At 49.1% G+C, this 144179-nt stretch overlaps 2 protein-coding genes across 2 annotated transcripts; one reads left to right on the forward strand and one right to left on the reverse strand.

Annotated features, from left to right (window-relative positions):
• Window positions 1–461: 461 nt before the first annotated feature.
• On the forward strand, window positions 462–14575 carry AMBP (alpha-1-microglobulin/bikunin precursor). The gene is made up of 10 exons (XM_082843445.1): window positions 462–683; window positions 1888–2030; window positions 3596–3672; window positions 4621–4737; window positions 5216–5317; window positions 6088–6134; window positions 11621–11702; window positions 12809–12976; window positions 13303–13476; window positions 14192–14575. Exons 1-10 carry the CDS (start codon window positions 567–569, stop codon window positions 14221–14223), a joined length of 1059 nt encoding a protein of 352 aa, XP_082699571.1. The 5' UTR covers window positions 462–566; the 3' UTR covers window positions 14224–14575.
• Window positions 14576–23940: 9365 nt separating this feature from the next.
• Window positions 23941–104880, reverse strand: ZNF618 (zinc finger protein 618). Its single transcript, XM_082843078.1, has 14 exons — window positions 104828–104880; window positions 84163–84422; window positions 71452–71529; window positions 70782–70820; window positions 65860–65949; window positions 64940–64975; window positions 64771–64848; window positions 57393–57452; window positions 56762–56851; window positions 46927–47166; window positions 43228–43308; window positions 40067–40144; window positions 26515–26616; window positions 23941–25830 (listed from the first exon to the last, which is right to left on the reverse strand). Exons 2-14 carry the CDS (start codon window positions 84329–84331, stop codon window positions 24314–24316), a joined length of 2658 nt encoding a protein of 885 aa, XP_082699204.1. The 5' UTR covers window positions 84332–84422; window positions 104828–104880; the 3' UTR covers window positions 23941–24313.
• Between the last annotated feature and the right edge of the window lie 39299 nt (window positions 104881–144179).

Here is a 144179-nt window from a genome sequence, read left to right on the forward strand (position 1 = left end):
ATTTGCTAGGGCTGTGGGAAGCCACAGCTCAGAGAAGGAACTCTGGGGACAGGACACCCGAGCTCTCGTCTCGGCTCTGCCACAGACTATTGTCTCTGCTAAGTCACTTCCTCTCCCCGGGCCCCAGTTTTCTCATCTGAGAAATGGGCCAGTCAGGCTTGTCCTCCTGGCTCCCAGGTGGAACGACCCAGCGGGAAGGGCCAGGGGCTGCCCGTCTCTTCATCCCACCTGGGACAGGTGAGGAGTTTCTGGGGAAGCCTTCATGGGGCCTGAACCTAGCGCCCGGCTGCACCAGGACCGGGTTGCATTTGGCCAGCAGCTCCTCTGAAGCAGCCACCCTGGCCCCTCGGGACCCTGACCCCGGCCTGGGCACTACAAGGGATCGATTGGCCCTGGCCTTGGGGCCCTGATTGGTCCCGGCTGAACAGAGCAAACAGCAAGGTCATCTACAGCCACAGGCCCGTTCCCCAGCCCCAGTCCATAGCTGCCTCGTGCAGGCAGGTGGTGGCTCTTCTGTCCCCAGACGGAGCCCGTGAGTGACACCCCAGGCGGAGGAGCCCGGAGCCATGCAGAGTCTTGGGGCCCTGCTCTTGCAGCTGACCGCCTGCCTGGCGGTGAGTGCCAGCCCTGTGACGACGTTGCCCGACGACATCCAAGTGCAGGAGAACTTCGACCTGTCTAGGGTAAGGCTGGCCTCTCTGGCAGCGATGGCAGGGTGTCCGAGCGGCTGGGCCTTGCTGCGGGGGAGGGGCAAGTCCTAGGCCCTGGGCTCTCAGTCTCCGCATCTGGAACTCCATGCGTGGGTCCCTCAGGGCCCTTGCTGCTGCCCAGACTCTCAGGGATCTGCTGAAGCTACAATTCTGCATGCACCGTTCTGTGGGCCTCCAGGCTGACATTCTGAGTCAAAGGTCCTCACGTCTGAACCTGCCCTCTCGGGTTCCCAGGGGAACCCATGCTCTGATTAGAACCCACCCAGAAAAGGCTCTGTGCCGACTGCTGCCCTGCAGCCCCCAGCAGCACCGAGGTTTTTGTGACCCTCCACCCCGCAGCCCTTCAACCTTCAAGTCCTCACCTCCCTCGTAGCATCTCTGTTAGCCCGTCCTGGGTCCTCCGCCCTACGTGTGGGATTATGGGGAGATGAGAAGCACGACAGAGGTCAGGCTGGTGGGATTAAGAGGCCCAGGCAGGGCGCTGTGTGTGGGGAGTCTGCCCTCCGGCCCCAGCTCTGCCCGAAGCGCTGGGTGACCTTGAACGGGGCCTGCCCCTCTACCACCATCCTGGGTTCCGTCAGACCCTTGTAGCCGTGCTGGCCTGAGGACTTTCCTTATGTTCAGGGATGAGGAAGGTTGTGGAGGAGAGGCGTGAGGAGAGGGCCTCTGGTGGTCAGGGATGGCGAAAGGTCTGCGGGGACCTGAGGGTCCTTTCAGGAGAAAGAGGCGGCAGGCTTGCCCCGGGTCAGACGCAGCTTAGGGAAAGGAGATACTTTCTGACACGGAGGTATGGGCTGTGTGCAAGGTGGTGAGCAACCTGTCCCCAGAGGAGTAGAAGACAGGACTCCTGCTTTTGGGGAGCGGTGGTGGATGGTGACCTTAAGGCTTGGAGATTTGGACCCCGTCCAGGTGAGCAGCCCAGATCCCACATCTCAGCAGAGTCAGGCCCTCTGCCAGCGAGGTGGGGCCCACCTGCACATCTCCGTCCTAAGCTGGCCGCGATGCCTGGAGTTCCTCCATCAGGGCTCCATCCTCCCTGGAAGCCCTGTAGCCTCCAATTACCTGTAAGACAAGGATGATCACTTAGGAGGAGAAGTCACTGAGAGGAGGGAGGGGACAGATATCCTCCAAATCTTCCTCGAGGTCCAGATCCTCAGAGCTTGTGGCTGCCTCCTAGATCTACGGGAAATGGTTCCACGTGGCCGTGGGTTCCACCTGCCCGTGGCTGAAGAGGTTCAAGGACAAGATGACCATGAGCTCGCTGGTGCTGGGAGAGGGAGCAACGGACAGGGAGATCAGCGTGACTAATACTCACTGGCGGTGAGTGGGGACCCACCTCCACCCCACCCCCTGACCTGGCTTCAGTCACCACCCCATCCTAGAAAGTGACAGGTCTCCACTTCCAGCCAGGACTCGGCCCTGAGCTCCAGACCTCTCTGCTGCCCTCCACCAGGGCAGCCCTTTCTAGTTGTCCCACCTCCACCTCAAGGGCAACGCCCCCAACACTGTGCCTGCTTTCCAACCTGCTCTTTCTCCTTGGGTGCCCTTAGCTCAGTAAGGGCACTTCTCCCCCGCCCCCATCTTGGAAAGCTGGGTGGGAGGCGGCTGTCCTAGACTCCTCTTTCCACTGCCACGGCCATTCGATCCATCATCAAGCCCTGTCCCTGCCCTTCCTAAATCCCTCCAGTCTGTTCACTTGTCTCCTCTTCACCGCCACCACCCTGGACCAAGCCACCACCCTTTCTTTCCTGGTTGTCTACAGTAGCCTCTCTACACTTCTCCCCACCTCTAATCGCCAACTTTCCATCCAATCCTTTCGTCACCCAGCAACCAGAAAGACCTTTCAAAAACTCAAATCTGCTTAAACCTTTCCAGAGCTCCCTATTGCCCTTGGGAATAAAATTCAACTCTTCAACGTGGCCTTTCAGCACCCCCTGCCCCCGACCCCCAAGCACTCACTGTTGCCTGCCCCACTCTCTGCCATGTACTCTGTGACCCACCCAAGTGGACCTTCTTTCAGTCCCTGGAACCCTCCATCCTCTGGACCTTTGCATTGGATGTTTCTTCTATCCGAAAACCTCTCCCCACCTCCCTGCGCTAATTCCTATGGATGCTTCAGGACTCAGGTTCTTTGTCACTTCCTCCAGGAAGTCCTCCCTGACTCCCCCCAACCCAGGTTGAGGTTACATGCCTTCTTCTGTGTTCTCGGAGCACCTCGGGCTCCACCCCGCCCCTTGTGGCAATTCTCACACTGACTGTATCTGCCCCTGGCCTGCCCACCCACCTCACTCGATTATAAGCTCCATGAGGGGACAGGGTCTGTCCTGCCCTCCTCTGTATCCCCAGCATGTAGCACAGTGCCTGGCACATAGATGCTGCTCATTAAATATTAACAAGATAAATAATAATCATAGTAACAATAATATCTAAGAAGTGCATAGTGTTTACTCTAAGCTTTTTGCATATATCTCAGTTGATCCTCACAACCACCATGTGAGGTAGAAGCTATCATTATCCCCATTTCTCAGAGGAGGAAAATGAGAGAGACCAAAAGTAATACATGAATTAATGTGTTAATTCATCATTCTGACTTCATGGTGCCTAAGTCTGATGTGCAGATTTGCTTAAGGAAGTTGATTTTTGGTGCTGGATTTACCAAGAGGTTAGCGTGGATTAGTTCCTTTTTTTCTCTGTCCCTCTGTTCCCTCATGTGAAATTTGTGTCTCCCAGGGCTGGTGTGAGAATTAAACCAGATATTTGGAAATGTTACTTTCCAAATTAAAAAAAAAAAAAAAAGGCATTTAGAAGGACCCTGCAGGAGAGTGGGGTGTCAGGACCATGGTCTCCGCCAGAAGTTACCTTCCTTTTGGTTTGTTCATTTCCAGGAAAGGTGTCTGTGAGGTGATCTCTGGGGCTTATGAGAAAACAGGCACTGACGGAAAGTTCTTCTATCACAAACCCAGTAAGTTGAGTCAAAGGAGACATCTACAGTGCCCTCCTTTGCTAAAAGATACCTGATGTCTTAAGCTCTCTTTCCTTCTGCCTCAGCCCTCTCTGCCCCTACAACTTTTCCTCCCACTTTTCTGCAGTCATCTAGCCTCCCTCCAAATTTCCCCCTCCTTCTCCTTCTCTCTCTCCTTCTTTCTTTTCCTCTCTCTATCCCTCCCCCCGCCCCTGCCCTGCCATGCACGTGCTCATCCAGAATTTGAGTGATGGTGCTGAATGCTAAGGATAACATCAAGATTTCATCAGTCCTCGTGTTAGGCACCTGCAGTCAGCTGATAAAAATTTGCTAGGCATCTACCATATACAGTGTGTATGGTGCCAAGTGAGGGAGGGACTTGGACATGAATTTAATCATTAATCCAGCAGATGTTTACTGAATTTGCTCTATGCATCAAATAATCATGTCAGGGGTTGAATATTTGGGGTTGGACAAATAAATGAGTGAGAGAATTAAAAAATGGTAAGTGAATATAAGTATGATGGTAGATTAGTGGGGTAGTCAATCAATCATTTAATAGATAAATTGATGGATTAATGGATGGAGGAAAGAAGGAAGGCAAGAGGGAGGGAAGGGAGGAAGGAAAGAAGGAAAGAAGGAAAGAAAGAAAGAAAGAGAATGAATGAAAGAAAGAAAAAAAAGAAGGAAAAAGAAAATGGATGAATTTATGGATTGATATATGATGAGGATGGATGGATGGAATGATGGTGGTTGAATTAATGATGAATATATGGAGGAGATGGATGGATGGAGAGGGAGAGAGTGAAGACGGATAATAAATATATGGAAGGGATGGGTGAACAGAAGGGTGGATGAATAGATGATGTGTGGGTGAATAGGTGAAGGATCTCAGGCTAGAAACCTTCTGACCACTGATCTTTTTGTCTTTCTGAATCTTCCATGCAGAATGGAACATCACCATGGAGTCCTATGTGGTCCACACCAACTATGATGAGTATGCCATTTTTCTGACCAAGAAATTCAGCCGCCGCCATGGACCCACCATTACTGCCAAGCTCTATGGTAAAGGCCTGGAACATGATACACTCGTTGGAGCTGGGTGTGGGAGGAGACCCGGGATTTAGGGAAATGGAGTGGGGAAGAGCAGGGAGTTTTGCTTTTTCCTTCTGACAAAACTCCAGTTAAGGGAAAGGTGAAAACATTTACTCTCCCTAGAGGAGGTAGAGCTCAGTCTCCCATTTGAGGTAGAATCCTCTTCTTTTGATCTTGAAAATTCCAGAGAATTCCAGAGCCTTCGGGTTCTTAAAAGAACCAGTGGAAAGAGAGCTGTGTGGGGAGTTGGGAGACCCAGATGCGGAGCCTGGGAGGGACACCTCATCCTCTTCTGGGGCTGAGGTTTCCATAAGGGTATCAAAGAGATGGAATTGGGCCAACAGTTTTCAAACTTCCCCGAAATGAAACTCCCTGGGCAAAATAACCTCAGGTCCTGACGGCCCAGGTACCTGTGGTTCTAGGAGTCTCCCCTGCTTCCTACTTGCAGGACGGGAGCCACAGCTTCGGGAAACCCTGCTGGAGCAGTTCAGGGAAGTTGCCCTGGGTGTGGGCATCCCTGAAGACTCCATCTTCAGGATGCCCGACAGAGGTAAGTGACACCTCCACCTCACCTCCCATTTCTGATACCCGTCTTATCCTTCACGACCCCCAGAGCACATCTTCCCAGTCCCTGGGTCTTTCCCATAACCCTCTGAGATAAGCTGAGCTATGATCCCCCTCCCCTCTTTGTAGAACAGGCAGCTCAGGCCTCTGGATTTGCTCCAAGTCGCACAGAGCGTACCTGGCGAAGCTGAGAGTAGACCCAATTCAGCGTTCCCTCTGCTGCCACCTGTCTAAGTTTGGTTATAGCCAGAATCCATGGCTACCTCTTGGGAGGCAATAGAGTGTTGGGGTTAGGAGCCTGGGCTCTGGAGTTAGAGCACCAAGGTTCAGATTGAGCTGGGTGGCTTCTGGCTGGTCACCCTTCCAGAGCCTCATTTCCTCATCTGTAAAATGGGGATAATAATGCCTCCTTTAGAAGTTGCTGTGAGGAGTCAGTGAAATAAAGCAATTAAATACAATAGCGCCGCACTTGGTGTCTAGCAAGTGCTCAATAGATATCAACCGTGAAACGCTGGTTGTGGGTGGAGACAATGCAGGTTGTGACAGTGGTGCAGCCACCAGTCTATCACTTTTCCAACAAGTGACATGCAGCAAGCCATGGGGGTGGAGCCATCCACGAAGTGGGCTAATGCACAAGACAGGTCCCAGCGCACGTCCCACCTGACACGTAGTCGTTAGCTCTATGGAACAAACAAAGCCTGTCTGGGTCTGGGATGTCTAGGTCTCATTCCCTCTCTCTCCTGTCCTCTGCCCTAGGTGAGTGTGTCCCTGGGGAGCAGGAACCAGCGCCCACTCCACTCTCGGTGAGTACCTCTGCCCCCCACCCCATCCCCACCCTGCCCACTTAGGCCCTGCTGTGCTGGTAGGTGGGGTCGTTGAGAGAAGGCAGTGATGGGCATGTTCTGCCATTGGGCTAACTGCTGCCCCATCTGGATGTCACTTTCCTCATCTGTGAAACGGGGTAATTACCTTTACCTTCCAGGTGTTAGAATCCAGTGACATGTTAGAAAAGGTCTTAGCATAATGCCTAAAAGCAGTGACATACTCAATAATGAGATAATGATACTTGATACGCAATAAATGAAAATAAAGTCAATTGATCCCCCAAAAACGCAAATCCGAGAGCAAAGCAGCTTCTCAAACCAGTGACTCTCCTGTGCTGACTTTTGATTTGCGGGGCTTCCTTCTTCTGTTTTATTTTCCTGCCTTTTGCCATATTAAGTCTTCATTCTTTCTTTCTCTGATTATTTGGAAATTATATATCCTAATTTAGTCTACTGCTGTGTGTGTATATATCTATATATGTGTATGTGTATATAAGTACATATATACATGTAATATTTATTTTAGAAACATATTCTTGAAAATTTGAAAAAATACAAGAAAGCAAAAAAAAAAAGACAATAATGTCCTTATTCCTACATAGAATTAACACTGCTAACATATTATTTGTTTGCTTACATATTTTTTAGAAAAAAATTACCATTGTTATAATAAAACTAACATACGATCAATATAAAGAATCAAAACAGTGCAGCATAAAGGTATAAAAAATAAGTTTTAAAAAATTCCACCACCCAACACCTACCAGCAGTCACATTACTCCGGTAATTTGACCTGCATACACCTGGAGAGGGGCAGATAGAAGGAAGGTTGGATAGATAGAGGAACAGATTTAAATATGCTATTATTAAATGGAATTACATTACAGATGCTATTTCTAAATTTTAAAAGGCATTCCTTGTAGTTTTACTCGAATTTAAAAGGGCCCTGGGGAATTCCCTGGTGGTCTGGTGGTTAGGACTCCACACTTCCACTGCAGGGGACCCGGGTTCGATCCCTGGTCAGGGAACTAAGATCCCGCAAGCTGTGCGGAATGACAGGGGAAAAAAAGCCCTGAAGTTTGAAGGTTTTAAAAAAAAATTCAAATAAATATTTATTATCCACAAGAGATTTACTCCTTAAAGAATGCTCTAGATAAAGTCAAGGTTATGAACTAATATTTAAGAGGCTGGCATCGCTATGGATACTTTTAGAGAATATCTGCTGTTTGCAAGATTTGGAAGACAGACATCCTCACTCCCAAACTTGGTTCCATCTTCTCTTCCCTTTTGCTTTTACGTTGTCCAGACTGATACCATCCCCATTCTGCTCTGTCACCATGATTCCCAGACATCTAGTAATAGTTCTATATTTTAGTGGCGTCTACATTCACCCTTAGTGAATATAACACAGCTTCTCCATTCCTGAGTTATTCTTTCTATTAATCTCTTAGTGCCATTTTTTTTTACCAAGTGCTGTTTTCAAGGAAGGTTCATGGGTGTTTTAATCCCAGAATTCTTCCCTGTTTGAGAACGTCTGCCCATTTCCTTCCTCCTTGAAGGGTATTTCGCTTGAGTGTCAAATTCTAAGGTCATGTTTTCTCTCCCTCAGAAGAAGCTCTGTGTGCACTGCTCCATTGTTCTTCCACACTGATGACCGCGGCAGGGAAGCCTAAGGCCAGCCTGATATTTCTTCTCCTTGGAAGCAATTTGTTTCTTCTGCTCAGATGCCTGGACAGACTTTCTCCTTGATAAGAAGTCAGCATCTTAACAAGGACATGTCTTGGGGTTGAGAGTCTATATCAAAACTTCCTGGAATACACCGTGCTCTTTCCATCCACAGATGACATTTCTACTGTATTTCGGGAAACTCTACTGTATTTCGGGAAACTCTACTGTATTTCGGGAAACTCTACTGTATTTCGGGAAACTCTCTCTCATATTCTGTTCGCTTTGTTGAATTTTGCCATCTGGCGAACACTTGTTCTCTCATCCTGGAGCATCTTTATCCTCCATCATGTACTAGCTTTTCTCAAATTGCTTTTATTTGCATCCACTGGGACTGTCTCGTCTATGACAATCTTCTATTTAGCAGCATCTATTCTTTCTGCTCCTCACTATTCCTAATTTATTCACGAGCCCTGAACCGATGTTGTTTTGCTTCTCAATTTGTTTATTTAGGCCTGGGTTCTCTCTTCGTCTTATTCTGTCAGCGTTTACCATTTCATCTTTGAATCTTGTCTTAATACGTGCATGTTCTTATTATGTAATTCTATAACTTGAGGCCAAAGAGGGATTTCCTTCTGCTTCTTGAGTTATGTTTTCTTCTAGGTTGGGTTCCCTACATCAACATACATGGACGGAAGAGACAAAGGGAAGATTGGGCAGAGGCAGAAGGAGAGCTGCCGGGCAGTCACAACAATGGCTCAACCAACCCTATAGGGAGCTCTGGAACCAGGACCACCCTTGGGAGTTGTCCCATGACGGGGCCAAGGGACGGAGCCTTAATACCCTATGTTGATCAGTCTGGGAAGGGAGCGTGACCTTGAATGAGAGGGCTCCCTTAGCTGAGGTGGTCTCCAACAGGGGCTGACAGTGGGTAGCTGGGAATATGAATCCATTGCTGATGGGAGGACTTGGCAGTTCATGGCCATGTCCACCACTGGACTCTTGGGCTCTTTCTCTAGTTCAGGCTACTTCTTCATTCATTTCTGAAGTGGGTCTGCATAGTTTCTGTATCACTTCTTTTTCTCTGACTCCTGCTTAGTCCGTTTTAGATAGACTTTCTGTTTATTCTGATATGGTGGCGTGGAGGTTTCCTTATTCCTTGGCTCTCTTCCTGCAAATATAAGCTTAGTCCCCTCCCACCCGAATTTAGAGTAAGGTCTGGGTTTTTTGTGTTCCATCCACTTTTCTGAAGTCCAGAGTTGGTTGGAATACACTCGCTTTGCATTCTCTTTGGAAGGACTGATAAATACCCTATGGGGATTCATTCCACCTAGTCGGGGCTGGCAGCAAGGTACATCTGCCCCCAGTGACACCCCCTGGAGCATTGACTGTGTAGCCCCAGAACCTTCACTTAGAAAGAGTCAGGCTCTAGTCTATTTTCCTCTTTTTTTCCCCAGAAGTCATTTTCACTACTCCTCTATCAGAAGAGGAAAAAGATAGGGTTCCCCACAATTTTCTTCTCTCAGGACTTGGGAGTATTAGGGAGAGCTATCAGAAATTTGATGACTTGCCAGGACTGGGAGTTGGAGGGCAGGTCAGGAGCTGAACCTTGCTGACCTTCCTGTTCAGCTCCAGATTAGTGGATCGAGAGCTTTAGTTTTTCCTTTAAGTTGTGCCCCTTTCCTCATTTCAGTGGTGTTGAGCAATACTTGGGGGCTGGGATTTCTGAATTCATTCTTTGCTGATGGCTCGGTATTGGAGAGGGTAATTTCTATCTGCCATCTTAATCCAGATCTCAGCTGAATCTGTGCTTCTTCATCCATGTCAAGAATGAAACAATAGGGCTTCCCTGGTGGCGCAGTGGTTGAGAGTCCACCTGCCGATGCAGGGGACACGGGTTCGGGAAGATCCCACGTGCCGCGGAGCAGCTGGGCCCGTGAGCCATGGCCGCCGAGCCTGCGCGTCCGGAGACTGTGCTCCACAACGGGAGAGGCCACAGCAGTGAGAGGCCCGCGTACCGCAAAAAAAAAAAAAAAAAAAAAAAAAGAATGAAACAATAACTGATGACTTCCCTTGCAAAAGAGAGAAAGGCAGCTTACTTTTTATTTCTTCCTTCCAGGCTTCCCACATCCTCATTTTTGTGGATATAATCTGAGATTGATGTTTATATTTTCCACCTTTTGTTTGGAGAATTACTTTTAACATTTACATTAAGTTGAATGACGATTTTAACAACAATTTAACCTCACCTCTCTATTTTACTGGCTTTCTAGTTTACCATCATTTCTTTTCTACCACATCATGCATCTTCTTGTATTTAGGTTCCCTTCTCAAGTGTTGGGAATATTTCTGTAAGTAATTTCTTTCTGGAAAGGTACACGGTGGAGAACGACAGGATCTTTGCATGTCTGAGAATGTCTTTCTGTGTTTATATCACATGATCAACAGCCTGGTTGAGTGGAGAATCCCTGGGTTACAACCCTTACCCTCTTACAACCTTTAGATATTGCTCTGCCACTTCTGTTATTAAATGCTCTCGTTTACGCTGAGGGCCACTACTAGGCTCTTTATCCTTTGTCTCTAGGAAATGTCAAGATAGGACTCTTCATTAATTTTCTCTTTCCCTTTGAGCCCTTATAGTTGAACAACTCAAGTCTCTCTTCAACTTGGAAAACTTTTCTTCTATTATTTCTATATTGTTTGCCTCTCCTTCTAGAATTCCTATGCTGTGAGTTTATTTCTCATAATCTTTAAACTGCAGTTTATTATCCCTACTGTGTGGTTAAATTTAACAAAATCCTTTTCACCTCCAGTAACTTTCTACTTCTCCCATATTATTCATCTGCATAACTGTGGGCTCCTGTTAACGTTGATGCAATGCCATCTCGAATTTCATTGATGGTTTTAGTTTTCTTCTGTTTCTTACCTACACCCTGTGTTTAGTGGAGATATTTCTCCAGCTCAGTGTGATTCTTCTGAGCAGTTGCATTATTTAATTCGTTCCATGATTTTTCTCTTTTCCTTCATCCTCACCAAGGAAGACCTATGTGCAACCAGCTTGAGATGGGTTCTGGTGGACAGTGGGAGTCCCTGATCACAGCTTCAGTTGCACCTTCAAAGGAGAAGGGAAACGTTGAAGGTTACTACAGTTTTACCTTTTCAGATTCCAGGTCTCACCTGTGGGCAGGAAGACTGCCTGATGGCCGCCAGCGTCCCTGCTCATCCTTCTGTAATTGTCCCGGGACTGTGCCTCAGTGGACTCTACTCCCAGAGATCCTTTTGACAGCTTTGGCAGCCTGCCCTGCTCTGCAGTCCCCACCCCCACCCCCATATCTAGGAGTATTAGGGTCAATCTCGGGGTCCCTTCTTACTCTCCACATGACTTTTCCGCTGTAAGCAGTTAACGATGGTCTGGTCAGCCCTTCCTGCAAGTCACTCCCGCTCCCACTCCCTTGTGTAGAAATGCCTTTTAGTTTCTAGTATGGGAATGCTGCTCTTCCCTGGTTCCCAACTCTGGGTTAGGTTTCTTTTCCATTATTATATTCCTCTGGGCATTTCAGCTGGAAGCTGGATATGTACGTATTGTTCTGATTTGTCATTTCAGACCAGAAATCTATCTTGTGATGCCTATTCTGGAATTCAGGTTGAAGCTTTTGGGAAAACAGGCCATTAACCAATCTAGTAGTGTTTCTGTCTACACCCTGATCCCCAAAGCAAGTGGTTTGTTTATATATTCCAGGGGTAAAGGGGAGCAGCAGTGGCTAGATCCCTGCAACAGCTTCTTCTCTTTCTTCCCCCAGAGAGCCCGGCGGGCTGTTCTGCCCCAGGAAGAGGAAGGATCAGGGGCTGGACAACTAGTAACTGATTTCGGCAAGAAAGAAGGTGATGATCACCCCCTTTTTTTAATCCCCTTCTGCCACACTCCAGAGAGGAAGCGTCCACAGTTGGCTCACCCCAGCTGCCCTCATCACCGTGAAGTCTTTCTTATTTTTCTGCTGGAATCAAGGACTGAGCCTAGAAAGGGCAAATCCAGTACTCTGCCCTGGGCCAGCGGTTATGGGGGAAGAGAGAGGAGTGTAAGGCATGGTCCCTGAGCTTAGCAAGTCTCAGCTCCACGATGAGAAGCGAGTTCTTGGCTTGACTGTATCACTAGGTGGCCTCCTAGACATGGCTTTCTCATCTGTACAATGGGATAACAGCCTGCTGAGCTGCCCTTCAGGGCTCCTGTGGGAGCACATGGGCAAGAACGTGAGAATGCTTTTTGTGATTGATAAAATGATCACTCTCCAAATCTCTCAGCAAACACTGAACCCCGACCCTGCTCCACCGCAGACTCTGTGCTGGGCATTGGGGTCACGGGGATGAACCACCATCTTTTTGGACCTTCTGGTCTAGTAGAGGAGGCAGTCAAGGAAGAAAGTGAGGGACCCAAAAGGGAGGGTCAGCTAAAAGGCTGGGGGAGTTCAGAAAATGGGGGACGAGGTGATCAAGGAGGACTTCCTGGATGAAGGGGAATTCATGCTGTGTCCAGGTATGGTTTTAGGAAGGAAGGCATTCTGGCATTCCAGGGGCACGAATGACGAGAGCAAAGGCACGGGGGTGGGACATAAGGCAGAGGTCAGGCTGGCTGGCATGGGTGTAGGTGAATGTATCATCAACTACCATCCTTACCGAGTCTTTGGGCAGACAAGACCAACACAGGGGATGTTGGGTCTCTGGGTCGTTGGTAACTCCCCATGTTATGGAATGGAATGAGCATGGGTTTTTGGAATCCAGCAAATATGGCTTTGAATTTCAGCTCTATGTAACTCTGGGCAAGTCACTTTACCTCTCAGGGAGTCAATTTCCTTACCTTTAAAATGAATTGAGAATCGTTCCTCTTAATGCAGAGATGAAAACTAAATGAGATGATACCTGTTACAGTATCCGGCCCGGTGACAGGTACACAGTCAGCATTCAGTGAGCACTGCTGTTCTGCCCCTCCCCAGATTCCTGCCAGCTGGGCTACTCACAAGGTCCTTGCCTGGGGATGATTCAGAGGTATTTCTATAACGGCTCATCCATGGCCTGCGAGACCTTCCACTATGGTGGCTGCATGGGGAATGGCAACAACTTTGTCTCAGAGAAGGAGTGTCTGCAGACCTGCCGGACCGTGGGTGAGTGTGGCCCCACCTCTCCACCTCCCCCTGCGCCCCCCAGCCCTGTCCTTCAGACAGACCACCTGCCCATTGAACAGGGAGCTAAGAGAGGATGCTCCAGTGGTGGAATTCCAGGGCAAGTTTCCTGAAGTCATAGGAATTGCACACTTGGGTATGGGTGACCCTCGGCACGTATGCCTTCTTGTGGTCCCATTTCTCAATCTATAAAAAGGGGTCCAGGTGTTGTGGATGAGCAGGGTCCCTGGCTCAGGCCCTTTGATGGGGGTCTTAGGTCAGCGGTCCTAAGGACTTCCAATGCTCTGCACCTCCCTCCCCCTCCACAGAGGCCTGCAATCTCCCCATAGTCCCGGGCCCCTGCCGAGGCTCCACCCAGCTCTGGGCATTTGATGCTGTCAAGGGGAAGTGCGTCCTCTTCATCTACGGGGGCTGCAAGGGCAACAGCAACCAGTTCTACTCAGAGAAGGAGTGCAAGGAGTACTGTGGCATCCCTGGTGAAGGTAGGAGGCCCGACAATGCCAGGCTGGGCCTGGGGGATATCGGGGTCCAGGTGGGGGAGCCCTGGTAGGAGGTGAGGGTCTGGAAAGCTGAGTTCCGTACTCGGTACCAGGTGACCAGCCCAGCCACTCTCTGGGCCTCAGTTTCCCACCTGTAAAATGGGGCCAAGCCTGAGGCCTTGCCCCAGCTGGGATGGGGCATCTGGGCCCAGGCAGAGGGAAGGCAGGACAGGCTGAGTGGGGCAGAACTGGGCTCCAATCCCGGCATTGCCACATTTGGGCTGGCCACACTGAGTGTCAATTTGAGCCTCAGTTTTCTCTTTTGTAAAATGGGACAAAGTACCTACTTCACAGAGCCTCGCACGGTCCACATCCACCTAGCGGCAGCCGTTACTAATAATGGTGGTGCTGCTATAATGATAACAGGGATAGCATTCCAGGGAACAGCAGCCGTTAAAGATTTCTGTGCCTTATCTCCCCACTGGGAAAATGGTACCTAAGGTAAAGCAGGAGGCAAAAAATCAGACCATTCCGTGGAACGCACTCTGGAGATAATCGAGTCACTCCGCAAGCAGAAGTTTCTGGCCTCAGGCTCCGGCTTAAGCTCAGCCCAAGCTGCCGTCCCTCCTCTATGAGGCATCCCCATCCCCTGACCGTCCCCACCCACAGACCCCTGGACGACCCCACACCTACTCCCCGAGCCTCTCTGTGTCCACAGGGGAGGAGGAGTTGCTGCGCTTCTCCAGCTGAGCGGCCCACAGGCCAGAGGTCCACAGGCCACAGGGAGCGCGAGGGCCAGTGTCTGCCCCAGGGTCCCGCGGCAGGTTCCAATAAAAAGCAAATTGTAGACTCCTGAAATTCCATGTCCTGACGATTCATCACGAAGTATAATGAGATGGGGGGAGGGGAGGGGGAGACAAGCTGGGGAGCGGGCATGAGTAACCCAGCTTTCCCCACGTGTGAAAAATGTATGTGTTGGCAATGTAATAGAGCCATGTTCAGGACATGAGATTGGCTATGCAAATTATGAAGCATAAATCACAGCTCTGTATAAAATGGGACTGTTTTGTCTTAATAAAGCTAGAAGAGAAAAGAGGGGAAACTCTGGGTGCTTGTTTCTGGGAGGGGTTTGACAGAGCTCATCAGAGACCCAGGGTCAGAAGAAACCACGTGCCCTAGTGTGTGCCCAACTGGGTCTGGGCAAATGCCCCACGAGCGCCTGAAAGAATTCCCCTGTCCTTGGCCGCACAGAACCCCACGCCAGCGTTTACTTTGCTCACAGCTGCATCCCCAGCAGTAGCTGCCAGGGGCTGGAAGGCCTCGGGGCTGTTTCTCCACAAGGGTCCTGGAGATCCCATCTCCTGGGATCCTTGCTCTGGCCCTTTGCCCCGGAAGAATGGTCACCGCCCTTTGCACTGTGCCCAGAACAACCAGCTGGCCCTGGACCGGAGCTGAAAGCCCTGGGTCTGGCCCGGCTTCTGCTCCCTGGAGGAAGAGAGCAGGTAGGCTGTCCAGGGTGGCTCAGGCACCAACTTGGCCCAAGCACACAACTCCGGGAGCCTCCAGCTCGCACACGCCGGATTTACAAACATCGGACTTGTAAACACCTCTTTCGGGCTCCATCCACCCAGAGGCCTGACAGCTGCCGCTGCAAGGGTCCAAACCCCAGCCTCCTGGGCTCTGAGGTGGAATGCTGTGTTGAGGGGACGAAACCCAGAGGCAAGGATTTGGGTGGAGAGAGCTTTGCAGCCCCTTTGGTCAGCCCACATAGAGATTCCCCGCCTTACGCACCCCGGAAGTCCCAACCTTGGGGCTTCCAGGTTTCAATAGAGAGTACAGTCCTGAGGGACAGCGTTTGTGGGCCTGGCTGGGAGTCACTGGGCAGAAGTGGGTGGGGGCAGGGACACAGGGAGAAGTGACAGGCTCTCCAGCCTGGAACTAACAAATGTCATCACGTCCTGTGTCCATACCTTGCCCCCTCCATGCATGATTCACACAGTGGGGCTGCCACCTATGGCAGTTGGAAGGTGCCATGCTGAAGAAAGATATTTTGAAGGGACCTGAAGGACAAATGCCTAAACCGGACAGTGCAAGCCACAGGTGGGCTGGCCAGCCTCAGCTCAGCTGGTGGATGGGAGTTTGGCTCCTAGGGTATTTTACAGTTCTGAGTTCACCATTAAAAAATGCACCTCCCGGATTTCCCTGGTGGTGCAGTGGTTGAGAATCCGCCTGCCAATGCAGGGGACGCGGGTTCGATCCCTGATCCAGGAAGATCCCACATGCCGCGGAGCAGCTAAGCCCGTGCGCCACAACTACTAAAGCCCGCGTGCCCAGGGGCCCGCGCGCCGCAACTACTGAAGCCCTGGTGCCTACAGCCCGTGCTCTGCAACAAGAGAAGCCACCACAATGAGAAGCCCGCGCACCGCAACAAAGAGTAGTAGCCTCTGCTCGCCGCAACTAGAGAAAGCCCGGGCACAGCAACAAAGACCCAAGGCAGCCAAAAAAAAAAAAAAAAAAAAAAAAAAAAATGGACCTCCCATATAAAACTCTAGGTTTCTCAATTCTCTTGAAAAATAAGTTCTGGCCGCCTTGGGCCTGCATCCTGCACCCGAGACACCCCTCTAGCTGGGGCCTCCCCTGTGGGTCACCAGCCCTGCCTGCCACACTCCCTGGTCCTGAAGGCTTTGATCTCCATGACAGTTACTAAAACTTTCCCTACAAAATCCCTTGGATCTTGTCTTACCCCTCAGGGGTGGGATGGGGTTGAAGCACATCTGTGACCTCCAGTCAGGAGTCCACTCATCCCAGAAGGGACCAGAATCATTCTCAGCGAAGCAGCTACCCTGATGACTCATCTGATTCTTAAACAGTCTCACCTAAAATTCTCTCTTAAAGATACTGGTCATGCTCATCTCTGTCACAAAATACATGTGGTTGCTTAATAAACAAACATGCATTTTGTTTTAAATTTTTATTTTAAAATCCAGAGGCTGGCCCTCCAGTCGTACGGAGGCTCTGGCCACACCCTGACCTCATTGGATCCCGACGTTCCCAGCTAGCCGGGGAGTCTTCCCGCTCCAGCAGGACTCTAGACTTTTGTTTTAGAGCCAATAGAAACTCCTTGATTAAACTTCAACCGCTGGCTCAGGAATGTCCACACGGTACACTGAACAGCAGGAAACTCCCACTGAAGGGGGGTTCTGAGGGCAGGGCTGATGCCCCCGGGAGGCTGGCCCAGACTCGGCCGGCCCAGACTCGGCCAATTCGTGCCGTCATCCTTGCGATTGGATGGAATTTGTTCGGCTGATCGAGCAGCGCGTCCTCTTTGAGGAGAGCCCCCGTTTCTGGTTGAGGACAGGGATAAAGCCGGACGTGGTGTTACCTTTGAACGGCTGTTTTGGCAGCAGCAGGCCTGCTTTAGGAGAAGCTGTCACCCTCCCTGCCCACTCTGGCCACAGCTGTCTTCTGGTGGCGTCTTCTCTCCACGACTTGCCTTCACTTCGACTCTCCAAGCCAAGTGTTGATGTGCGTGTCTGGAGTGTGAGGCTCGGGTCGAGGCCAGCAGAGGGGCAAGTCCACCTGGCTGGGCCCCCGCAGCCCACCGTGGAGGGCACTGGCTAGAGTCACGTACGCCACTGGCAAAGCCACAGACGCTCTCCCCCGGACAGACAATACACAACACTTCAAACTTCACACACATGACCACTTGGACGTGTGCTTTACTTAGGAGACGGGTGTGCTGACTCCAGGCAGGTGGGGGAGGAAGGCCACACCGTCTTGAAGGGAGTGGGAGAGCTGTCTGGGGTGCTGGCTCGGAGGATGGCAGCAGGTCGGTGGCCAGCAAATGGGGAGGAAGCATCAGAGAAGGGAACACTGTGGGAAAGCCACGCAGAGCTTCAGAAGGACAGAGGAAGAAGGGCACCCGAGCTACCTGGTCTGGCTGCCCGGCGGGCCCACCAGTCGCTTGGTTCACACCCACTGCGGGCATCTGAGCTTTGCCTGAACCTCTCCTAGGATGGAGAGAGCCTTTCCTCCCAAGGCAGGCTTTCCACTCTGACCTGTGTTGGGGACAGTGTGTCCAGACACTGGGCTGAAATGTGTCTCCACAGCTCCCACTAATTCTTAACTTTCTGAGTCACAGATGCCATCAGGAATTTGGCACAATCTACGGGCACTCTTCCCCAGAAAACGGACGGTTTACACAACACACATCACATAAATGATGGTGGCCAAGGCGAACTTGGATGTGTCCCTTGGGCACTGGGCCTGTAGGACTCGGACCAAATCCATCCTTCCTCCGCTGGGACAGTGTTTCACAACAAGGCCCACGGAGACCACGTCTTCTTGTGGCCGTGTCCCTCCCTTATTTATCAGACACCACCAACCTGGGTCTGGTGCCTGAGGTCAGCAGGGAGCTCCGAGGAGCTGACTAACCCCAACCTCACGTAGTATCCCCTCGGGACGGACTCCAGCTCTGTCACCCCCAGGTGACATCTCTGCCTCTGTCCATCTCTACTCCCCAGTGCCCTGCTCCTACCTGGATGACATGGCCCAATGCCAACCCAAGAAATCACACCACGCACTGCCATCTTCCTAAAGGTTGTTTTATTGTAAAACCATAAATACAACACTGACATGAAATCATTTAAGCAACTGATCCTCTCTAACCATTAAAAGGATGTCTTTTTACCTTGGCATCAACCAACCAGGAAATAATGTTGCAAGAATTCGGGGGGTAGGGGGTGCTGATTTCTGGGTGGGGGCTTTTGGCGATTTAAAGAACCAAGTGGAACCTTCCTCTTCTCCCTGGGAACGTCCCACTTTTGGACAAGAACAGACAGATAAAAACAGCAACATTTAAACAGCTCAGTTTTAAATTTTATTACTTTGTAAAAATCTTTTTTTTTTTTTTTTTTTTTTTCCTGTTCCTTTCCTCCATTTGACATCAGTAAAAGTTTTAAACACCAGAAAACTGATTTGGCCGTAAATGGAGAAACGGTACCAAAACGAAATGAAACCCAAAATCCAAAGGACAAACAGAAAAGCCTAAATAAACCCTCAAGTTTGGCCTTGGGGGTTCACATATCACAAGAACTGTCAACTCAACCCCCATGCAATGTGACTCCTTGGAGAACTGTTGGGTCCACACCAACGACACAGGAGACCGCAAACAACGTCTTTTGTTAATTAACACAGCAAGGGTGACACTAGGTAACTTTTTTTTTAAATACAGTACATGGTACACAGGGTCCCAAGATAACCCTGCATAAACCCCTTGTGGAAACTTGAGCCAAAGCACTGGCTGTTTATAAAAATATTGTGTTGCTACAAAAGTATAAATTAATGCTACCGGTATTAAGAAATATTAAACACATAAAACTTATAAGGATTAAGAAAAATATTCATTAATACCTGTAGAAAACTCTGGCCTAAAAAAGATATTTTTTTTGTGTTTTTGTAAATTTTTTTTTTTTGTATTTTTTTAAGATGACTTGAGTTTCTTGCACTCGAAGACAGAGACACAGTCAGCTGTGCCTATGGTATTGCCTAGAACGTCTTAACTACTGAGAAAGGATGAGGGTGCACACGCATGGGTACCGAGTGGGGCCTGGGAGGGAGGGGCACCAAGGCTTTCTCAAGATTTACCTGATGTGAAAGAATCACCGACGCAAAGTTACGGGGAAAAGAAAAAGGAAGGATCATCAGAAAACAACTGAAAATAATTTATGCTTTTTAAAAAATATCTCTGCTTCAGGTGGTTGTACAAAATGATTTCCTGATGCTCGGCATCTGAATGGCCCTGGACGCACTGCCCGGCGGGTCTGGGAGCCCCCAGCCCCGCAGGTCCCTCTGTCTCCAGCCGCCGTGCCAGTCCACGAGCTCGCTCACCGCTTTGGGACCCGGCCACCCAGGCTGGGTGGGAGGGAAGGGTCCCAGGCAGGGACCGGCTGGCACCTGGGTTGTGGGAGGAGCCCCCCTTTCCAGCTGGCCTCAGACCCCATGGTCTCTTGCCAAGCTGGACTTCAGGAAGCGCCACAGGGATCCCAGGCCCCTGAGGTTGCGGACCAGGCTGGGCTGTCCCCCTTTAAAAGGAACTTTGGTTCGAAGAGTCAAGGTGCCCAGTGGGACGCATGGGTGGGGAGGGCCCCTATGCTGACACCCAGCTGCAAACTCAGCAAATCCTTCTCTGTACAGCAGTTGAACCTTTAAAGCAACGCCCGTGGTGGTGGAGGGGCATGAATATTAACAAACAGCAACCCGATGCCCTTCACCCTCATCAAAGCAGGAGCAGGTGCCTCTCCGCACAGAAACTACAGGGCCCCTCCAGGGAACGGCGGGGCTCCGCGGACCACGATCCTTAAACGCAAAGGACAGAGGAAGAAATACAACGACAACAAAATCCTCCAGAAAACCCTGAAAAGGGGAAACCCGGTGGGAAACAGAAAAGGGAAAACACTGTATCATTGGTTCACCATAACTGGCCTAGCAAACGTTAGCCACAGTGAAGAGGGGGCAGGCCCCTTCCCAGTTCTCCCACTGGCCCGGCTGGATACAGGGGGCCGAGACAGGAGCCCTCCACCCACTGTCTCCAGGGGACAGCCTGAGCCTTACTTGGCCTCTGGGTTTCATCTAAACCAGCAGCCTTTCTAGAAGCCCTCCCTCAGGTACGTCCCAGGGACAGAGGCGCTGTCGCTGTGCCCAAGGCAAGGGGCAGAGCTATGAACTTGCCCGGCTCAGGGGGCAGGAGGAGACTGCCGGCCGTGCTTTGGGTGCCTCCTCTTCCTGTCTCTGCAAACACATCCATCGTCATGGCAACATCCAGGTACTGTCCCCTTCTGGGCCATGGCTCACAGGACCTCCCTTCTCCATCCGCATCCCAGGTTCGTTCCAAACCTTTCTTGTGAACCTGTGGCCCCCAAGAATGCACGCTGCATCCCCGACAGCTCTTCAGGTGCCCACTTTCCAAGGAGTCTAGTCCAAGTCCAGGCGCAAGCCTAGAGGACCCCTAAAGGCAGAGGGTCTGCTTCACAGTGGAAAACACGCCTTGCAGAGTTTTTCTCTGGTGCTTCTCGAAAGTGCAGGAGGGAAAGGAGCAAACTGAAGGAGAAGACGCTTGCCAGCCTACAGAGCTGGTGTCAAAAAAAGTCCTTCCCAGACATCCGGAGACGCAGAACTTCTCAACTGTGTCATCGGACTGTCCTCTCCTCACCAGGAAACCTCAACATCCTTTTCCCAGACAAGAGTCAAACCCCGAACGCCAAGCATGAGGCTGTCAGGCAGGTTGGCGGCGAAGCGTCCTCGCCCGTGGACACAGTAGGTGGCTTCCTATGCTGCGAACCTCGAGATGAAGTGTGGCCAGAAAGGAGCTTTGCCCAGTGGCCCCTCTGTTTCGTTTCCTGGTTTCTAACTACCATCTGGAGGGAGGCCCGGCTGGTGGACCTGGGCACGGCGAAAAAGAACCATGTCGGCACAAGAGCATCCACTCACAGCGACTGGGACGGCACCGCTGCTCTTGGTGCAGCCGAGACCCCCCAGTTACTTCAAATCTGAGGGACCACCCATGAGGCTATGGTCCTTGGCTTGGGCTTTGGTGGTGAAGCCAACTGACCTCGGATGAGGGGGAAAACCCTGCAGAGTGGAGGTGTGTTTTCTCCACCTCCCCTCTGGGGTCCGTGTATGTCAACGCAAAGGCCATTTCTATCCTGGGAATCACATGGTTCAGGCAAGTTGTGTCCAAGTCAGCAGGCAACCGCCTTGAGCTGTAAAGTCCCATGGTGGTCACAGAACTGGGAGGCAGAAGACAAAAACCTTCCGAAGGTCAACGCCAGGCTAGGGGCCGGGAGATGAACTGGAAGCGTCGACCTCAATCCTTTGGCTAAGCTAGAATTTGGATAGGGTGGATATTGCTGGAGATGTGGGGCCAGTGGCTGGGCCTGTGAGATCTTTGGGTTTTATCAAGCTGTTCACTGCAACGGGCTCTGCACTATGGGAGCTGTCTGCATGAGTAAGCAGATGGAGGGGGCACCTTGTTACAGCCTTTCCTGTTGGCAACGAGTTTCTGAAGAACCAGAGGCTGCAAGAGAGAAATGACTACCTGCCACCTTGTTCCCATATCTGGATGAGGCAGCCCCAGGAGACAGCTTTCCGAGACCTAGTGGCACTCACAACACATCTGCAGAGCACGCCAAGCCCTAAGGATTGAACTGAGGTGGAAAGGAGGAACAGGACAGGAGGTGACACATATGACTAGATAACTGCAATTTAGTTAAGACTTAAATTTTTCTGAAGAGAAGAACGCTGATACCAGGGCTTGGTCCTGATGGCTCTGCAAGAAAGTGAAATGCCTATTTGCTAACCGAGTGGCCCCATAATGAGGCAACACCAGCACAGCTCCGCTCTAAGAGGGAGGATGGGCTCCAAGGCTTGGCTCCCACTGACCACACAGAACGGGTAGCTCCCATCCTCCGCGTGTGGTTCAGAGTGCCAGGTCGTGGACCCTTCCCCAGCAGCAAAGCAAAGCTGGAGGCCTTTTGCTGTAGGCATCTGTCACCCATCAGCAACCCTGCGGCCACCTTCTGGAATGCCCCCAAAAGTCTCATTGAAAAGTCTGCCGACGCTCCCGTATACTCTAGGAAGCGACACGAGGTGACTGTCCAGTGCAGACGGAGGCTCTTCTGACGGTGTGACCCCTATTGGAAGTGTCACGGAGTTAATACCCAGAACTTCTCTGGGAGAGGAAATGGCGTGGTGGTTCCTGAGACCATGGCTTGCTGGAGCGAATGGGGAAACGGCCCACTTTGATGCCTTTCAGTGTGTCCCAGACTCGGGAGGATTAGTTCTCACGAGGCAAAGTGAGCAGGCTTGACACTTGGGACAGTGTTCTGGTCCATGATCCTAAGCCTTGAGTTTTCAAATCAACTTTACTTCCCCAACTTTACTGCCACGGACCGGGGGGAGAGGGCCGTTGTACAGTGCTTTTTGTAGTCGAGGTATCTCACAGTTGAACAATGTTTTGTTACTAGGAAGGGATGGAGTGGACTTGGTCAACCCCCAAGATGGTAGAATGTGCCCCCCACGATGGCAGGCATCCTCAGCCTTGGTGTAACTATCTCTATCCCACAGCCGTGGGCACGGGGGGATATGGGACCACCAGCACTTCATTCACTGAGAGGTGGGGTGGGAGGCTGAGCACTGATCCTGACGGAACCACCTCTTCAGAGGGGAAAGGGTCACCCTGTTGGCATTTAGGCCGTGTGTGGAACCTAAACTGCTCACAGAGAAACAAAGCCTGAAAACATCTTTCACAGCATCAAGTTGAATGTGGCCTAATGCCATTTCACCCTCACAACATCCATCATTTGGCCCACAAGGCACCGTGCTCAACTACTGTCCTAGAAGGAGGGCTGAGGCTCGCGTGGGGACCCCCCAGGGCTGTGGGCAGCGGAACCGCCGGAATCCCCGGGGTCCTGGGGAGAGGAGGCCGTGGGTCTGAGGTGCGATGGACGTGAACATGGATCAACTCAGGAGTCCCTGCTGAGCTGGAAGGGTCAGTGACGTGGCGAGTAGTGTAGTGCACTCTGGGTATAGAAATCAGACATTCGCAGGACCAGACACAGCGAGCCAGGAGGGCGGTCTTCTGCTTACATTCAGGAGAACTCCTAAGCCACATGCTTCCCTATGGCTTCCACCGAACCCCACGTCTGTGAAACCTGTGACACCAACCTCACTCCTGGTCTCCAAACAGCACAACCAAGTTCATGGTCTTGGCTGTTCGAATACAGGAAAACTGGACTGTACAGGGAAGTCTAGTGAAAACCTTAGGATACTGAATATACCACTGAGATGAGCTAGTTTACAGTGTGACTTGAGGAACAAAAAGGGCAATCAAAAAACAAACAAAAAAACCCCCTCCAAAATATAAGTTGCAGACATTCAGTGCCTCCTAGCAGCGCCTAAATCAAATTTGAAAAAAAAAAAAGTAAAAACCGCTAAAATGTTAGGAAAAAAATTATTAAGGAGTGGAGACAGTATCTATACTTCTTTGAAAAATGTCTTTTTTTTCTATCTTGTATTAAAAAGCAAAAGGTCAGCTTTATATTCTTAAAGTCTCCTTTCCTGATTTGGGGAGATAGATAGGTGTGTTTCTAAGGCGGCTGCCCCATGACACCCGAGGGTATCACAAAGGCAGCAGCTCAATGCCCTGAAGGTGAACAAGAACAAAGTCCAGTGCAGAAGCTGTCCATCTGATGCAGTTTGGAGAATCCATGGCAGGGCAGCCGGGGAGGGGTGGGGTGCAATAGGGTCAGGAAGGCTTGGGGAGGGGGACGGAGGGCAAGGGGGACCACAGAGTGAAGGACAGAGAGCGTCAAGTCACTTCAGATCTCAGCTGCCTGAACGTTTTACATCAGTTTTCTACCAACCTGCGCACCTGAAAACGGAGTCTTTTAAAGCCCCCTTACTGAGAAAAGGAGGTGAAACATCTTCCCTCTTTCCCAAACACTCAGCTTTCCTGACACGCCCAGTTTAATGCACACGCGCCCACGAGCAGGCGTGCGTACATGCACCAGGGGAGTGTATGTGTGCATGCGTGTGCGACACTTCTGCGGCCACACGGATGAGCAGAGCCGCCCACGCCCAAAGTGCGCACGCGTGCTTGTGTACACACATGCACACACACACTGAAAAAAGCACTTAAGTTTCCAGGGGGCATTTATAATGAGGTCCACAGTGTTTAGAACTTAAATTCCTTTTTCTTTGTTTGCGACAGTGTTGTGTGGTTTTTTTTTTTTTCCTAACGTTCTCTTCTTTTTTCTTTGTTCTTTCTTTTCATCCGGAAGTCTTAAAGCATGTTGGATTTCAGAAACATGAGTTTGTTCATATCTTCTGGACTGAGCAGTCGCCTCCTTTTGATGAGAAGTGCTTGTTCACACATATTTACACACCCGCTCCTGGCCCCCACGGCCGGCACCGCGAGGAGCCAGAAGGCGAGCTTGGCGAGTTTTGTGTGCTTTTGGGTCACGCACGACCAGTACTGGAAGAGATCCGGGGTGGCCTGGAAGAGGGGTTCCTGCAGGTAATCGTATACTTCCTTCTTCCCGAGCCGGTCGTCCTCCTGGGCGGCGGGGTTCTCGCCGGGGGCGGAGCGGGGCTTCTTCGCGGCGGGCTCGAAGTCGGCCTCCTCGGTCCAGGACTCCTTGACCTCGTTGATGAGCTCGCACACCTTGCCGATGATCTCCTCGTGCTGGTAGGGCGGGACGGGCCGCAGCTTCTGCTGCGGGTCCAGGATCATGGCCACCTTGTGCGCCGGGTGCACCTTGAAGTTCTCCTTGAGCGCCTCCAGGAAGAGGTGGCAGAGCTTGCTGACGGTGCCCGCGTCGTTGGCCTTGGCCGTGAACAGCTTCTCCAGCCTGACGTAGGTGGGCAGCACCAGCTGCAGGGTGGGCTGGCTCTCGTTGCTCAGCTCGATGACCGCCTGCTTCACCGGCGTCAGGATGGCGGCCAGGTTGCTGAGCAGGTGCTTGTTGAGGCTCTGGATGAGGTTCATCTTCTTGGCCCGGCTGTAGAACTCGCAGATCTGCTCGTAGCGCTCGTGCACCAGCAGCAGCGAGTCCGTGACCGAGTTCCAGCAGGGCGGCGGCGAGGTCTCCTCCAGCGAGCCGAAGGTCTCCTTGGCGAGCCCGGTAGAGCCCGCCAGGTCCTCGCACACGTTGAGCAGCTCGATGACCTCGTGCATGCTGCGGGCCTGCAGCGTCCGCTTGCTCAGCACGCTCTGCACCACCGAGTTCAAGGCACAGGCTGAGCAGCGAAGGCACATGCCGGCCTTGGAGAAGGCGGATGCGCTCACCCGGCAGTCTGTCACGTACACTGTCCTGATCTCCGACATCACGAACTCCGACAGCACGTTCTGCACCCAGTGGTGCACCAGGTCGCCGCTGTCGCGAATGTCCGCGCCCTTCACGCCCAGCACGTAGCTCTTGATGTGGTTGCCCTCTGCCTGGTAGGCCGTGAGGATGTAGCAGGAGTCAGGGCCGACGCTCTGCGAGTGACAGGTGACGCCGATGCCCAGGCAGGCGTTGCTGCCCAAGGCACACGTCACCTTCACCTTCACCTGGTTGTACATGCGCGGCAGGTGCTTCAGCGCCAGCGTGTTGAAGTTGCCCAGGATCTCGGTGACTGAGAAGGCCCCGTAGCGGGCGCCGCTGTCCACCAGCGTCTGGGCCAGCTTCAGGAACTCCTTCCCGCTCACCACGCTCAGCGCGCCCAAGTCGGCACACATGACCCGCAGCAGCCGCTCTGCGATGTTCTGCCTCTCCTTCTCGGGGATCATGCTGTTAGGTGTTAAACCACTGGTCGTGGCTGGCAGGGGACACAAAGAGAGGTGTGATTAACCCTGCCAGTCAAGGCTCCTTGGTCTGGCAGTGGCCTAATACTCAAGCATCTAGTATTAGGAATTATGAACAGATTTCATCTTCCACACAAACTGATGGTCTTGGCAGTCTTTAATATGTGACAGTCTCACAGGAATAAAGTTCTGTGATTGATTAGTTATGCCTGCCGTGAGCATGGGAACAGACTGTAGTGATATGTGTGCAAATACTTGTTGCATGTCATTCACCTTGACCTCTGAAGCCAACCAGTCTAACCTCTTCCTCAACATAGGAATGGCCTCTAACACGGGAGTCGCTAGTGAATAAGGTACATGAGGCCACAGTGTCAGGAAAAAGCAGACAAGAGAAATCGTGGAGAGTGGATTTGGATTCTAATTCTGATTGTCACTAATTTGCGTTCTCTGACCACAAACAGATCACCTCTCCCCAGGCCGCCTCTGTCCATCCCACGAGGTCAGAATTCCCACCAATGAGGTCTCAGGCATGAAAGTGCTTTGGAAACCATGATGCGTGGTCTTGCACCACCATGGGAGACACACAGGGGTGGGGATGTGGGAGCAGAGGGGAACAAGCTGGGGTTGGCGGGGGAGGCCTCTGGAGGTGGGTGTAGTAGACTTCCACCAGTCCCCGGGTCCGCCCAGGAAAGACCTACTGTTGTTGGCACTGTTCCTCTGGGCCTGGGGCTTCCACTTCTCCTCCACGACAGCAGGGGGCGATCGGGACTGGTTGGAGGCGATGTTGTTCTCGTTGTCTGCTGTGGGCACAAAGGGGACAGTGTGTTTCCCTGTAGTGCAAGAGGCCTGCCGGCTCACCAGGCGAGAATTAGAGCATGCGGGTGGAGGCAAGACTGGCCTCTGGGACTCAGGCCTGGGTTCAAATCCGGGCTCCTAAGACGACTATCTGAGGCCCGCAAAGCCTCATTTTCATCACTTGGAAGAATGAAGATAATCACAAATTGCCAGAAGGACTAACAAGAGATAATACAGGAAAAGAGCTGGGTACAGTGCTCAGCACGGAGTAAGCACTCAGGGAATGGGAACCGCTGTGTCCCGAGTCTGGCTGGGAGGCACCCCCAACACCCCCGAGCACAAAGTTCTAGCTCTGAGACCCGGGAGGGGGTGCCCATTACACTCCAAGAGGCCAAAAGCATCTCACGCTCTTGCTTCTTTAAAGTGTGCCTTTTCGTCTTTTTAGTATATTTTAAACTTAAATGAACACAACAAAACCAAAGTCCTATATGACATAAAGTATACAATTCCCAACCCCCTTGCTACATGTAGGAAGTGAAAACCAAAGTCTAGATACAGGAAAGGATTTGCCCAGGAAAACACAGAAAACCAGCAGCAGAGCTGGGACGGACATCCCAGGTCCCCTGGTTCCTAGCTGCCTCCTCTCTGCACTGCCCTAATTTTTGTTAACGTGTGCAGCCGTTTTCAGTTTTAAGTAATGGGCAGGTACCATCCTCTATGCACGGTTACTCCTTGACATTTCTGTAAGATCATATCTGAGTGGAAATGGTCTGAGTTACATGCCTGCCATCACAAATGGCCACACAGTCTTTTATCACACAATATTCCACAAATTGCTTAACTACACTCCAAGTCCTAAGTTTCTGGGCTGTGCCGTTTACAATATTACTATTCTGCTACGAACCTACTTGCCTAATATTCTAATATTGTTTCTCTGTGCTCTTTGGCTGTTGTTGTGGGTGTATTTCCTTGAGACATCATCTTACAGGTAGAATTCACAACCTGAGGATATGAATGGGTCAGTGGCCTCTGTTCAGGGTTGCCAGACATCCTTCTTCCATTCTTCTCAGTTAAAGGCATCAGGCCTTAGAGGTCAAGGCCACACTATTCATACCTAGAGAAGAGGCCTCCCCAACTTCTACATATTCAGTCAGCTCTGCAAGACGAGTCAAGAGACTCTGGGATGTGCACTCAAGGAATAGTTTGCAGCCACTAGAAAGGTGGTCATGTAGACTGGAGCAACATGGGGAAATGCATAAGATAATGAAAAGCAAGCTCTAATCATAATGTCATATGTATTATTTATAGATACATATTTTAGACTCACAAGTCAAATAACGAACAAATCTATGCATCAAAAAAAGATGGGGAGGGGACTTTCACTTCTGCCCTCCAGATGCAAACAACTGCTAATCATGATGATATATGACTGCTTTCATACAGGCAACCCAGGGTCTGATCCCAGAAAAAGAAACAAATGCGGTGAGCTCTCTGACTGTGCAACTTACTGCCTGGAAGCAGTTTTCAAGATGCTGCGTAGGACCAGGGAACTGAACAGAGCCCAGCGGTCCCCTTGAAGAGACAGAGATTAAAGTTCAGGCAGGCCCAAGACAGCTAGAATTTACAGGGAAAAGTACCAAAGAGGAGGGAGTTACAAAAAGAGAGAGCTCTGGAGATTTCAATGGGGTTCCCTGGAGCCTTTGCTGTAGCTAATCTGCCTATGCATAGGGTCAAATTCCACAGGACTAGGGCAAGAATCACTAAAATGCAGTAGGCTGATAACTCCCAGGGCTCCCACGTCGGGGAAATCATCTGCATCCCCTCCACCAGAATGGGAAGACCTCAATGCATGAGAAATACTATGGGGCTAAATTAGCCATAGACTAAGCCACTAGATCTGCCCTAATACATTGAAAGAGCACGCCTCCAAAGTATTAAGGTGATCCCGGGTAACAAACTGTAAGCCAAGCTTAATACTCCTAAAAAATACAACATCTAGCAGCTAACACTATAAAATTCACAATGTCATTCATCTAATAAGTACCAGACATTCAAAATAGTAGGAAAATATGACCTATAACATAAGGAGACAAACCAATCAATAGAAACAGACCTAGAAAGGACAGAGATGATGGAATTAGCCAATAAGGAGCTTACAACAGCTGCTGAAAAAAAATCAGTGACGCTGGAGACAGAGCAAAAAGACTACCCAGTGAAAACCAGAGAGAGTAAAAGAATGAAAATAAATAAATGGAGCATGGACAATGTTAAGTAGTCTAACATAAATATAATTGGAGTCCCAGAAAAAGGGGGTGAGGCAGAAAAGATATCTGAAGAAATGGCCAGAATCTTTCCAAATTGGAGGAAAACCATAAACCCAGGTTCTAAAAGCTCAACTGACCCCCAGCAGAAATACATAAAGAAAACACCACCAAGGCACAGTATCATAATCGAATTGTTGAAAACCAATGACAAGAGAAACTCTTAAAAGCAGCCAGAGAGGGGGAAAAGTTAAGTACAGGGGAACAAAAACAAGAATAACAACAGACCCAGCAGGTAACAGAACAAAGTATTAAAAGAGAATGTCAACCTAAAATTCTAAATGTCCATCGATAGATGAATGGATAAAGAAGATATTTATATTATATTTATAATCGAAATTTATATAATATAAATTATATTTATACAATGGGATATTACTCAGCCATAAAAAAGAATGAAATAGTGCCGTTTGCAGCAACATGGATGGACCCAGAGATTATCATACGAAGTGAAGTGAGCCAGACAAATACCATATAATATCGTTTATATGTGGAATGTAAAATAATGATACAAATGAACTTATATATCAATACAAAACAGAAACAGACCCACAGACACAGAAAACAAACTTATGGTTACCGAAGAGGAAAGGCGGGGAGGGATCAATTAGGAGTTTGGGATTAACATATACACACTACTATATATAAAATAGACAAACAACAAGGACCCACTGTATAGCACAGGGAACTATACTCAATGTTTTGTAATAACCTATAAGGGAAAAGAATCTGAAGAAAAGATATGTATGTATGTATAACTGAATCACTTTGCTGTGCACCTGAAACTAATGCAACATTATAAATCAACTATACTTCAATTTAAAAAAAAACACAAAAAAAATTAAAATAAGGGAATTCTAAATCCAGTGATACTATCTTTCACAGATGGAGGTAAAATAAGGACCAAAAAAAAAAAAAAATCATACCTGCAACTATAAGAAATGTTAAAGGAAGTTCTTTAGGTATTAAAAAAAAAAATGACATCACCCCCCCCAAAGAGAAAATAACATCAAATAAGAATCTGGATCTAGAGAAAGAAATAAAGAGTTCTGGAAATTGTACATGAATGGATATAAAAAGTGTTTTCCCTCATTTTTAATCTCTTTAACAAGATAACTGACTGCTCACTGGAAAAAAATAACAATGAATTGTGGTAATTATATGTAGAAATAAACCATATGTTAACAATAGAAGAAAGACTAGGAAGGGGAAATAGAAGATTGTGTTGAAAGTTTTTCACACAATATGAAAAGGATAATAGCCTTTAAATGTAGACTCGATAAGTTAGAAATGCATAGTTCAAAACCCAAATAGACTATAAAAAAACACAACGGTTATAGCAAATAAATCCATCGTAGAGATAAAAATGGAACCATAAAAAATTCTCAGTCCAAAATAAGGCAAAAAATTAGAGAAAAAGGAATAAGCAACAAGTGAAACAATTAGTAAACAAATACGAAAATGGTAGATTTAAACCCAATAATACTGAAATCACATTAAATTTAAATGCTCTCCACATTTCAAATAAAAGTAGACTTTGTCATACTTAATAAAAAAGCAAGACCCCATGATAAGCTATCTATAAGAAACCTATTTAAATATGAAGACATGGATAAGTTAAAAGTAAAAGGTTAAATAAAGGTAAAACATACAAACAGTAATGAAGAGAAAGGTGGAGATGCCTGTGATAGTATTACAGAAAGAACAGACCTCAGAACAAGAAATATGATCGGGGTAACAAGAGACCCTACATAATGATAAAGTGGTCAAATCACCAAGAATATATACTAATCCTAAGTGTGTGTGCAAGTGATAAAAGAGCATTAAAACACATGAAGCAAAAGCTGAGAAAACTGAAAAAAGAAACAGATAAACCTAACAACTGGAAATTTCAACTGTCTTCTCTCAGTAATTGCTACTCTCATGAGAAAAGAGAAAAAAAGACTGAATATAAATGAACAGAGTGGACAACACCAAGCAGTCCCATATACATATAACTAGCTTACCAGAAAAAGGAGGTGGAACAGAAAAATACTGAAATCATATAAAGTATAGCCTCTGACCATAACTGAATTAAATTAGAAATCAACAACAAAAAGACATTTGGAAAAACTTCAACTATTTGAATATTAAACATCACAGTTGTAAATAACCCATAGGTCAAAGAAACATAAGGGAGATCAGAAAATGTTTTGAACTAAACATTAAAACGTAACATTTCAAAATTTGTGGGATACATCTAAATAAATGTTATTTATAACATTAAATAATTATATTAGAAAAGAATAAACACTTAAAATCAGTGTTATAAAGCTTCTACACTAAGAGATCTGAAGAGTAAGTTTAAAGAGTAAGTTGAGTCTAACATAAGCAGAAGAAAGGAAATAATACAGATAAAAGCAGAAATTAATGAAACAGAAGATGGATAAACACAATAGAGAAAAATCAATGAAACTAAAAGCTAATTTTTTGTAGAGATCAGTAAAATTGATAAACCTCTAACAAGAAACATTAAAAAAAGAAAAAGAGGACACAAATTATTAGTAGCAGGAGTAAAAGAAGGGGACATCACTACAGATGCTACACATATCAAAGGGATTAAAATGATTATGAATAACTTTAGGCCAATAAATTCAACCATTTAAGTGAGGCAAAAAAAAAACAAACAAAAAAATCCCCTAAAAAACATAAAGTACCAAAGTTCACTCCAGAAGAAACAGGTAACCTCAAATCTCTTAAGTTCTATAACTATTAAGAAATTCAGTTCATAGTTTACATAATTTCCCACAAAGAAAATTCCCATATGGGTTCACTGGAAAGTTTGACCACATATTTAAGGAAGGCATAATACAAATTCTAAACAAATTCTCCCAGAATTAGAATAGGAAAGAACATTTCCCAAATCATTTTATAAGGCTGTTATTACCCTGATCCAAAACTAGAGAAAAAAATTACAAGAAAAGAAACTACAGACCAACATCCTTCATAAACATATACACAAAAATCCTTAACAAACTATTAGCAAGCCAAATATAGTAATATATAAAAATAACAACACATCATGGGAGTTCCCTGGCAGTTTCAGTGGTTAGGACTCAGCACTTTCACAGCTGTGGCCCGGGTTCAACCCCTGGTCAGGGAACTAAGATCTCGCAAGCCATGTGGCCCAAAATAAAAAATATAAAAAAAATAACATATCATGAATAAATGAAGCTTATCCCAGAAATAGAATAGTTACAGAAAACCAATCAGTGTAATTCCCTATACTAAGAGGAAAACAAAAACAAGAAAAATCATCTCCATAGATATAAATGCACTTTAAAATGTGATAAAATTCAATACCCACCTATGAAACAAAATCTCAGCAAACCAGGAAGAGAAGGAAACTTTCTCAACCTCATAAAGGACATAAAAACAAAAAACAAAAAAAAAAACAAGTTTACTGATCTGATAGAAATAAAAAGGATTATAAGGAAATACTATGAACAGTAGTATTCCAACAAATTAGATGACCTGGATGAAATAGACAAATTCCTAGAGAGACATAAACTACTAAAACTGATTCAAGAAGTAGAAAATCTGGATAGATCTATTAAAAAGACTGAATTAGCAGTCAAAACACCGACCATAAAAAAGAAAAGTAAAGGAAAGCCCAGGCTCAGATGGCTTCATCAGTGAATTCTATAAAAAGTTAAAAGAACGCTTCACAAATTCTTCTGAAAGTAGAAGAGGAGGGAACACTTCTCAATTCATTCTATGAGGCAGGTATTATTCTGATACCAAAACATGACTAAGAAGTCACAAGAAAAAACAAACTATAGTCCACTCACTATGCCTTATGAATGTAGATACAAACATCCTTAATAAAACAGAGCAGACCAAATCCAGCAACATATACAACAGGTTATATACACCATGATCAAGTGGTATTTATTCCAGGAATACGAGATTAGTTCAACATACAAAAATCAATACCATATTAATAGAATAAAGGACAAAAACCACATGATAATTTCAATAGATGCAGGAAAATTATTTGACAAAAATCCAACACCCTCTCATGATAAAAACACTCAACAAACTAGGAATTGAAGGGAACTTTTTCAACTTGACAAAGGGCATCTATGAAAAACCCACTGCCGACATCATAGTTAATGGTTAAACATGAAAAACTTTCCTCTTAAGATCAGGAACAAGATAAGAATGTCTACTCTCTTTTATTCAACATGTATTAGAGGTTCTAGCCAGGTCAATGAAAGAAAAAAAGAAAGAAAGAATAAAAAAGAAAAGAAAAATAAAGGGCATCCACATGAATGGAAGAAGTAAAATGATCTCTACTTACAGATTACAGATGACATGACTGTGTGTATAGAAAATCCTATGGAATACACACACACACACACAACTATTAAAACTTATAAATAAATTCAGCAAGGTTTCAGGATATGAGATCAATATACTAAAAAAAATCAATTATATTTCTCTACGTTAGCAATGAACACTCCAAAAATTAAATTAAGGAAATAATTCCATTTATAATAGCTTCTAAAAGAATAAAATACTTAGGAATAAATTTACAAAAGAAGTATAAGACTTGTACACTTAAAACTAAAAACATTATTGAAAGAACTCAAAGAAGACTTAAATAAATGAAGAGGCATCCCATGTTCAAAGACTGGAAGACAATATTGTTAAAACGGCAATATTCCCCAAATCGATCTAGATTCAACACAATCCCTATCAAAAGTCCTGCTGTCTTTTTTGCAGATATTGACAAGTTGAGCCTAAAGTTTATGTGACACAGAATAGCCAAAACACTCTTGAAGAAGAACAAAGTTGGGGGGCTTAGACTTCCCGATTTCAAAGCTGTTATAAAGTCACAGTAATCCAGACAGTGTGCTTCTGGCACAAAAACAGACGTACAGATCAATGAAATAGAATTCAGAATCCAGAAATAAACCCTCACATTTACAGTCAATTGATTTTTGACAAGGGTGCCAGGATAATTCAATGGGGGAACAAAGAGTCTTTTTAAAAATGGTGCTGAGATAACTGGATATCCACGTGCAAAAGAATGAAGCTGGGCCCCTACCTCATACCACATACAAAAATTAACACAGAATGGAATACAGGCCTAAATGTAACAGTGAAAACTATAAAACTCTTATAAGCAAACAGAGGAGTTAAGTCTCTGTGACCCTGGGTTAGGCAATGATTTCTTACATATGACATCAAAAGCATAAACAATGACAGAAAAAGTAGGTAGTCGTCATCAAAAATCTTTGTGCTTCAAAGGACAGCATCAAGAAAGTGAAAAGACAACCTACAGAATGGGAGAAGATATTTGTAAATCATATATCTATAGAGCCCTCGTATATAAAGATAAAAAGATCTCTTACAACTCAATAATAAAAAAACAAAAAAACCCAATTAAACAATGGGCAAAGGATCTGAATAGACATTTCTCCAAAGAAGATATTTAAATGGCCAATAAGCACACGGAAAAGTGTTCAACATCATTTGTCATCAGGAATACACAGATTAAAATCACAATGACATATCCCTTAATGCACTAGAATGGCTATAATCAAAAAGTCAGATAATAACGAGCGTTATCAAGGATGTGGAGAAACTGGATCCCTCACACACTGTTGGTGGAAATGTAAAAATGGTGTAGCCACTTGAGGAAACAGTATGGCAGTTCCCTAAAAGGTTAAATATAGAGTGACCAAATGACCCAGCATTTCTACTCCTAGGTATCTACCTAGTAGTTAAAAACACTGTAAAGCAATTATACTCCAATAAAGATGTTAAAAAAAAAAAAAATGTTCACACAGGGACTTGCACTTGGGCATTCACAGCAGCTTTATTCGTACTAGCCCCAAACTGGAGACAGCCTACATGTCCATCTGTAGGGGAATAGATAAACAAATTGTGGTATATCCAAACAATGAAATATTACTGAGAAATAAAAAGAAATACTGATATCACAGAACAACAGGGATGAGCCTCAAAAGGATACTAAAGTGAAAGAAGTGAGACACAAACGACTAAATATCATATAATTCCATTTATACAGAATTCCAGTAAAGGCAAAACTATAACAAAAGAAAGCAGACAGTGGTTGCCAGGGTGGGGGCCTGGGAAAGGGACTTGCTGCAAAGGGAACTTTTTGGGTTGATGGTAACACTATACATTGTGCTTGTGATAGTGGTTAAATGACTATACGTTTGTCAAAACCCATCAAACTGTACTCTTAAAATTGGTGAATTTTATTTATGTAAATTATATCTCAATAAGTCTGATTTTAAAATAGACTGAAAAGAAACCATTAAAAGAGTAACAGTTGGGCTTCCCTGGTGATGCAGTGGTTAAGAATCTGCCTGTCAATGCAGGGGACACGGGTTCGAGCCCTGGTCCGGGGGGATCCCACATACTGCAGAGTGGCTAAGCCGGCGCACCACAACTGCTGAGCCTGCGCTCTGAGCCTGTGAGCCACAACTGCTGACCCTCGCGCCTAGAGCCCGTGCTCCTCAACAAGAGAGGCCACTGCAGTGAGGGGCCTGCGCACCGTGGCGAGGAGTGGCCCCCGCTCGCCTCAACTAGAGAAATGCCCACGCGCAGCAACGAAGACCCAGCGCAGCCAAAAAAATAAAACAAAAAAACCCCATTCACTTTATAGCAGTACACCATATATATGCAATAAATATTTGTAAAAAAAAAAAAAAAGTAACAGTGGCTAACTTTGAGTAGTGAGATTATGGCTGAGTCTTCATTTTGTAATTTCTCTGCATTTTCCCAATTTCCTTTAATGAATAGACCTCACGTGTAAAAAAGAGAGACACAAATTTTAAAATGGAAACCAGCAGCCATTCTTACTGACTTTCTCTGCTAGAGTACAGAGATTTGGAAGCCCGGGATTTGAACCAGGCTTTGGCTGAGTATTATAAACCTTGAGTTACGCACTTCAATTCTCTAGGGCTCAGTTTCCCCTCCTCCTTCCAAAATCCCGGGGCTGGGCAAGCTGCAGGGCGATTCCCTCATTCTCTGCCTTTCTGCAAGGCTTTGAAATTGGGATTACTCAACCTCTAATTAGATAATGATGTCTAGCATGGTTTATTAAAAAAACTTTTTTTCTCCTTATCTCACAGATAATGCTGCTAAATGGGTGAGGTGCTCAGTAAATGATCTATAGCTTGAGCTGGAAACAAGGTTTACTCAGTGTGGCTAATGCTGCGTACCACAGATACACGTGCTCACACACGTACAGATACACAGACATCGGTAAAGGGCGGGATGCAAAGCTGGAATAAAGGCTGTCTCCCAAGGAGGGACCAGTTGCAGAAAGAAGAAAGCAGTTGTTTCTAGCAGGGGATGGAAAAAGAGAAAACTGCATTATTCAGTCTTATTTTAGAACGTGCTGTAGCCCTTAATACTTTACATACATCATCTCCAGAACCCTCACCCAGCCTGTGGAGAATGGTGACGAGCCTACTTTACAGATGAGAAGATCGATGCCCAGAGAGGTGAAGTAGCTCAAAGGGATCAGAAATTAAATGTGGCCATTCCCAAATCCTACCACTCTGAGTTGCCAACTTGTTTGCCCCCTGGGAAAGTCCCCAGGCCTCACTTAGCTGCAGTCCCCCGACTACTTGAAAAGAGGCTAGAAGAGATGACCTCTGAGGGGGCTTCCCCCACCCCTAATCCTCCACCCCATCTACCCTGCTGAAGAGGGTGTTGTTCAGAGCATCGGCTCTGGAGCTCATGGGAGGGTCAGAATCCTGGTCTGCTACTGTGGCGGCAGTGCCTTGGGCAAGTTACTTAGCCACTTTATTTTACTTTGAAATTTACACATTTTATTAAAAGAACAAAAAATAAACAACACAGAAACAGCACACTAAAATGAACTGCATAATGCACACTTCTAAACACAAACAAGCCAAACAGCACTATAACTTGGGAAAAAATCAAAGCATCTGCCCTACTGATAGCAGTTGAGGAAATGAGCTATTGCATTCTGGAGGCAAAACATTATGGAAACGGTGTATATTTCTTAAATATTATGATCATTGTTTAAATCATTAATTGTTGCACAGGACTCATCATTTTCTTATTGATAAGTAATTTTTAAGTGACATTTTTCTGCCCAAAATATGTGCTTCCATTTTCTATACTTAGCCCTTTTCACCTCAGTTTCCTTATCTATAAAGGCGAGCTAATGTGGACACAACTCAGAGGGATGTTCTGAGGATCAAATGAGCTAATACGTAAGAACTCAAACGATGTGAGGTACTTTTTACGAGCCATGCAACTTTGGGCCAGCGATTATGTTCTCTGAGCCTCAGTTTCTTCATCTGTATAATGGGGATGATAATGCCAGCCAGCTTGTTGAGGAGCCCGGCCTGACACACGGTAATCGCTCACTAAGTGTTAGCTATCTTTAGTATTACTGCCGCCAAAACCTGCTCCTAAACTGTCACCAGGGGCCAGGCGGGTTCTCCTACAGCGCAGACGGGAAGTTTATTAGCGGGAATTACCCTGTGCCATTCAGCAGCCCCTTAATGAGATTGCTGTTATTCGAGGCTGATCCCCCTTATCAGCGGCGCTGTGAACTGCGCAGATCATGACGCTTAATTTCCCTCTATGGAGTCAATCCTTTAATCCCGACTCAGCCTGGCTGGGATTCAGCCTGGCTTTGCGCTGGATTGCCGGCAAGGCATTCTCTGCCAGCACTGAACCAGAACAAAGCAGCCCACAGCTCTTCTCGGAAAACAAGTTGGGATGCTTGGGGGAGGTGGGGCGCCCGCAGGCGCACCCTTGATTTGCATGTTAATGGCCTCCGCCCAACTGCCTGAGGGACAGAGAGGCACTGGCACCCAGACTCTTCCCTAATTAGGGCTCAGCTTTCAGAGCCGGCAGAGGGGCAGAGGGTTTCAGAGGAGGAGGGAGCAGAGACGGGGCCGTGGGGGTCTCGGGCCCAAGCGCTGTGCTCAGGCAGTGGTCCCCGGCATCCTTCTAACTTTGGCTACTGGTTCCCCACGGGGTCAAGTCTAAGTGCTCTGAGTGCGTTCAAGGCCTTCCCTGGTGCAGGATGGCTGACAGCAAAGGCAAGCAGGAGCTGTGAGACACGTGAAGACAGAACCCTGGTGTAAGGAGGGCAGCTGGAGATTGCAGGTCTGTGTGCCCTTGTTTTAGAATGGAGACTCAGAGTGGGGGGGCACAACAAAGCTTCCTGCCTGAGGTCACATCAGTTAGAGAGGACTGGAACTCACGTGTCATGGCAGCCCATCCAGCTCTGCACTGATTTTATTTTATTATTATTATTTTTAAATTTTTGGGCCGTGCCGCGCAGCATGTGGGATCTTAGTTCCCCGACCAGGGATTGAACCCGCACCCCTTGCATCGGGAAGCACATATTCTTAGCCACTGGACCACCAGGGAAGTCCCTGCACTGATTTTAATGAGTACGTTAGAAATAAATTATCTCCCTCCCACCCAAAATCATGCGAGTTGGTGCCTAGTGTACAGCAGATACCCAATAGATATACGCTGCATAAATGAAGAGGGGTCACACTAACAGAACAGCACCTGCCTGGAGAGCGTCTCGCCCTGTAATACTCTGTGCTAGTCAGGCCAGACCTGGAAGGTGATATGAAAGATTCAGAAACCTAAGAGAGAGACAAGCAATAACTAACCACCACCACCGTGACAGCAGGAGTGACAGCAGCTAAGCAAACACTCAGTCTCTTTCCTGGTCAGCTCCCCTTTGGCCTTTACTGAGCCACCGTCTGTGTCAGGCACTTTTCTCACATCACCTCCAATGCCTCCAGAGGATCACCCTACGGGAAGGGTGGCAGGGTCAGCGAGCTGTCTCCCCCATGTTCCCGTTTCCCTTGTCGGGCTGTCCCTGGGCAGGGCTCTGGAATTTGAGCATATATGTGTCTGTCACTTGTGGCCTGAAGTGGTAAAGAAGGAAGTGTGCCTCTCTCCCCGCCCATCAGTCAGAGAGAGAGGACTCTATGATCCAGGGGAGGATGGAAACACAGGAAGGAAGGAGTCTGGGTCCCTGAATCTCCACGTGGAAGGCCGCGTGCATTAGGCTGTGATGTGGCTGAGAAGGAAGTGGTTATGTCAAACCACTGAGAATTTGGGATTTACCTGTTACAGCAAACAGTGTCTGCCTGCCTAAAACAGAGATCAGATCAGAAATCAGATCAGCTCGGTGCTCTGTGACCACCTAGAGGGGTGGGAGAGGGAGGGTGGGAGGGAGGGAGACGCAAGAGGGAGGAGATACGGGGATATATGTATACGTACAGCTGATTCACTTTGTTATACAGCAGCAACTAACACACCATTGTAAAGCAATTATACTCCAATAAAGACGTTACAAAAAAGAAAAAAAGAAATCAGTGCTACTATGACCAAAACCTAAAATTGGAGGCTGGTGGTCTAGCGAGGGAGCTGACATTGTAAGCCAGACAGATGGCAAAACAGCTGATAAAAAGGGTGTCCAGACAGCAGACTCCTAGCTGTGGCTCTAGCAGCAGTTCTCAAAGTGTGGTCCCAGACAAGCCGGGTGTGTGTGGCCTGAGGACCTGTCAGAAATGCGAGTCCTGGGCCCCGCCCTAGACCCAGTGCGGCCTAGAAATCTGTGCTGTCACCAGCCCTCCCGGTGACTGATGCACGCTCACGTTTGAGGACTGCTGCTTCGGGGGTATGACCGCGAAAGCAATGGGGCTCGCCACAGGCTGCCCCGGGCTGAGCCCTCTCCACTGCCCTCCCCTTCCTCCGCTCACCTGGGTCTCAAACCACACTCAACCCTCCACACGCCCACGACTCTGTCCTGCTCAGCTCCTGTTTGGCCTCTAGGCTCCGGGCAGAGGTCACAATTTCTGGAAGCCTTCTCCAGCTCCGACCCCCTCTCTGGCTACACTGCCACCAAGCCAGCTGCCCCTGCAGGGCACAGACCGCCCTGACTTACAACGGAGTAACCAGGGCTCCCACGTCCTGGGACTGTTTTTTGGGAGAGCGGCCGCAGGCTGGCCCTGGCCGTCCCTGCCTTTCGCAGGATCTGAGGGTGGGAGGGATAAGGGGGGCTTCAGTATCCCGCCCCCGTCCACCGTGGGGCCCTTACCCGCGTGGGACTGCATGTGCTCCAGCAGGTTGTTGTAGAACTGGAACTGGATTCCACAGGCGCCGCACGTGTAGGGCTCTGCAGGGAGAAACGGAGCAGCCGTTTCAGGGGCAGCACGAACCCGGATGCCTTTCTGCTGGGCTGCAGGCAGCTTTGGAACTGGGCACCCAGACACACACGGGGCCTGTGCCCTCAGGGCTCTGGGCCTGTCTGCCCCCGTCACTAGCTAGTGAGGGAGAGGCTGCGGGGGAAGGAGCAATGGAGAGAGGAAGACTGGCAGATCAAGACCGCCGAGTGTAGCCAAGCGGCATTTATCGAGTGTTCACTGTGTGCCACACTGTTCCGGGCGCCGGGGATAACACTAAGGGACAAGAGCTCTCTCGGGGCGGAGACCACGTCTTATTTGTTCCACAGCCCACCTCTCAGCCGGTGGAAGCACACAGACAGCACTGTTTGCTGAGTGAACAAATGAATGAACGTATGAATGAACCAAAAACAACATAATGGGCGTGGAGGGCAGAAAAGAGAAGGAGAGAAGGGGTGAGAGAAAGGGTGAGAAGTGGAGAAACACAGAAGAGCTAGAGAAGCAGGGATAAGACAGGAAAGGGAAGAGAAGCGGGCCGGAGGGCGGCAAGAATGAGAGCACGTAAGAACGCGAGCACGCGTGCCCAGCAGAGGGACGTGGAAGGAAAAAGGAAGAGAGAAGAGAGCAAAAACGAGTAGGGAAAAGACGGCAGGAGGATGGCGGAGATGCGCTCGGAAGAGGCGTCCTGAGGCTGCCCCCGTGAGCAGGAAAGGGTGGCTTTGTTCCTGCAGGGCTGGAGGTGGCAGAGTCAGGACGCCCATGGTCACAGCTCCACCCGACACCTGTCCAAACTCCTCCACCCGCCTGGGCTGGGTCTCCCTGTGCCTCCACCTCCTTCAACTGGGTTTACCTGGGAGGGCGGCCCAGGTCTGATGCTCTGGGGAGGTCCCGAACGTGTGGCTGGCTGAGTTCATTCCCTACCCTGCCTCGCCCTCTCCAGCCCCCCGACGGGACCATCACTTACTCTGTAGGAGAGGGAAAGGATTGGAAATCAGGGGACTTGCAGTTTCTGCAAAAGAGAAACAGTTTAGCTAAGTCTCTTCTGGTTCTGGTGCTCGGAGATGACAGTCATTACTTCTGTCCTTAGGAAGTAGTGAGCCAGATGGGCTCTCGGAAGAGGAGGGGGCAGCTGGGGTGGGGCTGGGGCACGGGCAGGGCGAGATCAGTCGGGGCCATCCCTCCAGGACACCCCCAACTTTCAAAAAGTCAGCCCACAGAGCGCCAAGGAGAAAATATCCACGTGTGGCCGCCTGGCTCAGGACAGGGAGCTGGGAGCTGCTTCTAGGTCCTGGCACCGGGGTGGTACTGTCTGGCACCAAACACCAGAGAGGCCAAGGGAGGGCTGCGCTTTGAGGGCTTTTCTGTCTGCTGGCAGCTCCCCGCGCTTCCTGGCACGGTCAGCCGAGCCTCACAGGCAGGAGGCGGCAGAACGGGGCCAGACGGACTACACCGGGAATCCTGGCTCCACCACTCACAAGCTGGGGACCTGGGGCAACAATCAACGTCACCTGAGCCTCAGTTTCCTCATCCAAAAAGTGGGGATAACAATAACACTGACCCTCACTGGGCTGTGGTAAGGATGAAAACAGGTTAAGACACATACAGCTCTGAACACGTGCCAGGCACACAGTAAGCGCTCAATAAATGGTGGCTGCCGGCGGGAGCAGCGCTTCACACCGTCATTCCCAACTCTGAACATCGGCTCTGGTGGAAGGAGAGGCAGGGGGTGCAGCCTGGCTGGCTGGGAACAAAGGCTCCCGGGAGACCGCGGTTTCAGTCCTGGCTCTGCTGCTTATTCCTGTGTGGCCTTGGGCCAGTCACTCCAGTTCTTTAAGGCTCACCTTTTGGAGGGGCTGAGTGGGTTATAGCTTCCAAAAGGATGAAGCCGTTTGGAAAAGTCGACATGCTCTCTACGGTTTAAAGGATCGTGGCAACATTCTCGGGGCTCCCACGGCACACCTCACTCCCTTCCTCGGAGCACTTATTCATCAAATCACTTGGTTTACTTAAAAACACCACCACCTCCCAAACAGCCTACCATGTGAGTGTGTGAACTCTGCAGGGCACCCTCTGAATATTCCCCACCACGGGGACGTGTGTGCCACGCTCATTCCACAGCAGAGGTGAGATTGAGAGGCGAGCTCAAGTCACCGGCTTGTGGATGGTGGAGCTGGGGTCGAGCCTCGGCTGGAGCTCAGATCACTGAGGAAGCTTGCACGTGCAAGTCTGCGCTCCTGGATGTTTCTTTAAGCCCCTGACTGGTGGTCAAGCCACGTGCATCATCTGTCTGCACCCAGGCAGTGCCCAGCACGGCGCTGAGCACAGGCCAACACCTAATCTGGTGGATTAAACTTTAATTGAGCAAGAAAGTGAGTGATGGCTTACCTTAGTATAAAGGAAGTATCAAAATCTTTTTTACACCCTGCCCTGGCTGGCACTGTGTAGACCAGATTGCTGTGCCTTTCTCGGGCAGAGGCTGCTTGTGAACACGCATGGCTCCGCCAGGCTGGCCCCAGGTCTGGCTGGGGACAGTGGCTTTCGGCTGCTCTAAGGTGCTCTAGGGTTCCACTAGAGTCCTGCAGGAGGCAACCACCAGGGGGCGCCAAAACACCACTGGGACCCTCAGGCAAGCCTACTTGGGCTGGTAGGGGCTGGAAGGGAACCTTTGGATGTTTCCAGGTCCAAAAGGGGACCAGAACCTGGGGCCTCCGGCTCTTAGGCCACAGCTCTCTCTACTGTACCCGCTTTGCTTCTTCTGGAAAAAAAAAATGGCTGTGATGTTCATCCTATAAACATAGCAATGGCTCAAAGGGGGCCATCCAAGTCAGTATATCACACAGGTCATGGGGCAGGGGAGTTCCTCTCTCCATGGGGAAGAGACAAAGAGGATCCACAGTCCCGGAGATGCTCCTGAGGCCCGGAGGGATGTCCCTCCCGCTTCTGCCTGCCGGGCTCTGGCCGCCCTCTAATGCTCTGCTCTCAGCCTCCTCCCGACACCCTGCCCCATCACGCACCACAAAGGTCCCGGAGCGGATTGAGGCGGCAGCACAGGGTGACTGTCACGGGGCACACTCACCGCTGGAGTTTTGGGAACTGCTATTCGTCTCTTCAAAGTGGTTTTGTGCTTTGCCTTCTACCCTCCGACTGAAAGCGCTTTCTGCTGGGTGGGGAGAGGAGAGAGCAAGGAAACACCACGGTGATGGGTCAGCAACAGGTCCGAAGGGAGGGGCATGCCAGAGGGGGCTCGGGAGGCCAGGGACGTGGGAACTGCCCCGGCCCCTGGGCTGCGTGAGTGCCTGAGGCTTTATGCTGGGGAACCAGCAGAGGGATGGGCTCCAGAACCCCAAACCCCAAACCTGCAGTTCCTCAGGCTCACCTGAATTGCCTGATACCTCGTCAGGGTCCCAGGAGGTCCCCGACAGTGCCCAGGGTGGGTGGAGGTCCAGGCACGGGGGGGATGTGTGTGGGATGTGGGCGCACTCCTGAGCTCCAACTGATCGAGTAGATGGTACACAGGCCAGGGTCTCCCATCTCTGACCCCTGGGGAGCCACACGTGACACTAAGTAATGTGGATCTGCCAGGTTCTGCTGACACAGGCCCCACCAAGGAGCGGGGAGGGTGACAGACTGCCTTCTGGGGGTGGCTCCGGCAGAGAGGAGGGCCAGAGAGTGGAAGGGGTCCCTGGGTGGCCGAGATGTCATGATAGGCTGAGCCGGGTAGCCCCACACCCTGGGAGGCCAAAGACCAGGTGAGGTCTGGTCGCGGTTCACCGGGGGCAAGGGACTGGCTCCCTGAGTGATTCTGGGGTGTCTCCACTGACGTGCCTTCCTGAGTGGCTCGCCTTCTCCCAGAACTCTCTGTAAACGCCGGAGTCAGAGAAAGGGTCCAACCAGGTGGGAGACACCCACGTTCTGTCTCGAACGTCTGAGCCAGAAGGTGACGGCTTTTCCAAGCTGCTCAGTGGGGATGCTGGATGTGCCAGGATATAAAGGCTTCTGGGAACAAGTCAATCTGGGATGAGCAGCTGACCCAGCAGCTTTTCTTAAGGAGAAACAGCTTGCATGAGGATATCAAAGGCTCTGAGAAGTTCGACCGGAGAGAGACCCATCTAGCTTCACTGAACCCAACCTTCCCAAATAGAATCGGCCACTGAAGCCCATTTAAAAATATGAGATTCCTTAACATCCTTCGAAAATGGTGATTCTGGGAAATGCCATTGTCACCCAGGCCACCCTACGCCAGGAGGGCAAGCGCTCATACTATGGGAGCCGAGGTTCCAGACGATCACTGGGGTGATGGGAAGGGAAGCCCCAGGTGGCTCCTATAGGCCCTGCTCAATTCCCCCGCCCCCGACTCTGACAGTGCCTCCTGAGGCAGCCTCCGTTTTGCAGAGGCTGTTGACAACATCACACACAAGACCCTCTCTTCTAACTGTGTCTGTAAAATGCCTGGACTGAGAGCTACACACCTGCCCACTTCAAGATACCATCTGTAAATTGGCAAAGAAAGCCCCTCAATTCTCCACCTAGGAAAAACGGGGGGACTCTTATTTACGAAGCACCTGCTATGGGCCAGGCACTGGTCCAGATGCTTTACATCCACATAATCCTCCAATCGCCCTATGAGGTCCACGCTGTCATGCCCATCTTATAGGTGAAAACCCAGAGAGAGTGAGGTTGTCAAGTTCCTGGGCCTGACTAAGCTCCTAACCCTTTAAGATGGCAGAATAAGGAGGTTTCATTCTTGGGACAGATGCTTCCTTTTTAAAAAGGGCTGGGGCAGGGAAGTGGTTCCTTCTGCCATCTTAAACCTCATGCATGCAGGGGACGGTTACCCATCTATGGAGGATTTTCGTGCAGCCTGACCAACACATTGGTACAATTCAGCACAACTAAGGTTACAAACTCTTATAATTAGCCTCCTATGGCTCAGCTGGTAAAGCAGATTTTGATCAGCTATCCCTGCTATAGGCACCTCTGGCTGAAAACCAGTGAGCGGCTTCATAAGGGACATCCCCGCGCAGGCGCGCGCGCGCGCGCGCACACACACACACACGCACGGGAGCGGCTGCCTGTTCTAGCATGACGGGGGCAGTGATGACTTCCAGCTCCAACATGCAGGCTCCGGCTCACAACCTGGTGTCCCCTGACCTGCGCAGCTACTAGTCCAGGTGTGACACCCATCACAAGTCTTCCAGGTCACAAAAAGGCGGCCAGAGGCAAGCCCCATTGCTTGTGATGCTTACTTGGTGACTCTGGCCTCTGAGAGCTGCCATAGACCACACAGGCCCTACAGGCAGTTCTCTGCAGAAACTGCAGATGCAAAAACTCCCAGCCACAAGGTCGAGAGTAAAATCAAGATCTGAAAGCCGTGAACCATTATTTAGTTAAGCCAGTATCTACCACCAATAAGTCCGTGACGACCAGCCTGTTTAACTAATTTATAACTACTGTTGCCAAAAAACAATGGCTACTAGCTCTTCTCTACACAGTAGCTGAACACCATTACCTTCCAAGTTGATTAACTACTTACTCTCCTTTCGGGAGATCTAAGCACTTAAGCATAGCTTCAAATATTTTTAAGAACCACATCCTTGCTCCTGGTTAGCTTTCTGAACCACAGGAAAGGCGAGCACCACTCATCACGTGGCTGTAATCGGTCCAGCCCCCTGGTTCATTTGAGTGAGTTCTCAGTTTGATCACTTGTATATTTTTAATGGATAACTTTGGGCCTCTTGAGGGTATCTGAAAGGCCCGTAGTCCCAGAATGACCAAGTCATCACTCTACCCCACATCCCACATATCTAGGGAGAAGGCCCAAGGCTCTTTCCATCCAGGTGTGAATCAGGATTCCTGATTAGCTGGTACTCAGCACACAGTGTGTCTTATTCCCCGATAACTGGTAAGAAATGGCTGGTGTGCACGTTTCACTGCCTGTTCACCCTTCCAGAGTCTGAGCCCTTTCTGCATAGACTCAGACAACACTGGAGTGGGCATCCGTTGGCTTCCCGCTGGGCTATGGCTCATGGAGGGGGTTCCTGAACAGTGAGGTAGAGGGAGGCCAAGAGAACAGAGCTCCCAGCCAAACACTCTTCTTCACGGAGAGCAGCTCTTCGTAGAAATGAGTTTTTAGACTGGGTTTTCTGAAAAATGGGGGATGCGAACTCATGCCAAGAGGGTCCAGGCAGGTGACGTAAATGGATGAACTGGGCTGGATGTGAGACAGACAACAGTGTGATCACAATGAGACATGGCACCTGCCACGTGGCCACTGTATTGGGGAGGCAGGAGGGAGTGGTGGGGACTGTGGAAAACCGGAGAGCACACGCTCTACTGAAGGAGGCAGCTGTGCCTCGGCCCCAAGGCAACTGCTACCCTGAGGAAAGTGGGCCCAGGACTGCCGGATCTGACTTTTCAGTGTAAGCCAGAAACCAAAAGTTTCATATATAAATCTCCTAATGCTCAAATGTTGGCAATTAATTTGAAAGAATTTAAAACCCCTTAGGCCATGACTTGGGGAGAAAAAATTAGTTTGCAAACCATCTTGTACAACCCTCTGATTTAGGGTAAGAAAACCTAGACTCAGAGAGGCTAGGTGGCTTGCCGTGGTCACAGAGCCAGCCTGAGGCAGAGCCGGGACCCAGATTCGTCCCAGAGAGCTAGGGACCACCACCCTCGCTCTTGCAAGGGAACAATGACCCCGGGCACAGCTGTGGCAGGTGGGGAGAAGGGCGGGGAGTGGAGGAAGTGTGAGGGTAACATAGGCCATTGGTACCTGCAGTTGCCTTGCTTGCCGGAGATCCCGAATTTGGAGTGCGGAACGTCGGGGTTTGGGTGGCTGGAGGGGTGCGGTGTAAGAGGGTAGCGCATCGGACCACGGAGGCCGGAGCCTTTTTCCCCGACTGGTTCGTCTGGGTCTTCGCTGCCACGAAGCGTGGAGACGGGGAGACCTCTGGATGCGAACACTCAGACCCCGTGTCTGGATCGTCCGGTGGCTCCCACCCGGGGGCAGTACCTGAGAGGGTCACGCTCTCAGTTGCCGAGGGAGCTTGGAGCCGACCAAGTACCCCTACGCTCGAGGACCAAAACTTCTTGGTCCACAGAGAGCAAGGGCTCTGGCTCCCACCTGGAGCCTGAGAAAGTCTGGGAGTCTAGAACCTTCCCCAGCTTCTCCTCGAGGGAAGCCTGATCGCCAGCTCACACTCAGCATTACTTGGAGGCCACTGACCAGCCCACTGGCTGGGTCACCCATAACCCTTGACCAACCCAGGCTCTGCGTGTCTAAGAACTCGGCCTGTGACCCATGCTTGGGGCACTTGAATTAGTCAACCCCGGCTCAAATGCATTTTCTAAAATGCTGACTCCCGAGCCTCTTTTCCTTCCAAGGCAGGCTGGCTCAGCAGCAATGATAGACAACAGAGAGGCAGAGACGTGCAGGGTCGATTGATGGGAGAGGGGAAGAGCAGAGGGCCCAATGTCGCCCCACGGTCTTACGGGAAGGGGCTCGTGGAACTCCTGGGCACTGCCTGGGATTGACAATCTCAGGGGACAGTGCTCGACCCAACACCTGACGCTTTAATGGAAATCAGTGCAGCAGCTCCCCGGTGGGGTTAGGGGCAGCTTGTGTCACCATTTCCCACACCTCTTGCCTCCCCTGCCCGCCTTCTCTGCAGAAACTGGAGTTACTGAGAACAGGGGTGGGGGGCCCTGACCCTCAGCGGGTCTCCAGCTCGGCTGGTATCAGGTGGCAGCCTCCTGCACGCTGCCCAGAGACGTAGTTACCGGGGTGGCAAGCCCCTGAATGTGGCCACAGTGCCACCTTCCAACCAAAAGGGGAGGCAGTGGTTTCACTCAACTGCAACTCTTCCCGGAGGGCAAGAGTGGACCAGACGGCAAGAGAAGGGACCCCTCCGGGGCTGACCGGGGGCTCACGGAAGCCACCGGCACTGGGAACATCTCAAGGGCACCACCTTGCTGCAGAGCCTGGCCGGAGCCTGGGAAGGACGCTGCCCTGCTGCCTGCCTCAGGGGCAGAGGAGAGACCTTCTTACACCCCTGCTCCCAGGGCAGTGTCCATCCTGGGCACCAGACGCTGCGCCCACGACTCTCATAGCCAAAATAGACGGGCGCTCCCTGACCCTCCATGTCTGCCTACTCCTGGCCGGAGGAAGCCCAGGCCCAGAGACGCAGGAATCAGGGCCTTGTTCAAGGTCACACAGGACCCGAGGCCCTGAGGTGAGCTCAGAGGACTCAGGCTGGCCTCCCTTGTCCCTCTGGGGAGGTCACTGCCTTTCCACCTCAGTAGCAGCCAGATGCCAGGAGCTGGGGATGGGGCGTCCTTTGGTCGTGGCCCCGTAAGCAAGCCCTCACCTGCCCCCCCCAAGCCCCAGGAGGAAACCCCCAGGCTCAGTCTGTGGAGAACACAGATGTCCCCCGCCACTCCTCTTCCCCGCCACCCCACTCTCCAGATTCTCACTTTCTCAATCAGGAACTGGAGACGGGTGGGTGGGGAAGGATACTTACATATGATCCCCCTTTCTCCCTCCCTCCCTTTCAGAGTGAAAGACCTTGAAGGTCCCGAGTTCAACCAGAAGGGTGGCTCATCTCACAATTCTCAATTGTTTTTTTCTTAGCCACGGGATAAACCTACACATCAAACTCTGAGGGAGGCGTCCAGCGTCCCACCTCTGATTTCTCCCCTGTCTCCCTGAAGCACAGTTTGGGGACCACAGCTTGTGGTTCACTGTTTAACGGAACCAGCACTGAGTGTGCGGTGAGCCTGGCCCACCTCTGAATCTCAAGCCTGTCACCTCCGGCTTCTGCGGTCTTGGACTCTTTACTTCCCCTCTTGGCCTCAGTTTCCCCACCTCACCTCCACTGATGAAAGCAGGACACCCATCTCTGCACTACCAACCTCACAGGGATTTTGTGAGAATCCACACAGGTCACGGAAGCACCTTGAACGGTAAACTACTCTTCAGATGTAAACAGTTATTAATGGTATTTTTTAGGAATAAGGAAACCAAGGCCCAGAATGGTTAATAAGTTTACAGCCACACAGAAAGTTAGTGCCAGGATGGGACGGGGGCTCAAGCCTGCCAGCTTCTCATGGAGGTCTTTGCACAGGCCATGTGGTCCCCTTAGGCACTAACACACCCCCGGGCACCTGGGCACAAGGGACAGAGAATTTCTGAGCAATAACAGAGCGTGTTGCTTCCCCTCTTAGGCCTCGTCTCCACCCGCAGAATGGTTTCTAGGAGACCCTCTGGACCAGATCTTTTCATGGTCTGCGACCCTGCTGTCAAAATCCTGGCGTTCCGTGTGGGAAAGCCCCTCCTTCCCTGTGGCAGGGAGCTCAGGACACCCAAAAGCACATGATACAGTAAACCCTTGCCTGGGGCCTGCCCACTTCTTGCCCTCTCGGTCAACCCCTCTCTCTTCCAAGTTTCATGGCCTTTGCTCATGGTATCCCCTCTGCCTGGAATGTTCTTCCCTCCAGTTTCTGCCTGGATTACTACTGCTGGTCCTACATACCTCCACCTAAACATCACTTCCTCCGGAAGCCCTCCCTGATACCCCACCTGGTCATTTATCTTCCAGTCGCCTCCCTTGTTCCCTTCCAAGATCTGACTGCCGCCAATGATGACCCATGGTGTGATCTTTGATCAATGTCTCTTTCCCCATTACCCTGTATGTTCCGTGGGGGTAGGGTCTCTGCCACTTTGGTCCAACCACGCACTCAGTGCCTGGCACATTCCCTAACACACAGGAAGTGCTCAACAGATACTGTGGAACCAGGAATCAAAGCACGAATGGCTCAGAACCACTTAAACAGAGCACATTAAAGATGGGATGCCCAAGAGAGGGCGAAAGACGCTTCTCACATGTTATCCTCCCACTGGTACCAAGGGTATAAGGCAGCTAGGGACAAAGAGGCTCAGAGAGGTACGGCACCACGCCAGGGTCACAGAGGAGATCAGTGCCGAGCCAAGATAAACTTCCCAGGCTCCTAACTCATTTCACTCAACCTTTTGCTCCATCTGTTGACTTTCTCACATGGAATGTTATCAGGCTGATATTCCTACCTGGGCTCTCACTGAGAAAGGAAGCAAGCAATTCAGACTGGCAGACTGGCCTAGTAAGAAAGGTATGAGATATTTACACATAAGAGATATTAAAAATAAGGCAGCACGTGGTCTCTTCTTTCTGTAAAGCTGAAAATTTAACTGGAACAGAAATTCAGAGACTATAAGGATTCAAGAAAGGTAACCATGCAGCGGAGAGGCAGGGAAGACCAGAGGATTCCCCTGAAACCTTTAACGCTGTAGAGGGGAGTGGAAACGCATTGGAGGCAAAAGGGAATAGGGTGCTCAAAGGCTAGAGGAGGGAACGCAAGGGAGAGGTGATGCAAGAGGAATCTAATTTGGGAACCACTGCTCACAGATTTTCGTCGTAGAAGGAGAACTGGAGACCTTACACTTCTGGCCATGATGGTATGTATACCTGGTACAGGACTAGCCCTCCTCCAGATTCAACTGTAAAGCTGGACAAAATGCACGGAACAAGAATTTCCAGACTCTGAATGTAGATGGTGCAAGACTGTGATTCGTGAAAGAAGACCTGCTGTGAGCCCCAGGATCACCCCAGCTCTCTGCCAGGATAGACCCTCTGGACCACAGCACAGAGGTAGAGCTCGAAGGATGCGCTGCAATCTCACTGATCTGAGAGACAGTGATCAGAGTTCAGGGCTTCTGAGGCAGCTGGAATTGACAGGGAAGAATAACAAAGAGGAGGCAGTTGTGCAAAAAAACAACTCCAGAAACGGGCAGAGGGGCCCCTTGAAGTCTCTGGCTGAACACCAAGCTGTATTTGTACAGAGGGAGCCTCTGCAAAGACTGGCAACCAACAGCTGCTTGGGGCGGGGTGGGGGGTGCGGGGAGCTGACTGAAGATTCAGAGGTGGCGAAAGGCGAGGAGAGGTCTGAGTTCCACCTGCCAGAGGAGAGATCTTGCTGAATACCTCCAGCATTCACTTGAGACCCAGAAAAGCCATGCCTCAGTAGGATCACTCTAACCCTAGAATAAGGACTGCTCTGGAACTGCCCTAACACAGCTTTAAAACAAGGCTTTGAAGTATCGAGTTGACCTGTAAGTAGATGAACTGCCTGCCAGATGCCAGAAGAAAATTCAACACTTTTTAGAAGAAGACAACAAAATCCACACACTCAGCAACACAGCATATGCAGCCACAATGTTCAGCACAGAATAAAAACTTATTTGTTAGGGGAAGTGGGAAAATGTGGGGAAGAATCAAGAGAAAAAAAATCAACAGGAACATAAAGAAATGACAGGGATGATGGCGTTAGCAGCCAAGGGCCTTAACACGGCAATTATAAATATGCTCAAACACTTAAAGGATAATATGAATATAATGAAAGAAACAATGTAAAAAGGAACCAAGTGGAAATTACAGACACGAAAAATACGATAGCTGAAATGTAACATTCATTTGATGGACATTTCTAATGAAACAAGTAAGACCGTAGAAGAAAAGATCAGTAAACTTGTACACAGGACACTAGAAATTATCCAAATTGAAACACAGAGGGAAAACAAGGCTGGAAAACTGAACAGAGCTTCAACTGATGATCTGTAAACATCATAAAACAATCTAATATATATGCAATTAAAGTCTCAACAGGAGAAGGAAGAGATTGGGGAAGAAAAATATTTGCAGAAATACTGGCTGAAAATTTTCCAAATCTGAGGAAAAATATAAACCCACTGATCTAAGAAGCTCAGTGAACCCCAAGCAGGATAAACACGAGGAAAACTATACATCATAATCAAATTGCTGAAAATTAGTAATATAGAGAAATATTTAAAAGCATTCAGAGAAAAGAGACCCATTAAATACAGAATAACAATCAGAATGATCTCTGAATTCTCATCAGAAACAACATAAGCCAGAAGATAAAGGAATGACATTTTTTAAATGCTGAAAGAAAAATATCTCAACCTAGAATTTCATATCCAAAGAAAATATCCTTCAAAAGAAAAGGTGAAATAAAAACACCTTCAATTAAGAGAATCTTTCATCAACAGACCTACAGTATAAGAAATGTTGGGCTCCCCTGGTGACGCAGTGGTTGAGAGTCCGCCTGACGAGGCAGGGGACGCGGGTTCGTGCCCCGGTCCGGGAGGATCCCACGTGCCGCGAAGCGGCTGGGCCCGTGAGCCATGGCCGCTGGGCCTGCGCATCCGGAGCCTGTGCTCCGCAACGGGAGAGGCCACAACAGTGAGAGGCCCACGTACCGCAAAAAAAAAAAAAAAAAAAAATCCATGTAATTTACCACATTATCAGAATAAAAGATAAGAATCATAGGATCATCTCAACAGATGCAGAAAAAACACCTAACACCAATTTCTGATAAAAACTTTCAGTAAATTAGAAATAGAAGGTAACTTCCTCAACTGACAAAGGGGCATCTATGAAAACCTATTTTAGCTAACATAATACTTAATGATGGAAATGATCATACTTAACGATGAAAAACTGAACCCTATGATTGGGAACTAGGCAGAGATATCCACACATTTCATTTATTCAGCATTGAACTGGAGGGTCCTAATCAGCATAACGGGGAAGAAAGAGAATAATAAAAGGAATACAGATTAGAAAAAAAGAAGTAAGGCTGTCTTTATTAGCAGATGACATCAGTACGTACAAGAAAAATTCAGATAAATTTAGAAAAAAGCTAATAGAACTAATAAGTGAATTTAACAAAGTTGCAGGATACAAATTCAATATATACAAAAATCATAGCAACAAAAACTGGAAAATAAAAAAATCACAGGAGCATCAAAAAACCCCATAAAATACTTAGATATAATTTAACGAAATATGTAAAAGACCTCTGCTCTGAAAATACAAACTATTGCTGAGAGAAATTTAAATAGACCTAAACCAATGGAGAGATATACTATGTTCATGAAGTGGAAGATCGACTATTATTATGATGTCTCTTCTCCCCAGATTGGTCGATAGATTCAGTGTAATCCTAAACAAAATCCCAGTTGGAGTTTTTTGTAGCAATTGGCAATAAGACTAACATTTATATTGCAAGGCAAAGTTCCTTGTTTTAAGAAAAATATTCTTAAAAATACACAAGGTTGAAAAGCTGAGAGTACCTGATTTAAGACTTACAGTAAATAAGACCATGTTGGCACCAACACAGGCAAATAGATCAGTGGAACAGAAATAAACTCACACGTACTTACGCATTCAACTGATTTTCAACAAAGGTCTCAATGCAATGTCATGGAAAAAGGACAATCTTTTCAACAAATGGTGTTGGAACAACCAGTCATATGGAATAAAGTTAATCTCAAATCCTACCTCTCATCATTCACAAAAATTAACTTAAAATGGATCAGAGACTTAAATGTAAAAGCTGAGAGTATAAAGATTCTAAAAGATAATAAAGAAGAGTATCTTCACCACCTTGAGGTAGGCAAGGATATCCTGAGTAGAACTGAGAAAACACTAACCATAAAAAAACTGATAAATTAGACTTCATTAAAATGAAAAACTGCTCATCAAAAGATACTACATGAAAATCAACAGTCACACCAAAGACTGAGAGAAAATGTCCACAAGATATATATTTGATAAAGACCGTGGATCTAGAGTATATAAAGAACTCCTCCAATTTAACAATAAAAAGACAAACAACCCAACCAAAAAAATGGGCAGAAGGCTTAAACAGTTTCCAAAGTAAAATATACGAATGGCTAATAAGCAAATGAAAAAGTGCTCAACATCATTAGTCATCAGGAAAATACAAATTAACACCACAATGAAATACCACTACACACTCACCAGAGTAGCTTCCTACCACCAAATTGTTGGCAAGAATTTGGAGCAAGTGCAACTCCCATCTGTGGCTGGTGGGAGTGAAAGGCGCTAGTGAAAGGCGCATTTCCCAGTCATCTTGGGAAATGGTTTGTCAGTTCTTAAAAAGGTAAACATACTCTCCCCTATGACCTATCAATTCTACTCCCTGGAATTTATCCAAGAGAAATGAACACAGAAAGCCTAGTACAAGCATTTTCAATAGCAGCTTTATTCATAATAGCCTAAAACTGGAAACAATTCAAATGAACAAGCCAATGGCTCAACAAACTGTGGTACTTGCACACAACAGAATATTGCTCAGCAGTAAAATAAAAGAATGAACTGATATATACAACATGTATGAATCTTAAAAACATTTTGCTAAGTGAAAGCAGTCAGACCCCAGAGTACATATTATATGACTCCATTTCGTTAGACCTCCTTCCAGTCAGCCTACGGCTCTCTGGATGCTCTCAGGAGACCCAGGGTCTCTCAAGGCCTGGCCCTGAGTACCACTTGATGAAGCCATCAAGTCCGGCCCCCAATTCCACACAGAACCCATGGACATACAAACATCTAGATCCAAAGGCCACTGGAGGGGCTATTTCTTGGTCAGCTTTGGAGAATCAATCCTCTGTTGCATCTAACCTAAATCTCTCACTCTGTAATTTTAAACACAGATGATCACAGAGTCCCTAGACTTCAGTAATAAAGAAGAGATGCACTCAACAAACAGATGCAGAAAGACAAAGAGAGTTCACAATAGAGAGAACAAGAAAATGAGGAACAGAGAAAGAGTAGACAGCCTTTCAGGAGAGAAGTACCTGGATGTTAGGGAAGTAATCAGGGTACAAACGAAGCACCCCTTCCTGCTGTACCATCTGACATGTGATGCAGGAGAACTTCACGGTTAAGAGTATGGGCCTGGAGGGTGCCTGTCAGGGTTCAAGCCAAGCTCCTCCTCTTATTAACTCCATGACCTTATTCAACTTGTTCCAGCAAGAGCCATTTGGGGAAAGAGCAGAAACAGCACTGAAGGTTTTCTCCAAAGGCTGAAACCCAAGCTGCAGGATGGCTTTGTAACTAACACCTAACTGTAAGTGCTTTCTGCGTAGCGTCCCCTCTGGGTACCAGGCAGCGGGGCAGTTGCCGCTTCCCCGGAGAGCACAGGTAAGCAGGTACCCACACACAATTGCCCCTGTCCCTGCCCATGGAGAGCGGGATCCCCAGAGGGGTCTGAGCCATGGAGCTCAAGCCACAGCCCTGATGCTTCAGCACCAGCACCGTGAGTGGGTCAAATGGATGGGTTAGTGGCCACCCAGTGTAAGCCGTGGCCTCTCTCCCCCACACAGGACCTGGCCGTGTGGTGGGCAATAAATAACCCATACATGCTTAGCATGGGTGGCAGGAGAGGCTCCTGTAATCGCGCCACTGCAGATGCCTGCCTGAGGGTCTCCTTATACTGGAGATGACTGGGATCCAGACCCCTGGGCTGAAAAGACCTCGAGAGCTCCCACAGGTGGGAAACCTGAGCCCAGAGAAGGGAAGTGACAGGTCCAAGGTTACCCAGCAGTCAGGGGCCGAGCAGTATGAGAACCTTAGCCCAGTATTCCACCTAAGGATGGGTGCTCCCCATCTGAGGGAGACCCCTCAGTCCTGCCGCTCTGCGCAGCAGGCAGGACTTCCTGGGGAAGCTACCTCCTCCACCGCCTGAGCTCTGGACACCCCTCCCTGCCCACCTGAAAGCCCTCAGGGGCCCAGGGGCCTGTGCTGCTACTGCCAGTGCTCCAGGAGGGTTGGGCCCTCTAGGCACCTTGCACCCTGATGACCCTGCATAATCCCTTCCCCTCCCTGAACCTAAACCTTCCCATCCACAGACTGGAGTGGGATCCCCATAGCTCTTTTGCGACAAACAAAAGCAGGGATACTCCCAAATACCTCTTAAACACCCCGCCCTACTGCCCTGCAATGTGGTTAAGCCCCGCCCTGTCTGAACTTTGGCTGAGGACTGAGGGCCCTCTTAGCTCATATACTTGGGGATCTAAGGATACAGACCCCTCTGACATCCAAAAGGGAAGCTGGGAAATCAGCCGCATGGGGAGAATGGAAGGCCAGATGTCCCTGTGGGAAGGATCCTTAGAACCCTTTCCCTCCCAGGCCAGGGGAGGAGGGAGAGATTGGGGGCCTGCCCAAGGCCACACACATGCCTGTGACTCCACTGGGACTAATACCCGGGGCTTCTGAGGACGGCCTGGCACTCCTTCTGACTTCTTACCCTTTCTACCTCCAAGGGCAAAGCTGTCTTGTCTAACTGACCATCCTCTAGCCTGGGTTAGGCCCTGCACTGGTTCAGACTGAAGCTGCATTGCATGGTGCTGCCTTTGGGGGTGGCGACTCAGGAAGCACATGATTTGGAGGTGCTTGGAAAAGCTGAGGACAAGGCTGCTGAACGACTTGGGTGAATGATGCCCACCCTTCCTAACCCCAAATCCACATGGGCCCAGGCCTCTGAGACCACCAGGGCAGGACTCAGACTTTCCTGGCTTAAGGGTGGGGCTTTCCCTGCTCCTGCAGTCAAGTGGCCCCAGGTCAGACCTGGACACCTAGAGGCTGACCCAGAACAAGTTCACCTGTGCTTTCACCCTCCCCTGGCAAAACTCCAGAGCCTCAGCCTATGGCTGGCCCACCCTTCCCCCAACCAGAGAAGGTACTCACTGATGGGGGCGTGTAAGGCCACGTGCTCCTGGTAGGGCGTGTAGTACTTGTACTGCTTTCCGCAGAATTCACAGGTATAATTGCCGGTTTCTGTCCAAGGAGAGGAGAGTGTGGGAATGGGTGCCTGTTCCCATCCAGAAGTAGCAGCTTGCTCCCTCCCCGCAAACCCCTCCTCATTCTGGGACCACCAACTAGAATCAGGAGCCCCCTTGAGTCAGACCGCCAGGGTTCAAATCCCAGCTCCTCTATTTCAAGCTGTGTGACTTTAGGCAAATCTAATAACCTCTCCGTGCCTCAGTTTTCCTATCTGTAAAATGGGGCAATGATAGGACCACCTTATAGGATTGCTGTGAGGATTAAATTTGTATGTCACATGCTTAGAACAGTACCTGGCACACGCTGTCCTCCTCCATCGCTCCACCCCCAGGCCCCGGTGCTCAGGAAATGGGTGGTGTCCTGAGTTGACCTCCAGTGCCAACCTCTTTATCAGCCCCTTTTCAAGCCTTGCCCTCTGCAATGGCCACAGGTGGGTCACCTTGTCTCCAGGGTCTTCCCTGCCCCCAAACGCCCCCCACCCCCTGGCAGAAGGGGCCACGTCTTCCTCTTGGGTCCCACCGGACTTCATCTTTACCTCTCTTTTGGCACTGCCTAACTTCTTTCTTCTTAAAAATTTCTGATGTAATATTGTTCACTGGGGGAAAATTATAAAATACTGATAAATACAAATACAAAATTTTAAATATAAGAGAAACTTCAATCATCTACAATCCCCCAAAAAGAGTAGCAGCTACTCCACAGGGTGGAGCATTCACCTGGCCACTTGCCCCAGACCCCACCCTGCACTCCCATCTCATCTCTCGCTGACGTCAGCCGTCTGGCTTCTACGGGCCTTGAATTAGCCGGCCCTGATCTATATGCTCTTTGTAACCTGGCGCATTCATTCAATCAACAATATTTTGTAGACATCTTGCTCAAATCAATAAACATCGATCTCTACTGCATTTATTGGCTGCCTGGTTACCACTGGACTTTGGAATTTGCTGAGCCAGTCTCCTAAACCAGAGGACATTGAGATTGTTTCAAAATTTTTCCCTTATAAAAAAATGCTGTGATCCATACCCTCGTAGAAATTTTTGCACATCTGCTCATTATTTTTGCACACCACTGCGAAATAAAGATTATTGTTCATAATCTTTGCACATATTTCCTCAGGATAAATTAAGGGTCTGCATTTTGAAGGCTTTTGATCACCACTGCACCAACTACTTACTGAAAGACTGGGCCAATTTTCGCTCCCATCAGAAAGATCTCAAAATGACTGTTTCCATATACTGTAGCCAGCATTAAGTACTATCATCTTCTTACTGTGCCTGATAGGGAGAAATACATTGCACTGCTGGTTTTATTTTCCATTTCTTTGAGTTCTAAGGAAGCTATTTTTGAGGATTAATGAACTACAGTTTTTCTTTTGTGACTTTCCTATTTGTGTTTACAGTCAATGTTTCTACAGGCATGTTTACCTTTTTAAAATCGCTAAGAACTCTATAGATGAAGGGCATCAACATTTCGTTCGACATGTTACAAGTATCTTTTCTCAATTGGTTTCTTAGTCTGTTTATGTTCTTTTCTCGCAATATAGAAGCTTTAAAAATTTTGGTAGCTAAATAATTTTTGTTAACTGATTCATGACCACGGTAAAGATATATTATTGCTCTTTGTAGGCTCTGAAGTTGTTAGATCAACTGTATTAATTGTATTATTCAAACTCTATATAACCTTTATTTCTCTCCTTGCTCTGTCAAAGACTAAATGTTGTGATCAATCCTTCCAATTCATTGTGTTTCTGAATTTATTTTTTTATATTTAGATATAATGTTGTTTGATGCAGATGGGCTCATGAGATCAAAACCTCCACTTTGAACCATATCCTTTGTTAACATTACACTATTTTCTAACACAGCAGTTCTCAAAGCATGGTCCCTGGGCTAGTGGCAATCAGCATCGCCTGGGAACCTGTTAGAAATGCAAATTCTCGAGACTTATTCGAAACATTCTGCAAGAAAAATCCTAAGGATGGGATCCAGTAAACTGTGTTTTAACAGGTCCTGAAGAAAATCCTGAAGTGTTAGAAAGTTAAGAACCACCACTCTTTTTTTTTTTTCTTTTGTGGTACACGGGCCTCTCACTGTTGTGGCCTCTCCCGTTGCGGAGCACAGGCTCCGGACGCGCAGGCTCAGCGGCCATGGCTCACGGGCCCAGCCGCTCCGCGGCATGTGGGATCTTCCCGGACCGGGGCACGAACCCGTGTCCCCTGCATCGGCAGGCAGACTCTCAACCACTGTGCCACCAGGAAAGCCCCACTCTAACTTTTAATTACACTGTTTTATTAGTTTGTCTGGTATTATTAGTTCTTGATAATTACTTTGTTAGATCCTTCTACTTGTTCACATGTGCCTAAAGCTGTTTCCCTAAATTTTCTTGTACTTGCATTCATCAAAAAGGTACTGTGCTACATGCTGGCACGAAATGTTGAGCAATGGTCCCTGCCTTCAAGGAACTTACAGTCTGGAAAAGGAGAAAGAAAAATCGAATCATCACACAAATCTACAACTGCAACCACAATGGGTAGTCTTAAGGAGACACGGTGCTATGAAAATCTTAATAGGGAATTCAATCTAGTTAAGAGAGTAGGAAAGAGCTCCATGGGAAAGAGAAAAGACAAGGAATTAACTAAGTATGTCTCTAATAAACCATTCTTAATTGGATTCTTTTAAGTTAACCTGAGAATCTTTGTCTTCTAATAAAGGAAATTATGCCATTTGCTTTTATTGCTATTACTGACTTGGTTTTACTTGTCTTATGATTCTTTTCTTTTCATCCTATACCCTTTCTGGTTTATTCTTTTAGTTTTCAGTTGTTTGATGTATGAACTCTTTTCTTTGCCTTTCCATTATTCTCCAATATTCCAGCATTTTCCAGTATTTTCCATTGTTCTAGACAGTATATAAGATACATTTCTCTAATTTTTATAGTCAAGCACGAAATGATATTTTCATATCTATTACCATTGAGAAAGGTAGTTTAACTCAGTGCCTCTCAAACTTTAGCCTAAATAAGAATCATCTGGAAAGACTGTTACAACACAGACACCTGAGCCCCACCTTGGAGATTCTGATTCCACAGGTCTGGTGTGGGGCCTGAGAATTTACATTTTTAATAAGCTTTTAGGAGATGCTTATGCTGCTGGTCTGGGGACCACACTATAAGCAGGACTGATTTAACCTACTTTATTGTATCCTTCACCTATTCCTTCCTTCCTGGTTTTTAACATTCATTTTTAATATTTTAGAATGATCTCTTTTTTTGCATTCAATTTTATAATCAGATTTGCAACATTTTAAACTTACACTTACTTCTAGTTTACCTGGCTTCAGTATTCACAAGTCCTCTTTTACTATGAATTAATGCCTCATAATTGAGCCCTTAAATGTGTTCAACCACTCAGTTCATTGGAGTACATCTTCAAGTAATTTTTTATTTCTTTTTGTTTTTCGGTTTTTTTTTTTTTTTTTGCGGTACGCGGGCCTCTCACTGTTGTGGCCTCTCCCGTTGTGGAGCACAGGCTCCGGACGCGCAGGCCCAGCGGCCATGGCTCACGGGCCCAGCCGCTCCGCGGCACGCGGGATCCTCCCGGACCGGGGCACGAACCCGCGTCCCCTACATCGGCAGGCGGACTCCCAACCACTGTGCCACCAGGGAAGCCCTCAAGTAATTTTTTGAAGTTGGGTATATAGGAGAAATAGCACGTTTTTGAGCCCTTGCTTTTTTTTTTTTTACACATAAATCAGTTTGTCTAGATATAAAATTCTTAGATTACACCTTTTTCCCTTCAGAACTTATTCCATGATCTTTCAGCATTTAGTATTGCAGGGAAGTCCGATGCAAGTCCACCTTGAAATCATTTGTAAGTAACTTGCTTCTTTATTTCCAGGTACCTGTATAGTTTTCCCCCTTATATTTATAGTTTAAAAAGCCACTAATATCTATCTAGTTATGGGTCCTTTTTTATTGATTCTACCTGACATATAGGTCTTCCTTTAGCTGAGCAATTTTTTCTTCTATTGTATCTTTGGAGTATTGCTTCTGTCCCACCAATTATCTGGAACAGTTTCCCCGTTCTCCATATTTATCATGTTTTCTGCTTATTAAGCTCATCTGTTCAAGTTTGTCCTTCACATTATTAATTCCATTTCTGCAGATCAACTCTGCTCTTTACTATCTACAATGTAGGTTTTAAATCTGCTCTTATATTTTCTGCTTCTCTCCAATTCTTCTCATCTCACTCCTCTCTCTTTGCTTTTTCATCTTATCTTGTTGCTTTTTCACCATACAGCTTCCTTTTTTACAGAGGTCATGCTATGGACTGAATTGTTTCCCCCCAAAATTCAGATGATGATGTCCTGTCTCCCAATGCAATGCTATTTGGAGATGGGGCCTTTGGGAAGTAATTAGGTTAGATGAAGTCATGAGGATGGCAGTGGGGTCCCTCATGATGGGATTAGTGCCCTTATAACAAGAGGCACCAGAGAGTTTGCTCTCTTTTTCTTCTCACCATGTGAGAGTACAGCCAGAAAGAGGGTCATTGGACCAGAATTCAATCATACTGGCACCCTGATTTTGACTTCAGCCTCCAGAACTGTGAGAAAATAAATTTCTGTTATTTAAGTCACCCAGTCTATGGTACTTTGTTATGGCAGCCTGAGTGAACTAAGACAGGTCATATTTTCTCATACTTGACTGTGGTTGCCAAACAGCATTTCCTTCTAGACTCTGTGGTAGATCATTTTCAGAGGTATACTCTTCCTCTAAGTCTGTTAAATTCCTTTCTTGTCATGTGGAATTTTCATAGTTCCCAAGTTTTATTTTCTTATTTTTTTTTTTTTTACCTTTCAAGTCACTCTTCCTTATCCAGGTATAAAACTCAAGTAACCTATAAATAAATCCAGATTTACACTGTTTCAATAGACTTGAACGAATTGTCCTCAATCATCCCCCCATTATCATGGTAGACCATTACCATGGGAGTAATTCTCAGATCTGCACCCGAAGAGCACGTTGACACACAGGGCCTCTTAGACCAACTCCCTCCTTCTAGCAGGATTCCTCTGCTCTGTCCTGGCTCTGGCTTCCTCCTCCTTGAGTACTTAATTCTCCAATTTGCTCAGCTGACATGGATGTGAAAGGCATACTTCCCAGCATGCCCTGCTGCCACTGTTTCTCCTCTTCCCCTGACCTATAGAGCTCTACTTGTGGGGACTAGTCCCTCCACAGTGCACTGTACCCCTACTGGCTCCCCTTATTCTGTGCCTCATCACTATCAGGGTTCTGTGGCACTGGCCAGCTTACAAAAAGTGGCAGAAGCCCAAGAAGCAGGATTCTGATCTCACAAGGCAGCTGCTGAGTGGTAACAAGGAACAGCCTCATACTCTTATAGACATCTCAGTTCCATGGCGTCAAGCTGGGAGCCAAACTCAGTCAGTTTTCTCAATGCAATTCCCTACTCCATATAATTTGTGATAATTCCTCCTGGGTCCTAGCACCGGCTGGCTGTCAGACGTAGTTACTGATATAGAGAACAAGTTTCATCTTGCTCTGTACCTTTCTGGATAATAGGTACCACTTGTTTAATGCTTTCCATGTAAATGTCAAGGACTATACTAATTCCTTTACGAATATAATCTCATCTAATCTCCATGACAATCCTGAGAGGCGAGTTTTACCGTCATTACTGTGATTAAAGAGATCACAAAACTTGCAGGACGTCACACAGGCATTAAGTATAGAGCTGGGGTTCATCTTTGGGATGGCTCTAAAGCTCTCGCGCTTGACTATCTCTCAGCAACATCGCTCATTCGTTAAGCCCTAAATATGAGCCGGGTGCTGGGCTAGACACTTGACACAGGCATCCTCCAACAGCCCTGAAGAACAGATAGATGTTCTTATTCCCAATTTATACAAGAATCAAAGGACACTCAGTGGGGGTAAGTAGCTAGTAAATTGGTGATGTCAGCATTCAAACCTGGGCTTGTCTGATTCCATAGCCTATGTTGTCTGTATTCTATTTTGATTATTATGATGCTACAGATGGAAGGGGTGGTGCTATGCTGGGACTGCTGGCAGACAACACTGAAGCAGGAGGGGGGAGTTTCACAGATCCCAATGTCCCTGTCCTGCACTGGCCTATGAACGTCCATCATGGAACATGTCTGATTCACATCTGGGTTCTCCCACAGTCTAACTTCTGGCAGTTTTACTGTTAAGGATTTCATCATTTTCTTCACTTCAAGATTGTTAGTTTTTTGTTTTAAAGATTTTTTTTGTTTTGATGTGGACCATTTTTAAAGTCTTTATTGAATTTGTTACAGTATTGCTTCGGTTTTATGTTTTGGTTTTTTGGGTCTGAGGCATGTGAGATCTTAGTTTCCTGACCAGGGATCGAAACCACACCCCCTGCATCGGAAGGTGAAGTCTTAACCACTGTACCGCCAGGCAAGTCCCCACTTCAAGATTATTTTAATGTTACTGTTTATTGAATGTTTACCATTGCATATGACAAGTGCTGTCATACAGACATTATTTTTACATCGTATTTACAGACATTATCACATCTCCAGTTTCCTGAGTGCTTTAAGAGGTAAAGAAAAGGAGAGAATCATCTCCTACGAGGAAGGAGGAAGAACACTCAGGGGCCCATCCAATGCCTTCCAAGGGCCGGGACCAAGTCCCGCCCTCTGAGGCTTGTCTCTGGCTTCACTGTTCCAGCTCCCTTGACTCTCCTTCCCTAAACTTCCTCATCCATTCAATCTATGTTTGTGTGTATATTTTCACAAGCTGCCTTAATCCTTATTGCAACAGGTAGAGCCAATAAAGACCTCTTCTTGCTGGGTAGTAAGAGAGGCACGGAAAAATAGAGAGGAAGAGGCAAGCATACAACTTCCTGAAGGGCTGGACCGGTCTCACTTGCGAGAACCAACCTCCACCCCGACCCAAATCCACTCCCCCTGCGGCAGCCAAAATGTCTTCCTAAAACACAAACCTGATCAAGTCCTTCCTCCACTGAGTAAACTCCGGCTCATTCCCCTCAGGGTGAAATCTAACTGCCTTCTTCTGGTGTTCAAGGCTCTCTAAGACCTGAACTCAGAATCGATTTGCCTTTCAGTTCCTGGAACAAGTGCAGCTCTGCTGCCTTCATGTGGGATACAGGGGCTCATCCCTACCCTCATCCCCATGCAGAAGCCTCATGGATTCCCAAGGCTGGTCAGTTGCCTCCCAGCCCCACTGCTCCCTGGGCTTCTATGTTGTAACTACCTGCTTACTGACCTGCTGCCCCCTCCCTGTGTGAACTACCCGAGGCAGGGCCACATCTGTCGTGCTCACTGCTGTGTTCCCACAATACTCAATACCAGTGCGTTGCGAATAGGCAGGTCAAGTGCGTGGCTCCTGCTCTCAGGGGTTTACCGGGATGAGGACGGAGCGTCTGCGTGTAGCTCCCCCGAGAGCTTCATTTGCTGATAAACCCCTTCTGACAACAGTAACGACAGTATTTTCCGAGCACCTACTATGTACCAGGCACTGTGCTAATTAAGAGGTGATTTATATCCATGATCTCATTTAATCCCCCAACAAACCTGCGGGGAAGTGTCACCCTTACTCCACAGGTGAGGAGCCAAGGCTCAGGACGGCTAACACTGGGCACCCAGCCTGTGCTACCTTCACTGCCCTGACCTGGACCCTGTGCTGTCCTGCTGCTTCTCAAAAGCAAGTCCTAAGAGTGACTGACCCATTTGACAGGTGGGCAAAGTGAGGTACAAGGAGGCCAGTGCCTCGCTGGCCAGAGCTGCAGGATTAGCAACGCTGCCCCCTTCCAGTGGTGGGACTCGCCCTGCCGCCCTCAGCCACCCCCACCTGTCTCCCCACCCAGCCCCGGCCCCAGAGAGAGGCCTGCATACTTGGCCCGATTTTCTGGAATGGTTCCGGGGGCTCCTCCTTCACCTCGTCAGTGGCCACGACACCTTGGTCGAAGGGGTCTGTGGGAGAACACACGGCCCTTAGTGCCCTGGTAACCGGGTCTCAGAGCCCAGGCTGGGACAGGGAGGTGGGCAGCCACCGAGGACTTACCTGCCCGATTCTCAGGGGCCCCTTCCACACTAAACACTGCGCCCGGGCGGGAGGCGGCAGCCGCAGAAGGAAAGAAGCAAACAGGAACCCTGTTAGTCCCTGCCCATAGCTGCCTCTGCCCAGTGCTCCCAGCCTCTGCCCCAGCGAGCTTGCCTTTGGGGCCCAGGACAGCTGCCTCAGCCACTGCGGCTGCCCAGGAAACCAAGGGCCACAGGAGGGCACATCCCTCCATTCCTCGAGGGCCCATCCCCGGGCAGGAAGACGCTTTCGGGCTGGCCTGTTTCTGGATCACTGCCAGACGCTCGAGGGACCAGGGCAGGAGAAAAAAAGGAAGAGATGGGGGCGTGGGTAAAGAAAAAGGAGGTGAGAGGAAGGATGGACCAGTGGCGACAGGTGGCGAGACCCGGCTGTCACAGCCTGACACGGGCTTGGGGTGTGGGGCTGGAGAGGGAACCCTCCAGAGGCTTTTCCAGTCAAAGACCCTATTTCTAGGATTCTTAAGATTCCAAAAATAAATTACCTAAATTTATCGTTCTAATTTCTAACTGTATATCTAAGATGCTAAAATATCATCGATTTAAAAAATTGGTTTAATTTCACCAGAGCGTGGGAATACTCAACATGAAATCATAAAATAAATCGGTATAAAATTGTTGATATCCGACTGATTTTGACCCTCAAAAACGGCAATTTCACTTGGGTTACCCTCATCAGAAATACATATGGAATATGATGGGGACCTTCTCTAGCCCAGAACCCTCGGAGGTTCATCACTCCACTCGTGGTCTGCCTGCTGCCCGACCTTCCCTGGGTAGGAAGTGGGAGGGGAAGCGGTGGGTGGGCCCGGGCCCCATAAGCAGCCCTGGAGGGGGGGTCTCTTTGTGGGACTCCGCTCCTGAGGAGTGAGGGGCCTGACTCACCATCCACTGCGTGCAGGTCTCGGTGCTCCTGGAAACAGCTGTAGTATTTGTACTTCTTCCCGCAGATGTCACACGTGTACCTGAAGTTGTCTGCGGAGGATGGAAAGACACGTGGTTACCAGGGCTTCAGCCACCTGGGGCTGGGGGAGGTGGTATGGGCCAGACTGGGCCCAACTGGTGACTCCATGGAGAATAGCTCCTGGGGTGTTAGGAGTCTTGTACACAAGGAGACCAGGGAGCCTTGAAGTGATTTTCCAAGGCACTTCCAATCCTACCCCAGGTGAGCTGAGCCCCTAAGGGCCCGGTTCATGACTTCCTTCGTTATGTGAGAATAACAATCACTGCGGCTACAGCTTCCTGGGTGTTGGCTGTACTGTCAGGGGCCAGGCCAGGAGCTTCCCCAGCACTCCCTCCATTCGGCCTTGCAATCGAGGGAGGAGGTAATAACCCATTTAACACTTGAGTCTACTGAGGGGCAGAAGGGACCTGCTGCCAGCCCTACAGCAAGGGGGGCCTGGGAGAGGCCCATCACAGATGGTTCTGAATGACCCTGGTTACTGGCGTTCCTGTCCTGTGCAATGTCTCGGCTGGACCCGCTGACTCGCTTCTAACAGAGACAATGCAGTAAGGTGAGGAGCAAAAGAGGGCCAGGAGGCTGGTACCCCAGCCCAGGAGCAGAGAGTGATTCATCTGGACAGAGAAGGACCATGTGCCCTGACTCAGCCACGGCTTAGAGTTAAGTGATGTCACAGGAAGACTACGACTTTGGCCTTGCTCACACCGTCTCGCTCTTGCTAGCTGCCCTGCTGCAGGCTGCCTCACATAGAGACCCACTTGGCAGTCTCTGGTGAACAGCCAGTGGGGAACTGAGGCCCTCAGCCCAACAGCTTGGGAAGGACGGATCCTGCTGACAAACATGGGAGTACGTAGAGGCGGTCCCTTCCCCGGCTGAGCTGTGAGATAAGACCACAGCCCCGGCCTTGACGGCAGCCTCGTGAGAGACCCAGAGCCAGAGGACCAGGTGAAGCCACGGGGAAGTGTGTGACACAGCAATAAACAATGACAGGGCCTGTGTTTGGATGACCCCCTAGGCCTCTCCAAAGTCTGAGGCTGGACTCGTACAGGACAGTGCCTTTGCCACATCGGCAGCCCCTCCAACGTTTGGACTAGCAAAGACCTTGTGTGTTTGCTCCTTGGGCTGATCTAGGGATGGCTCGTCCACCCCAGCTTCCCGAGGATGCCCAGCACAGGGAGGTTGGGCGGCTAGCTCAAGGCTGTAGAGTGGGGCAGGGAATAGCCAGGATCCAGCTTCTCACTTCACTGTAAGCCACAGCTGAGTCAGGGCACATGGTCCTTCTCTGTCCGGATGAATCACTCTCCACTCCTGGGCTGGGGTACGAGCCTCCTGGCCCGTCTTTTGCTCCTTAGCACCCAAACACAGGATGTGATGTGACTGCCCCGTCCCAAGGTTGCAGTGCCAGGCGATTCTGTGGGAGGGTTTCTGGCCCCCGCTTAGCTGAACTCAGGGACACAGATGGCATTAGCCAGCTCCCCGCCTCTGCCTCCACCTTTTCCACGGCACCTGCAGCCCCTGGACATGCCTGGAAGATGCAGGGCCACAGAGACGACCTGGTCTCCAGGCGAGGTACACACAGACATTCTGAGGGTGTGGGGACCAGGAAGGGTTCAGGCGTCTACCATCCTACCAGGCCCTCCCATCTCCATGCCCCTGCCCCGACCCACCACGGAGTGGCAGGGTAGAGGTGGTGGGACGTGGGGAGGAGACTCTTGGTCCCGGCCAGCCTCACGCAGACTGCCAGCAAGTGACAACCCCACCTCGGGATTCAGCATCCCCATTTCCCCCCTAGTTTGGGGAGGGGGCGTGGTGGTAGGTGAGCTGATTCCCAGCGCCTCTCTCAGGCTAGCAGTTCCAGGATTCCAAGCCTGGCACAGGCTTCGATCCTTCCCCATGGCCAGCAATCCAACACAGGCAACAACCTACCCCATCATGTCCCGTCTGGACCGTAATCCTTCTCAGAGCTGAATACCCGGGGAACAGAGGTGGAGAAGTCAAGCCCAACTGGGGTCTGCTGGTTCCAGATGGGGTCCTGCCCCGTGAGTCCTCTCCCATACTGGTCAGCGCTGGTCGCCCCGCAGTTGCCCACCCCACGTGGCTCATCTCTGCTCACGCTGCCTCTCCTACCAGCTGGGCCATGTACATCCGCCACCTCCAATAAAAGGTGAACCCCCAGCTTTCTGCCACTGAGAAGTGCCCCACCCTGCTCTGTCGAATCCCACGCCACATCCTGATCTATGTCTCCTCGATGTGGACAGGACCACATGCCCGGGCCCTCCTAAGGCAGGAGCGAATTAGGACAAGAGAGTTATCCCCAAAGGAAGAAAGGCAAAATGATTTTTTGGTCAGTGAAACCACATCTTCAGAACCCCTTCAGAGTTCAGGGACTCCAGGAATCTCTGGGGAGGCAGGCTCTGGAGGCAGGCTGCCCAAGTTCAAACTCAACTCCACCCCTTACAGGTGCCATTAACGTCGGGCACGTGCACTAAACTCTCTGCTCCTCGATTTTCTCAACTGTAAAACAGGACTGATATGTTCCTTCATCTCCCAGAATTGTGATAAAGAATAAGTGAGCACAACACCTAACATACGATAAATACTTCGTAAATGTTACCTAATATTATTGTTAAACAAAGGCAAGAGAGCTCGATGCGGAGTTGATCTTCTTATGTTTGTAGCTGAGAGATGGGTAACTGGGTATATGCCTCTATGTATGACTGTACTATTTTTCTAACAAATAAACGAAAGATTCCTGGACTAGAAGGTGTGAGACTTGGTTTCTATGCCCACCTCCACCCCTAAGAAGCTGCATGACTTCTCTCTGGAACTCTCTCTGGAACTCAGTATCCTCATCTGACATTCTCCACAGGACTCCACGGCCAGGTCTTGTCGCAAGGCTGAGGTGTGAGAAGGCCAGGCTGTCTGAGCAGGCGCTGCTGGCCCAGGGCAGGGCGGGGGCGCAGGACGGAACACAGAGTCCAGCAAAGCACACTGGCCGTGGGGAGTGAAGTCCGCAGAGAGGAAGGACTAAAAATACCCCCAGTCACGAAGTCCTCCACAACTAGTGAAACTCCGGGAACAGCGGAAGCCAGATGGAGCATAACGGATCATTGAGGGGCTGCTGGAGAGGCCAGGGGCTCAGAATAGCCAAAGAAGGAAAGATAAATAGGGAAGTTCCTTAACTGTGCGGTTGACCACAGGCGGGTGATGGGAGCCGGAAGAGAAGGGAGCTATTGAGGGAGAAGGAGCCCGGGGCCAGGCAGGGGCAGCGTGGGGCTTGGGGAGGAGGCATAGGACCCTGAATTCCTCCTGCCGAGGACCCTGGGGCAGGTGCCTGGCCAACCTGAGGCTCAGATTGTCCAGAAAACGGAGGGGTAGCCTCAGCCCTGCAGGCCTTTCACGTGGTGTAAGAATCCAAAGAGAGAGTGGGTGCGAAAGTGCCTTAGAAGAAATGCTGTTAGGACCCAATTGCAACTAAGGCCCTGCCTCCTCAAACTACTCGGTTTTGGATTTTTAAGGGGGGTGGCGGGGGGTCGCTCGTGTTTATTTATTATTTTAAGAAACTTTTCATGGTGGTATACCAAACATGCAGAACAGGGGTGGCCAAACTATGGCCTGCCCACTGTCTGTTTTGATAAGGAATCCATTTCCATACCGTCTCTGGCTGTGTTCGTGCTCCATGGCAGAGCTGTGCAGCTGCGATGGAGATAACCTAGGCTGCAGAGTCTAAAATATTTTCTATCTGGTCCCCTATCAAAAAATATGCTGACCACTGATGGAGAAAAATGTACAAATCCTAAACGTTCAGCTCGTTACATTTTTGAAAACCGAAAACACCTGTAACCAGTGCCCAACTCAAATCACAGAACCCAGAAACCCCCTCCCAAGGGTAACCACGACGCTGACTTCTTGCAGCGTGAATTAGTTTCCCCTGTTCTTGGACTTTCTATACACAGATCTCAGGGGAAGCACTCTTTGTGCCGGGCTCCTTTTCCTAACGTTCTGATTGCGGGTAACCCACGTTGCTGTGTGTAGCTGTCCGCCTTTCCCTCTCACTGCTGTACTGTAGTCCTTTGTGGGACACACCATGACTCACTTCTCTGTTCAACTAGCGCTAGGCACTTGGGTGGCTTCCAGTCTGAAGCCATTACGAGTAGCGCTAAGAACACCCTAATTCCCATCTTTGGGTGGATGTGCGCACACACGCACCTGCGAGGGGAACTGCTGGGTTCTGGGGCTCAGTCAGGTTTGCTGTGCCGGCTGCCTACCAGCCCTGTGGGTTTAGATCTGGAGACAAGGCAGGCGGGGGCCACACGTAGCCAAGCAGGACAGTATCCCCAGATGCCGAGGCCCTGTACATGCCAAGGGGCGGGATGCCGCACCCCAGGGTTCGTGCCCATGCATTTCCCCAACATCAGCTACGGAGCCCCCGACCCATGAGTGGGAGTCAAAAGAACATAGGAAATGGTGTATACCCTGGACCCCTCTTGGGGATACACGTGCCTATTTTGCCAGTGAAGGGCCCTGAAAAGTCTACAGCAAAGAAACATGTTCAACTTAGCTGAACTCAAGGCTTCCCCAGGTTATCTGGCCAGAGAAGCCTTTACGGACAGAAAGCCTGTTAACTTCCCCCAGCATGCCTATGCCACGGAGCACACTTTGGGAAAGGCTGCTCTGAGGTGCTGTGTCCAAAGCCAAAGCCTGCATCACAGCAACAGGCCTCCCAGAAGCCGCCTGGGGTGGGGGTGATGGGTTGAGAGCATCACCCCCGGCCCTGGCTCTCCCTTCTCCTCCCACCCCTGGCCCTCTCAGCCCACACAGTCCAAGAGGAGGGAAAAATACTCACTGCCTTGGGAGGCTCCCTCCCCTGAGGTGGCTTCTGTGTCTGTGAGAGAGAGAAGAAGGAGGTGAGCAGAGTGGACCAATGGAAGGGCCAGCACCAAAAGAGAGAGAAGCCGGGCAGGCGGAGGCCAGGAGAAGCCGCTACCGCGTGCCCAGGGATGCTCTCTTCCCACTCAGGATGCAGGCACAAAGCCTTCCCCGTGTTCTCTGCTGTCTGTCGGGCCCTGAGCCGGTGCCCTTCCTCCCTGCCTGCCAGGGTCAGGCTCAGGGAGGGGCAGGCACCATCCCTCCTGTCCCCGTAGCTTCAGCACCCTCATCTTCAGAATGGAGACAGCACCCCGCCCCACCCCCTGGGCTGTCATGAGCAGCACATGAGATGACACACGAGCACCTTCCCTGCAAGGACCGCTGACAGTGAACAGCACTGAAGCACCCTGGGAGGAAGCGGGCCTGTGCGGGGCAGACAGGGGGCACTGGTGGCATATCCTGCTGTACCCCACCCCACCCCCATCCCTGGGTGCTCTCCCAAGTTAAGGAGGCCTCTCCTCTCCTCTTCGGGTCCCACTCCTACTGCAGAAAGAGCTCTGAGGGCCTCTGGGGTCACCCTGGAGGGGCCCAGGTGGAGGATGGGGAGGTGCGGCCCCTCAGCTCTGCCCCAGGGACATGCCACTCACCTCGGTGTGCCCGTACGTGGGTCTGGAAACAGTTGTAATATTTGTACTTCTTGCCACAGATTCCACACTCGTAGGAACCTAGAAAACAGGAAAGGAAAGGACTGGTCAGCCAGCACCCAACGTGCGCAACCACGAGGCCCCGGGGCCCCTGGTGATGCCTCCAGGTAATGCTAACTCTGTGCCAATGGGCTATCGTGTCTCCCACGAGCAAAGAGGCAGCAGGGACCAGCAAAGACAGCACTGAGCTGGAGGTCAGGAGGCTGGGGTCTATTTCAGGTTTTTGTCTCTATTTTCTGAGTGACCTTGGGAGAGTCACTTCCCGCCTCTGGGCCTCAGCTTCCAAATCTAAGACAGAGAGGGTAACTTCTTAGGTAACTCACAGTTATTCCTTGAAAGGAAAAAGGAGATGAATGTAAAAGAATTTCAGGATAAGGAATAAATTGCATCCATGTAAGGAAATCATCACTTAGATGCAATAGAATAATTTCTAGCTACTGCTCTCCCCGCCAGGATGGACAGAGGTTAAGAGGACAGGCTTTAAACCATGTATCTGGGTTCTGCCACTTAGCAGCATGACCTTGGTAATTTCCTTAAACACACTAAGCCTCAGTCTGCTCATCTGCAAAATGGGGCTAAAAGTACCTACCTCACAGAGTTCGCCCTACGCCCCATCAGGAAGTGCCCAGCTCTACTACAGATGTGTCTGACAAGGAGAGGGCCTCTCTTGTCCGTTGAGGTGCCGTCTTGATCCCTCAGACGTGCAGAGATCAACATGGTATGAATGTCTGACTCCAGCCCTCTGCCAGGCCCTTCTCCCAGAGGCAGGCAGACTGAAATGGCTGAGTTCCCAGCAGGCATTTCAGATAAGTCAAAGGCAGGGCCCACCCATGCAGATCATAGGGCAAAGGCCCATGGCAGGAAGGAAAGCAGAGCCCATCAGACCCAGCCTGGCAGGGGTCCCAGGAGTTAGAGGCCCTGCCCATCCCTCACACAGGCCTGCCACCACCTGGGCCCAGGCCCCATCCCTAACAGAACGACCTGGGAGCTTGCACACACACAGAGTCCCTGACCCCACCCCAGGCTAACAGTACCAGAACGGCTAGGGCCAGGGGCCCAGGAAGCTGCCTTTTCCCAAAGCATCCACAGAGGATTCTGGTGCCCAGCAACCAGGCGTGGGAACCACTGGTTTGAAGTCAGACAGCCCTAGGATGGAGTCTCAGCTAAACCATTTACTGGTCGGGCCTCAGTCTCCTTATTGGAAAACTGTGGATAACTTAAGAGCATCTATGTGAAGACTGGATGAAGCATGAGTAGTATTCCTACCACGAGCGCGGACAGTCGGTGAGTGGGACCATCATCAACTCCCACTGCCTGCGGTCTCCGACCTCGGGCCAGAGGCCCGGCTACTGGGTGTGAACTCCAAGTATCAGGTTAAGTCAGAAGAGCACTGGGCTCGGAGCCTGACCGTGAGCTCAGCTCTGCCAGCCCCTAGCTGTTTGATCGCAGGAACATTCCTTTTCCGGTCCGAGCCTCAGCTTCCTCACCTGTAAAACAGGACTATGATACCTGCATCTCATGACCAAGATCAGGATGAATGAGCTACAACCTGTGAGTCAGCGGCCCCCAGGGGGCAGCGCCACTTTGCTACTGTGGGTCACTCAAGGGAACGCTGTCCTGCAAACCAGCATGGAATTTAGCAGCCTGTTATTCAGTGGTTTTATATGTGTTACCCTTGTCTTACTGGGAAAAATCTAAACCCACGGAGGGCAAAGATCAGAGTGTATATTTCCCTGTCTTCAGTCCCGTGACTAGCACACAGCGGGGGCTCAGTAAATTCATGGCGTCCTGCTGTTCTACGCATCTGTCACTGAGTAATAAAGACCTGGACTCCCTCCCTATGCCTCCAACCCACGCTTCCACGGTTTCTGCTAATTCTTCTCCTTCAACCGATCGGGAATTTATTGAGCGTCTTCACATGCCCGGCACCGAGGCCCCAACCATAAGCAAGACGCGATCGCTGCCCTCCGTCTGATGGGAAGCAGACAGCCCACCAGGCGAGAGGACGTGCAGAGTGGCTGTGCTACGACGGCCAAGTGCAGGACCTGGTGGGCACAGTGCGGGACCCTGACAGGGCTATAGCAAGGGGCCGCAGTCAGGGGCCTTGAGCAGGAGAAGGGAAAGACGGGGGGACGTGTAGGGGCAGGCAGCCCAGGGAAGGGGGAGTCTCTCCCCAAAGGACCGAGGCCACAGTCTGTGATGGGGAAGACTTGTTTAGACTTGATGCACTTCTGATGAGGTCTCTAAGCCCCAGCTCTACCCCTCTCTGCCACTAGGCCTGGGCCTCAGTTTCTCCAACTGCCCTCAGTACCCAAGGTCTTTCCCCAAACCATACAGTAAGTGTAGGCTGATGGACAGAGCCTGCAGGCTGCGATGTCCCCGACTCACCCACCCAGTTGACACTGTTCATAAGCAGGTGTCCCACTGGCTTCTCCCTCAATCCACAGACAGCCAAGGGTCCATGCAGCCTTGCTCACAGGCCTCAACCCATTCAGAGAATCACAGGGGCACAGTTCGCCAGCTTCGGGCCCTCTCCTGGCCCCAGGGCAGAGCAGACCCCTTGCTTGGCACAGAGTCTCAGGACAGAGCAGTGTGTGTTGGCAGGAGGGACACCTGAGTTCAAGGTCCTGCCTCTCCCCCACTCACCCTAAGACCCCAGGCTGCAGGTGCTCCGTCTGCAGAAGGGGCTGGATGGGCAGGGAGGCTGGTGCGTGAGGAGAGTGCAACAGAGTGGCAGCCCCACAGCGCAGCTGTGTCTGCAAGCCTGGGTTCAAATCCCGGCTCACCACATACCAGCCTGGGGCCCTGGACAAGTCATGGAAACACCCACACCTCAGGCTTCCTCTCTGTAAAATGGACACAGTAAAATGCTACCCACCTCATTGGCGGGGGGTGGGGAGGAAGGGGGGGGCGAGCAATAATATGAGCAGTAATACTGTGGCCACTAAGCACAGTTCCTAGTACAAGGCAAGTACTCGGTAAAGGAGAGCTGCTGTTACTGTCAGCTTTCCCCAAAGTGCGCTGGGACCCAACTTCCTGAATGCATCCCAGGGAGAGGAGCCTGTGACCAAGCAAGGGGGAGGCGCGGCCCATCGGGGGAGGCACCATGCACGGGAGCTGCGCCCGCTGGGAGAGGTCCTGCAGTAACGGAACCCAGCGGACTGTTAACCCCAGGTCTCCCAGCAAATTTGGCCACGGAACTCCTTGCTCCCCTTGGCTTGTTTCAGAGCTGCAGCCCATAGCAAGTGCTGCTGAAAAGGTCCCGACGTTCCCGGCTTCCAGATTCCTACGTGCTCTACCATCCCTCCAGCAGCACGTCTTCCCGGGCCCCGGGCAGGCTCAGATTTGCTGACCGGTGGCACTGATGGGTGGAACAGGTGGCTCCCTGTGTCCCTGCAGAGGCTAGCAGGCCCTGGATACTCAGGGGTCTGCAGCTGACGGCTGCACTCAGCCACCCCCCCCCCCCCTGCCCTCATGCTGGCCCCCGATCGGTCCTCCTGCCCTTCAGCCATCATGTACCAGATGCATATCTCAACGCTTGGGCCCTGAATACGGTTCGCACAGATTCACCGTGAGGGCTGCCTTCCGGCGCTCTTCCATCTGAACTAGTAAGAAATCAGAAAGAGCCCTTAAAGATGGGGCCCAGTGAGGAGGGCTCTGAGTCTAGGGCTGGCCAGTCTCCTGACCTCTCAGTGCCTCAGTCTCCCCATCCACACACGAGAGGGTTGGACAAGACCACGCCGTCTACTTTTTCACTGAAGAGCTTGTGCTGGCGAAGGGGCAGCCACACTTCCCCAGGGGAGGCTGGGCTATGGCAGAACAGCAGCCGCAGGCCCAGATCCCCCTGCAGTTTTATGTTTCCTCTGTCCTGATTCATAACATGGATGTAACATAAAGTTACCCATCCCGTGGTTATAACCTAACATTTCTCCCCGTAATCCTTCCAGCAAAATGACCCTCCAGGGAGGATGTACCCCACGTGTGCTGTGGCCTTGTGTCCCCCTGGCCCACGGCCACCGTGTACCCCAGGTTGGTGCAGTGGGTGCTGGAGGGACCTCACCGACGGAGACTCTCCGCTCAGAAGGTCCCCCTCCCCGCTGCCTGACTCCCTGCCCCGCCCGCTTCTTCACTCCACCACGTTCCCGGCTACCCTCCTGTCCTTTGTCTCCATCTCTCCCAGCCTACTAAGTGCAGGCGCTGCAACTCATTTCACTTGCGCCTCTCCAACGTCTCTGCACAGGCTGGCCTCTGACCCCACCGCACCCCACTGCACGGTGCGGAAGCAGCAACTTGCCCACTTCACGCAGCCAGCTAGTGGAGCGGGCTCTGGACTCGGGGGCTTCTCACGCATCGGCTCAGTTCATCTTCACAAATCCAGCACAGGAAGGTGGTTATTATCCCCATTTTTCAGATGAGGGGGAACACATCGGGCCAGAGGTCACCTGATCTGTCCTGCTGCTCCAGTGCCCGTGTGTGTGACCACCACACGGTCAGCCCCCGGGAGGATGCCAAGAAGAGAGGGCACCTGCTAACGGCTACCAGTTACCGAGTACACCCAGGTCTCATTTCCATCCTCCATCTTCCCAGAAGCCCTCATGTGGTTGAGACAACTCAATGGCCACTTCAACCATGAACTTGAAAGTTCTAGGGGCCAGGTGGTCCAGGGCTGGGGCCACTCAGATAGTGGCTAGTGAGGAACTGGGCTCAAAGCTGGCCTTCAGGGATCCAGAGCCATCCTACTGCCACCATGCCAGGTTACCTCCGGATGCCAAGGAACCCCCTTCAGTCATGGGGCTCCCCCTAACACTGCAGGGCAGCAGAACCCCCTACCAGGTCTGGTACCACCACAGGACCCCCAGAGCACCCTATCAAGAGCCTTGGGAGAGACTGCCTGGGATGGATGGCAGGACACGTCAGCACACAGACACAAGCCTTTTCCTCTCCCCCATCCCGTTGTCACTAGTGACACAACAAGAATCCACAGGCACTGATGAAGAGCATCTGTCTAGCATTTTCTGTAACCACCTGGCAGAGAGCCTGGCTTAAGCTCCCTTCCCAAGAGCACTGGACAGACCAAGTGAGGCCAGGTGAGAGCAGGTGGGTGGAGGTCCCGAAGCCACTGGAGGGAGAAGTGGCAAGACGGAGGTAGAAGAGGAATGTGGGCGGCATGCCTGAACTCTATCACTGGCACCCGGAGAGCTCCAGATCAGCTCCACCACCTTTCAGGATACACAAAATACAACAAGGCAGAAATCCAGAGCAGGTGAAGGAGAGAAGAAAAACACAAGGTGGGGGGACGGACACATGGCTCCTCACAACAGGCAGTCCCATATTTAGCTCAGAGTCTCGGGAGCCGCTGTTCACAGATCACATGCTCAGGAGCACCCTGCCCCCTTGGTCCTAAGCAGCAGCAGAGCTGGCCCAGGCACAGCCTGCTGGGGGACAGGGGGCCTGGAGAGGTTAAGTCGTGGACAAGTAGGTTTCCTGAGGCTCTCTGGGGCTGGGACTCAGACCAAATGTCCTCGGGACCACGGTCTTCCAAGTAGAGTACAAATCCCCTGGGGATGTATGAGCACAGGGAATTTTAAGAGAATCCATTCCCAATGCATTTCTTCCTAAAACCAATGGGCCAGAGAACGTGGAGGGCAGGGAGGCCCCACTCAGCTGGTTCTCCTCACCGTCACCCTTCTCCACACGACAAACACAATGGTCCTTTCACCCACCCCAATCCCACCGTGGTGCTGTCCAAGGGGGATGAACATCTCAAGGCTCCAGGCAAAGAGATGCTGTGTTGGACTTAGAAAGTGGGTGGATCTAATGACTGGGAATAATTTCTTTTGTAAATTGGGTGATTTCTAATTCTTTGTTTTCAACAAAACTGAAGAAGAATCTAATGGAGTTGTCAGCGAAGAGACCATTGAAAATAGTATCTGACGACAGACCCCTGCGTGATTTTTGGCATACAAACTGGAAGGTGTTCAAAGAATTGAGTGACACTGATAAAACAAGACTGCCTCCACCCCTGGCTCCTTATTTATGTGATCAAGCCTTCTAAGCACTTACACTTAAGAAAATGGAGGGCTTCCCTGGTGGCACAGTGGTTTAAGAATCCGCCTACCAATGCAGGGGACACGGGTTCGAGCCCTGGTCCGGGAAGATCCCACACGCCGCGGAGCAACTAAGCCCGTGTGCCACAACTACTGAGCCTGCACTCTAGAGCCCGCGAGCCACCACTACTGAGCCTGCGTGCCACAACTACTGAAGCCCACGCGCCTAGAGCCCGTGCTCCGCAACAAGAGAAGCCACTGCAGTGGGAAGCCCGCACACTACAACGAAGAGTAGTCCCTGCCCGCGTGCAGCAATGAAGACCCAACGCAGCCAAAAATAAATAAATTAAATAAATATATTGGGAAAAAAAAAAGAAAATGGAAAAAAAGGAATTAAACGAATGCTGAATCTTGTCTCACTCAACAATAAGAAATATTAATTCACAGAAACTTGAGCCAATTGAAGAAGAAATAAAGGCTCATCTATTTCATTAAGAGGTGCATTTTCAGTAATTTTTTACTTTTACGTTTGCTATTTATCTAAATTTGTTTTTGACAAAGTATATGCTAAGAGCAACTCCATCAGGAAAAACAAACGTTTTAAAATGTACAGCTTTCTGATCCCAACGTATTTTTTAGAAATTTCTATTTCAACTTACGTACATCTTGTTGTGGGAGATGAGTGTGAAACAGTGATCAATAAAAGACTCTCAAGCATAAAAAATACATTACATGAGGATAAAATCCTGTGAGGGAAGTGGGCTGGAAATGAGTTCAAGGAGAAGAAGGAAAGATGTATAACTTCTGACTGTTCAAGATGAGCCTGTTCGTACGGTTTTTAGAAGGATGATGGTGGATATCGAAAGTGGTGGGGTTTGGATTCCCTTGGATACACTTAAAAGAGTGGTTCAGAGTTTTATTTCCAAAATGCCACATTTTAAAAAAAACAATACAACACGTCAGAAATTATATCCTTTGTAATTACTCCAACTTTGGATGAAAACGTTAGACGTCAACTCAAAAATGTGAAAGAGAATATAGTTTCTCAAAATTCTTTTAGGAGATATTGAAGAAAAGAAGTTTGAAGCCATTGGCCTTTCAGCTTCCTATCATTCCAGAGGTAACCCCGGATGTGTCAACGTCCAAGGCTTTGGCTAATACCACTGGTATCTGTTTTGCATTTTCTGTCCCCCTCGAAACCACTTTTATACCTATTACTTCAGTCTGACCTCAACAATCCTACTGGAAAGACAGGCAGACTTTATTACACCCACTGATCAGTGAAGATAGTATGGCTCAGAGAGGTTAAGGGAGCCTTACCATCCTGAGCCCCACAGCGGGGCAGACCCCAGTCTTTTGGTTACAGTCCAGGGGCCCTTTCCCACGGAGACCCTCCAATCAGGAACCCCATCCCACCCTGGACCACCAGATGGAGAGTGAGCAGCTGGGATAAGTCGCACCTGAGAGGGAGGCCAGACCCCTCCTTTCCGAGTGGCTGCGGCAAACAGCTGAGCGTAGGCTCTGGCAGGCTCAGGCCCAAAGCCCTGCCAACACCGACTGAAACAGGAAACTATCAGCTGGCACTACAAAGCGGGACCTGGCACCCTCGCTGCCTGGGTTTATAAGAGACCGAAACCCATGTGTCTGTGTCTGAATGGCTGTCTGCTCTTCTGTTGCTCCTTCCAGAGCTGTGGCCAAGGCCCCGCCTCCTCTTTCCCTGCCCCTCCTCCCTGGGCAGCCCTGTGTGTGTGAAAACACCACCACCCCTGGTGCCCAAAGCTCGCTGCCTAGAAACATCCTTGCAGGATTCGGGCTCCCAGCTGACTGACTCTCCCTCCTGTACCTGGTCGTGACCCTCCTCTGCTCACCCATCTCCAGGACAGGAACTCACTCCCTCACAGGCCTGTATTCAGTTACCAAACACTTCCCATAATCACAGAGTCCTCCCTTTCATGAGCTGAAATCACCTCCTGGTGACTTTCCTGTATTGGTTGGGGCTACTTGGAATGTGTCTGCCCGGTCCCATCCCACCAAAATGCTCTAGGTCATGAATACTTAGACTCCATCATCTCTTCTGCACCATTCTTCCAGGAAATGCTCCATGCGCTGGATGCTTTTTGGTGCAAACCCAGCTCGCCTTGTCTTCATCATCTAGGACAAGGTTGACGAGCAGGTGTCTACTTCGGATTTTTCAATTCTAGCTGACTGGCAGTGACTTCCTAGTATACTGTGTTGAGAAGGATTCTGAGGTACACTGTTGGGACAGTGTGCAGTGATCAGTTAGGGATGCCTTTCACTTCTGGTTTTATCCAACAAAGTTGTCACAGTCAGTATTGTCTCTGCTCTTCTTGCTAAAAAAGGAGAGAGATACCCTTTTCTCAGTCTCTCTAGACTGAGAGATACCCTTTTCAGCACAAAGAATTTCTGGGCAGCAGGAAAGTAGCAGCAACTACTGCAAGCTTGGCAGCCAGCCTCCTGGGCACTGATGCCCCTCCCGGCTCTATAAGTCTGAGAAGCGGCCAAATGCCATCCATGTGTCCAGACCCAAAGCTCCTCCATGGGAAGTGCCTCAGATAACGTTTGTGTCACTAGGAACACTGTTTGTCTGATGGCTGTTAAAGGGCCAGTGAGGACTTCGGGGTGGGAACAGGCGGATGGAGCTCAGAGAAAAGGCAAGCGGGAGGTTCCCTCATGGCACAGCACTGGGTGACCGAACAGGAACACTATTGTATTCAGCAACAGAGCCCGGCCACAGCCCTGCGCACCCCTGCCAAGTGCCCTGGGAACATGTTCACTGCACGGCGCCCAGCCACCAGGGCACAGAAGCACACTGTGGCATAAGCTCATTTAAAGGGATGGCTCTAACCAGCATTCTGTCCCGGCCAGATCCCTGGGAATGCTTTCCTTCCTTGTTTTACTTCCAGGAGCAGGTGGGAGGTGGGTGCTGTGAGGTGGAGTGGCAAATCTCTTCCATTTCCTAGGCCTTTGTTTGTCCCTCTATAAAATAAGGGGGTCTGAGTGCCGCATCTATAGCATGTGGAGCTCCTCTGCCCACTTCCATATCCATGACAGACATCAATAATCAATCATGACACCCTTTAGAATCTTCAACACAGAACTCCTAATAGCCAGCAGCAATTGCTCGGATGTGGCCCACAAGATAATATCTACTTGCCTTTTTGAGATGAGATGAGTTCAGAATGTTCAATTCTAACACCGATTTTTTTGTAAAAAGTTGCCTTTCTTTCCTGCTACTAAAAGGCCAAGCCAGATTCCTCTGAGCCTGACCCTTGGCAGAAGAGACTACACCCTCAAGGAGGTCTGCCTTGATGGATGTGAGATGCCATCATGACCAGCAGGGGGTGCCCTGGCCCTGCTTTGGTACCGGCTCCAAAATGGTGGCTCCGCTTCTAACTGTGGTTCTTACACCTTTTCCACAGAAGTCTTCCAAAAGCAGGTTACTCAGAAATTGCATAACATCCTCAACGTCCCTGGATTCTAGGGGGGCAGTACTAGAAGAAGCTCAGGGGAGAAAACCGAGAACCAACTAGAAGCCATGTCTTCTGACACCTCAGCCAATGCCAACTTTCTTTTCTATCCTGCTTCTTCTCTACATCACACTGGCTTATTCTTCAGACCTGGGAAAAAAGCAGAAACTATTACTACTCTTTCCTCTCGAAGAGGTACTTTATACTATCAATACTAGTATTACTGCTAATAACGGCGAATTATTTACGAAGTATAATGTTGAGTACTTTATACACATTATCCTATTGAATCCTCACCTAACCCCATGCATTTGCAATTGTGAGAACTGAGGCACAGAGAGGTCAAGCAGTTTGCCCAAGGTGCAACAGCCATTAAGTCAGGGAGCCTGGATCCACTCCCAGCCTGAGGAGCCGAGCTCATTCTCCTTGCACAACACTGTCCCCTTCGGTTCCCACACCTATGAGGTGGCCAGGACAGGGAGCATGTCTCCTTTAACAGAAGAGGACATTAAGGCACAGCAAGGCCAAGGAACCTATTGCTGAGTAGCAGCTGAGCTGGGAACCAGAGTCTGTGGCTGGCATGAGGCCCTGGGGCCTCTCACTGTGCAGGGAGTTGGCCCAGGGAGGACTCCCGGCATTTCCATGCATGGCCACTCCAGGCTTTCCCCACTGAATCCTGACTGCTGGCCCCGCCTCAAGGTTCAGATTCAACTACCCTTCACTGGGCATCTCCCAGTGAAGGGCATAAATAACTCCTGGGTCCAGTGAGTCTTAAAGTGAGCAGGGCAGGTCCTCTCCTCAGTTAACTAACACATCTATGAGTGGCTAACACAGTCCTAGGCCTTGGGGAGTGAACACTGGTGGAGGGAGGTCAGACGCAGGCCCCAGAAAAGACTCTTCTTTCATTCCACACTGGGCTAAGTCACTCATGCTCTTCAGCAAATATTTCTGGTTCATCCCCCCTTCTGTCACATGGGAAATGGCATTTCCCCACCTCCCTGGGGTTGGGCGGGGCCACCTGACTAACCTGGCCAATGACTGTGAAGGGAATTAACACATCTCACTTGTTCGCAGCTGGCACATGAGTCCCTCCAGAGCTCTTTCCCTCTGTCACTTGGCTGGCAGCATTCCAGACAATGGCTGCTTTAAGCCTGGGTCCAGAACAGAGCAGAGCCCCCAGCTGGCCCACAATGGACATGTAGTGGGACTAAGAAATAAATGAACCTTTGTGGTTCTGAGCTACCAAGATCTCTTTACTTTTTAGGGTCTTTTGTTGCTGTGGCATAACCTAGCCCCATTCTGACAGCTATAGCAGCAATGACAACACTGCTTCCTAGAAACTAGTACCTTGCTAGGAATTGTGTGGTGGGAGTAGGGAGCACAGACACAGATCAGACAGGTCCTGGAGCTCTAATCTCCAGGAGCTGCCCATCTTGTAGCAGAGGCAGGTGCCGACAGGGCCCCTCTAATCTCAAGTGGATAATGGGAAGTGCCCCCTGAGGGGCAGGGCAGAAACAGACCACTTCTGACCAGAAGAGATCAAGGAAGGCTTCTGGGAGGAGGGGGCACTGGAGCTAGTCTTGTAAACTGGGTTGGATTTCGGCAAAGGCATTCCAGGGAGAGAGAACAGCAGGAGCAAAGGGTAGGAAATGCTGCAGAAGAGCAGACTGTGCTGGAGTGAAAGGACCGGGAAGAAAGAAATAAGAAAGGGGGCTATGGGGCTCAGGTTATGGAGGACCTTGATGCTATGGCCTTGACCTTAGATACAGTGGGGAGTGACATGGTCAGTGTTTCATTTTTGTCAAGGTCCCTGGCAGCCAAAGTAGATGGCAGGTGAGGGCAGAAAGACACAGAGGCACAGCTGTTAGCAGGACGCCACAGTGACCCAGGTGGAGTGATGGTGGCCACAACCAGCCCAGGAACAGCTGGGAAAGGGAACTTCCCAGCGGCTGGGAAGAAAAGGCAAGAGGTCTCGAGTCTAAACTTGGGGAAGCAGACACAGGGCAGCCTCCCCTGCCTGCCACACATGGGATGGGAGCCTGGAAGTCAGGAGGAGGTGGGCAGAGCTGCCCCAGGAGGGACAGACAGAGGGGAGCGAGACGGTCTCCTGAGCACAGGAATGTGGAGGAGGGCACAGATGGAAACAGAGACCTGGGAGCAGACTAGGCAAGGTCTCCGTGCCAGGCTGAGGCACGTGGACTGTATTTTACAGACCAGGGCTGCAAACTGGTGGTCCATGGAGTGACTCTCACCCACAGGTATGTTTTGCTTGGCAGATTGTAAAAGTCAAATTAGTCACCAACGTTTAAAGCCAAAAGAATTTACATTCAAATTCTCATTTCTGGCATGTGTTCTGTCCAGAGATCTGGCCACCCTGAGCCCGTCTCCCCACCTAGTTACCATACGTGAGGCGTGGGCTCTCCAGCTGGACCCAGGCCCTACCACCTACCACCTGCCTGTCTGGCTCATCTCCACGATGCTAAATAAACGTATCTTTCGGGCTTTGTGGGCCTTTGCGTTTGCAAACTGGCAGGAGTGCAGGCAGCCCCTAAGGGGTATCCCCTGGCTCACGCTGTAATGTAGCGGGGAGAGATGGTTTCTAAGAAGCTCGTTTCTACTGAGCTCCTCTGAGCCTGGCCCAGACCAGAAGAGGCGGGAGAAGGTGCCAGACTGCCACCCATCTGATCCTGACTGGACAACTGGTCTGAGCAGGACCCACACCGAAAGCTGCCCCCAGAGGCCCCCGGGGAAGCCCAGGAGGAAGAAATGCAGACGGGCATTTAGGACACCGAGTGATACAGGCCGTGCTGGACCCATCTGGGGTGTGGGAGCCCCATGGTGTGAGAGATTCGCCGGGCCTGCAGAAAGTTCCAGGCATCTGACTTGAGCAAAGTCTTAAAAGGACAGGTAGGCTTTTGCCACGTCAGGTGGGAAGACAAGAGCTCAGAGCAGAGCTGAGCAGGCAAAGGTGAGTGTCAGGAGCTGAGGCCCTTCCCCGAGGGCAGCCACAGAAGGCTCTCGCAGCCGGGGAAGGACAGGGATCCCAGGCCCCCCTTCCTAGCACTCCGGCTCCACGTTCCCACCCTGGCCCTAGCCCGACCCTGAGGACGGGCGCTCACCCAGGGTCTGCTGGTTGCGGACACCGCCAATCACCACGCAGATCTCGGCAGGAACGTCGCCGGTCCCATCCTTGCTCACCCCCTTCTTCTCCTCCTTGGCCTCGCCCTGCCAGATCACCTCCTGGATGTAATCATCGGGCAGCTCCGTCTTGACCTTCACCTCCGTCATCGTTCCCTGCTCGGCGCTCAGCGAGGCCTCGGCCAGCACAGGCTCTGGCCCCTCCACCTTGGTGCTCTTCTGGTTGCGCTTCAAGCGCTCCCTGGGAAAGAAGACAGTCTGCTCAGTGTGGACCCCAGACTCGCCCCAGACCTACCTGGGCGCGCCCCAGCCAAGGGGGGGTTGCAAAATTTTTAGCTATAGACCCACCTCTCACGGGACCCTCACCTTAAAGCACAGGTTCCCACCGCTGCCCCTGAGGGTCCTCCAGGGAACCCTGGGGCTCCAAGGAACACAGTTTGAAAATCACTGGACTAGGATGGCTCACACTGCACCCATTTTGCAGATGGAAAAGCTGGGGTCGAAATGTGACCAGAAACTCTTGTAACTGGAGTTACAAGAGACCTGCAAGAAAAGCTCTGGCTGGTTGAAATTAGTTCTTTTCAAGCTTCAGCGTGACCATAAATCAGCTGAGAATCTTGGTAAAAGGCAGAGTTGGTGCAGCAGGTCTGCGGCTTGGCCTGAGATCCTGCATTTCTAACAAGCACCCAGTGGAGGCAGGTGCTGCTAGTCCTTAATGGCAGTTTGAGCAGCAGGGGTTTCAGTGGCTTGATGTACGCAGAGCACGTGGTCCCCTTCCCTTTGCTCCTTGGCGGGAAGGGCTGCAGAGCTCACCCTGCTTTACACTAGGGAACACACAGGCCGAAAGGCTCACTGAGGGGGAGGCCACGGAGCCAACACTTGGCCCCCCCACAATCTGGCCTCTAGGTGGCTCTTCAAATAGGAGAAACATTCTCAAGTTAATAGGCTCAATATCGAGGGTGGGCCCTGAGGCCTTGAGCAGGACTGTGACCTGCCCAGGGCCACACACAAGATAGGCGGCAGGCCAAGGCACGAAGCCAGGTCCCGGCCATCCACTCCTGAACTGTTCTCCTTTCAGTGAGACTCTCTGTGTTATGAGAGCCCCCTCATCCTTCCGGCAGTGGTGGGGAAGCTGAGGCATGCACAAGCGGGGGAATCAGGTCACGTTCCAGGCCTGGGGATGCTGCCCTGGCCATGTCCAGCCCTCTCCAGTGCTCCAGAGAAGCAACTGGACCGTGAACTTCAAGGCCCAGGCTCAGGCAAGGCCGGCTAGCATACCAACTGGAGCTTAGCGGAGGTGCCCAGGCTGGGAGGCAGGACCCGGGATCTCATCCTGGATCAGCAGTGGGCTTGCTCGGTGACTCTGGACAAGACCCTTCCCCTCTCTGGGCTTCCAGCTCCATCTACCACAAGAACATGGGTTTTATCATGTCCACTGTCCCGCCCAGCTCTCAACTTTCTCCCAGGTTGGGGAACTGAGCAGAGAGAGAGAAGGAAGGCTCCAGCTGATGACGAGGGGGCAGAGAAAGGCCACTGGGGTGGTCCTATGACTGCACTGTGTCTCCCCACCCCCGCTTCACGTGGTGAAGTCCTAATACCCAACGTGACTGTATCTGGAGATAGGGCCTTCAGGACGTAATTAAGATTAAATACAATCAGAACAGTAGGGCCCTTATCTGATAGGACTGTGGCCTTAGAAGAAGGAGAGAGATCTCTTTCCCCGCTATTTCTCTACCATGTGAGGACGCAGAGAGGAGGCTGTCTGCAAACCACGAAGAGGGAGCAGAGGCTGCCTGATGGCCTGGCGGGAAGGAGATGCGAGGAACTGAGATGGAGAGAGCACTGGGTTGTGAATTTGGATCATCCCAGAGCCGAATCTCAGAACTGCCACTCTCTCAAGTTGTGGGTTCCTGCAAAAGTGACTTCCCCCCCGAGCCTCAGTCTTCACACCCATACGATGGGGATAAACACGGCACCTACCCCACAGCACTGTGATGCAGACACAAGGCAATGTGTGCAAGGGACCTAGAACGCTGGCCCCAGTGGAGACGTTCTGGGGTACCTATCGTCTATATGGGGGGCAGGGGAAAGAAGTGTTCAGAGAACGAGAGAACGCAGGGGAAGAGTCTTACACGCGTAGATTTTAGTGCAGGGGCTGTGGAAGCAAATCAGTGGGGTTTAAAGGCAGCACCGTCATGCCAGCTTGGAACCCTGAGTGGGCCCTGACCCTCTCTGAGCCTGTTTCCGCACCCGTAAGGCAGGGAGCCCCACACTAACTCAAAGGGCCTCGTGAGGACCAACTGCAAAAATGTACAACCAGGACACTGTCTAGAGTGACTCCTAGAGTGGAGATGCTAGTGCTGAGGGAAACTGGTGATAGAAGTTGCTGAAATCCCTCCCTATTCCCTAGCTGAGACCACGTGGGTGCTACAACTGGCCAGTCCTGCCCACCCTGAGGCTCGCTGAGCACAGAGGTAGAACTCAGGGACCCTGTCCGACCCTCCATGCCAGCCTGGCAAGAACACAGCCCACGGGTCCTAAGGGCTGCTGGACAGGCAGGCAGCTGAGGACTCTCCCTGGCTTGGGCCTGGCTGGTCCCGACCCCGGCTGCACATGGGGCTAAGCCCCAAGTTCAGGGCAGATGGGCTTCCCAGGGCCCACAGAGAGGCCCACCAGAGCGGAGGTGTCCCACCTGTCAGTGTTCCCCACAGCTGACGTCACAGGATGGGAAGAACATAGAACAGCTCCCTGCCCGGAACGCCCTCCCCCCAGGGCCTGTGAGCGCTTGACCATCCTGTCTTAACAGACCTAGTGTCCCTTCCTGCCCTCAAGGACCTCATTAGCGTCTGCCATCCTGGTGGGAGGGGGCAGCTGTTGGAGTCTAACAGGTTGGGTGTCCACAAACCCCGCAACCTCTGGCCAGAGATTCCCCTCTCTGAGTCTGTTTCCTCGTCTGCTAAAGGGGGACTGTGCTCCTTGCCAGCGCGGGGCGGGAGGGGAGCCAGAGAGCTGTACAGAGTGGATCTCCTTGGATGGCAGCTGCCATTATGATGACACTGGTCCATGATGACATACCTGCCTCTGGGAAGCCTTCCCTGCTTGCTGGAGATGGCGTTAGACCCCGTCTCTGAATGCCCCGTCTGCCTTGCACAGGTGACTCTCACACCCTCTTGCCCACAAGCACAGTGGCACACAACCACCCACTCTCTTACAGGTGACACCCCTGAACCCTTGCTGCACCGAGAACACGGGGGACTCGTCTTCCCCCGGCTTCACACTTTAGATTACAAGCCCAAGTGTTGCTTTCCTCGGATGCTTTACGTTTAATTAGGCCTAATAACAATGGAATTGCAGAAGCACTTATATCACTGTGAATTAGTGGTGCAGCTCCGTCTAACGTCTTTAAGAAAATATTTTTTTCACGTATCATTTTTTAAAATAGAGCTCGTTATTTTAATTATATCCATTTAAATGTACAGTGGAACCCATGGATATTCTCAGCACGAATCATTAGGTATATTAGTGAAAAAGCACTTGGAATCTATCTACATGCTGACACTCCATAATCTATTCTATTTGTGTCACTGTAAAATAGATTTATATATAGATAACTACAAAATAGTTGCTTAAGATACGCTATGAATTTTATATTTAACCCGAGTCATGCATCCAATGTCAGGCACTAAAAGGATATTTCTCAGTAAGCACAGGATGTCTGTGGTCACTGGTTACTGCTCATCCCAGAATGCCAGGAGAGAAGTCAGACCAAGTGGGTCCCTGCCCAAGGAATTCCCTAACAGCCCTGGCCTTTCACTAAGGCAATGGTTCTCAAAGTGTTTTCCTTAAAGGCCTAGGGGTTCCAGAGCAAAGGCCCAGAAGCACCCATGAGGCCTGGATAACAGGGTGGTGGTGACTAGATCTCCAAGAACCCCTGCTTTCTCCATCTTTGATATCTACAGCTTTGCTTTTAATGGGTGGTAAATGGTGGCTCCCCTGAAAGACGGGCCTACGACCTAATCCCCAGAACCTGAGAATGCAAACTCATTTGAAAAAAGGCGCTTTGTAGGTGTAATTCACTTAAGGATCTTGAGAGGAGATCATTCTAGATTATCTGGGTGGGCCCTGTATGCAATGACAAGTGTCCTCATAAGAGACATGTGGGAGATTTACAGACAGAAGAGGGAACAATACAGAGAAGAGGAGGCAGCATGACCACAGATTGGAGACACGCGGCTCTACAAGCCAAGGAATGCTGCAGCCACCCAAAACCGAAGAGGCAAAGCACAGATCTCCCCAGAGCCTCCAGACGGCATGTGACCCTGGCCCAAGACCTTGATTTCAGACTTCAGGCCTCCAGAACCGGGAGATCAAATTTCTTTTGTTTTAATCTATCTAGTTTGTGGTAATTTGTTACACCAGCCACAGGAAACTAATACACTAGGCGTGACTAAATTGGAAGAAATACCTCCGAAGCAGTTAACTTTTGCAAACCACTGACCTCCATCACCCTCAAAGTTTTCTTTTGCTTCGTTCTTACTCATCCCTGGGACTGAATCTGATACGGCCAGTCCAATGTGCCCGCAGAGCCTGCCTGGGGGAAGTTTCAGAAACAAATCTCTTTCTCTGGGTCTTACCAGATGGTTCAGTGCTTATACTCACCCCGTCACATCTGGCACCCACAAGCACCCTGTGGGCAGATGGGGAACCAGAACAGAGGACAGGGCCCGTGTCTGTTCCGTCCCCATCCACATCCAGCCCTAGCCTGGGCCCTGCGGCACAGTATGAACTCAATCAACACAGAGAATGAATGGCATGCCCAAGGGCTCAAGACTTCCAGCCATGAGCTTGCCTGAACAACTCTTGTGACTCCTATCCTGGGGCCGTTCCCACTGAGCCCTGCAGCCCAAGACAACGCAACCAAACAACTTCTCAGTGGATTGGGGGCCCAAAGACAAATTCCACTTCTGGCCATGTTGACGGAAGAGTCCCAGTGATGCCCGGTGCCTGGGAGTCAGACAACGTCCTCTCTGAGTACAGTTTCTACATCATCCCACCGAAAATGCTAATGCTTCAAGTTCTACCAAGTCACAGTAGTAATGAGACGTCCTCAGCACACTGGACTTCGGTCCCACCCTTGCTTGATTCTGTTTTCCCATCTGACGACAAGTGAGCTAGAGTCTGAGATGTCGAAGGCTCTGGTGGAGGCCAGACCTCTACCCCGAAAGTGTGCATGTCTCCTCGCACAGGACGGGGAGCAGGGCATCTGTCTGTGCTCCAAGACTCAGCCTGAGGGCCACTCCACCTCCCCCAAAGGCCACTGCTTCTTTACTCTAGTACTTTAGCCACCTGAAACAATGTTAAGGTGGGGGGGAATCTCTAATCACAGTGTGTAAGCAATGACTTGGTTAAGTCCCTCTAGAATAAAACCTCATTAAAAGACTCCAAGCAGGGCTTCCCTGGTGGCGCAGTGGTTGAGAGGTCGCCTGCCGATGCAGGGGACACGGGTTCGTGCCCCGGTCCGGGAAGATCCCACATGCCGCGGAGCGGCTGGGCCCGTGAGCCAGGGCTGCTGAGCCTGCGCGTCCGGAGCCTGTGCTCCGCGACGGGAGAGGCCACAACAGTGAGAGGCCCGCGTATTGCAAAAAAAAAAAAAAAGACTCCTAGCATTACGAATGAGGGTTAACTGCCCTCAAGGTGAGCTTAAATACACTCTTCATGAATGCATGGATACATGGGGTGTTAAATGAATGAACACACATCCAGCCATGATTTCAGGGGCTGTGTTTACCCTGCTACAGAGGCTGACCACTGACCTAGGCCTCCAGCTCTATCCAGCTGCCCACCTACCGATGATCTGAGTACAAATGATTATCATTCGTAGATGTTGGCAGGCTCCTCCTTGGCAATGCTTTCTAGGTCCAATGAGGTTTTTGCCTCCCCTATTCCACCAGAGCCGTTCTTTCCAAGGCCTCCTGGGACCTCCATTCTCCTAGATCCAACAGTCCCTTCTGGGTCCTCACTGAGTTCGTCCTCTATCAGCAGCCTGTAACGAGCTCCCCTCTCTCCTCCTCCAACCCTTTCCTCACTAAGCTCTGGGCCTGCCCGTTGGGCCTCCCACCTTCCAGCCACTCTTCACCAACCCAACCCTTATATGTCAACCTGCTCTAAGGATCAGTTCTAGAGCCTCTTCTTTTTTTTTTTTTTTTCGGTACGCGGGCCTCTCACTGTCCTGGCCTCTCCTGTAGCGGAGCACAGGCTCCAGACGCGCAGGCTCAGCGGCCATGGCTCACGGGCCCAGCCGCTCCGCGGCACATGGGATCTTCCCGGACCGGGGCACGAACCCGTGTCCCCTGCATCGGCAGGCAGACTCTCAACCACTGCGCCACCAGGGTAGCCCGAGCCTCTTCTATTTTTATCCATACTCACTTCCTACATGATCTCCCCTAGATTCATGCTTTTAAATATTAACTATGTGATGATAAATCCCAAATCATACCTCCAACCTGGACCCCCCCCCCCCACCCCCGAGCTCCAGACCCGCATGACAACTACCCACTGGACACCTCCGCCTGGACGTCTAACACGCACCCATATTTACAAGTCCAAACTGAACTGCGGCTACGCCCCTTCCCCCAAGTCAAGAAAACAATTCTTCTGACTCCAATCCCAGTGCTCTTCCCGCTAAATCCCACAGCTTAAGACACGGTCATAAGATAGCGGCAGTCTTCTCCACTTCGGTTAGTATAATTCCGCCCCTCCAGCTCCTCAGACCCAGACTCTGGGAATCATCCTTGTCTCTTCCCTCTCACTCTATCCGAAGCAACATTATCAGCAAATCCTATCAACCCCAGCTTCAAAATATGCCCAGAACCTGACCACTCCTTACCACCCCACGGCCACCACTCTCGTCCAAGCCGCCTTCCCCTCTCTCCTGTCTTGCTGTAGCATTCTCACGGCCCGTCTCCCTGGTCCTATCCTGGCCCAACGCCCCAAAACTGACGTTCGACACAGCAGCCAGAGCCTTCCTATTCAGCTAGCTCGTGTCACTCCTCAGCCCAGCACTCATTTAGGGCTCCGTGTCTCACTCAGCGCAGCAGCAGAGTCCTCGCCCCGGCCCGCAGGGCCGTCTGTGACACGCCCCACACGCCTGCGGACTGCATCTGCTCACACCGCCCCTCTCGTGCTTTCCTCGCTGGCCCCACCAGCCTGCTCGCTGTCCCCTGAGCACGAGGGCAAGCTCCCGCCTCAGGCCTGAAATGCTCTGCCCTCCTCCCCAGATGTCCCCACAGCGAGTTCTCCACTCCCCCAGGTCTCTACTCAAACATCCCAGTGCCGGCAGAGAGATCCGTGGCCGCCTGATCCCAAACGTCAGCCGTCTCCGCTGCACCCCAGCTTCAACGCTCCACACCCCTTCCCGGCTTCACGCCTTCTGCTCAGCATCCACCCTCCATTCGTGTAACATGCTTGTTACTCCTCGTCCGCTTCGCTGTCTCCCCAAGTAGAATGACAGCTACAAGAGGACGGGGACTTTGTCTTCTCGGTTCACTGTCACATGCCAGCACCTACGGCGGCGCCTGGCATGGGGGAGGTGATCAATAAGCACCTGTTCACTGAAGGAGTCAAGAATGAGCCCTGCAAAGGTCAATGCCACTGTGGCCCTCGAGGCGTCTCCCTCTACCCACCCCCCAGAAGAACTGTCGGTGGGTGAACTGCTTCAGCTGGTCCCCAGGACTGAAGGCAGCAATGTCCCACCCATCTGGCCCTCGGTACAACATGGGCTGAGGACGTTTCACAGGAGCCAACGTTCTGAATAAGTGAAGTTTATTCCTGAAGTGTCACAGTCTTCTCTCCATCCTTCCCAATGGAAATTTTCTTAAATGTAACACACTCTTCCTACTTTCTAAATTGCCAAAATGCAGCAGCCTTGGTAATGCTCTAACACCAACTCTTCTTTTCCTCCAGCTTTACTGAGATACTAGTGACATATAACATGTAAGTTCAAGGCGGACAAGGTGATGATCTGATATTACATAATGACCTCAACTCTTGAAGATGCAGGGTCACCATTGTATCTTCCATTAGCAGATTTGGGCCCTCAGGCAGGCATGGGGTGTTGACACCCTGTCTCAGGGTGACAACCGCCTGGGAGCCTGCAGCCTCCACCAGTGGCTCTGGGAATGCCCCCTCTGCTTCTAACAGGTCCCAGATCCGAATCTGCCTGCCAGTTCCATGTGGTTTTGGGAGACCTTCAGAGGTAAAGGCTCTACCCCACCGCTTTGTGTATCCCTGTGCCTAGCCCCTGGCTGATGTCAGCTAACGTCTGCTGAACGATACAAACCGAAAACGGCAGGTGCAAAAATGCCAGCATACAGGGTGGAAGAGATGCCGGTGGCAATGATGCCAATAACAGGGTGAGTGAGGACAGGGCAGCTGTGACATACCAAGTGGCTAGGACGGGCCAGTCACAGTGCTGCTTCAGGCCCTATGCATGCACTGTCTCCCTGCTCTCCACAATGCCTTACACAGCAGGTAGTTTTGCTCTACAGATAAGAACACTGAGGATTGGAGAAACAGTGACTCATGGTCACACAGCTTTCTAGTGACAGAAGCAGGATTCAACCAGGTCTGCCTGACTCCAACCCCTGGGCTTTTTTAATCATTTGGATGATTTCTGTTTTTTCTCAAGAGAAGAGAAAATAATGAAAACTTGTTGAATGAATGAACAAATAAATGACTAAATGACAGGAAGTTCCAAGAGATGGGGAACATGTGTATTCCCTTGTCTCCTACAGTATCCTTAGTATCTTGACCGAACAGGCACATGCTAGATGCTAAAAACAGGAACACGGAAATGCAAGAAAACAAAGCAATGGAGGGCTCCATCTCTGCCACAGAGAAAGGTGTTTGGGCTCTGCGTTCAGTGCTGACATTCAGCTCTCCTTGATGTGCCCTAGAAAGGCTGCTGTGCTCACACCTGTCCTTTGGATGTAAAGAGTCCTGTTTTTAGCCACAAGGACAGAAATCATCATGGGGACAAAGGTCGCAGCTTTACCACTAGCCTGGAAGGGCCAAAAGAGAGAAACTACAGCAAAACCCCAGTTTCCACAAACCCCAGTAACAAGGCAGCTGCATTTACGATTCCCCCCCATGATTCAAATCTTTACGTCATCACCCATGCCTTAATAACCCTCAGAATGATCTGCTTCTGGAAGGGAGCACTGATATATTTTAATAAACAGTCAAGTAGAAAAGATGAGATTAATAGATTAAAACTAATAACCTATTAAACAACTCTTAACAGTCTAGAAATTCAAAATAACCTACAAGGTATAAATATATCATTAGTTTGAGTTAATTCTTAGGCACTTAATTTTCTTCAATGTATGGTGTCAGTCAGCCACGGCGCTGGGTAATACCGCAGCTCAGAAAGACAGCATGAAGACTTAAATATTAAGAGTTAATTCCCTGGTTAATTTAAACCTAAAATAGAGAAAAGCAGGAGTCTTGAGCAATGCTGTCAAGTCACAAACTCTGACATGTAGCAGGCAGGGCCCTCTGGGGAAAGCTGGAAGCTTCTTTCAAGGCTGCCATGGCACATGGAAGGTTGGCCCAGGTCAGCAGAATTACTGTTAACAGCCTCTTAAACAGATGCACTGCCTTCGTTTTCCAATGGATCTGGCCTTGGTACAATACGTATCAGCCAGCAATGCGCACGGCTCTCTGAAGACCCACCTTGCCGCGGCTCTCCCTACACAGCTTTGGGACCCTGCAGACTCAGGAATTCTCACCCACTTAGTATGCCCTTGACAGGCAGGTGGGGAAGGGGAGGCCACAGAGGAGCCCACGCCCACAGTCCTGCATCTTCCGGGGCACCCGTGGTGGCCCACGCAGACCCCAGAGAGCAGGTAACTCAACCATGAAGAGTGAGGCCATACCTAGGTTCTCTTGCTGGCCATATAAACAGAGGATAAATACACCCTTTCTGCCGTCAGTGTTATTTCCTGCTGAGGCTGTGACTTGGCCTCGATCGCTGATGCCCAACTCCTCTGGCCACCCTCCTTGGAATGAAATGTAAAGAAGCTTCCCAATGGGACTGCTCCCCTTCCACCCTGCCCACATTGACAACTGATACCAGGAGCCGCTCAGCTGCTTAGAAAGCTCTGTCGTCCCTCCAATGTGCTCGTCCCATCCTGGCACTACCTCTGGCCTCCACCCCTCCGCTCTTCACCCACCAGCCCTTGAGATGGGCTGATGACAGACCTGAGGTCTGGAACGCACAGCCAGCTCTGTCCACACGCCCTCATGTGAGCACCTGGGCCTGGACCCTCACTGCCCAGAGGCGTGCTGTCCCCGGACACATAAACGAGACTCCTCACTACACAGTCCAGCCCTTCAAGGGGTTTGAGGATGATAAACTAGGTGCGTGGACCGTTGCCAAGCTTCCTAACCTGCCCACGCCTCTCTTTCCTGACGTGTAAGCACTAACCTCAAAGGGTTGTTTAGAAGATTAAAGCACAGGGCTTCCCTGGTGGCGCAGTGGTTAAGAATCCGCCTGCCAATGCAGGGGACATGGGTTCAAGCCCTGGTCCAGGAAGATCCCACGTGCCGCGGAGCAACTAAGCCCGTGCGCCACAACTACTGAGCCTGTGTCCTAGAGTCCGCGAGCCACAACTACTGAAGCCCGCACACCTAGAGCCCGTGCTCCGCAACAAGAGAAGCCACCGCTATGAGAGGCCCGTGCACCACAACGAAGAGTAGCCCCTGCTCGCCGCAACTAGAGAAAGCCCGGGCACAGCAACGAAGACCCAATGCAGCCAAAAAAAAAGATTAAAGCACAGAGATGTTCATAAGGCGACCAGCACAGCACCACACACATAGTGGGACTCATTAGCTTTTTTTTTTTTTTACATCTTTATTGGAGTATAATTGCTTTACAATGGTGTGTTAGTTTCTGCTTTATAACAAAGTGAATCAGTTATACATATACATATGTACCCGTATCTCTTCCCTCTTGTGTCTCCCTCCCTCCCACCCTCCCTATCCCACCCCTCTAGGTGGCCACAAAGCACCGAGTTGATCTCCCTGTGCTATGTGGCTGCTTCCCACTAGCTATCTATTTTACGTTTGGTAGTGTGTATATATCCATGCCACTCTCTCACTTTGTCCCAGCTTACCCTTCCCCCTCCCCATATCCTCAAGTCCATTCTCTAGTAGGTCTGTGTCTTTATTCCTGTCTTACCCCTAGGTTCTTCATGACATTTTTTTTCCCCTCAGATTCCATGTATATGTGTTAGCTTACGGTATTTGTCTCTCTCTTTCTGAGTTACTTCACTCTGTATGACAGACTCTAGGTCCATCCACCTCACTACAAATAACTCAATTTTGTTTCTTTTTAGGGACTCATTAACTGTTAGTTCTCTTCTCCTGTCCTTACCAAGCACTCGCCAGGCAAAATGTGACAAGTTTGGTCCAACTATGAAAAAGATGAGCTCTTAGGCCATGGGTGGAGAACTCATAAATGAAGGCAGGAGAGGAATGTTCAGCCCCTGTGAAAACCAAAGGAGTGGAGGGCACGGCCCCCTACACGCAGCAGCGATGAAGAGGAGGGAGAGGTGGGGACACACGTCGGCAGGTTCACTACGGAAGGTGGGCATGACCAAGATGGTAGGCGTGACGTACCCACACTCTTAACCATCGCGGTTTGCGTCGAACCTGGAGGAAGTGGAAGCCAAGGGGTGAGGATTTTTCTCTCCTGTTGGCAGAGCCAGGCAGACAGTGAGGCCGTGGATGCCTCCCGAGATACTTTCTCAGATCGAGGGCCCTTGTCATTAAGGGGCTCAAGAAGCAACCAGGTCAGACCGTCCTGGTTCCATCTCAACAATGTGCTTCTTCAGGACAAGACAAGACTTCCAGATGCTCTGAACTGGTAGCTGCAGCTTCACAAGGAGAACTTGCTTAATTTGCTCAAGGAGCACAGGTGGGACACTCGAGCTGGGTGGGTGGACTGAGCCCAGGTTCCCTAGAGGTCCCAATCACTTCCCTTTGCTGGATCACCCCAAGCTCAAGAACGCAGTACCATTTGGAAAAAGGACTCACCGATTTTGACGCATATGACTTGCAGTTTGCATTTCTGTGGCTGTCTCCAGAGGGCAAATCCAAGGATGTCTGGATTTTCCAGAATCGGCCCTATTTGTGCAGAGGCTAGGCTTAACAGTAACTGATTAAGCAGAAAGTGAACTCTGCCCATCCAGAAAAGCAGGGGGTCCCCTTGGAGCAAGGATATGAACCCTCAGAATCAGCCTGCAATTTATGATTTTTGTAAGCCAAACTTTGGCCCAAGCTTGGTAGGGTGAGAACACACATTTCTGGAAATCAAACGAGCTCCAACTACAGGAACATAAACCTAGAGTCAAGATGAAGACGCAGCCTGACTAAAATATACCCAGAGCTGGCTCTCAAATAATTCATTCTGCTAAGACCATACTGGTCATTGACTAGCATCAGGCCTTCTGATGCTATTGAATTTTGTGCAAATAAGGTTAATTTGTTTAGGGCTACTTTAATTTTCCTGCTGAAAACCAAAACGCTAATCAAGAAGAAGATATTATTTTAAAAATAATTATGCAGCCGTACACATGTGGTTATGAGATTGAACTATCCACCAGTGGAAAATCTTGGCTTAAAGGACAAGACTCAGCAAGGCCCAAAGCCATTTGATTATTTGGGGGACGGTGAGAGAGCCTATTTCTCAGTCCTCTCTGAGGAGGAGGGATGCCAATCACTGCCTCAGATGGCCCCGGGGAGGAGCAATGTGAAAACTGCAGGACACAGGATGTGGATCACGGTAGCCCCTCCACAAACACGATCTCCACTCTCACCCACCCTCATCCTCACCTCCAGCCTCTCTCCCATGTCCAGGCTCTATGAGAAATCAACTGTCCTGAGATGGCCCACACTCTGTCTGGGGAGAGTGTTTCTCTCTAAATAAAGCCACTTCTTACCTATCACTTTGTCTCTTACTGAACTCTTTCTGCGATGAGACATCAAGAACCTGAGCTTCACTAAGTCCTGAGACCAACTAGACCAACTCCCAATCTTCGTCAACACCGGTGGGGACATCTTCTGTGCCGTTTCTTTGTCACAACTTTTTGGGCACTAATACCTGTTTGGGAGACTACCTTGGAAGGGATAGCACTTGGAAGGGATACCTTGGAAGGGAAGCCCACTGCCATCTTTTTAAATGCAAATTTTTAAAAAAGGGAAAGGTAATTTAGAACTTGACTTGTCACAAGGATAAATAGAAATCTTAAGTGTCTTCTCTGCAAACACTAGTAAAAAGGATTTAGCCATCTAGATAGGTGACCTTGATTTGTTCCATCTGCTAGAAGCCTAATTTGAATCCAACCCCTTGTAACTGATGGCTTTTCTGTTGTACCTGACTCAGGGCTGAATTTTTGGAATGGGAACTCTGAGGTCTCTGTGTTTGTGTGTTCATATGTATCTATATGTGTGTTGTAGGTGTATGGTATTGCCAAACATTAATTCGTAAAAGAGCTCTACTTAATTGGCGTTTTAAAAATTAAGCGCTTATATAAATACTCAGAAATAGAAAATAATCTGGCCAGAATGAATGTCAGGTTCATGGCATCTGGAAAATATTCAGGACTAAACTGATATCTGGTATTGAGGGTGGCTTAAGCTTGTTGGTTTGATTAATAGAGACATGCTAAGAGTCATCAGTGTTAAGTATAATACTTCTGTTTGTTTACCTTAGTAAACAAAGGTGTGAAGAATGAAAAAAACTGAAAAGAGTTATGCGTGATCATTAGTTGGGTAATTGGATTTTGTTAGGAATGGCCTAAAACTAGGCTGAATTTGGTTTCTCCCTCCAAAGTTTTCTTGAAATGCTGCTTGTAATAACAGATAGTATGAGTTTCTTTGCCTGTAAGTGATCTGTACTTGTTTTTGAGATCTCCTTCCCTCCTGTTTTACTTCTGATTCCCATAAGAGTATGGGAGTAAAATCTCTGAGGGGGTAATGAAACAGGAGGGAAGGGGGCAGGGCACAACCTCTGAAAAAGTGACACAGCCTGAGGACATGACATAAACTGATTAGAACCAAATGGGTCCAAGATGGCGGACAAATCGGACAAGTTGACTTGCACTAGACCTTGAGCCTCAGTATATGCTCACTGTAACACATCAGCAAGCTGAATGACACACCCACAGGCGCCATGACAGGTCCAAGGCTAACCACAAGGATCAATAAGTGGGCGGTGGCCCAATTCCTGGAAATCCCGCCCCTTCCCAAAAGAGCTGGAATACTCCTCCCACTCATTAGCCTATGAAATGACCCAACCCTATAAAAACTGACAACCCCATACCCTGGTGCCTTTCTCACCTTCTGAGATGGCCCACACTCTGTGGAGTGTTTCTCTCTAAATAAATCCACTTCTTACCTATCACTGTCTCTCACTGAATTCTTTCAGTGATGAGACATCAAGAACCTGAGCTTCGTTAAGTCCTGAAACCAGGCGTGTGATCTCAGTTGGAAGACAGTGGGTTTTGGCTGGGTTTGAGTCCCAGCCGCATGGGCTCAAGTCCCAATCTGAGGTGCACGATTTCAAAAGGGCCAGGTATATTACATTGCTGAGAAGGAACCTCATGGGCATCTTAAACCTTGCCACTTATTTTTTGGCTCCTAGAGGTGAATGCTAAGTGGCAATAGAACTTTGCTGACACTATGTGAAACCGAGCAGGACCCTGGGGGACCCTCCTCAGTAGAAGTCCTTTCTGTGTGCCCCATTTCTTGTTTGTAGGAAAGAAGCTTCAGCCTCCTAGACCTTCCCTGAGTACCAAAGGGCAGATTCAAACAGCTGCTTGTCAGGTAAGGGAGGGAATGCAGAAACAAAGGAAGAGCAGTCAAGAAACCATAGTGCAATAATAAAGCAGGTTCTGGTTTTTCCTCAAGGAATATACATAACAATATCTTTGAGTTCTGCAGGAACTAAGGCCCCCATCCAGGTGGAGGTTGGTAACTTCAGGCTGAGTATGATGCCTGGAGCGACACCCTGTTACCTCACCACCAACCAATCAGAAGAAAATCTGCACACAGTGGAAGATAAAAGACTCTGACCCCCTCTGCAAATGATTAACTGCGATTAACTTCCCCTTTTTCCCTTTAAAAACTTTCATGGTCAAGCAGAATCTTGGGAGTTGGTTCTTGGATACGAGTCCATCTTCTCCCCAGGTTGCTGGCCTCCTGAATAAAGCAATCTTTCCTCTCCAACAAAGAAAAAAAAAAAAAAAAAAATCAATTGCCACCCACTGTTCCCTCCTCCTAGGAATGGAATTCAGCATCATGGTGATGGTGGTGATAAAAGCAAGCATTTATTGAGCACCTACTATAGGCCAGGCATTGTGCTAAGGGTAGACATATCATTATTACTGCACTTAATCCTCACCAACACCACTACGAGGGAGGTATGAATATAATCCCCATTTTACAGATGAGCAAACTGAGATCAGGTAACTAGCCTAAGGTCACACAACCAGGAAGTAGATGGTGCCAGGATCTGAACCCCGGTAGTCTGGGTTCAGAGAGAGGGTGAGTTAGATGCCCAGCAGACCAGGCATGGAGAGTGGGAGCCACAGAGACCATGCTGCTCCACTCTGGGGCTCTCCCAGGACCAAGCAGGAGGCTGTGCATTTTGGATGCAGGACTTACACAATGCTTTGCTGAAATGGATTCCTCAGGCCTGAAAAAAGGGGCCTTTTGGAAACTCCCTTCCAATCCTATCTTCTAAGGTCCTGCCTGTCCTGAACCCTTGGCAATATGTCTTATAACATCTTGCCCCCCTGCAGTTTATTCTCCTCCTGGCAACCAGAATGATCCTTTTAAAACCAAAGCATATCATGTCACTCCTCTGCTCAAAATCCCCGGTGGCTCCCCATCTCACACAGGGTAAAAGCCAAAGTCCTGACAGAAGTCTCCAAGGCCATATGCAGCCACATCGGCCTCCTTGCGGTTGCTCCAGGAAAGCTCCTGCCCCAGGGCCTTTGCACCTATTGTTCCCTCGGCCTGGAATGCACTTCCCCCAAATGACTGCTTGGCTCAGTCCCTCATTTCCTTCAAATCCTTGTTCAAATGTCACTCTCTTGCTGATGCAATACTCCTTCTGACTCTCCCAACCCCCCTCCCTGCTTTCCCCCTACAGCACTTTTTACCAAATGCCATACAATGTGTTTTCAGTATTTATGATGTCTCCTCCACTCCCACGAGAACATCAGCTCCACAAGACCAGGGATTTCTGTTTTGCTCACCACTGTATTTCCAGAACCTCGGTCAGACCCTAGCACTTAGTAGGCACTCAGTAAGTGTTTGTGGAATGAATGAATGAGACTTGGTCTTATCGCCTTCTCCCCCACCCCAATGTCCCCGTCTAGAAGATCCTGATCACTTGTTAGGGCAACTGGTACACCTGGTGAACAAGTGAGTCCCTCGGCTTCTTCTCTCCCTGGCTGTCTTATCTCCAGATGAAAGGGTTGGACCAGATTATCTACAGAGTCCTTCCAGCTCTGAAAACCTTCAACTGACAAAAAAAAAGGGCATACTTCTTCATTACAGCAAGCCTGTAGCTACGTTTACTTGATTATGAAAACTGCGTTTCCTTTAGAATTTTCCACAGTTAAGGCCCCGCAGCCTCCACGCTTCTTAAAATAAGTGACGTTTGGCTGCAGCTGTGCTACGTGATCTGTAACCTGCACACTAGGTTAGCATTAACCTCAAGTGCTGGGATCACTGGTCTTGTAAAATCGATCCAGGCTGGGTTACAGGGAAGTAAACCAAACCACAGTTAGTTGTTTCCTAAGATCAGAAACACCACCTCTCCTTGTCCCCCTCAATTTGACACTCATTCCTTAGCAGCCCAGGCTGTTGGTTTTGGGGTTTAGCCAGAGGCCCGCTGGAGAAGGAACAAAATTAGGTGTTCTGGGCCAAAAGGAAGGCGCTGGGACGAAAGCAGACCCTGGTGTGATAACACAGCATGCGCGGCACAGCTGGGAGCAGGGAGCGGAGGTCAGAGGGTCACAGGTCCCTCCAGGTCAGTCCCGACCAGGGCCATCCAGCCTAACTGACTTCAGGGAGCCTCGGGTCTTTGTCTCCCCATCTGAAACAGGAACTGCATGAGTCTAACGTTCCATCAAGTATCTACAACTCTAAACCCCACCTGGCCAGTCTAACCCAAGGCCGGGGTCAAATTCACCAGTGGCGTCAGCTAAGGACTATGTTAATGTTCTCTGGACAAATGTCCAGAGACGTTTGGAATGCAGAACTTACTTCTCACGCTGAATGCTGGGTCACTCCACAATAATGCTGCTTTGGTCCTTCAAAGATGCTCTGTTAGGTTTAAGGACAGAATCGGTATAAACTCACTTGTGAGCTCCTTCGGAGGCCCTGCCTTTTGGACGAGCCCCCAGCCTACGGCCCAGCCCTGGGCCCCTAACAGGCTCCTCTAACCTCTGTAAACGGATCACTTCCTGCGGGGAAGCAGGAGGGCACAGCGGTGAGGCACCTGCATCAGAGGAGTCAGACCTGGGCAGGCATCCTGGCTGTGGAGCTCACTTCCAACTGGGCAGCCTGATGCCTGTGTACCTCTCTGGGCCTCAGCTTCCTGAGCAGTAAAGTGGGAATCATAAGCGTATCCTTCACAGAGCTGTGATAAAGATTACATCAATTAATAAATGTAAATCCCTTAGCTCAGAGCCTGACTAAATGGTAGTTGTTATTATTATTATTAGAAATGTTTTCTTTACATCTCAAGTCACACACTGAGGTCTGGGCTGGCCCTTCCTGGTGTATATCCTGGCACTGTGGTAATAACGTGGGGCCCCATCACTGAGTATATGCAAACCTAGGTTAAACAGGGAGAGCAAAGAGATGGCACCCGTGCCACCTCCCGCCTCCCCTGACCCGGGCAAGCATCTCTAATCTATCCAGCACTCTTCTCCCTCTCGCTACAGCCTTGGGCTGATAAGATTCAAAACAGAGCTTCAGGCACCCATGAGCGCTGTGGGGAAACCCGCCTGCTGAACTCTGATCACGAGGCAGAGATGCTGGTATGGGAGAGATTCATGCCTTAGAGAGTGAGGGCAAGGACCACATCCACATACAAGTTATGAGGAGTGAAGGGAAATCTGTCTCCATTCACTGCTGCAGACCCAGCACTTTGAACAGTGCCTGCCACACAGCAGATGCTCAAATATCTGCCGGATGAATAAATTAGCATCTAATCCACCTGAGTCCACAGCACAGAGCATTGGGCCTAACCTAGCAGGTGCTCAACGAACACGAGAGGGCAGTGGGGGAGGCTGGCTAGACCCTCACCTGAGCACAGCATCACCGTGTAGAGAAAGCACTGGCTTAGGCAGGGTCAAGGCCTGACACTGCCACTCACTCAGCACATGACCCTGAGCAGGGCCTTTCTTCACCATGTGTACAATGAAGGGGGTTGGGAGCGGGGAGGGGAACCTGACAAAGCCCAAGGCCCCTTCCAGTCCTGACATTCAGATCCAGAGAACTCTTCCAGGCACTGCCAGTCTAGGGACTCCCACTGCCCCGCAGGCCATAGCCTCATACACTGTTCTTACACAAGATTCCACTACCAGGGGCCCAGGAGAGAAACACAAAGGATCTGGGCAACTGCTGGCCACGTGAGTCACTGTCCAGTTCCCAGGCCCAAGCCCAGCCGTGCAGCCCTCCATTCAGCCGTGCAGCCCTCCATTCCAGCCCACACTCCTGACTCCTACATCATGCATCTTCTCCCATCTCACTCACTGTACCTATCCCATAAGCACTCACTGAGCACCGGCTGGAGGCCAGCCCACAGCAGTGAACAGGACAGACGTGGCCTCCGCCTCTGGAGCTGGCAGTCAAGAGGCAGAGAAAAGTACACAAATACGTGGAATAGTTGAAGAGCATAAACTGGCCATGAGGGACACAGGCAGGGTCAGAGGGGGTCAGAAAAGGCTTCTCAGAGGGGAGGATGGAATTGAGACCTGAAGGATCAAAGGGCACGAATCATGGGAAGATCACGGAAAAGAACATCCCAGGCAAAGGAACAGCAGCTGCAAAGGCTCTCAGGCCAGGGGTTGGCAAACTACGACCACTTGTGTATTTACGTATTATCTATGGCTGCTTTCGAATTACACTGGCAGAGCTGAGAAGCTGCCACAGAGACCTATGGCCTGTGAAGTGTAAAATACTTTCCGTCTGACCCTTTCTAGGTAAAAATGGGCGACCCCTGGTTTACAGTGTTAGATAAATAAGAGAAGGTCAGGGTAGCTAAAACAGACTGAGCAAGGGGGAGACATACGAGGAGACTGGGGAGGTGGGTAGAAGCCAGGCCATGATGGCTTGGGTGGGATACACTGACCTCCAGCCTGGTATCTCCTGCAAACGGGGACCAGAGTGATCTCCCTGAAACACAGGGCTGAACACCTTACTCTTCTGCGCTCTTGGTTTCCCAAAGCACGTTGCACAGAACACTGGCTCCATGGGATATACCTCAATAAGAGCGTTCCGCAGTTAAGTAAGTTTGAGAAACATGTCATTTCTCTCTCTCTTCTCTCTCTCTCTCTCTCTCTCTCTCTCTCTCTCTCTCTCGGATGCTATCAAGCAAACACACCAGCACATGAAATGCTTGCAAAAGTTCCACAGCAAAGAAATCTGTTGACTTAGTTTAACTCACCATCCTTCAAATTTATTTGGCCATAGAACCCCTATTAACATTTGAAGAACTAGTGTTCCATGTGCTAAAGGGCAAACGCCTCTGCTTGGCACACCCAGCTCCAGTAGGTAACACCAGAGCCTGTTCTAGATTTTGAGGGTGTGGCCTGGGAAGCTGTCTCTCTAGTCTGTCCCTTGCCTTCTTGCCTCCAATGCCCTAAATAAAGGTCATCTGGCCACTGCAGCTCTGCTCTACCAAACGAACTGCAACAGGAACACTAACATTTACACCAAGTTAAGTGTCTGCCTGCGCCCCCGGCGGTGGATGTCTCCTACATGGGCCTGTCCAGCATCGCCTTCCCCCATCTTTGGTAACGACAGCCCAGCTCTCCTTTGGGGACCACCTCTCCCCCATCTCCTGCCAGCTCCAAGGGTGAGGTCTGGCTAAGCAGAATATTCCATCCTCCTGCTTTGGAGGGATGGGTTCAGGATACGAGCACAGGACCCAAGCAGTACTGATGAATTCCGGACTAGGATGGGCGTCCCTGGAGTTCACAATGCAGCAGCCGAGATACGGGATTCAACCCCAGGTCCTTCTGCCCAGCCTTGCACTTCACCCTAAGTCTCCCCCAACTTGAGCGGCCAAGGCCAGTTCAGCACTGAGTCATCCTTAGATTCCAGTTACAGGTGCCCAGAGAGGGCACCAGGGGGGCTGGAAAGTGCTCCCCACAACCTCATATCCTCCAGGCAAGTATGGATATTTCTCAACAAACGGAGCTGGCCTGGACCATTCATCCTTTCAGGTGGAAGGTGATGACCACAGAGAGGTAGCTGTTAGTCATGAAACCAGGGCGAAGAAGACGGCGGGGCGGGGGGGGGGGGCGCGGGGGTGCAGTAGGCAGCAGGGGGGGCGGAGCATACCTGCTTGCCGTGCTTTTCCTTCCAGCTGCACTGGCTCCGTCAGCCTGCAAAAGAAACCCAGAACACCTAAATCAGCCAAGAGGAAAACACAGATTCTACCCACTGCACCCTACCAAGCTCCCGCTCAAACACCAGCCTTCAGAGGGGGTGAGCCAGCCACAACGCCCTACTCCATTCTTCCAGGCTAGAAGTCTGCCCCCAGTGGTAAGAGAGAGTTAGGACAGCCAGCCCCCCCACCCCAATTTGCTTGGCCCTTTAAATCCAACTGAGCACCCACTGCCAACACAAACCCAGCAACCACAGAGCCCTGGGGACTCAGTGAAAAGTAAGTAACCAACTAAATCTGAGATTGAATTGCACCATTTTCATTTTCAGCTGGGATTTCCAGTGAAACAGTAGCTGAAGATTTATTCCTACCAACTGGAGGGGGAAAATCCTATTATGTTAAAATAGTCTGTCCCCCAACCCTGCAAGCAGGATGAGGCAAGAGAGCACTGCTTCATAATCTCTTTTATTTGGGGCTGGGTGATGGGAAGATAAGGCTGACCACACGGAATTTTCAGAAATCATAACATTTTGGTTCAGATGGAGAGACTGAGGCCCTGGGAGAGGAGGGAGCTGCCTGATGTCTCATGAGGACTGCGTGACAAATACCCGGGGATCCTGACTCCTAGGCCAGTGCTGGGGGGACCTCGATGAGGAGGCCAAGGACATGGAAAAAACGCCTGGGCTCTCCACCACCCCTGGTTGGAGATGCATTCCCCAGCTTTGTCAAAACGTTAATAATAATGGTAATCACAGTTAGAATAATGCAGGTTCAAGACTCTCGCGTACATGTGTTTCCAAATTCAGAACCTTTCCAATTTTAGAAAGGCAATGTGGCGCATGTGTTCTCTATTTTGAAATAACCCTGGCAGGGTCTGGGGAGGCCCTGGTACTCAAGCACGTTGATATTTCTATAGTAAAACTTATGCAGTCAGCCCTAAGTGGGCTAAACGAAACCGGGCACTAGCCTCTTCTCCCTTCAGGTCAAGTTCTGCCGCCTAACCAGTTACAAGACATCTTTTTGTTTTCAAGCTTTTCGAATTTCAGGATTGCAGATGAAGGATTGAGGACCTACAACAAAAACAGCGGCAGCTACCTTTGGATGAGTGCTTTCGAGAAGCTGCAAGCTGGCAAACCCAGATGGCGGACTGCAATTTAAACAGTCAGTATATCAAAATAAAGGCATTTCACCCCCAAGAAAGCCAAATTTCAGCTTCTGAAAGCAACACGTAGTCCCACACGACTGGTCAGCTAAAGCTGACATACCTGGTTCACCACAGTCCCCACCACCCACTCTTGCCTACTTCCCACCCCACGGCCTGGCCCCTGCGGGTACCCCAGACTCGCTCCCTGAGCTCACTTCCCACCCGGCGCTAGTGTGTGGGCATTCAACACCTCTCACCGAATCCTCTTGATGGGTTCCCCAACACACATACACAATAGACCCATTTAAGTATTTCAGGCATTTATCCAACATCCCACGGCTATAAGCCCAGGTCTGGGTCAACTCCAATGCCCACCTTCCTCAGCTCTGGAATATTCTATCTCCCTCCAACACTCAGGAGGGACAATCAGGAAATGGGGTGAACACACACAGCCTCCACTGCCCACACGAGGGAAATGGAAAGGTGAAGGACAAACAGGGAGGTAGAAACGTGAGGCCTGGGAGGGAGCAGTTAACGGGACGCCAGTGAATTATTTCCATGGAGGAAACAAGAAAGCGGAAAATGGTTTGCAAATCATTTCACTGGGAGCAAAAGAACACGATCAATTACAGCCTCTTTCCAACATCTTGCATTCGTCAAACTTGTATGGAAAGCGAATGGGAAGAAGTTGTTCTAATGCTCATATCAGAAGAGGCAGAAGTGGTAGAGGTGGAAATTCTATCCCAGAGAGCTTAAAAAACTGTAAAATACCCAATGATCTCCAGCCTTTCAAGTTTCAAACTGAACTCCAGGCATGTATTTCTAGAATTTTATACATTCTTTTAATGTTGTTTTAATGCTTTTTTTTTTTTTTTGTCCTTTTCCTTCACAATTTCACAGAGTTGACCAGTTCAAGCGTACTGAACATGGGACTGGGTAGGGGAGAAGAGTCTCTCTTTTAGGCACATCTGACCATCTCCACCCATTTTCCCTTTCACTGTGTTTATGATATTTGAGCTTCTTATCACTGGTAGCTACATGCATTTTTGTTTTCCACCCATTTTTATAAAACAAAGAACAAAATGCTGAAAATTTTCAAAGAGCTGTCCAAACAAATCCTTTTGTAGAAGCCTAGATGGTACAACTGGGGAAATGAGATGGCTGGAGGGAAGAGTTCATCCCTGCAGGGTGGGAAATGTCCGTTTATTGGCAGAGATGAGAAGCAGATATGGGAAGGGGGGTAGAGATGGACAATGGGCACAAGTGAGAGATGCCCAAGAGAGCACGTGTCAATATCACAGCACCTGTCAATCTCAGCCTTCAGGCCTGGCTGAGTCCAGACCCACCATAACAACAGGGGACAGCCTCTCGGGCCCCCCCAGCCACAGTGCTGAGGACACCCATTCTCATTGTAGAGATCCCTAAGGTGCCAGGCCGGCTTTGTCTGTGTCCTCACAAATATCTCAGAGCAAGCCCTACTGTTTGAATTAAGTTGACTTTGCCATTTTCCTAGGCCCAAATGGTCTACTACCAGCAATTTCATGCAATTCATCCCAAACCACAAACTCACCTTTACCCAGTGTAATCTGATCTGATTCTCAATTTAAACCAAAGGTCAAGAGCACAGGGCTTAGAGTCAGACAAGTCTGAGTTCAAGTCCTGGGTCTGCCATTTTCAAGCTATATAATCCTTGGCAGTTCATCTGCACTCTCTAGGCCTCAGTTTCTTCATCTGCAAAATGGCAATATGCCAGTTGGGCCCAAGAAACCGAGGCACAGAAAAACAGAGTGACTTGTACAAGATTACACAGCAGACGAGCAAGAGGCAGAGCCAGGCCTGGACTGAGCCAGGAGTCTTCCCAGCCTGTCTCCGGGCCTGATCTGAACCCTGGGCTGCAAGTCAGAAGGCCTACCAGACCCCACAGCCCTGAGGCCTTCTCCAAAGGGCTGGTCAGAATGATACTGGATGCAGCTATGTAGGTAAACTACTAAGCACAGGCCAGGGATGTGTAGTAACCACTGAAGTAACAGAAACTCTATTGCTGTTGCCACGGGACCATGTGCTCCTAAAGAGGCAGCTTCTGCCTGGCTCTGTCTGGGTCTCACTTTGAACCTTGGGCAAGCTCTTTCCTTTCCCTGGACCTGAGGTTCTCATGGGTAAAAACAGGCACGGGAGGCACGAGAGTTCAATCCGATCATCTCCCCCTCCCTTTCATCTCTGATACTCTATGTGGAGCTGACCCAACCTTAACCAAACCCCTCAAGGGTAAATGAAATATGGTGGGGGAAGTGTACTCATGAGAGGTCCTCTTCCTCACTTTCACATAGCTGGGGGTAAAGGTATCCAAGCCCCCCACCCCCACCCCGCCCCCACTCCCCGTAAGGGCACCTGCTTCCTCTCCCAGCCCCATCCATTCCTAACACACCAGCTTCTTCTCAGGACCTGGGCAAGGCTATTTTTAGTTTCATTCGACCCTCCTCTTCCCTCCCAAATGAACGTTAAGTTGTTCTTTTCCATTCTCTTATTAAGGATTTTCTTGGAAAGAAAATATTATTCCAAACCCAGAAATTTTATTTCTAAATTTGTGCAAATGTAAGTTGTAAGACATTAGCTGCATTTCACATTTTGTGCAAATGGCAGAAACAGGCAATTCGTGTGCTACGGGATGGGGGCTGGCCAACGATTTCGATAAAATAAACCCTTTTTTAATTTAAATGCTAATGCACTGAATTAAAATTTAATAACTGAGGAAATTGAAAAGCCGAGCAGGAATATTGGAAATAAATCCAAGCAGAAACAGCTGAAATTAAAAATTCTAGAGAGTGGGAGGATAGCAGCTAAGCTGTCTTATATGATTACATTTTTTTTCAGAATGAAGCAAAAAAAAAAAAAAAAAAAAATCCTATCTCTCGCTGGCTCTAGGGCAGTAAATCCGCAGTGCTGTGATTTATTGCTCAATTTTCCTGAGGGAAAAAGGCTTTCTTTCATGCTGAAATATTTCATAAATTTCAAGCCAGCATAAATTCTTAATTTAAAAGTTATGGAGGTCACATTTAGTGCACTGGTACTGTTCCAAAATCTTAAAGGAATAGCAGCGACCGGAAAAAAAAAAAAAGCAAAAAGGAGGGGTAGAATTTGCTCCTTTTTTTTTTTTTTCCTTTTTTCATTTTGGTTTTAATTTGTGAGTTGAAATTTCATTATTAAAGATTCTTCCTGGATGGATGGAACCCAAGCAAGCACATGGGGAACTGGTGTGTGCTTGGAAATCCGCTGCAAAAGATGAAGAGATAAAGACTTAATTCAATTATAAAAAGGCATTTTTTTTTTTAAAGCCACTTGAGGAATTTCTGGTAAAAATTTCCTTCCTTCATTGCCCGGGAAGGGGTGAGAGTGGGGGAGGGTGGCCAATGTAATTGCTTCTCTTAGATCGCCAATCTTTTGTGCACACTGATATATTCATTTGTTATACAGCTGTTCAGCGGCGGAAAGAATGCTGGGACGCCCATAATTCTAAGCAAATCAATCAAAAATTAATGATTTGTCATGCTTGCACAATGGAGGAAAACAGCTCCTTGGGTCCTGGCTGCCTGATCTCGAAGAATGAAATGCCTTTCTGCGATAAGAGAGCGGAGCCAGAGGCTCAGGGAGGCCGAGGGGCCACTGCAAATGTGAGGGCTCATGGACCCGGAGCTCTGAGAGGGTGGAGTGGGCATCTCCAAGATGGTGCATCAGCTAGTCAAGCCAAGGATGGACTTGAGGCAGCACATTTCCGTGGTGGTATAATTAGGATCTTGCCTTTTCCCTCCCCCACTGCAACACAAACATTGCTTCCTCTCTGGAGACTTCCAACGATTCCCCCTCCCCCCAGCAGATCTGATTAGTCCCTGTTCATTGTTCTCCCAACACTGCTAACTCACCACCACCAGTGCCTTTCACCAGCTCTATGGGATGGGGACCACAGTTCCTGGAAGGCCTGTGCCTCCCGGACTGTGCTCCTCCTGGATAAAGACCGCATCCTACACGTGGCGATGTCTCCAGCACCCAGCTCAGGGTCTGGCAGAAATATTCAGCAAATAAGGTTGAATCCGTTAATTATTATTTCTCAGGAAATACTGATACGGAGAGGTTGCTGAGATGAACGATAAACTGCACTGGCAATTATACTTGGATAAAATGTAACAACTGATCTTAAATAATCAATCACTCCTTTCTTCATTCAACAGATATTTCTTGAAAGCCTACTATATGTTAAACACTATGCTTGGCTTTGGGTGGACAGCCTCAAATCCACTACTGGACAATTCCAAATCCCCAGTGTTCACTGCTTCTCGGCTTCCTTCCACCCTTGGAAGGGAAGAGTGAACGTGAACCGGGAGAGGAGGGACGTTCTCTGCATGCTCAAACGTCTTTGAAATCTCATTTTCTTTCTTACTAATTCACGTGAATGTTATATCCACAAGTACCAAATGCATATTAGTCCAAAATATGTCTGTGTACTGCATATATATGTATGTATGTTAGTTTGAACACAAAAATTCTGTTTTAAATTTCCAACTGGTATAACTGACCCTGCAGGAAGATGCTCAGCGTCAGTGGTGAGTGAAACCAAGTGCACTTGACCTGGAGGCCTGCAGGAGGCACCGAACCTTCGAGAAGCACCTACCAGAGCCCCAGGACCTGCCCAGAAGGTGATTCTATGTCCCCTACTATTTACTGAGAGGAGGACAAGTGGGTCTGAAACAACTCAAACCTCATTTATATATCTCTTTCCTTTCCAACAGCCAGTGGATCCCCCAAGTTTAACTTGAACTTTCTGTCCCACTGAGATACATGACTCAAGTCAGAAGAAAGTCATTCGCTCATCTGACAAGTATTTACTGAGCTCCTTCTATGCACCGGACACTGTTCTAGGCAGTTGGGATATATCCCTGCCTTCATTGTGATTCTATGCAGAGGGGGCAGATGGTAGTATTAGGAGTAATAAATTAGTAAGATACATAGTATGCTAGAAAGTAATCCGTTCTATGGGGGGAAAAATAGAGAAGGGCAGGGGAGAATCAGAATGCTGGGCCAAGGGAGGAGCCGTGGGCTGCAATTTTAAATAAGGTGATCAGAGTAGGTGTCACTGGGTAAACAATGGAAGTTGAGGGGGTTGGCCATGTGGCGACTAGGGAAAAAGGAATGGCCAGTGGGAAGACCCAAGGGCAAGAGTGTACCTGGTGTGCTCAACGCACAAAGAGGATGCCAGTGTGTCTGCGGCAGAGTGAGGCAAGGATGAGAAGAGGTCGGCGGGGTGGGGGTGGGGGTGGGGGTGGGGGGGGGTGGGAAGAGCCTCACAGCCACTGAAGGGCTTTGGCTTTTACTCTGGGGAGCCACTGGAAGGTTCGGGCAGAGTCAAATGTAATTTGCCTTCCATTTTGAAAAGACCATTCTGGATGCTGTGTTGAGAACAGACCGTAGGCAAGGATGGGAAAAAAGAGCCATCTTTTTCCAGCCCAGGAAAAAGATGAAGGTGGCTGGGACCAGGGTCGTGGTAGTGAGGGAACTGAGGAAAAACACTGCGTTGAGTATACTGGAAGGTAGAACCAATAGGACTTGCTGACGAACTGGAGGTGGGGTATGAAAAAAAGAATCTGGGAAGATTCCAAAAATCTTGGACCAAGAGAAATGGATTGCGTCTCTCTGGTGCATGAGAATATTAATCATCAGCACAGCACTTTATAGATTGTTACACTGCACTGAATCCTCCAATAACCCCGTGAAGAAGACACTGCAGTTTATCCCCTTTGACCAAGAATTCACCAAGCACCCAAGGGGCCAAGGGACGTACCCAAGGTCACACAGCTGGCCAATGGCATGGCCAGGGCTCACACATGTCTTCTCACCCCAAGCCCATGGCCATTTCCTCGACATACTTGGCCCTTCATCTCTAGAACAAACGAATCCAACCTGCCCCCAAACGATGTAGATAAACTGTTTTCCTATCCAACCACTGGGCCCCAACTCAAGCACAGGTAGTCCCCACTTTTACACACCAGGTGTTCATGGAACACATCCACGAAGGGGGACTGTACCAACACTGAGCGAAAGCTTTGCAAGTTCAAAGAGGATTCCATTCCCAGGGCGCTAAATCTGTTATAAATTCCCTAATTAGACCTTGCTTCTTAGATCGCATTCAGTGATATGGTTCTAGCTTGTGGTACTTGGTTCTACTCTTGTATTTATTTTCCCAACTGAACATGGTTACTCAAAGCCACTGACGGAGTGGTTCCGAGCTTGAGGGGTGGAGTGGAGGCTACCAGAGAAGACTCTGGGTTAAAAGAACTGGAACCCAGGTAGCTGATACCATTTTTCGGTATAGAGTTCAGACTAGATGTGTGATTCTGAGCAAGGCCTTGGGGGACTGATACTAAGATGAATCAGACATGGTTCCTTATTCATTCACCCAAATACTACCCATTAAGTGCCTACTATGTACTGGGCACCAGGGAAGTTACTGGGGACACAGCAGCTACGAGAACAGTGGGGGAGACAGGCCGTGATTATTTATTTCATGCTACCCATTTATAATTACCAACTGAGAGACATGCTCTGAAGAGAAAGTCCTGGGTTCCATGAGCATCTTTAACAACAGGATCCATTGAGCCTATAGGATCAGGAAGGGCTTTCTTGAGGGAGGATGCTGGAACAGGGCACACAGAGCTCCCATCCAACAGTGGGGATGCGAAATCTGATGCAAATGGAGCTAACACAAGCTGGGTGCCGGTAAGCAAGCAGAAGGATGCCATCTTGCCAAGCTGGGAAGCCTGGGTCCCTGAACCCCGCAGGGCTGGAGACTTCTCTGAGGGTCTCCACCTCTGGAGGAAGGGACCAGCCCACTGACATGGCCAGGCTCACACAGGGAGCTCCTGACCAGACCCCAAGCCAGAGCCTAGAGGCTGAGGGAGGCCCCTCATTGACTGGCCATGTTTCCAACTACAAGGGAAACCCATGGGAAATGACCAATGTCTTTATTCCTCTAGGTTACGGGACCCCTCCCCAAGCCCTTGCTATCTGAGGACAAGTATCAAGAAATAAATCAGGCTTCCTGGGAATGGAACGAGCACATGCCTTGTCTGTTTCATACGAGTTTCCAGGTATAGGCAGGTTCTTCTCCTCTCTGGTGGGCAGCCATGTGGACTGGAGCAGGACCCTATTACTGACATCATCACCATCACCATCATCATCATCGTCGTCTTTGTTGTCGTCATCAACAGCTGGTCATTACTGAGCACCTGTAAACCAGGCTGAGGAGTTTCGGCTTTACTCCAAGGCTCACAGGCTGCCCAGAAGGCATGTGCACCTCTGGAAGCAACTGCTGGCTGCGGTATAGAGGCAGGGAGCCCAACACGGAGGCCACTGTCATCTTCCAGGGAAGAGATGATGCTTTTGGGAACCGCAGTGGAGGAGAGAAAGCCCCAGGACCTAGAGCTATTGGGAGTGACAAAGATCTCCTGCGATAGCATTTGGAAGGCACCCAGGGTGGAGCTGGCATGCAGCAGTTGCTCAGTAAGTGACAGGTTATTTATTTTTAAATGCACCACTGCAGCTGCTGAGGAACGCTGTCAGCCTGGGATTGTGTGCAGAGGGCCAGGAGTGAAAGGTGAACCCACTTCCACCCCTGAGGCCTGACTCATGGGCCTTAGAAGAAGTGGTGGGATCCTGGCTCAGAGCGGAGGGGCAGGTGCCTCCCCTGGGCTGCCATGTGGGACTCACCACCCGGACTACAAGACTCGTTCTCATCCCAGGGCGCTGGATGGGACCACAATGGGAGCCCATAGTCCCTCCCCAGGACCAGCAGTCAAAAAGCCCTCAGCCTCCAAGACTGAGGAAGAGAGATGTGAAGGACCTCAGCAGCAAGGGTGGCAGTCACTGGGAACCAGGCGGGAGCACAAACTCTGCCACTTGCTAGCTGGACCCTGGGCAAGTAAATTGACCTCTCAGTGCTTCACTTCCTTCCTCTGTAAAATGGGAATGATGGGAGTGGCCACCTCACAAGCTGCTGTGAGGATGAAGTGAGCTCATCAGTCTCACACTTAGAGCGGGGCCTTTACATCCACATAGCGTCAGCTTGTATTATTAGTCGGGCATCAGGAGCCCCGAAGGGGGATAACACCAGCGATCCCACGAGGCCAGTATCTACTGAGCACCTCCTGTATGCCAGCCCGGGGCGCAGGCATCGTGGGCACCGTCTCATTTAATCTCCTCAACCACCCTAAGCAGTAGGGACCGTTCCCAGCCCCACTGTCCAGGCGAGGACCCAGAGCTTGCAGGGTGTTGGAACAGCCGGGAAGAGGCTCAGCCGGGCTTCCAACGCAGACACTCCGATTCCAAGTTCACGTTCTCAAACCCAGTGCCATGCTGCTCCAAGGCCCAGAGGGGTGACCTTGGCGAGTGTGTTTCCCCATCTTTAGAAGAGGACACGCTCCTCTGGGTGCATAAATGCTGCTCTGTTTGTTTTCTTTTGAAAAAAGAAATGCATCTCAGTTCTTAACCATCACACAGTTAATCTCTCAATTTACAAAAGAGCGAGTCACGTGACTGGATTCCACAAAAATTCTCTCTCCAGGTTTATGATTTTACAGAAAACTCCAGGGAAAACCGCCTGGAGCGAGTTAAAACCAGATCAGCCATAAACCATGTCCTGGGTACAGCCTCACCAAGCCAAGACTCAGATTACTCATTAAATACATGATAAATATTCATTTCAGATCAGCAGGAAGTGGGGGGTGGGGGTGGGGCGTAAAAAAAGAAAAACTTTTTTGCTTCATGGGAAAAAAAACCATATTATGAATACAGAGGGTTGCAACCTTCAAATTAGTGAACTCCAGGATTGGGGAATTGGGGGACAGAGTTTTTTCAAAGTCAAGCCCTTAGGTATTTTTAGACAAGGCAGCAAGTAAGGGCAACTCCAAACCTCTTCAAGGGGACCAGGTAAAGGGCTTAGTGAGGCGGGCGTGCCCAGACAGTCCTCAGGGAGGAGCAGCAGTCCCCCATGCCAGGAGACCCCCTCTGACTGCTGGCAGAGGCAATGTCTGGCCCTCCATTTGCCCACCCGTCCAATGAGGCTGCTGGACTGGCAGTGTCTCAGAAACCTTCCAACTCTGACATCTGGAGTCCAGCAGACCTGACTCCAAATTCTGCCTGGGACACTTACTAGCTCTGTGACCCGCCTCAAGTCACATCACCTCTCGCAGTCTCAGTTTTCTCCTATGTAAAACAGACAGAAAAAGCCCCACGAAACACAGCTGTTGGTTAGAATAAAAACATATAAAGTCTGTTAACATTCTCAGCTAGTGCTAAAAGTACTGTATGAGCACAGATCTGGATGATGTCATTATGATTCCACTGGTGGTGGTGAGTAAAATTAATACAGTAAAAAAAAAACAAGAACATGTTCTGATGACTCCAACAGGATTTAGTAGTTCCCAGTAGAGAATCTGGATCCGGGTGGCCTAGGTTCAAATCCTGACTCCACCACTTACAAGCCATGTGACGCTGGGTAAATCACTTAGCCCTCTGAGACTCAGTTTCCTCATCTGTCAAATAGGAGAAATAATAGTATTCACCTTACAAGGTTACTTAGGACTAAATCAGTTAATATATTAAAGCTCTCAAAACAATGCCTGGCATACAGTGCTCTACAAGTATTAACTATAAAAATAATGATCATTTATTAAAATGATTTATCATTTATTAAGCTTTAGCTATATAATTATCATTTACTAAAATTCGGGCAAGTCCCTTTCTTCCTCTGAGCCTCAGTTTCCTGAGTTATAAACGGAGAGTTCTGATCAGATGAGCTCTGAAGACCCTCCTAGTTCTGAAACTTGCCGGCCCTGTTGTTTGTTTCTCCCCACGCTGTCCCACTGCCTAGACTGCATTCCCCTCTGACCGGCTGGACCCCAGGCCCTGCTCCAAGAAGCCTTCCCTGACCACAGGGACAACCTCCTACAGCACCAAGGGCGTGCTTGGGCAAACCTGGGAACATCATCACTCTCTGCAGTCTTGCTCCCAACTAAACTCCAAGTTCCCTGAGGGTGGCTAGTGTTTTAGAGCTCCTCTGTGGCTCCACAGCGCCCAGGGCTGTGTTGCACACAGATGGAGTGTAATAAAGGTCAGTCCGTTGATTTAAAGAAGAAAGGAATCGTACTGCCAATACTTAGAGAACCATTATGTGAATGGGGTCCAGGGAATCATCTAGTCCAAGAATGGCAAACAGGCTTTCTTTTCAGCGCCAATTCTCATCTATTAGACATGGCTGCCTGGGGCAATGTGTTGAGAAAGATTCTGGGGCCGTATCAGAGCTCAGCTAGTAAGAGTGCTGTGACTGATTATTGACGTCTGCAGTGAGCGAGGTAAAGCTGGGGACAGTAGCATGCTTGCCCCCACTAATCTAGTCCAACACTCTTCTTTTACAGATAGAGAAACAGAGGTCTCCTGATCCCCAAAGCACCCATTTTCCAGTCACCACATTCTCATTTGCAAAAACATTTCCTACATGAAGAAGGAGCCATGGTCTTTTAAAATTTGGAGTAAAAAGAGACACCAAAGAAGAGAGAAGACCAGATGGACTTCCCTGGTGGCACGTGGTTAAGAATCTGCCTGTCAATGTAGGGGACACGGGTTCGAGCCCTGGTCCAGGAAGATCCCACATGTCACGGAGCAACTAAGCCCGTGAGCCACAACTACTGAGCCTGTGCTTGAGAGCCCACGTGCCACAACTACTGAGCCCACGAGCCACAACTACTGAAGCCTGTGCACCTAGAGCTCATGCTCCACAACAAGAGAAGCCACCGCAATGAGAAGCCCGCACGCTGCAGTGAAGAGTAGCCCCCGTTCACCACAACTAGAGAAAGCCTGGGCGCAGCAATGAAGACCCAGCGCAGCCATAAATAAATAAATAAATAAATTTATATATATAAAAAAAAGGAGACCAGAGACAGAAGAAATACACACAAAAAAACTATGTGCAAAACACAAGGCTTACTTTGGCTGTGAAAAGAAATAATTACAGAAGGGCAAAGTAGATGCTCTAAGAAAGATTTTTTCTTTTTAAAGAAAGGAAAGTCTGGAACACATGCTCAAAGTAGAAATCTTACAAATTCCTATTGCAAAATAACTCCTGGTCGGCCAACCACGATCTCTATAAATATATCGCAAGATCAACAGCCCAGGCAAATAGGGGGAGGGGGAGAATGACTGCACGAATTTTTTTAAAAATCAAAATAGCTCTTCTCACAGTTGGAAAGGAAGGAGGCACCCATCATCCTACAAAATGAGAGGCCCACGAAGAAAAGAAAGATTGTAGTTCTACACATCCCAATGGCCACCCGCGGAGAAATCTAGACAGCCAGACTATTTTGAAATTATTCTACAATTCTGTTTTCTTTGCAGGGGGAAAAAAAAATCTGGTACCCTGAATTCACTAGGGCAGCCGTTATCTTACCATGGCTTCCATGGGATTATTCAGGGTGGGAACAGCCAAAGGCTCTATGGGGCCTGATCTGGGTGGTACATCCTTCAGGGTCTGAGCCAGAAAAAGACAAGCCACTCTAGGTCTTTCAAGTAGAGGCAATTTAATACAGGGATTTGAGTAGAGACGACACAGGGGGCAGAAAGGCAACCGTGGATGAGCCCATGAGGAGCTTTGCTACCACCTCCAGGCCTGGAGAGAGAAAGGTGTTACCAGAGTTGGGGCAGTTCGCAGGAGCTGCCCAATGGGAGTGGTTCAGAGAGGGAGGGGCTGGAGCTACACAGAAAACACCATAGGAGGTAGAGAACGAGTGGGGAGAAATACCCTGGGCTTTTCCCTTCTTCCCACCTTCCAATGTCCCTGCTGTGCATACTTCTGGCTAAACTGTCTGAAGGCCAGAGGGCAAACACACCTGGGAAATGTAGTTCCTTGCAATTCAGAGCACACAGGGGAAAGAAAGGGATGGAGTTGAGGTCAAACCAATAGCTGACCAATTCAGATCGGAACACTTCCGGAGGACTGAAACCACTTGATGGCAGCGTCCTGCACAGCTCACCACAGGGTCCACCTGGGTCCCATTGCCGTGTTTAGACTGTAACTTCCTCACAGGCAAGGACCGCCTTTCCTTGACCTGCATCGTCTTCTGCAATATCCAGTAGCCACAGCTCAGGGCTGAAAGGACCCTGAATATCTGATAAATGGAAGCCTGGCCCTCCAGTCCCAGTGCCCCAACATGTGGGATGCTTGAATGGCCTTCCACCATATTTTTGCTTCCGGCCTTTGCTGAGAATCTACTATTGACAGAAAACTCATAATGTGGAAAGCTAGTTGTCCCCAATGTTACTCAGAAGACCCAAGCACCCGGTGCACACTCTAGAATCATCTCCTGACCAGATCTAGAACACTCAAGGGGACATTCAAGGGGATCAGGAGTGGAGGCTCTGAGGTGCCAAGTCTGATGCCAGCTGGGCGGGCTGCAAGGGAAACACTCCGAGCGTCCCAGGACTGTGTCCTCCTCCAAGGCCACTCCAGATCCACAGTGAAACTTCATGCTGGTGGTTTTTGAACTGTATCATAAAAGACAAGAGCGTTCCTGTCTCACAGGGCACAGACTCAACCCCGTGTCCCTCTGTGTCCTGGCTGTGGCTGAAGGCTTAGTTTCACACTACATTCTGCAAAGAAAGGAAGGGCCCTTCCCTTTCACTGAAGGCTCCATTTCCTCGCTCCCCAAGACACAGGGCCGATCTCTCTCCCCTGTTTTCTTAAAGCACTTATTGCCCAAGCCATTCAAATAGTATCGATCAACTAGCCGGTACACTCAGTCATCCTTTTATGACCTGTCTTCCCAGCTGGACCATACATCTTCCCCGGGCAGGGGCCATGCCTTTGGATTCCCCAGAGCTTACCACATAGCCCATCAGGCAGAAAGCACCTACACAGTATTCTTAAAGGAGAAAATGACCCAGGCTCCCCAAATGTCGAGTGTGGGATGGGGCAGGAGTACCACTTTCTATCGATGCCTCATTTTTATTTACTGATTGATGGGATGTTTACATCCATTACTTCATTTAATTATTTACAAGGTAGGAGCCATGATTTCCACTTTGGAGAGGAGGGAGTGGAGGTTAAGGGACTTTGCCCAAAGTTCCTAGTTACTGGCAGGGCCGAGATTCAAACCCAAGTCTTCTTCTAGGACAAATACCAAACTCCTTCCATCTTCTGGCTCCAGTTTTCCTTTGCAAGATCCCCTGTCTTGCTTCTCTTTCATGAAATGAACTGATTTAATGAAATCATTAAGTGACAGAAGTTAATAAATGTAAGGCACTTAGAACAGTGCCTGGCACAGACTAAGTGCTATGTAAGTAACAGCTACCACTGTCTTCACCGTTACCATCATTATTATTTCTCCATCTCCATTAAACTCATTTAAAAAGGTCAACCCACCACAACATCTAGAGTCAGCAAACTTGACAGCCAAAGCAGTAGAAAACAGAAAACGCCTACACTTAATTAAAACTGGAAAACTACAGAAGCTCAAATGACTTAACAGTTAAGAGGAGGCATTCAAAGACATTGTATGATTCTCAGAAGTCTACCCAAAGCAGTCTACCTGGTACCCTGTACCAGGCAACCAGCAACACTTTATTCAAAAGTAAGCTCGAATCTTCTTTCCTGACTGACTTCACTGGGCAACACTTTCAGTGCACAAAATACAGTACTTTCTCATCCATGCACAGTCTTTAGAGCCAGAAGGCCTGTTTTACAGAGGGAAAATAAAGGCCCAGAGTGGAAGTAAAATGTGTGAGGTCACATGTACTTTAATGCAATCTGCAAGTCTCTAAAGTTAAAGTGGTAGCTTTATCAGGCCTAGTCCTTTGCTAAGCCCAACGTGGGACTCTGCAATCATGGGCACTGAATGTATGTTTTAGGCCAGGCATGTAAAAATCAATATTTCAGCCACCAGTTCATGGCTCGGCCCAAAGTCTTCGGGCAAATAAAACAGGTCATCAGCTACCGACCCCAGCTAAGATAGAGGATGAGAAGGCGGCATTCTGCCATGTCAACTCTCCCAAATGGGATTCTTCTAAAGAATCTCCCTCAGCTGTCACATCCACTGCTGCCTTTCTCTAAGTTTAACTTGGCACACTGTCACAACCAACTTACCAGCTCTCGTATCCTTTGACCATGTTGGGGAACAAATTCTATCCATATTGTACAAAAGAAAGAAAACGATTCATGTACAAAGATGTCCACTGCATTATTTATAATAAAAACTAGGGAACGACCTATATGTACAACAATGTAAATAAATATTTCCTTACAAAGCCATTAGAATGGAGGCTTATGAATGGTGGAGAGCTACATGAAAAACACTTACGTACTAAAGTGAAATGACAAGAACAGAATCAAAACTACATATTTAACTACAGAAACACTGCTTGCACATATATAATATACTGGAAAGGGCTTCCCTGGTGGCGCAGTGGTTGAGAGTCCGCCTGCCGATGCAGGGGACACGAGTTCGTGCCCCGGTCCGGGAGGATCCCACATGCCGCGGAGCGGCTGGGCCCGTGGGCCATGGCCGCTGGGCCTGCGCGTCCGGAGCCTGCGCTCCGCAGCGGGAGAGGCCACAACAGTGAGAGGCCCGCGTACCGCAAAAAAACAAAAACAAACAGAAAATATATATATACCGAAAAGCACCAGCCCTGGATGGCTCAAAAATATATGATTTTTTCCCCCTCCTTTCTGATTAGCTTTCTATCATTACTGCTTTTGAGGAAAAACTCACTATACTTTAAAAGACCCATGCTGCACATCTATAAAGGCAGGTAGTCTAGACAAGGAGATTTCCTGGGATGCTACCCTTCTCCAGATTGAAGACCTGTGACTCTACAAAGACCTGCATCTACACCCTGTCCTCTGAGGATGCAGCCACTTAAGCAAACATGGTGGTTGAGCCCAGGTACACACCAATCCACTGGGAAGCACTCAGAGCATTCAAGTTCCACCTCGGAGCAAAACAAGATGACCTGGAGAGTACCTTTAAGCACTAAGCTTTTCTCTAAGAGGCTCTTGGGAGAGGTAATGTTTAAGCCTATTGCCTTTTTAATACAGTAGACCCTGAGAGTGATGTTTTTATATTGTACGTAATTGCAGCCACAAAAACTATACGACTGCTAGTGTGTATTGAGATACTATGCTGTGCCAGTGACTCTAAAAGGCTCATTAAATATGTGAGAAGTCATCCAACATCCTCATTAACTAGGGATTATTCATCCACTTTAGAACTGGGGAAACTGAGGTCCTGAGAGGCAAAGTGACTTGCTGTTGTAGGGAACTGGATCCAAGTGAGAATGTTCACAGATGAGTAGTCCAGCCGCACGGCACAGTCTGGAATATGAATAGAAGGTGGGCTTCTTTAATAAACCATCTCATTTTGTCCTCACCACTTAAGTGTACAGTGAAGAATATTGCTGCCACTTTCCTGGGCCTTTCCAGAGTTCCTAACGCTACTGTGATTTTATAGATAAAGAAAGTGAGGCTCAGAGAGGTAAAGTTACTTGCCCAAAATCACACAGCTAGTAGGCAAATCTGTACCCAAGCTTGTCTGGCCCCAAAGCCCATACACTCAACCATCGTGCCATACCTAACTCCCCCACCAAAAATATGAAATAAGAGTCCTATAAGGAGTCAGACTGCACCACAACATAAGGAAATAATGTTTAGAGCCGCATAGCTATCCCAGAAGTGGTGAGCTCCCTAGGGGAGGTGTGTCATTAGAGGGAGGACAGCCATCTGGTGAAAAAAATAATCAGTATTACAAGCAAAAGGATGGATCAGCTCTGGGGAGAAGGGAGAAGAGGGAGAGGGGAATGAAAGGGGTGGTGCTCCTTGCCAGGATATTCCAGTCCTGGATTCCTCTGGAAGATCTCAGCCCTTCCTAGCACTCCTTCAGACCAGCTCTAATCATCCAGCTTTTTCGGCCTCCATACTCAAGGGCCACCAAATATTTCATTTCCTTTTCTGCCCTTTTCCTGGCTTCACAAGTGTAGTAAAAAGTTAATGAATCTATAAATTGCTTACTGGCTTAAAAACATGAAACAAATAGTTAATGGAAATTTTAATGAAAACACCCCATCCGCATAACTGATGGCAAACCCAGGGCCGAAATACCTGGGATTTCATGGCCCAAACCAGGTGTCATGAAAGCTTGAAAACATTTACTGAGAGAAAGCGGGGTTCCAAGCTCATCACTGTCTGAAAGACGACCAAGTCTCCACTCCAGGCTTTGAAGGGGCACCATGCATTACATCTACCCTAAGGGAAACGCCGTCAGCACATTCCTTCATCAAACTGGGAGACCCTGTTTCTGAGAAAAGGAAAATGGCACAGAACCAGGAATCTGTTCTGAGGCAAGAGGCCAAGGCTTGGGACTCGACTCCAGAAATGAGAAAAGTCGTGATAACTGAAGAGCCATCATGTGCTGCTGGGGTTCTCCAGAGGAGTCTATCAACGTAAAATTGCCCCATTTCCCCTCCTCTGGAAACGCAAGTTAATGGGAGAGGGATATGCGTATTTTGGAAAAGTGTCCCAGGCCACGCTGGTACATCCTCCCTATTCAAAAGTACCACCCTGATGTTTATTCTATGTCAAGCACAGAGCCAGAACCTTTACAGACTTTATTTCTCATACGCCCCCTACAGCGTGGAAAGGTAAATATGACTATCATCTTAATCTGGCAAGGAGACGGAGGTTCAGACAAGTTAAAAGTCACACAACACAGCTAGTGTATCCCCATCACAGAGTGTAGACACTTGGGTAGGCAGCACTCAAGAAAAATCATCCAGGCTTTCTTCAAAAGCCTCTAACGGGGCTCCAGCCTCCATTCAAGGTCCTCCAATCCAACAACCTCCACCTGTAGCCCGCAGAGTTTTTATAAGAAAGAAATAGGACCCTGTCGCTCCCGTTTAAACCCTTCACAGGCTCCCCTTCTCCTGCCAAGGCAAACACTACACTCCGTCCCAGCTCCCACCACCGCAATCCTCACGCCGAATGCTCCAGCTACACCGGGGTTCCTGCAGCTGCCCCCCCCCACCCCCGATGTTCACTGCCCGGCTCATTCTCCTCCCCATCCTTCAAGTCTCATCTTAGACATCACCTCCACCCGGAAACTTCTCAACATCCCCACCCTGCCCTACTCCACCTCCCATCTCCCTGCAGCCACCCAAGGCAGGGCTGGATCCCCTCTGATGTACACTCTTCCCAATGGCCCCACTGCTCCATTACCTACCTGCCTGCCTCCTTCCCCAGGCCATGGGCGGCCCCCAGGCACAGACCAACGCTTGTTCACCTCTGAGCACAGGGCCTGGCCCGGAGAAAAGACCCGGAAAATGCTGAGAACGGGCAGGGTGGCAGGTGATGCCTCTCTACAGCATCCTTGTCACGCAGTAGGTTCAAATCCTGAACCAGGTCCAGCTCCGCCCAGCCTTCCCCTGTTTCCCCAAGGGAGAATCACACGGACTAGCGGCCCACAGTTACTGGGGACATTGGAGCGTTGGCAAGAGCAGGAAGAAACGTCATTTCCCCCGAATCTTCAACCTCCTCGCCTGTTCATTCTTTTCTCAGCGGCTCTAAGAGTATAAAAATGGTCGAGATAGAGTCAGAGAAATGAGAGCCAGAGGGAGCAGAGGGGGACAGGAAGGCACAGGAGGACAGGAACAGGATGCCACAAGCACTGTGCAAAGGAGAGTGGAAACAGGCCGGAGTTTGCCCTATGGGTGATCTGGGTCAAAGGCAGAGCTACTGGACATCCAGCCCGCCAGCAACCAGGGCTCTCAAAGAAGCACGCAGGGACGAGAAATACCTGGAAATTATAACAGCTGCTTTCAGTTTCCAGAGATTTTGAAGCCTCTTTGTTTTTCCCCTAAACCAGTTACAATTAGCGTTGAGGGATATAATTACGTTGTTAGTCTAATTGCCTGTTTGAAGCAGGATCTACGGGGGTTTAATGGAAGATTTGAGGGGGAGGGCAGATAAAATAAAAAGTCAGGATAATCACAGAAGAGATGTGTAATGTGACTTTCTTCCCAGGTAGAGACAAGGCCTGAACCGTGCCAGAGGCCAGGGAATTGTCTTCTGCGCCAGCTCCCTCGCCCGGCTGGGCGGGGAATCGCGCTACCAGGCGGCGCGACTTCACTGGAAATTGATTTTGGAGACGCTGACCTAATTAATCAGGAAACGATCCTAGAAAGGCCCTCGGATTTGGAGCCTTTGCACTATTATTGGCAGTGACACACTTACACGTCAGCGGGCAGTATTTTCCCCAGTGGAAGGCAGCACGGTGGTGGCTGACAGAGCTGGGCTGTGTGAGGCCAGAGACCTGCCTTCGCTACAGTAGGGTGGTCCTGTGCAGGGGGAACACACAGTTCTGTGGCCCTGGGGACAGAAGTCAGAGGGAGGCAGCTCTGAGCTCAGGATGAAGAGGAACGTTCTCCTCCAGGGAAAGAGGGCAATTGAGAGGTAGTGAGCACCCTGACAACAGAGGCATTCAAGTTAGATGACCTTGTGATGGGGATGCAGAGAAATCAGCTAGGAGGAAGAACCAAATGGCTTTGAGGGACTGTACAAACCGCTCCTGTCTCCAGACCACAGAGGGGAAAGGGGTCTGCAGGGACAGTGAGGGAGAGAAAGGTTCTCTTCACATCAGAGGACCCTTCCTGCCTTCTATGGGACTTCACTGTGAAGACCCAGCCCTCATATCTGGGTGGCAATGGAACTGCTCCTCTAATGATTTTTTTCCAAATACAGGCAGCAATTTGCAGTAACCAAAAGCTACCTCCATGTGGAAAAGTGAAGGTCCGATGCAGAAGTCAAAAGCGAGGCACCTCATGTGCAGTCATGGCCACTGCAGTGGCCTAGCTCTGTTCCAGGGCCTCTTCCTCCATCATTCCATCTAATACAAGCACAACACCTGGACTGGGAACCAGAGAGCCTGCATTCAAGCCTGATCTTGCCACTCTGAGGTTAAGAACATAGGCAGAGATCAATTGCCCCACAGTCCTACAGTTTCCCATCTTGGGGAGAAGGGGGAAAATGGATCATCTCATAGCAACTGCCCCTAGTTCCAAAATGTAGGAAAACAGCACGCTTCCCTATCCAAGCCAGTAAGTGCAGAGATAACTCCACTACACACAGCTCACCCTGTATACACACTTTATCCATAAGAGGGCACTGCCTTCTGAAGTCGTTAACACCTGTAATTGCCACAAGACCAGGGGCTCCCATCTGCTCACCTCAGCACAGCTGGCTCCTAGCACAGTGCCTGGCACAGAGCACAAAATTAGGTGGATAGACCATTGGCACTTAAGTGGCAACCACAGTTGATGAAATGGCATGTGTCCTTTGAATCCAGTAAGTTGTTGTCTGAAAACATCTCAGCTTCAGGGTGAGAGGAGAGGGCTTTCAGATTCCTTCTAGAACCTTCCAATTCCCAAGGCTACACGCCTTCTCAGATCCCTCTTCTGATCTGACAACTGCAAAGCCGTGAGGTCCAGGGGGCCTCAGCAATTCTCTTTAAAGCCCTGAAACATTCCACAGAAAAGTGTGAGGATTTGGGTCTGCAGGCAAAGGCTGCCACTCGAGTGCCACGGGGTTGGGAAAAAGGCAGTGTCTGCTTTCCTTCCCGACTCCACCTCCTGACTAGCTTGTGCCTACAAGACAAGAATGGTCATATTCCAAATCTCAGGGCTGCCTGGGACAAGTGAGTTCTGCTGGGTTTTCTGCACTTTCCCCACTCAGGGTTGACGACGGCGCTGGAGTGTGCTTGAGGCCCTCTGTACAAAGGGAGCCGTAAGTTCCACTGCACCATTTATGAGGTTGCACTGCACATATGACCCAGAGCAGAAAGACCCATTGAAATCCAATAAAGATGAGGGGCAGGGGAGGCTGCTCTTCCTGGACAGGCCACAGCATCTCCTTCCACGCAAGCTGCCCGGCTCTGCCACTGACTGAGAGGAAGACAAATGGCTGTTTGTCTTTGTCAAGGGCAACAAGATGGCGGCCAACAGGGCATCCTGGACTCACCCTTCTCCCCCACATTGTTCCAGGGCTCCCATTTAAAGGCCTTCAAAAGTTGGAGGCAGCTGTGGGTTTTTATAGCAGGGGGGCAAGAGGCAGGAGGAGGAGTAAAAGTTTTACTTATAATAAAACAAAAACAGAGCCATGGCACTTGTTTTTCTAGTGCAGACAATCATTGGCTGTTTTCACTTTGTAAAAGGCTGGGAGACCTTGTACCTGCTCAAAAGTCTCCACATCAGGGCTGGTTCCAGCCACAGAGAGCAGCCAGGGAGACGTGGCAGGCCTGGTCCCAAACCAGGGATGTGACCCTGAGCTTTGTAACACAGGCCATAACTCTCCATTCAGTTCAGTTCTGTTCAACAGTCAATAATCAGAGGCAGCATGTGGCCATGGGAACTGGAAGGTTCTAGAAGGAGTCTATGTGTCAAGTCCTGTGCTGGACTTGATGGACACCTCAAGGAACCTGCTACTGAGGAGGGCCAAGATGGCGTCCCCCGGAAATCACGTCAGTGCTGTGACGGTACGGTAATCCCTGGCGCCACAGAGTGTTCACTGTGTGCGTGCCCGCTGACTGAGTACTTTAGACACATCACCTCTTTCAATCCTTACAGTAATGCTGCAGGGTAGGTATTCTGCATCTGAACTGTCCAGATGAGGAAACAGAGAACTACTAAGATTAAGTATCTTGCTCAGGTGGAGAAGCCCAGGTTCAAATCCAGCTCTGATTCCCAAATTCCATGGACGATCCCAACCCACCAGTAGATAAGGATTCACTAAAAGGCCCCAGGACAGAGAGCCCCATGGGCACGAGCTTGCTTCCTTCCTTCACTCTACAAACCGTCTCTGAGCCCCTCTTCTGAATCAGACACTCTACCTACATGGTTTGAGTGAAGGGCAAGGTGGGAAAACTGCAGGTCCACTTGGAAGAGGAAAGGAGAGATTAATCCCCCGAACGGTACAAGGATTAGAGCACCATGGACAGGAGGGGGCAGGCCTTCCCAGAGCCATGCAAAACAGAATGAACGGGTTGCAGGGAAGAATCGGGTGAGACCCATCACCGGAAACGGGAAGGACCACCTGGCTGGGGATCCTGTCTCAGGGACAGGCATGTGAGATTGTCCCCCTGGATAACCAAATGACCGCCGGTGTCTCCCTTTCAGCTCTGTGATACAGACGAGTCTAAGAGCATGAGACCCCTCCCCCCCCCGGCTTGCACGCTGCCACTTACACAGCACATGAGCACACACTCTCCCACCCACCTGGTCCCCATCACACCCCTGCAAGGGGTACTTTCATACCCCGCTGCAGAGAGGAGGAAACGAAAGCATACAGATCCTCACTCCTTGGCCCACAATCGCTAGAGAAATGTACGGGGCTACGATGATGATTAACATCCCAGCTTGCCCTCCACCTCGGGGAAGTAATTACACACTGGGTCAGGTCTGGAGTAGACATAGTCCCTCTAGGTACTGTGTCTGCAATCATGTGAATGATGGTGGGGGGCACCTTGAAGGAGCGAAGGGCTGTCTGTGTCTGAACTCACATGAAGTCCCAGCACTCCTTGTTTCCTTGGAAAACAGTTTCTAGACTTGTCACCTATAAATTGCCTGAATCCTTTTTTCTGCGGAAGGTTTCCCCTACTTCACTAATTGCTTTCACTGCCTTTTTCTCTACACATTTAATTAACCTGCTATGTGACCATGGGTTAGGCAAGCTTCCACCCCTCTTCAAACTCAGTTTCCCCTTCTGTAAAATGAGAGTGGGCTCTAATCTCTCAGAGCCCTGACAGCTCGACAGGATTCTGGGATCAGGCTCGGGCTAAGCACGTGACCTTGATGTTCCTGGCTGCTTCGACGGCCGGGAGCTCACGGGAGCACCAAGGCCATTCTGCTCTGAACAGCTCCCAGCCCTGACTCAGTGGCACCAGCTCTCACGGCCTGGCATTATCCTCGACGAAGAGGCAGGACGGCCTAACTTCGCTAAGTCCCTCTGTCCCTGATGGACCCCCCAAAGCTCAAATTTGCGCCTGGCATTTCAGTGGAGCTGCCAGTCCCCGGGTGTAGGAGAAACTCCAGATCAGGGGCTGGATCAAAAGCATAAGTGTGAGGCTGAAATTGTAATAATAATAACTGACATTTATATCACGCTTTTCATCCCCAAATCCCAAATTAATTAACTTTTTACGAGACATTTTTAAACTAGTGCCATTTAATAAAATTCTATTAGGAGAAGTCTTTTTTTTTTTTCCCCCAGCCCTATATTTTTATTAACAGCCACCAGAAATATAATTTACAGGCAACCAAAAGCTAGTCAAGAGAGGGACAGGGAGTGGTGGATTCTGTCGGTGAGAAAGCAAGAGGTTCTGCACTGACCACAGGGGCTGACCCCCGGCCTCATTGTTAGGGGGCCTGGGCCCTCTGGGGGGCCCACGGGTCCTGGTTACTCTACAACACTGAATCTCAGCCTTGCATCATTCATCTCGTATTTACTGATCATCGATTTTCTGCAGCCACCACGGGAGCTGCTGTGCATAAAAGGAGCAAAGCAAAGCGCTCAAGGTCCTTGCATTCTTGGGGCACGCAACCTAATGGGGTAGAGGAATGTTCAACGATTATCTCACTGATTACCAGATAATTATGGTTGTGCTACGTGCTGAGAAGAAAGAGACCCCTCTCTCCCCTAATGACAGCATCAAATAGGGACACATAATCTAGCCTGGAGTTAGGGGCTGGGAGGATCAAGAAAGACCTCCCTGAAAATTGACATTATTCAAGGCTCAACTAGGGAAGAAGCATGATCATACGTGTCCTTTTAAATAACTGGTTCACAGCTGGCCTGTATTCTCTTTTGTGTCTGTGGAATATCACCTTCTTAGGTGCACCTGTCACAGACACAATGTCCAACACGATGGCCGCCAGCCACGTGTGACTGAGCATTTGATACGTGACGAATCCAAAGTGATACGGGCTGTATGTGGAAAATACCAATTTCAAAGACTCTGTACAAAATTCAAAAATGTATGATAGCTTTTTTTTTTAGTAAACTTTTTATTGACGTCCGATACACTGTCCCACTATTGCGCTGGTAACAGGTTTGACTAGCAATCAAACTCATAAGACACGTAGCATTTGATCCAGCACTTAGTTCGCTTAGCTTTTTAGAAGGATTCAGGACAGGAAAGATCACGCACGGACCTTCAGCCTCAGCGGAAGCCAGCAATTCTCCACGTGCATCGATGCTGCGGTCCCTCCTCTCTTGCCTAGAGACTTGTGTGTAGTTGCTGGTGATGAGGCCATGGGGTGTGGGGTTCATCTTCCAAAATGTATAATAGCTTAATAAGAATTTTTATATTGGCTACATGTTGAAACGATAACATTTTGGAAATACTGGGCTAAATAAATGATATTACTAACATTAATTTCAACTGTTTCTCTTCCCTTTATTGTGGCTACTAGAAAATTTAAAGTTACACATGTGGCTTACATTATATTTCTATTGGACACCTCTGTGTTGTGTCTTGAAGAACAAAGGATTTTAAATAAAATATTTATTCATCTACTTCAGGGGGAAGATGAGCGTGCATGGCTATTGTGGCTGGTTCAGGCCCAAGAGTGCATTTATCTGGCCCTCATTCCAACGTCCACCAGAACAGAAGAGGAGGGTGGAAAGGGTAGAAATTCCACATGGGATCAGAACTGTTCAGGGCAGGAGCGGGGGGCAAGAGGAGGCCAGAAATTCTAAGAGGCAAACGAGCCCCATCACATTCCCCATCCAGCTTTAGCAAGGGGGAAAAAAAGGAGTTAAAAGGAGAAAACCTAAAAACCTAAAACTTGTTGACTCCCACTCCCTGAGTCAAAGTAAAGTAAGGTCAGGGGAAGATCAAGTTTCTCCAGAGTCACCTGGACTTTGTTTCAAAATTCAAGGCCAAGCTCTCTTTCCTGACACTGGCAATGCACGGGACACGGGTCAGGGGGGCCCGAGTCCCTCACCATCCTTGCTTCTCTCCACCCCCTAAACAGGTTTCACAGACTAGTGGCCTGGAATGAGTTTTGGGGGTTTTACATTATTTTAAAATTTTCTTCAATGAGTTGCCATAAGTTGAAAGTTAGGAAAGTTTACAGAAAACTCTAGATTTAGAGCTTCTCTTTAAGGAAAAAAAAAAAAAAAGTCGGAAGCTCTGGCCACACTGGGCCTATGTTCTGACAAGGCCACAGTCAGCTGTAGCTGAGTGGCAATGGCGCCCCCTTAGATGGAACACAGGGGCTCCCAGCCGTTCTGCATGTGGGTCTGTGCCCTGCCCAGACACACTTTACACTCTCACTCCACTTGCTTGGGAACCTCTGTTCATGCAGTGACCACTGCCCAGAAGGCCCCCCTCTCTCATCCATGGCTAGCCCCTCCTTAGCCAATACTGTCCTCCCAGCCTCCAGCTCTCCTGACCCCTCCGGCTCTCCTGAGTCGGGTGCAGAGTTTGCACTTACCACACTCTACTGCAATAATTCAGCCCCATCCTGCTTCCCTCTCCTGTCTCATCAATGCCAGGCAGAAAAAAATGTTTACTTTGTGAACCATGGCAAGAAAGCAAAGAAAACATGCTGGAAATCATACCCTACCCTTGTCTCCTCCCCAGCTGAATTTCTGCTGTGATGTTTCCAGATGCGCCTGGAACAGTCGTCAGCTTGGTGAAACCAACCTAGAACACTCCTGTAAATAAACTACACTTTCACCAATTAGCTTACAGGCCAAAAAAGCCATTAGAAGTTGAAAATTATAAGTAGTTTGGAGTGAATCTGAACCCATGTAACCACCCTAAATAGTTCTTTCTGTTGAGCAAACAAGAATGTCTTGATCGCCCTTTTTGAAGTTGCCAAAGCCCTGTCTTCTTGCTATTAAAATGGAGTTTCACAATGGTCCTAAACCAGTTCTTCTTGTTTTCCTGAAAGAACTGTCTGTCATTCAATCACAAATAAAATCTTTTATAAAACAGCAAATGCAAGGGCACCTGCCCAGTGAAGTGAGAAGCAATGATTTCTCCACACAGGAAAAATGGAGCACTGATTCATCATCTGCTCCGTAAGCATTTCCTGAACACCTACTGTATGCAAGACCTGGGGACATGCTGGTCAGTTTATAGCCCAGAAGAGTGGCAACAGATAAAGAGGAAACAGAGGGCCTGTCAGAAACAGACCATGCACAAGGACATCCAACTTTTCATTCAGTCCATTAAAACAGGCTCTGGTAGGCAAGTCCGCAGTCCTTTCTCTTCAGCAAATTAAAGGTTCTTTGAACCCCTGGATTCTGCCTTTAATTAGGTCACATTAACCAGAAAGACCAAATATGATGGAAAAAAAGGAAAGAAGAGCAAGAGAGAAAGGAGAGAGAGAGGGGAAAGAAGTGACTTAAGATTCCAAAGAAAGAAATGATCTCCCATCAAGCCACTCCTCTGTGTCAAAGTAAAAAAAAAAAAAAAAGATAACTATTACCTGTAAACTTATCAAGCTCCATCATTTTGAGCAGAGAGACTGTGGCTCAGAGAAGGTCCTAACCTGTCCATTCTTCAAAGTCCAGCTCAAAAGCCCACTCCTTCCTCCATCTCCGATGCCTCCAGGGAATTACAGAAAGAGCAGCTCCCACTACTGACTACTTATTCTGTGCAGACACTCCTAAATGTTTTTCTAGCTATGTCCTATTTCATTTCCCAAAACCCTATGTGACAAGAGCTATTCTCACTGCCTTTTCCAGATGAGAAATGGGTGGTTTGTAGAGGGTCGACCAGCTCTCCAGCTGCACTTGCATCCCAAGCCATCTGATGGCAGGGCCTCACTGTCTCTCTACCCTGGAGACCCAATATTGACCCAGTATTCACTCCTCTCTCCAGAGTGAAGAACAAAACAGAAATAAAGCCTGGAGTTTTCAGAGCACAACAGTCAAGTGCTGAGGAGGAGGAATGAAACAAGACACTCAGACACACCCCGATGAAATTTCCCGACTCCAAGAACAAAGAAGAATCCTTAAATGCCTCCACAGAGGAAAAAAAACCTATAGAGAAACAAGACTCAGTCTAGCATCAGACTTCCCATCTGCAAGATCAAGGGCTGAAGACAAGAGTGCAAAGGCTACAAAGTTCTGAGAAATAGGACTTTGAACCTAGAACTCAACTGCAAACCAACCCATCATTCAAGTGTAAGGAAAAAGAATGACCTCTTCAGATATACAAAGGTGCCATCCCAGCACCTCTTCTTAAAAACATTAAGGAAAATAAAGCCAAGAAAGAAGACATCAAATAGAATTTTAAAAAGAAGAGAAAGAAACTCAACAAAATAGAGTGAAGTCTATAAAGAGTGACTGAAAATGTAGCTGGGAAGCTTAAGGCAGCTCTTACATAATTCCCAAAAACACAACGCAGAATTTTTTTAAGCTGGAAATAAAATTCCATATCATATTAACCAAGAATAGATTATAGAGAGAAGGTAAGGAAAGCATAAGTACATTTAAAGGTCAAATATTTGTGTGTGGGCGGGGAATCTTTGAGGGTAATTAGAGATACTAATTTATTCTTGTCCAAGTTTAAATATGTTTGTTAAAAATTTGAGCATAGGTAAGAAATGAGAAATAAGATTATGACTCTAAATCAGTAAGAATGAGGGTGGGGGTAGGGTCCAAGCAGGAGGGTTAGAAAGGAAAAAAATAGAAATAAGGAAAAATGGAGACTAAAGAAAACTTTGGCAATCCAACAATAAGCAGGGAAAAACATCATGGGAAACCAAAAACAAATTAAGGTGGCAGAAGGAAGTTGAAACTTCAACAAGCAAACATGATAAATATGGATGGTATATAAATTCCCCCATTAAAAAACACGGTATCACAGATGGGGGGATGCAGGGTAGGCCAGAAGCTAAAACAAAAAGACCCAGAAAGGCTAAAATAGAAAGGACTATAATGACGTGAGACACTATCAATGAGGAAAGCTAGGTGAAGGGTACGTGGAAACTATCTGCATTCTAGCTGCAACTCTTCATGAAGTCTTAAATTACTTTAAAACAAAACGTTTTGGTTTTTTTGAATAAGGAATTAACAGAATGACACCAGGCACACGGCAGTAAAAAGGAGAAATGGTAACAGACTCCAAGGCAAAAAAAAGAAAAAAGAATTACAACGGACAAAAAGATATTTTAAGTCAATACAAAATTCAACCACTAAAAAGATATTACTATATCCATTAAATATACAGATCAAAAATTGTTGAAAATACAAGGAGAAATGTAAAAAAAATCAGTTATAATACGAGACTGCAGCATACTTCCCAGAAAGGGACAGATCATGAGGATTTAAAGGGGGCGGGGGGGGAGGCAATAAAGGATTTGAAAAACACAATTAGTTTGATATATTTTTGTATGTATTTATAAAACAATGCACATCTTTTCAAAAATCCATGGAACAATTACAAACTGATCGTGTGATGGGCCACAAAGAAAACCTCAATAAATTTCTTTTAAGTTAGAAATTACACAGGCTATATTCTCTGACCACGAAGCAATAAAGCTAAAAATGAAACAAAAAGAGCCACAAAAAATTTAACCACTTGGAAATGTAACCCAAAGGCTATCTAGAGGAGTATATTTTAAAAAGAAATTAAAACAAACTGCCGACTGTTGAAAAATGAACGATGAGAGTACTATATAGCAAAACCCATGGGGTACTTCCAAACAAGTCACTCAAAAAGGCAGCGAAGAAGAAAAAAATGGAAATTGACCGGAAGTCAAAAACGAATAAAAATAATCAAAAGTTAAAGAAACAGAGAACAAAAGACTTGACAATAAAAGCAAGGGCAAGTCCTTTGAAATTATGAATAAAAAAAAATAGCTAACCCTGCCTGCCCCTCAATGTGTCTGGCCAAGAAAATAAAAAAATAAATTTAAAATATTAAGAAATGAGAATGTGGCTGTAACTACAAAATCAGAAGGATGGATAGAAAGAGGGAAAGAAGAAGGAAGGATGACTTTTTATTTATATATATTTTAAAATGCATACAAAATAGATCTGTTTCTAAATAATAAAAATTACCCAAAATTGACTCAAGAGGAAATAGAAAATTTGAATAGACCAAGAATTAGAGGAAGAAATTTCAATTATAAAATTATTGGGAATATTCAAATAATTTTACTGGCAAATTCTACTAAATCCTCAATAAACAGATTATACCTATATTTTCTAAATTGTTGGGGGGAGGGCAGCATCCCAATTCTTCCTACAAAGTCAACATACTTCTATTAAAACTGGGTAAAGATCATTTAAAAGAGAAAATTATAGATAAATCTTAAATAAATACAGACCCCAAATTCCTACATAACCATCAGCAAGTAAGACGTGGCACTAAATTACAAAAGTAATACAACTCTAGGGGTTTCCCTGGTGGCGCAGTGGTTGAGAGTCCGCCTGCCGATGCAGGGGACACGGGTTCGTGCCCCGGTCCGGGAAGATCCCACATGCTGTGGAGTGGCTGGGCCCGTGAGCCATGGCCGTTGAGCCTGCGCGTCCGGAGCCTGTGCTCTGCAGCGGGAGAAGCCACAGCAGTGAGAAGCCCGCATACCACAAAAAAAAAAAAAAAAAAAAAAAAGTAATACAACTCTAAAAATAAGCATCGACCTAGGTCTTCTGGATTTTGAGGGTTTTTTTTAAAATGAGCAACATAATTCACTAGGAATTTTTTTTAAACCTCCACATGAAGGGTATCTCTCTAAAACCCTCCTTAAACACTTAATATAATGCCAAAGCTACTCCAATTAAAGTCAGGAATAACCAAGAATGCCCAATATCCCTATCAAATTATTCAAAAATTTCTGGAGATCCTAGCTAATGTAAAAAGGCTGGAAAAAAGGAAACAGAAGTGTAAGTATAGGAAAGGAACAGACAAACCTGCCATTATTTACAGATACGACTGTCTATATTAAAAAAAAAAAATCCAAGAGAATTAATTGAAAAACTATTAGAATAAAAGAGAATTCAGCCAAGTAGCCAGATACAGGATACATATTCACAAGTCAGTGGCTTTCCAACACAGCATCAATAATCAATTAGAAGATATAATAGGAGGAAGAATCCCATTCCTATGAGTAACATAAGTTACAAAACACCAAGAAGCAAACCTATACAGTTCGAAGGTATAGCAATTAAAACAGCTGGGGGAAAAAATGGCACAGAATTAGGTAAACTGATCAATTTAAAAGAATAACAAGTCCACAGGCAGACTTATGTAGATGGGAGAATTTAGACAATTGTGAACGTGTCATTTCAAATCAGTAAGAAAAGGACAGACTCTTCACTAACAATAATAATGTCTCCTGATATTATGCACTGAGAAGGAAGGCCACACCTTCACTTCCAGGTATTCCTGCAGAAACTGCTTGATCTGAATTTAATAACAAGGAAACATCAGACACACCCAAATGGAGGGATAGTCTACAAAATAACCAGTCCATACTCAAAAAAAAAGTCGAGGTCATAAAAGACAGAAGGAAGACTGAAATAGTGATCCAGATGTAAAAAGAGTAAAGAGACAGGACAATGGAATTCAGCTTGTGAACCAGGGTTTTCTTTTCCTATAGAGGACATTATTGAAACAGATGATGAAATAGGAATCAGGTTTCTAGATTTGCAAATAGTATTCCACCAGTGTTAATTTCCTGATTTTGATCGCTGAACTGTGGTTATATAAGCAAATGTCCTTGTTTTTAGGAAATACACCCCGAAGTATTTAAGGGTCAAGGGGTATCATGCCTGCAGTTTTGTCTCAAATGGTTTAGGAAAAGGATTTACTAGAGAGTTGGGGGAGGAGAAGGGAGGGGAGCGGGGGGGAGAGAGTGAGGGAGAGGGAAAGCAAACATGGAAATGTTAACCTTTGGGGAACTGGGGTGAAAGTGATACAGGAATTCTTTGTACTAGTCTTACAACTTTTCCGTAAGCCTGAAATTATGACAAAATACATTTTTAAAAAGAAAAATGTAAGTTGCAAGAATCCCTTGGGATAGTTGTGGTTTCATCCGTATACAGCATTATTATAAATATGTCTGGGAATTATAAACACCAAATTCTAGACTGCTGGTACCTCTGGAGAGGGAGGGGACTGACACTGGAAAACGGGATCCCAACTCTGTCAAGTTTTGTTAAATAAAATCAGATGTGGCAAAAAAAATAGAATTTAGAAATAGATAAGAGTGGGACACCTGGAAAAATACACAAAAATAAATGCCAGATGGATTAAACAGCAAAACAGGAAAGAAACACACTAAAAAATACTAAATAAATACAGGAGAATTTTAAAAAAAATAATATTGGAATGAAGAGGTATTTCTAAGCATCTTCAGAAAACAAAGTACAACAAGGACGAAAATTAATAATTCTTACCAGTATGCCAGGTTCTAAGCATTTCATACACATATTATCTCAATTGAGCCTTAGAACAACACAATGATACAGGTTCTATTATTGCCAGTACACAGATGCGGTTCAGAGAGAATGTTTGGTCACAGGTCCAAGACACCTCCCAAATTCTGCACCAATCCCCATTCTATGCGCTCATGGCAGTAAGTCCCCCATTTTTTGCAATTCCCATGCAGCAAACCGAAGAAAATCCAGGAGAAGCCAGATTCCAGAAGGTTCCAGAGGATTCCCATTCATTCTTTCAACAAATATTTACCAATCATTAAAAAAAAAAATATCTTTTTCCATTGGCTCCGTAATAGGCACGTCACTTATTTGATTTAATCCTTAGACCACCATCATGAGGTAGGTTTTTCTATTCCTATTTTCGAGCTGAGATAACTGAGGCTCAGACTCTGGGAGAGGGATATTCAAGGTAACAGTTGGTCCAGCAGAGCTGGGATTTGAACCCAGGCCTGTCTGCCTCTGGAGCCTGGTCCCTGACCACCCAGCTGTACCGCCTTTTCTATAGAGTGCTCCATGTGCGAGATTCTGCATGAGAGACTTTCCCTGGAGTAGGAGGAAGAAACCCGGCCCGTGGTTTCAAGGCAACCACCCCCTTCCCTGGGATTTTAGGAAGAACGGGCCCCATCCGCTTCTGCTCCAACAGCTGAGCCCCCGAGTATGAAGCGCCCAGAGCCGCAAGTAAGCCTGAATGCCATCCGTTCAGCGAACATTTGTGGAGCAGCTGTTATGTGCCAGCTCCCGGGACACACTGGGGAGTAAGAGAGGCTTCACCCCATCCTCAAAGAGCTTGCAGTCCAGAGAACTGAATATCCAGCCATAATTAAGGATGAACCCAATCAAGACTGACTGGGGTAGGGGGAGAAGGGAGGAGGTAAGGGGGCTTCACAGAGGCCCCAACACCCCCTCTTCTTTCAGAAGCAACACAGAGGCCCAGAAAGAATTCTGTGTTCAGAGGCGATGCAGCCAGGAAGTGAGAGACTGAAATTCAAGGTTCCCAACCCCCGTCCTAGGGCGGTGCTCCTTCTCTGTGGTCCATCGACATGAAGACATGCTCTGGGCACAGCGCTGGGTGTTTCCAGAGCCAGGTAGACAGCAGGTGGTGCTTCCGTCCCTGCAAATAGCTCTCATCCCAACGCGGCCTTGTGGGAAGCCAGACAGAGGACGTTGGCTGTGCTGTGCCCTCTCCTGGACCTGCCCCCGGACTGGCAGCTCGCACCTGAGCTCCTAAAATGACTGGCCTTCGTGAACCTGCCACAGTTGGCCATGGTGTAGTGTGGGAGGAAAAGTCCGCCTGCTTCCACAGGGGGCGCTGGCCGCCAAGGTCAGAGTAGCCACAGGGAGCCTCTCCATCCCGGGGCCTGGGCCACAAAGCAGCTTCCCACCAGGCAGGGGACGCTGGCTGCAGCCCCACACCAGCCAGAGGGGCTCCAGCCACGCCACCCGGACACACGACCAGCCAGCCAATCGGCCTCGTGGCCATTCGTAAAACCACGTCCTGCGTCTGAGGCCACTCACACCCGTACTTGGGGAGGGCTGGGTTTGTGAGGGATCCTGAGCGTAGCTCAACCGTTCTGAGCCCCAGTCTCCTCTTCATCCTGCCACGGCTCTTTCACGGAGGTGCCGCAGCAAATGAGCTTATAAAGGGCTCTACAAATAGGATATCCTGGCGGCCCCAGCCTCTCCACGCTCAGGCCAAGGCCAAGAGCATCCTCACAGCCAAGGTCTCCCTGACTCCTCTTGTCTGCCCGAGTCACACACTGCTCAGGAATTAACCTAATCCAGCTTGTATCATTATCTACACCATGTGCCTAAAAAGCGATGCTTCACCAAAGGGCCTGAAAGCGTATGATCTTCAAAGTACCCTTGGGAGGCTGTGTTCTCATTCCAACAATCCCACTTCGGGGAACACATCCACAAATCCGTCTCTGGGAACAAATCTTCCTCATTTAAGGACGGTTCTGTTTTGGTGAAAAGAGTTACCAGTCTCTGGGCACTTACTACAAACCGAGCACTGGGCTTAACTGTGTTCCGTGTATTCTGTCCATTTAATCCTTGCAACGGATGGACGAGGCTGGTGCAATTATTATCCCCCTTTTTAAGATGAGGAAGTCACCTGCCCAATGGCAAACACTGGTGCAGAGCCAAGGCTGGGCCTGGCGTGGGCTGGCTCGGCCTGTGGGCGTCCTTCTCGCTACTCTGCCGGCTCCGGGGCATTTCTCCTCCTCCTTTGAAAACGGCAGCAACGCTGAACACACGGCCCAGGCAACCCGAGCTACCAGCCTTCCTAGTGGCGTCATCTACAGACACCTCGCGCTGAAGAGGTCAGCCCAGGCTGCCTGTCTTCCCTCCACCGTTATCTTCAGAACAGCTCCTGTGATTCCAACAGTTCTTTAATCTCTTTTGCTCCAGTGGCCTTCCTTTCACCTCCCACCACCAGCCCAATTCCCCATTCCCGCTTCACACCTAGACCTTGTCCTCGCCAGTGACACCCCACACCAGTAGTCTCAACCTCCAGCATCCTGGGCCAAGACTCCCAGACCGGGCCCCCAGTCCTCGACCCAGGGGGACCTCCCACCCACCGCCGTGTCTCCCCTTCCCTCCCTCCTCCCCCACTGCCATCCTTCCCCAGTCAAGACCAGACCCATCGTGATCGGCCCCCTTGGCAAATCATCTTTCAACTCTCGAGCTCCCTCTAGCCTTTTACTCCCTGGCAAACCCCACGTCAACCCCGTGCCTACCCTGCGCTGGAGAAACACACACAACCACGCAGGATTGTCTCACTGTAAATTTACGACCACAAACCTCAAGTGGGCCCTTACTGCAGCCCAACCTTTTCCCTCCTCAATTCACTCTCCCAGATGAATATCTGAGACTTTCCCCCTTCTCCTCAAACCTCAAACAACCTGCTCGCTCTCCACTGACGGCTACTTTCCCTGAGAAAAGAAAAGCCATCAGAAGAAAACGACTCATCTTTCCACCCCCAAATCTAACAGGCTGCTCCACCTGTACTGAAGAGTCCCCCTTGCTGCCTGTAACACCGGCCCAAGTCTACCTCTCCCATCCAAGCCGAGGCCTCACTCGACGCTGGGTCCCATCCCCTCTTCCCAGCCCGAGGTCACTGCTCTGGCAATCCCCCTCTCTCCTGGGACGGTTCTTCCTTCTCCACCAGCTCCTTCCCACGGCACAGAACAGGCTGTCACAGCGGCACCGGGGCTCACGTCCCCCTCCACCTAACTCTGCCCCCCTTTGGAGCAAAATTCCTCACACTGGTCTATGCTCTCCAACTCCACCTCCTTGCTCCCATTCTTTGGAGTCCACTCCACTCACTGAGCCAACCTGCCCCCCAGCACACCACTGGAATCACTCTCCCCAAGGTCACCAGTGACTGACCCTCCTGCTGCCAAACACAACAGACATTTCTCAGTCCTCATCTTGGCTAACACAGTTGACCTCTCCTTCCTTCCTAAAACTCTTTTCTTGGATTTGGAGACCCCCTCACCCTCATGGGTTGTCCCCTGGGCTGGTTCTGCCGTCCCTTCCCGAGACAGAGGCTCGGGAGGTGCTTTGGGACTCCTCTCTCCCTATACTCACTTCGTAGGTGACCTCAGCAAGCCCCACAGAGTTCAATGCCATCTACATGCTGACGACTCACTGATTTAATATTCAGTTCTGACCTCCGCTCACCTGAGCTCCGGACTCACCTCAGACCGCTTACTTATCTCAGAGGCATCTTAAACTTCACAGGTCTAAAGGGTCCCATTTCCCAGCCCCACCCCACCAGGACCTGCTCCTCCCTGAGTCTCACCCCATCTGGCAGTGGTGCTACCAAGCACACGGGGCTCCAGCTAACATCTAGGCTGGAGTCAGCCTTGATTCATTCCGCTTTCCCTCCCACTGCACATCCAACCCGGTGCTAAGTTCCGTTGTCTCTGACGTCGAGAGTCATCCCACCTCTGATCCTTCCTCAGCATCTCTCCATCACCTCTCCCCCACCCTCCCAACCAGCATCTCCTCTTACCTAGGCTACCTCTCAGTTTCCCATCCAGTCTTCTCATTTTCATTCTTTCCCCTCCCAGAAGCTCATAAAATCTTCCACCCCATTCATGGTGGCCTGCTAGACTCTCCAGGATCCGGTTGACTCTGCCTATCTGGCTGCATCATCTCACTGCTTCCCTCACTTTCTCCAACTAGCCATAGTGGCCTTTTACTGTTTCTCCAACACACCACACTCATTCCTACCCCAGGGCCTTTGCACTCACTGTTCCCTCCACCTAGAGTGCTTTTCCCCATCAATCACAAGGTTTGTTTCCTCATTCCATTCAAGCCTCTGCTTATCAGTGGCCTTTCCTGACTCCGAAACTCAAAGAGCCCTAGACCTCATTCCCTGTATATTACCACTATGTCCCAACCACGTTTCATTATCTTCACATCACTGCACATTATCTGAATTCCACTACTTATTTAGATGTTAAGTCTCTGTGAGGGCAGGAGCCTTGCCTTATTTACTCTTGTATTCCCAATGTCCACAACAACCCCTGGCCCATAGTAGGTGATCTATGAATAGATATAAATGTGCTGAATAAATGAATTCACAAACGAATGAATCAATCACTACAGTAAATAGCCTCCCATCAGCCCGGAAAGTGGAGAACAGCGCTGTCCGACAGAAATATAATGTGAAACTCACATGTGATTTTAAATCTTCTAGTAGCCACATTTTACAAAGAAACTGCAAAATTAATTCTAATGATATATTTTTTATTTAACGCAATACATCCAAAATGTTATTTCAACATGACATCAATATTGAAAGAACTATTCATGAGCTGTTTTACTCTCTTTCATACTAAGCTTCTGAAAACAGGTGTGTATCTTATACTTAGAGCACATCTCAACTTGGACTATAGCCACGTTCTGGGGGCTCATCAGCCACATGTGGCAAGTGGCTGCCGTGCCAGCCAGCACAGATCTAAAACATGAGCCTGACCAGGTCGCTCCTGAGCCCAAACTCCTTCCTGACACCTCACGGCTCTCGGGATAAAGTCCTAGCTCCTCTGCGAGGCACGAAAGGTGTCTTACGACCTGCCCCTCTGGGCTCTAAACACCCGCCTGTACCAGCCACACCTTCAGATCTCTGAATGTGCCGTCTGCGCACTTGCCTCTGAGCTTTAGCACATGCTGTTCCTGCTGCCTCGAAGGCTGCTTTCCTATTCATCTGAAACCTCCTACTCAATCTTCAATGCCCCTTCACCTAGGAAGCCTCGCTGCCACCCTAAGTTTGGGGGAGGGGCCCTCCTTTGTGCTCCCAAACTGCCCATCGCCTCGACTTGTGTGTGGTCCCCGAAGGCAGGGACCACCTTGCTCATCTGTGCTGAGCACACAGCAGGTGCTATGTGCCTACCTGCTGAATTAATGACTGAACAGGACTCCCCTGCCAATCAGCGCGTAACTGATGCCACTTCCGTTCACTCCATCTCCCAACATCTCTCTGCCCTTACTCACAGCATAAAAACGGAGCCAGAGTCATGGTCCCAACTCCACAACCGTCCCTATTCCTTCTAAACCCAATAATTTTTGTTGAATTTTATCCTAAGAAAGCAAAATTCCATATTTCCCCCAGGATTGTGATTTGGTGGGGGACGAGGAACATACATTTTAATGTCAAATATGTGCCTGTGCTTATCGGGCCTTTACTTCCCTTTCCCACCCAAACAAGACTAAAATCCAGGCAGGAGAAATAACTGTATGCGAAAACTGCTCCTGTCGGGTCAGCATCCATCCTCAGCCTGGGAAATCAGCAGTTCAATACCAACACCAGAGACACTGGCAGGTACCACTGTTGCCCAAAGGTGAGAAAGATGAGAGGTCTGAGCCAGGAAGCAAGGAATCAGAGCCTGCTCTGCTTGTGGGCATCTTCTTGTCGAGTTTTGATGGACAGAAATGTAGGCATGTTACTACGCTCAATAATTCACTCCACAACATTAATGAGCACTTCCCCTTTGCAGGCATCACACCAGGTGCTGGGATACAGGATGAAAATTACGCCTCCAAGTTTGTTCTGCTAAGATGGCAATAATGTCTTGTCCATTCAAGGACCAACCTGCTTCTTTTGAACAAGTTTAAAAAAAATAGGAGACCTCTGAACCTATGAAGCTCACCATCATAAGGTTCAACGCATGTCCAAAATTTTTTAAATTTTAGAAGGAAATTCATAGAGTAGAATTGGGATAATGACTTAAACTAACTGTAGTTTTAAATGCATAAACCTTTATATGAGCAAGCAGAACATATGCAGTGCTTTTCCCACCCCCAGATGAGTTAAGCGACATCATATCTAAGAAAATGAACAAAAGTTAACCCCAACATATATTTCCACCCCCCCCCCCAAATTTCAGTTTTCCAAGAGGAAAGCAATTTCCCCAAGTTTTGGCTTCAGAACCTGCAGAGAAGGTGTTAACACTGGGTCTCCTGTGCTCACAAGGAGGAATGAATGAAGGCCACTAGTTTATCACACCCTGGAAACACCCTATTCCTCTCACAAGGCGTGGAAGCCCCGTAAGCCAGGCCTGTTATCAGAGGAAATGCTTTTTAAAAAACATACCCATCATGGGAAGAAAAGTCCAAGATAAACATGTTCTGAGTTACTGGTTATTCATTCACCCACATGTGACTGCTATTCCCACTCTTCCTATTAGGAAGCTTTTTTATTATTTAACAGTAATACCAAAGGCAAAGCTGGCATCTGGAAACACTTCCATAAAACACACACTCATTACAAAATCATTCCCTCATCTCTGGCAACGTATCAACTAAAGGTGGTGTTATTCTCGCAAGAGCATGCTACGTTGGAAGGGGTTCCACCCCCTCCCCACTGCACAGGTGGAAAAACTGAGGCCCAGAGAGCACAGATCGGACCTGAACGCAGGACTCTCAGCCCTGCTTGGTTCACCCTCACTTGTCCCCCAAATGAGAGGCAGAAGTACTAGCCAAACCATGGACTGTGATCTGTCTGGCCAGGCCAGGCAGGGCCAAGAGGAAGAGGGGAGGCAGCAGCGTTATGACATGCCCAGGCCCTGGCTGTGTCCCCATCTCCCAGAAAGCTGAAGGGCACCAAGCCCTCCAGCACAATCATGAAATAAGAGAACATCAAAATACACGAGGTGAGGACTTCCAGTTTCGGTTTCCACATGTAAAGAGCATGGAAGTCATCACTCCCTTCCTTATAACAAGAAAAAAGCTGAACAAACTGAAAATACACAACTTTCTTTGATTGGAGAGTTGAGGTCACAGAGCAAACCATCACCCTGATGACTGGAGAGACAGGCAAATGCAGAGAAGTATAGCTTACTGGGAACAGTGGCACAGCTGGAGCCAGTACACTGGTAGGAACACTCAAACCATACCTGCCTAACTGCTGGAAGCTGAGGGTCCACTGGCTTGGGACTCCTGAGGGCCCAGTCTTAGGGGAGCCCCCCCACTCTGTGGGAACCTCAACAGGTTCATGCTTTGGGGAGAGGGGTAACCATTTTGAAACACCACAGAGTACTCTATTCTCCAGAACAAAAGCCTGTCCTCGAGAGAACGTACTTCTCATAGTCTTATCTGACCTGGGGGAAGGACAATT

The sequence above is a fragment of the Leucopleurus acutus genome (assembly GCF_964270905.1).
Source record: "Leucopleurus acutus genome assembly, chromosome: 7".
In the NCBI taxonomy this organism is placed as follows: domain Eukaryota; kingdom Metazoa; phylum Chordata; class Mammalia; order Artiodactyla; family Delphinidae; genus Leucopleurus; species Leucopleurus acutus.

What these genes read in the sequence shown, in the direction of transcription:
- AMBP (XM_082843445.1), top strand. Translation starts at nt 567, where the DNA reads ATGCAGAGTCTTGGGGCCCTGCTCTTGCAGCTGACCGCCTGCCTGGCG. An exon ending in TGATTTCGGCAAGAAAGAAG is followed by an intron (nt 11,703 to 12,808) that starts GTGATGATCACC and finishes GCCCCTCCCCAG; the next exon opens with ATTCCTGCCAGCTGGGCTAC. An exon ending in GCAGACCTGCCGGACCGTGG is followed by an intron (nt 12,977 to 13,302) that starts GTGAGTGTGGCC and finishes CCCCCTCCACAG; the next exon opens with AGGCCTGCAATCTCCCCATA.
- ZNF618 (XM_082843078.1), bottom strand. Translation starts at nt 84,331, where the DNA reads ATGACGGAGGTGAAGGTCAAGACGGAGCTGCCCGATGATTACATCCAG. An exon ending in GGAGGGAGCCTCCCAAGGCA is followed by an intron (nt 65,950 to 70,781) that starts GTGAGTATTTTT and finishes CATCCTCCGCAG; the next exon opens with ACAACTTCAGGTACACGTGT. An exon ending in TAGGCAGTGCCAAAAGAGAG is followed by an intron (nt 56,852 to 57,392) that starts GTAAAGATGAAG and finishes CTCCTTGGACAG; the next exon opens with AAACCGGCAATTATACCTGT.